The following is a 115486-nucleotide window of genomic DNA, read 5'->3' as shown; positions in this document are numbered from 1 at the left end:
TCCTCCTCTCCTTTCTCGATATAGGTGCATAGCAATTCACCATTGATACACTGGCTGATAGACAAAAAAAGTACGTTCCTTCGTGTAGAGTAACGCGTCGCAGCAATGGAAAGAAAACAGAAAGGAAAATGAAAGGAGATGGTGACGGTTAGTACCTACAGTGGGACGGGGGAGGGTGAGTGGTGGGGGTAAGGGAAAGAAGGTTGGGGTGCAAGAAGAGTTGGGAGGAAAGAGACGAGCGAGGAGTGAAAGATATTGGTAATCGAGGAATCCGGGAACCCAGAACCGTTCGAACGGTTGGCTGCCGCAGACGCAAGGTCGTTGTCCTTGGGGGATCAACGACCCCTCGATGAGGGATGGCGTGGTGGGGATATATATACACCTCCCCATCCATGACGCCGCCGTCTGGGTATAAGGGCGCCTCCAGGTTGGGTTAGACCTAGGGTTAGATTTAGAAGTCAGGAATAGGGATGCGGATAGTCACGTAGGTGCATGGGCAGATAGCTGAGTGGAGGGGGCGGAGGGAGACAGAGAGAAGGGAACAGGCAGAGGGAAAAAAGCTGAAAGGCAGCCCGGGGATAGAAAGTGTATGTTGGGTGGTAAGGCAGGAGGGCGCTGTGAGAGAGGTACAGGGATAGTCGCGTTGCGACGACAGGTTCGTAACCGAAAATACGGCACATAGGACCAGGAGGTTCGATCGTAGGGGTAGAAAGTTTTATCTTTCGGTCGGAGAGTCTCGTAACCACCTGTTGGGGTGGTGATTCCGCTCGAAAGCCATTGGAAATATTTTACTAGCCCTTTACTTTCGACATCGAATTAATCTCGAATATCCTGCGGCTTCGTTGTGCCTTGATAGCGCACCTTTGAGTTTCTCGAACGACAGAAAGTGGAAAATGGATATACATTATACACACATATATATATATAGAGAGAGAGAGAGATGCGAACAGTATCGAGAAGGGAAGGAAACGTGTTTTCGAACAATTGTCAGGAATACTTAAATTTTTCTACGTTTTACTTTTCATTCTTCTGAAGAAGAAGTTTTATAATTGCATCCCAGTGATCGGAGTAAATCATGGCATCGACAGATATTCTACTTATTCCTGGTCACTTATTTCGATCTTTCGCTTTTGCGTTTTCTTCCCGAGGCGACTGAACAGGAAGTGTTTCTTGCGAGGTACCTGTCGCCGGAAGGACCCGAACTCGAGGTGTCACGGTCCGTAAGGGCCGTGAGAGTGCAGGACGATAGGTGGATCCTTTCTGGACACAGCAGAACAGAGCAGGGCAGGCGAGGCCAGGGAGCAATGTCCCTTCGAGTCATCCCCTTCCTAACGTATATGTAAGGTATGCACGCCGTTACTCGCCTCCACGGTTACTGACTCTTTTTATCGAACGACAGACTTTTTTACGATTCCTTTCTAACTTCCCCTTTTGAAACGTTAACCCTCTTCGCTATGTCTGTCTGTGATTTCTCTTTTTCTTTCTTTCTTTTTTTTTTCTGGAAAAGCCAGCTATCAATTTCTATTCGACGTTATACGTTCAAGAACAAAGTATAATCGTTCGAGACAAGAATCGGGGAACAATGGTACCGTTATTCATTAGTTACAGTTTAAGTACTCCACTTACTAATCGCGCACTTTTCATGAGAATTCAAGTAAAATGGAATAAAGCATCGTCTAAAATGAATGGAAGGAACGACAGCCTGACCGTTTCCTTCTGCTCGTGGTTTCTTGGAATATCCTTTGCGGTCGGCAATGGATAAGGATATCTGCTTTGAACTCTGAACAACTGTCCGTCCGGCCGAGTCATGCTTCGCCAGGAAACTCGATGAAATCTCATCAGCGTATCTCGCCCTTTCTATTTGCGTTGACCTCAAAAACTCTAACGTTGACCTTAAAAGGGCCTCTCTTCAATCAGCACGGGGAACCACTGTACTTTCCAGAGCAAATAGGAAAAATATCGTTTACGCCTCTTAGGGTGTAGCTGGCATGATAAGATAGTCACTGCTGTCGCAGCGCATACATGTATACGTGATATTAAGGAAGGAGATAGAGGAAGAGGCATGGTTTAGATTTCTGTTATATATCTATCACATCGTTTTTTTATGCTATTGCTATTTTCGTTATATTTCCAAAACATCGATTCGACATTCTACAAACAAATAGAGATTGTACACTCGATCGGTATCCTCGGAGATCGTATGACATTATTGAATGACGAAATAAAAAGGAACGGGGGACGCCCTATATACAACATCTCTGTCTGTCTTTCCTTCTCTTCAATGGTCCTAATTAGGTACATACAGTGTACACACACGACTGTATTGCGACATACCAGTACCGTTCCAACTGGAAACCATATGCGACGGGGGGTTAAGTGTCGTCTTAACCTCCTTTCAGTGTTTGAATTCCTAAATCGACACCGATATCTATGTAAAAATTAGCTTTCCGTGTTTTTTATTTTCTCGGGTCTAATTTGCTGTTTATGTTAGATTTCTAATGGGTATATTATTTTATTTACTTTCATTATACCATAAAATTAATAACGTAGTAAGATACAACCATACACCAACTGACTACATTGTTAATTCAATAAGGTTGAGTAGTTGTATGTGAAAACGTTCTACTTCTCATTTTACCATAAATCACAATATTTTTTTCGTTTTAGAGTTACTAGAAAGTGTGGCAACCGCGATACTATCATACCGTAACCTGTCACCCTTGACCATGTGATTAGCTATACTCCACCTTCGGCACTAAGAAGTACATGTATGTAAATCATAATGTAAATTCACATATGGTTGTCTCATCATAAATATCCGAACTGAACACATGTCCAATTTTGGTGTTCAGAAACGTACGAAGATATGAAGACTGTGATTGACAATTCTAGCCTCCCACGAACGTATCTTGTAAATTTCCATATGCATATCATTAACCCAAAATTAATTAATTTTCCTCCTTCCTAACGGAGTTGTTTATTTGAATAGAGTTAAAAAATAGGATATCACATATGCAAGTATATAACTGAATTATTAATTAAATAATATTACAATGTGTACAATTTATATTATATCGCATATTTTTTTGTAGGTTTCGTTTTATTTCTGTTTTACATTCCGACAATTTTCTTGGCTTTAAATATACCTAAATGTAGCATAGAGTATAATTGAGATCTGCAGGAATTGAGAGCACATCCCTGATCTTAATTATAACATTGTGGTCATGGTGGTGGCGGGCAGAGAACCGCGCAAGTGGCTTTTCGAGTATGAAAGGATCGTTGTGCTATACATCTAACGGGCAGCCACGAGCCTTAAAGGCGAGGCAAGGGCTTGGCTTTAGCTAAGAAGTCGGTTGGCCATCGAACGACGTTGCTAGTCGTTTCTCAACCCTTTCGTGGTTACGTCACGTTAAAAAAGCTATTTGGGGTCAACACCCCGCTGCAGCGACACGTGTAGTACTCCTCGACTCTGTCTCTCCGCGTCCTCCCTCGACCCTCTCCGCCGTCCTCTTTTCCCTGGTATATGAAGGCAACCGTCTCCTCTCTGCCTACTCCTCGCGATTCCCGACGCCATTGCTGCCACCTCCTCCGATAGTATCCCTTCTACTCGACTTAGTTTCCACTGGATTTCTAAGTTCCCTAGATACTAGCTGAGCCTGTGTTCTAGCCGCGCACGAAGGAACGTCGTTCCACAGGCACTTTACTGGCCGAATCGTCGCGGCTATCAACGGACAGACAGTTCAAGGCTGTCAAAAGATCAAGAGACTACGGTCGACACCCTGTTTATTCATGAGTTACGTTATGATGGTATTAATTTGGGGATCGTAAAAGAAAAATAGCACGGTAGTGTGTTATATGGAAAAGATGTTTGGAGAACTGCGCGAAATCACGTAGATACACTCCTGCCGCTATAAATTAGGAAAAACCAAGATTTCTGATAAGATAAGGTATATCGGATCAGAATAGCTTGTAAGAAAAAACAGTTACTGATAGATATTATTTGTATGTTGGTATTTGTTTCAAAAGATAACCAAAATCGGTCGTACATATCGAAGAAGAAATTTGCTTTGGTACATATATACTTATACGTATATATGTATTGTAAAGGAATACAGTATGATGAAGCATAGCAGGGAAGCCATGAGATTAGAATGGACTAATACGCAGCCCCAAGCGATACAGCCCTGGCCGTGGGCGCGCTAGCAGTAGGAGAGCCAACCAAGTTTCTTTAAAACCGCGTCGACGTAGTAGAATTAGCACGCTGGTCTTGCTAGAGCGAAACCAAGGACACTAGAGGAATACAGCAGAGAGGAAGTAACAGCAGCAACAGCGGTGGAGTGGCCTACGGTGGTGGTTACAGTGGCGGTAGCGGTGGCGGCAACTAGCAGAGGAATCGAATCATCGTGTGGCGGCGTCAGCGGCGGTAGCGAGTAGAGTCAAATCATCGTGGCGCGGCGTCGACGACGAACGACGACGACAGCGGCAGCGGCGGTGGCGGCGGCGGCGGCGGCGGCAGTGTCGGCGGTGGTGGTGATGGTGGTGGTGGCGGCGGTGACGGCGGCGATAGCTCCCCTTTACCCCGACCCACGTTGTCTACGTGTATGTCTCTACCTCTTTACCCCGTCACCGCTGGTACCGTCCCCGCCGTACCTACCGCCCCCACCTCAGCTCCGCCACCGACAGACGATCCCTCCGTTCCCGCGTGCTCTGTTCTCCCCTGCCCGACTCTGAGACTCTCCGGAGCTTCCCCTTCCAGCGACTTTTTTTGTCCGTATACGCCTCGTCCATCGCGACAAGGCAGCTTCAAGCCTTTTTATCAGTCGACCGAAAAGATCCGTGGGGATCCTTCCGCGGCAGCGCCCCGCGTATCGCTTCCAGCCAACCCTCGTGTGTTGGAAACGCGTTACCTCGTGGTATACGATACATACATGTATTTTTCGTTTGAAGTACCAACCGAATTTTCATCGTTCATATTTTACTTCACTTTCTGCACTCGACATTATGTTTAAGGGAGTACAAAGTAAAAGCGCGGGAAACAATCAGTGACTTGGCTCTTTCGTCGTTTTAAATCGATCGTATCGATAAAGATAGTGAGCATCGTATAATAAAAGCTTCCGATAATGAAGTCGTTTCGACATTATTGTAGTGGTGTAGAATACGCGTGTCGGGGTAAACGTGTCAAGGTGCCGTCAGCGTAGCGCAACGATTCCGGTGACGACACGCAACCAACACACATTGATTCAACGAGGAAATCAGACGAAGGTGCATTTATTTCCATAGCAACGTGACGACACTCGGATTCTTGTCCACGGATACGCAACAAGCCTCGAGGTACGAAGCGGAAGCTGAACCAGCGACAAACTACTACCAGGATACGCAAATGTGGTTGGTACTTGTACATTTGCAGCTCAGAAGTTGAGAAACAGCCTCGTGGCGGAGAGCGTTTGTCTCTTTCTATCATTCACTACTACTTGGCGAGTCTGTACAGAAAAAAGTGCGCAGACGCAAATCGTGGTTGCGTGTGTAACTCACAACGCATCTCCTCCACAGCCGTCTTATTACATTCGTGAGTTTCTTTCCAAGCCCCCTATGCCCAACCCCTGGTATTTTTCTACTCGATCATCCCTGAAACGAAACGTAGTTCTCGATTATGAATCTCTGTTCTGGATGTGTCGTCATCCTTGCCCTTTGCTTACCGTATAGCTTTAATCTCTTTTTTTTCTTTAACATTTAAAATCACATTAACGACAAATAGAAGGAAAAAATAACAAAAGAAAGATGAATGAGATATCACGTTGCAAGTCCGTAACATAATCCGTGTGGCTCTATTTTAAAAACTTGAACAGAAACTCCGTGCCCCTTTAACCCGCATTTTCCTTTATCAAAATAATACGACAAGCGATAAGCGACTGTCGCAACCGCTGGAACCGCACATGACGTCGTCAATGGGTAACAACTTTGCGAGTAGTTGCACGAGCTCGTGGCGACTTTGCCAGAACGAGTGCGCAGTAACACGACGTAAGAAGTAGCTAGGAGGTAGAGAGGGAGAGGGTGTGTTCGAGAAAGAAGCCCGAGGAACGAGGGCGTATAGGCAAGGGGAGATGGTAGGTTTAAGGAAAGGTAGAGAGAAGGAGAAGTTGGTCACAACCGTGAGAACAAAGGGGCGAAAATAAGTGCCCTTTTTGGAGGGTGATCGAGGGTGAGGAGCAAGAAAGAGGAAGACGAATTGAGAGAGATTGCGTTTGTGTAGGTTTCGAAGAAGATAGAAAGAGAAGGCGATGGTTAGTAAGAGAGAGAAAGAAGTCAGGCGATTCGTTCCTTGCGGGCTAAGGAAAGAGTGGGAGAATCGGTGCGAGAGAGATAAAGTGCGAGAAAGAAAGAGAAATTAGAGAAGTGCGAGTGCGAGAGAGGGGAACCGAGAAGGACGAAACGCGCAGGATGAGGCGAGAGGGAGTAGAGGGTGTCGCAGACCTAGGGAAGGGAGGAGTGCGTGACGAGGAGGGTGAGAAGGTGGGGGATTTAAGGAGAGGGTGAAGGGTGTAGTGGGGACTATTGGGTAGGTGGCGGTGGTAGGATTGCGGGAGATTGTGCGCGGCTCAACTTCGGTGGTTCGGTTGAACGAGGGCGCGCAAACGGGCGGGTGTCGTGAGCGTTGCAAAGCGGTGAAGGGTACCACGAACGGAAAGCACGGTCGTGGCGCTAGGCGGGCGTAGGCGAGGTTCCGTGACGGCCGTTCGGTGGCGCAGCAGGAATTCCCAGCACGGCAGGCACCGGGTTGGTCAGCTACGTGGTGTTCGTGCGCTCTCTCTATCGGTGTGTATATGCGCGATTTGCCCCGAGTCCGCGCCTCGACTTGATGACATGGCGTCCTAGCGCTGCACGGGCGAAGTCGTACGTCCTCGGTGGAGAGGCTCTCACCCCGTCGTCGAATCAGCCGCATCCCAGGATGCCAAGGTAAGTCGACGTGGTGTATAGTGTAAATTCTCAAAAGTATCGTGTATTAAGTAGAATCGTGCTGCTATCGAACTCGGGTGTCATCGGGAAAAACCGGGCGGTGTCGATAAGGTGAAAACGTTTCGTGCGCCTCGAGCTCATTTCATCAAACCAGGTAGGGTCGTTGCCATCGTGCTTACCCTATGAATCGATATTACCAGTGCCGAAGAGAGGACGCTTCTTTCTCTCTCACTTTCTTAGCGCTTTCTCCCTTTTTATTTGTGCATCTATCTTTCGCTTTTTGCCTCTCGTTTTATTCGCCCCTCGTTCCCTTCATTTCACAATTCGTGTCGTGTGTTCTTCGTTATCGTTGTTGCTGTCTTCGTCGTCGACATCACCATCACTACTATCACCCTCGCTATCGTTGTCATCGTCATCATTATCGTCGTCGTCGTCATCGTCATCCCAGTTGCTGTGTGGTGTACTTTGAATCAAAAGTGTTTGCCAGTGCTTCATATGTTTATACGCTCACGTTTATGTGTGTGAACGTGCGCGCCACGGTGCGATATTGTGTATGTACACGTAGGAAGGGTTAACGCAGTAAGAGGAACAGAGAAAGAAAACGTTCACGGGGTAAAAAGAAAGAGGTTAGTTTCGCAATTTCTCGGAAAAACATGGAAAAAAGTGAAGTACGCATAAGGAGGAGGATACTACGTGGCTTATCGACGCATCGACGACAGCGTGCCTCTCGACGTGGATTTTCGCTTGGCGAGAGAGGGTTGCGTAAATCTTCTCTCCCTTCTCCTTCCCTCGTCTCTTGGAATCACTCTGTCTTCCTCGTGCACTTTGTCTCTCTCTCTCTCTCTCTCTTTTCCCCCTCTCTGTCTTTTTTATTCTCTCGAACGTGTGTCGCGGTCGGACATGGCGCTGCCCATAGGCGCCGATACGCCCCGGGGTGTCGAGGCTGACTCGACTCGAGTCGAGTCGTTCGTTCGTCCATCCGCCGGCCATCCTCCCCCTTGTTGTGTTCATTCAGCTGCTAGTTCCCTAGTCCCAGTAATACCTTTGCAGTTGCTTCCCTGATGAGGGAGCGTCATTGTTACTGTCGTTCGTGTTCACTTCCTCTTAGTGATTTCCCCCGTCTATATCGTATTTTCTCATTTGACTAATATAGCCTTCGGTTTAGATTGCAATCGTTACCACATACCATAACAGGTGAGTTGTGTACACATACCTTACTCGTCTCCGTAAACGCGCGAGATCGGATCAGTGCCACAGCCTCGAGTTCGAGCACGTGTCAGAATGTGCCTTTCGGTCGGCAGTCGACAGTGTCACCACCCGTGCGTTAATTAATCTCTCCGTTCTTATATCGTGGTGAAAAATTATGTAACTTGTGCTACATCGGGGTGTATAAAAAAATAGAAAGGAGTAAGAAAACGCTATTCGGTTGTGCAAATTGTTCGTAATCGATAAAAGAAGGCCTTGCGATTAAGTAAGTTTGTGGATGGAAGTGGAGTAGATGGTGACATACACGTATATCAGCGTATTACAGGTGCATTGTGCATAATTGTGATGTATTTATAACCTATGCTTCCACTTGCAGTTTTGCGATTCGCTTCGATATGTTTTCATCGTCTTCGTTTAATGCTGTGTGAAATATCATCAGAATTATTTTAAAAATTCGTGAAAGCATTTACTTTTTGAGGTGAATTTTATTTCCGTGTCTTCAACTTTGTGGGTGATCCAAAATTTTGTCCAACTATTTGTATCCCATTTGGATTTGTTTACTTCTTTAACAGTGTTTCCCATTTCTTGAAAATCATTAAATTCATATATATATATATATTTTTTTTTGCCAAAAGATTAGAATCGTGAGTACATCGTATAAGAATTCAAAGTGCACATTTACCGTTATTCGTCGAGCCAAGTTATCTCAAACAGGGATTCGTTGTTATCTTTGAGATATAGACATACTTGAACAAAGATTGTACCTAGCTTACAAAATTGTGTTGTATAATTTCTCAACAGCTATCTCTCGTAATACGCATAAAATATATACACTTGTTTCATCACGTAAATTTATAGATGCAAATAATTAACATGCTTCCAAAAGTTACATCTTCGTTACATTTGTATCGCATGATTTTTAAATACACGTGAAAAAATGTCAGGAAAGAAAAAAGCGTTCATCTATTGACCTCCCGCCAAGTGAAATAACCTAACACCCAGCCACGTGGTTTGGACACGTGGTGTCTCCACTGGTCTATATTATTCCATTTTGGATAGTGTATTAGTTTCTTATCTGTTGGTTTTACATGTGTTACATTAATGTCAAAGTTATACGCCTATAAAATATAATTTAAAAAACGAATGTTTTAAATCATTTTCTATTGAGACAAATGTTGCAAATGCCTGTATTGTTCATGCGTTATTTAAAAACGATACTGTCTATTTTTTTTACTATCAGGTAAAGAATTATGTATATTGACAGCATTTTGCGATTGAATATTGTTTAGCATCTGATGGTGAATTGACTAATACTTAGTTTATTCGAAGAAGTGAGGAAACGTATACATTTTTGTCGAAATTTATTTCCATAATGTTGTGTCTGAAAACTACATTGTGAATCACGGAAACGTTTGAAAAAAAAATGATATAACCTGCACATAAGCGACAAGTGTTAGCTTGTGCACTGAAGCTCAACATATTCGTACCCACGTGTGTTTCGATGAGAACTTACATGGAACTTCCTGCGGGTTCCTGATTAAAGTAGCGTGACGATTTTATCATGGTACCCGCGAGGGGTTGAAGCGTCGATTATAATGGTGATGATGGTGGCCGTTCGCATGTTATAGGGAGAGTTATACTAAATAACTGTATACCCTAGAAAGTATCTTTTGTGATGTTAATAATTTGTTAATTTACTAATGTGACAAGTATCATTTGTTAACTCAGAATGAATCGATAAGTGCTATATATTGACCTTCGTTTATTCAAACTTCCCGCACATCTAGATGTTGGTCGATAATATAGATTACTACCTTTGCGATACACTGTCTATTCTGTTAGAGGGTTATGTCAGCAGGTTATTCGAAAAAAGACGATTGAATAAGAAACATTTTTGCCAATAGAGGAACATTTTTGACATTTGGTTAATCAAAAAATATATTTTGTGCTTGTACGTTTTCAATCATGTGAAATATTTTTGTGGTGAACAAACTTGAGAAACGGTGGTAACTCGTTAATTGTTGTTACGATAGAACACGTAGGAATAAAACTTTGCTGAACGCGTGTTTCACATTACGTTTCGTATTTTTTAAATTGTCGATAATGTTAAGATGAAGTAAGCTTTAAATTACTTTAGCATAAGATAGTATGAATTACCAATTTCTATTTTATGTGCAAAAAAACGTGTATACGATCTTCGTGCGCCTGCGCATTCGTGTAACGGTGATGACTGTGCAACGTGCTGCCTCTCCCTGTACTCCCCATCCGTTGTTCCTTTTATTACGTGTGTGGATTACGACTGCGTGGTCGTCAGGATATATCCATTACAAGAATGTCGAGCTCCGACAGCAGTTTGCATTTTTGCCAACTGGTTGCAGTTTTGATTCTCATGCAGATATAGTATGATACATTTGTGTTTTCGTTAATTGCTCAAGAACCCTAAATCTTTCTGGAAAACAATGGTGCTGTTACTTTTTCAGCGACACTAGGCTAGTATATTTCAAACGGGTACTTCTCGAACTATATTATTCCATTTCTCGGTTGATCGGCAGAAAAGGTCGACTGATAGTAAATATATGAAGAGATACAAAGGATTTAACTTTATATGTTAATCATCATAATGTGGTGACATACATTCTAGCTATATAATCTTCTCAATAGTGACGAATACTTCACCCTGTTTGCATTCTATTGTTGCATATTACACGTCACATTGTGTATAAGGGGTCAGTTACTTTGATAATGGTCCGCAGTAATAGATTCCGAGAGTAACGTTTCGAAGTATGTATTTATTTTCCGCTGGTCGTTCTTTTGTCTGAATCTCCTTTATCCTTGGAATGATTCACCGGGGATGGTGTGTCAACAACAGTCCGGTCGGTCTAAACTGGACGTCGTAGAGCAAGAGTCGGGTATACCTGCACCTGTTTTCATAACACCATGCAACTATATCGCGAAATGGTTGTTCAGCTTCGCGCCCTAGTTACACCTGCTAGTATCGTGGTTGTACGTAATACAGTAATACGTTTGCACGACACTGTACGTCAACCGAGGTTGCCACGTTTCTCGTGACTGCGTGCTTGAAAAACTGAGGTCGCATTGAATAACGAGTTACAAGCAAATTATTAGTCAGTCCTTTAACAGCGCCGTAGTTGATCTAATCGAACAATTTTTTTCTTTTTCATGCTAGCTCAGTTTCCGCCGAAACTATGTTATTCGCGAACTAAACAATATTATATACCGACCTTACCTGCTCTCGATCTTATTAAAATAAAAAGTTAATAAGCAAGTAATAATCGAAGTTATTAATTACAATTATTTACAGCTATAATTGCTGCAGTACCATTTATTAATAGCATCGTTACGACATAGTAGTATCCGTGGAAATAATACATCTGAAAATCGTAATTGTTAACGGTCGAACTGCAGAAGGTTATTTTACAGCGCGGAATATTATCCTTTGGAATGAAGTTGATTTTTTATAGGATACTAGGGAAAAAAATTTAGTGAAAAAAGAGGGGTGACCGCCGCAGCAATGCGCATCGAGGGGCGATCATGTTTAACGGAGGGTCGGCAACGGTGCATAGATTTAATCGCTCTATGGGAACGGAACGTTGCGTAGGAAATCGCTGAAAAGCCACGCAGCTCGCTACAGGGTCGACCACTTTTATGTATAAACTCCAAAAAAAAAAAAAAAAAAAAAAAAAAAAAATTAACATAATATGTCCGTTAAATACAAGTCAAAATGAATGACCAAAATATTCGTAAAATATTTAATATCGCTGTTGAAAATTGCGTCAAGGTTTGACTCGACCACCTTTTTCTAAGTAATGTCCTTGTGGTTGTTCTCCACTATCGGTCGTAAATTTTTATTTTTCCTGTCGTAAACTGTCGTTATTCTGCATCGAGCCATAATGTTTGTACAGCTATTCGCAGAAACCTTTGAGCATGTAGAGGATGATGTTTAGGAAAGTTTTGAGAATCGAGAACGTTCGACTGTGAAAAAATGTAGGGTGGACGCCAATGCGCGTAGCGAGGTCGACCGTCGTTGTCGGCGGAAGGGTGGTGGTCGTGAGGGCGAGGAGCGTCAGAGAGGGGTGGGTACGAGGTTGAGGAGGTGTAGGAGGGCGCGATGGCGGGTAGGAGGAGTAGGGTGCAGGCTAACAGAAAGAAAGATGGCCGACCTGTCTGTGAGTGCATGCGTGAGTGCGTGAGAGTGGCTCAGACTAGTCTGTGTACGTTGAATCTGTGTTTGTGGTGGTCACATGTCTGAGAGGGGCAAAAGAGCAAGCTCTTCAGAGATGAGATTCAACGTCTCGGAATCCTGTGACGGAGTACACGATATTCTTTTAGGGTTGACGATGCTTTTCGACGTGTCGAAAAACGGCTGAAACTCGTTAAATTTCAATTGTTCGGGAAACACGATGTCAACACGAAAACCTCTCTTACGGTTACTAATGTGTACGTGGTTAGACATTTCGGGCGACATCGCTCGTGAGTTTTTGAATTAAACCTATGCTTTCGAAACCTTTGAACTCCTAATTATGTAAATAAGACCGCATTATTCATTGAATGTTTTGAATTTATGCATGCATATTTCTCGTATATACACAATAGTAGTAATCACCAATTATTTTCGCTAAAAGCGGGGCGAATCTTTTCGAATATGCAATAAAAAGCTTGATGCGATTTTCCATTTGTATGGCGAAATGAATCCAAAAACGCCGTATATTCCGGTGTTGTGTGTGGTGTCGGCTTGTTGGCGAATGAACGAACGAATCAGAAATGTTGCGAGTATTTCTCCACGAAGGCTCTAAAATGTGGGACACGTTCTTCAGTAGCCAATCCCTCTTCCCCTTTGCCGCAAAATTCTCCGTTAACTTCGTACCTGGTGCTTCCACTACAACCTAACGGAATGAGCTGTACCTGTGCCTCGATGCCGACAAACTATCACGCGTATACGCGTGCCTCATGCACGCCTTCATACATTTTGCCACACACATACGCAGCCACGGTGTGCTCGGGAATGTGTGAACTGTGAGCGCGTTCATCGTTCCAAGCACATCCTGGCACTCCCCCAGTGGGAGGAGGTGCGACAAGGGACAGATATCCGAGTGTGCACGCTTGCCTCACTCGATTTGAAACACTCCCGAATTATATCACCACCACGCGAGGAAAATCTCGTCAGAAAGGTTACCCCAAATCGCTCTCTCTTTCCCCCTCTTTCCCTCTCTTACCCTCCCTTTCCATCTCTGTCTCAAACGGCTGTGCCGAGACTCTCGATTTGCTTCGAGCGTTTATTTCGTCGCTGGAGATATTGATTATTGTAAGCCCAACCTCGACGCTCGCTTCAATTTTCTCTCAGTTTTCCATTATCGATGGCAAGGAAGATGTGCCAAGAAACATCCCGCTCATCTTTTTTCACGGTATGATCCTGCAGAATTTCGAATCGATTACCAACGTTCCCTTGTCAAACAGAATTTGAATCTTTTCCACGTTGACCTATCCATTTAACCGCTTATCTAGCCATTTCACTTCTTCGTTGCACACTCGGTTGGCTTCGACCTCGATCCACCATTAAAATTCGGTCGATCGATGAAGCAACCCTTATTCTAGACCGGGTAGCGCCTCCGGATGTCCCTATTTGCTTCCTTTTTTCTCTCATATTCTGTATTTCCTTCTGCTCTGTTTCGTGACGCTTTCTTAACCGTACTTACAAATACGAGAAAATTTGAAGTGTAAAAGAGTCGGTTCGCAATGAAAACTCGACAGTGTGGCAATTGCGAGGACGGCCCTCGAGAATCGGTTCAAAGTGGCGGGGCGTGTCGTTATTACAACCGTGGTTGGTTTCACGCGGGACCGAGAAAAACGGAAAAATATTTGCTGGCGCAACGACGGTGCACAGCGTGACCGGCCGCAGAATTCCTTGCAGAAACGATTTTGTCGACTGACACGTACATCCTTGAGCGATGACTCAGCGGAATGTTCTCTCTATCGATACGTATCTCTCGGCTGAATCGCAGTAAGAATAATCCTAGGATAAAAACTATCGTCTTTAAACGCTATTAATGGATCCCAGAATGCCTAGTAGAGAACACAGCCACACTACGTCCGGCTCTTAGGCGTGCATGCGACGTGTGTACTGTACATATACCCGTATCCTCTATACGCGGAAGCGTCGAAACAGTAAAAGGTAGGAGGCACAGGCCAGCCAACAAGGGGAGGGCACGTAAGCAGAGGAACAAAAAGAGAAAGAGAGAGACGTGACAAGACAGAGGAAGAGAGAAAGACTGAGAATGGTGTACGAGGGAGGAAAAGAGTCGGAGAAACGAAGAAAGAGATAGGGAGGACGAGCGAGGATTTCAGGCTCTCGAAACGCAGCGGTATTTGCCGCGCTTTGTCGTTCGTTTTGTACCTCGGCGTGACTCTGCCGCTGGTGCTGATTACGCAATGCGTGGCCATGAGAGGAGCGAGTCGCGTACACTCACGTACGAACGCATACATGTATTCTCGCTTTAAGGACGTGTGCGCGTCAGAAACGAGAATGTAGCCCAGCCGTGTGCGTGACACGCATACGGATACGCTGGTGCACGCACGTGCGTGAGCAACAGGCGTGCGTGTACCGCCTCTGTACGTGTGTGTGCGCGTGTATGTGCGTAGATTTGATTAGCTTTCTGCTACCGGTTGCATGAGTATACGTACGCGTGCTAGAGAACGCACGCGCGCGCTGACCGCTCAACATGGATCGTATACGACGTATCATCTCGCGGTGTCATCGATGATGGCCCACATCTCATTCTGTTTACAACATAAATCGCGATCGAGTACGCGTGCCGCGAAACGTTCTCTTCGCGCAACGCGCACTCGAATTCTCTTTGCGCTAGCTTCTATACTGTCTGCGGCTCCACGATTCTTTCCGTCATCGTTGCCGTCACGGTCGCGAAGGTATTCTTCTCCAACAATCGCGAAAACCTTGTTGTTTTTGGGGTCAACCGCGTCGGGAGACTCGCTCGTTCCCTATAGACGCACCGTGAGTAAACGTGTGCGTGTTGCATGTGACTAGCCATAGTATCGTGATAGCGTGCAAATGTTTTTGTGAGCATCGTTAAAACTATCTTCGTAGTAACGATGAATATACATAGTCGTGTAAGCTAGGAACAATGGGGTCGGTTACGATGACAACGTTGTTGAACTAATTGTAAGAAAGAACCCAGCAGTGACGCTACATATCGTAATATCAATGGCAGTGATCGTAATCGTTAAGGGATTCTAACGGATCGAAGTTCGTACGAGAAATGATCGAGAGGGTGGTACATATACGGTCAGATAAAACCAACAGCAGCTCGATCGTCCCCTCTACTCGTCGCTCCTCTATTATTGTGCAACCTTTCACCGATTTGTAATCGGCGTTTGTTCGAACGACGTTATCTATCGAATGCAAATGTTTTAGCAGCATAGAGATGCGCGCACATGCATGTTATACAGGCTCTCTGTCGCGCAAATCGATTCGATAGAGAAGTTGTAAATATCATTTAATCGAGTTTTATCGTCCACGTAGAACACGGTCGCACGCGTGATCGAACGAATAGTGTACGGTCGCTGGATCCCCAACGATTCGCTTTCGTGCTTCCTATTTCACGAATTTCTCGATTTCCCGTTATTAGAGCGAAACGTACGTTAATCGGCGTTCGAGACCGCTTCCACATGTTGGAACGTCATGATACACCTTCAACAAGAAGAATGATACGAAAGCATAGGAAGTAATTAATGGTTTAATTATATCGCGAGAAGTGATCATCGCTAAAGCTCGAATAGAGACACGAGCGTATTCGCCAGGCGGCCGTTGTTGATAATCTGAATAGCGTTCGAGAATCGGTGATGACGTTTCGATTGGCAATCTAGAGACTACTTTTATATTTCGAGTCGTTAACACGGCCCTGTGTGTAGAAGCGTCAGGTTTTTTCATGTACATTCGAAAACTGGTCGAACACGGTCCGGTGTGTCTGCACGACTAAACAAATATGACTAAGAGTGGTGGTTCGATATTGGTTATACGTGCACCTTTCGAGGAACGCAATTGTGTACACTGTCACGGTCTTCATTTACGTCTGTTCCCCTCTCGTCTCGTTTCCTTCTCTATTAACTTTCATGTACGGTTCATTGAATACAAGTTTGCCAATCTTTCGCGTTTCGCAGCGATATCTATTTCGATTCGATCGAAAATATTCCTTTAACCCAAGTATTATCAAAAAGATGCTAATAATACCGATCGAAGAGGCAACGTATTTCAGTTGATTCAATAATTTTTTACGTAATCACCTAAGATTATGTCCCGGCAGAATAAAAACTGATTGGTACCCCGTAGATTTTCTTTAACGATCCTTATGCATTTATTCGCGTAAACGTTATCTCTGATACAGTCTAGAGTCTAGATTATTCTCGTATCTGCCATCAGGGGTCAGAATTTTATTTTAGAGTAGACGGAATGTCTACACTGATTAAAACGTCATCTTTTTTTCCCCCTCTTTCTCCGCTTGTACCACATGTATGTCGTAATCGTTACGCGAAAAGCGACTTCTTCTTCTTCTTATTTATTTAATTTTTAGCTCATAAGATGGAGAAAGAGAAATGAGCATATAGAAAAAGGTTCAAAAAGCGCAGGCTGATCGTTAGACGCCGATACACCGTCATATAGTCTTCGTAGTTACGTTGGTCACACTGTGAATTCCACATTTTTGCAGCCGATTTAATAAAGCGGTCGAGAGTTCGCACGATTTCATTACGTAATCCATTTATCAGGAAGTCGAGGTTGAATCGAGCGATGTCGAAAGATGAAGGAGTCGACTATCGAAACTCGCGCCACGACGTTTCAGAAATCTTCGATCGCGATCGTTTAACGTACCGCCACTGAGGTGTGTGCTGCACCATGATGACGTGCCATTCACCGTGAAAACCATTCACTCAAGGTATTAACAAGGTCGTGCAAGGTCGTGCACTGCTATCCTGCATTTATACCGAATATATATAACGATACGACACAACGTTCACGATGAACATTCTATGTAGACTTCGCGTGGTTCATCGTGTACACGTGTCCATGAATATGTGTGTACGTGTACACATATATCGAGATTTGCGCGCGAAAGCAACGGAACACGGTATCGATCCGAATGCGTAGAAAATGCTATTGATTCTCTCGGCCGACCCGTCGACCTCTTCCACACGTTGTGTAGTTCCGAGGACTGAGGAGGCGGAGGCAGGACTTTTCTCTTTTCCTCTCGCTTTTATTCTCCTCCGTATCATTCGCTGAAAAAGTTGCTTCCCGTTTCTCGGATTTTTCATGCGGATATTTTTCTTGTTGCTCCATACCTATGGATCTTCAACGGTAGATATCACGTTCGGTACCTGTTATCGTTTTCGATGTGTCTTTAAATTTAATGCATTTCAACATCGAGGATTTTCTCCGCGACCAAAGTTTTATTTACTCGGTAGAAAAAGAATCTGCAGTGCAATGTAGTTTCTCATTTTGATATCAAAATTAAGAGCCAGTATGTATGTAAATAGACGGTCTTATACGAGTTCAATAATATTTACGATAATAAAATATAATATAGAGTATATAAAATGATAAGTGGATAAAACGGAATATGAAAGATATGACTATAAGATATGTAACTTCCAAGTTATAGAGGGTTCGTGAAAAACATAAATAATTTATGCTATCTGCGTTACGATTGCGCACAACGTTTTTGCACTTCTTTTTCTTTCCCCCTTTTTTTACTTTTTTTTTTCTTGTTTTCCTTCTGATCATATTGTTGACTCGCAACTCTGTACGAATATAATCTAAACTCGTCGTAGAAATGATCTGAAGGTATCGAGAGTCAACGGTTTATCTCTTTTTCGATAAATGGCACCAATCGGCTGATCTGTTTCTTTTGATCGTGGGCGACGGTTGGATTAGCGACCTGTTCGGCTATTTCTAGCCTTTTCCCTGGTGGCAGATTACGAATTCCGCCCTTCGACTAACCGAGGAAAGTCATTTCTGCCGCATCTCTGCGGTCTTGGCGAAACAAACGTTGCGTACGTGACCGTGATTGGGCTGGTGAAGGGGTGAGGAGAGAATTACATAAAAGGCACGAACGAAGCGAGTCGCCTATTCGCCCAACCTACGTCCTCCAGGGTCGTACACCCACGTTCATACTTCGTGCGTATCGTCTCGCAAGCTTATATGGACGATTATGCATGCAGGCGTTATCGTATATATACGTGGAACGTTTAGAGGACTCGTCCAGGATCGTACATGATTTTCAAGAAATTTTCCATGTGTAGGAATTCTGTCGAGCCACGGTTATCTCCTAGCATTTCCGCACGCGTTGATCGCGAGAACGAATTAGTAATATATATAGTGATTCATATTGAGATGAATCATTTACGTCGAAGCAAGTTCGACTATCGTGCAAGTAATTGAACAGCATTTTGTATAATAAATCTCGTATTAATTATATGAATGTGTAGATGCGTGAAATCATTTTATTTAAAGAAAATAAAGATTTTTAGTTAATTGTTAAATAAACGTTTCGTTTTTGTTGACGCAGATCATGTGAAGGAAGGATATGATAAACTGTGGCCGATGAAGAGAAGAGCACGAGCAAGAGTACGAGCAGGAGCACGAGCAAGAGCAAGCGGCTTCGTCGAGGAAGGCGAGAAGAAGCGACGACGAGGCGGCAGCAGCAATACCAATAAAAAGATCAACACTAGATCTGATGTTAGCGGACATTAACGGTAACTTGGCGGATCTGAGAAGTGAAGCGATGGCGTCGCAGAGATTTTGTCTGCGCTGGAATAATCATCAAAGTAATCTACTCTCCGTTTTCGATCAACTACTCCATGACGAGTCGTTCGTCGATGTTACGCTGGCCGTCGAGGGTCAGTTACTCAGGGCACATAAGATGGTGCTGTCGGCGTGTAGTCCCTATTTTCAGGTAAGGACAAGTCTCATCCAGAGAGAACAATGCATCGTCAAACCGGAGATCCTGGGGGAAACGTATGCTTTCTTTTTGAAGTCCAATGAATCGCGTTCTAGAGCATTATTAATAATTCATCACGGTAGATTAATTCATGACGCGTATTAATAATTCATAACGTTTTCTTACTCGACCCTCTTGCCGAATCTATACCGACCGAGTATTTTTTTCTTACTATCTTTGCAGGCCCTTTTCGTCGGACACCCCGACAAGCACCCGATAGTCATTCTTAAAGATGTCCCCTACGTGGATATGCGCAGTCTTTTGGATTTCATGTATCGTGGGGAGGTCAGCGTCGACCAGGATAGGCTAACCGCTTTCTTGAGAGTCGCTGAGTCTCTTAGGATAAAGGGCCTGACCGAGGTAAACGAGGACAAGTGTGACTTGCCTAGTATTACCTCTTCGTTGCTTGGCAATCAAAACACAGTACCTCCACCACCACCGAATCTACATAGAATAAACCAAATCGGGCCTCACCACCACGTCTCGCAGAAGAGGATGCACCATATGTCGAGCCATCCTCTCCTTGGTTCGGCCTTATCCGCGCCAAAGAGAAAAAGGGGCAGACCGAGGAAGCTCAGCGGTTCTTCCGATACGCCGATCGGCGAGATCACGGGCCAGGAGCTGCAGTCCTGTTCGGGGACAGATCTCGTACAAGGTTCGCCAGAAATGATGGAAATGAAGATGAGTATCGACTTTCAGAGCGAAAGCACCGGTAATAATGGTAGAGGCGGAAACTCCAGTACTGCTTCGGCGAGTAGTAACAACGTGAACAGCAATAACGTCGGGAACTCGGCATCATCGGGAGCCAGTCTGGCTGCTTCCTCTTTGTCGTCGACGAGGAAGGACGAACCAACGGAAAATGGTACTGACACACCCGAATCACTAACATCTCGTGTTAAACGGGAACCTGAACCGACGCCTAGCACCTCTGCCCAAGGTAAAGCACTTTCTCCTTTTTATCTTAAATAAATGTGTTTATTTGTTTTTGTCATTCGTGAAAATTTGCTTGATTGTCAATAATCTGACTGGTTCTTGTTTATCTGTTAGCCTCCGATGAGACGTTCGCGCGGCCACACAGTAGGCAAGGGAACGAAGGTTTCAAGCAAGGTAAGGAATTCCATTATCAGCTTACACGATTAACGCAACTTTTTAATCACCATCTATGTCGTGAATAATCGAAGTAACACGATGTCATTACATATTTTAAAACATTCTTTGGTACAAGTACACTAGCTTGAACAAATTTAATCTTTAATCAATGGATAGTAGTATCAACTGATTTAGCTCTGTTCCTAAGTTCAAAAATTAAGAATTACGGGTGGTACGTATATCGGGTGGAAACGATACAGCGCGATCGTGAATTAAAGTTTTAAGAAGCGATATCTATCGATGTAACCGCACCCACGAACGTACGTGTCTTTTTTTGCAGTGTCAATATGATTTATACTTTTGAAAAAAAATAGAAAGATACGAAAGATACAAAATTGGCATTGTACGGTTTTAAAAGGGATCCCATACTCTTACCTTTTCACAACTATTTGAAATTACATGTTTCGGTGCACATAACCTGTAAACTTAGCTTCTCGGCAAATTAACGACAACATTGTGTCGTTTCCATCTAATATACGCACCAACTATGCCTATCACTGAAATTAAAAGATAAGACTCTGTTATCGAGTATCTGTGAATTGATTTTAGAATTCCAAATAATATTTATTAACTTGAGAACAGGATACTCTAAATGCACTCAGGATAACTATTAAGTAATTGAATGTATATTACAATATTGATATGTAAGCGGTGTAAACGTTGCCAATCATTTTTTATTAATGGAAAAGGAGGATATCGTGCCTATTTGGCAAACGTAGGTTTTTATCAATATTTAAATAACTCATTTTTTGCTCCATTTGAATTATACCGAATTAAATTTAACTTCCTGGTACAATTCGATGTTGACCAACAGTGATTACACACAAATATTCCGTTTGCAATCTTTTCCAGGTGATATTGTATTCTTACCCTTAACAAATATTCTTACGTATTTACCTATCATTTGTTTTATCAAAATTATTACAATCATCTTGACAAATTTGAGTGATGAATATGCAAATGAAAATATTACAAAACACTGCTGTACGATGTGCTAATCAATTTAATTTTTCAGAATTTTCATCTGTTAATTTTATACCTTGCTCGTCGTTGCGCGACTGCAAACTAATTACGAATCGCAGTATCGCAGCAATATTTCCGGGGAGGCTATTTTTGGTCGTAGACTCAAGTACACTAAAAAAATAATAATGAATAAAAAAAAAAAAATAAGAAAGAATATTGAGACTCGAGCCGATGAATTTGTTGACGAGTGCAATTCGTTAAGATGTTAACTCGAGGATACTGCCTGAGCTAGCATCCTTACATGGAATTAAGGTCAACAAATCTCGCTGAGTATTGAAAAAAGTATTTGTGATTTGTATCTGGAGAAGGTGAATAGGCTCCCAGGAGTTTATGCGTGTCACGGGTTTCACGCGGTCTGTTAAAAATATCAGAAAAAAAGAAAAAAGCAATACTACTACTAATGATAATAACCGTTTCCTTTTTCCGTGCAATCTGAAACGAATTTTTCGGCAGTGTTAAGCCGCGTAGGCGAAACATATCGAAACACGATGCGCACAAAGTTTAACGGGCTTTCGAAAACGAGACCACTACTTAAGTCACGCGTTGACCTGTGACAACTCGAAATAGAAAAAAAAATCTCGAAAAAATATGTATACATATGCGTGCCATGTGTATATATATATATATATATACATACATACACATATATTTACGAAAAAAGAAACAAAGTGTATGAGAGAGAAAGGAAGCCGTCGTCTCGTTGAGCCCATACAGGCGTTTGTGTATGCTCCTCTGAAACGACGAGACGTTCGAGCGGAATCAAAAAAACGTGCCAACAAACACACAAGATATATATTCCCTTTTGAATGCTGTAGCCTCCAAAAATCTAACCTACCACCCACCGATTGTCGTTAAGGGACATAATATAAAATATACATACCCATTGTAATTTATGCTCGGCCAATGCGCAGCGCTTCGTTCCTTCTTCTTTACGCTCGTTCTCCTCACTCGTTTCTCTAATCTAGACTTATATATTTATATATACATTTCTATTTACTGCCACTTTTACTTACCTTTTTCGATCCCATTTCACATATTGCGCGCACGCACAGACACACACACACACACACACACACACACACAGACACACAAACACGCGCGCGCGCGCGCGCGTGCGTGTATACAATATGTATATATTGTTATACGTATACATGTGCAACATATAAATATATACACATGTACATGTTATTATATATATGATTTTATAATCCCCGCACGCGAATGAGAAACGCTTCGCTGTCATTGGCCATTTGGTAAAAGGAGGGGGTGGAGCCAGCTTTTAGCGGTGCTTACTTTTTTCTGATTTTTATTTGAAACGCTGGTTTACTTTTTTTCACGTTCGTTCATTGTAAGAAAGTTGAACGCAATTTATGTTTGCGCCGAAGTGACGGACCGTGGTGAAATGGATAGATGTCATTACAACGAAAAAAAGAAGTGTGCGTAGCTCTTTTTAACAGACAACGAACGTCGGCAGGTTATCGCTTCCGCCTTCTCTTGCGTTCTTCTCGTTGCCTAATTGAGTTTTCACGACGGAGGAATGAAACACGGAGAAACAGAAATTTGGGGAAAAGTCCGAAACATGAAAACGAAACGGGAAGGAGAAAACAGATGAAAATATACGACAGGACGGAAAGAAATGGACAAACAAATGTAGTGACGGAAAAGAAAGAGCGAATGATGAGAGAGAAAGAGAGAGAGAGAGAAAGAGAGAGCGAGAGATCAATATAAAAAGAAATTGGTATCGAGAGTGTGACGTACATTCTTTTCCATATGATGTTCGAGAAAGAGAGAGAAAGAAAAGAAAAGAAATTACTTTACTGACGTACGCACGCACGCGCACACATGACAGAGTGCTTCGAAGATGTCGAACATGATGATCGTTCGGTAGTGACCGTGAAACGTGTTGCTTTGTTCTCTTTGCGCAGGTGAGTTGAGATTATCTGAGTCACCATTTGATCTCTGAGAGATTACCTTTGCGCGGGGGAAGCGAGGGAACTAGGGGAGGCCAGCCGCTCAAAAAAATACAAAAAAATATATAACATAAAATAAAACAAAACAAAAAAAAAAAAATAATAAAATGAAACCGTTCCGAAATGCCAGAATCTAAATAAGAGAAAGTCGAATAAAAGAATCTGATGTAAAGTGAAGCCGAAAGCGGATTAAGTATAACAATATATAATTGCATCGAAGAAGAGAAAACGTTGCTTCTTCTCGAGCGTCCTCGATCTCGATGGATCGTCTTCCCGTAGAGAATGGATAATATGCGTATACGGTTTAGACTGACGGGACGCACGGACTATTTAAAACGTAAAGTTAATAGGGAGGGGGTCTTTTTCGAGTGTACGTGATGATGATGTTTATTAACATTCGCATATACGTGCATTCTGCACGCGTATGTGTAAGCGTTCGTCTCTGACTGAGTGATGTGTTGCGTGTATACATGTATTTGCATACATTCCGTAGCAATAGATACGAGAGCGAGTCCAGGTGAACGGGAGGAAAAATACGAGCTAAATGGTGTAAGACTGCAAACGCGAGAGGGTGGAATGTAAGTGTGCGTGACAGACGAGGAAGAAAGGGTGCGTGAGAGCACGCGCGCCTGTGTGTGTGTGTGCGCGTGCGTGCGTGTGTGTGTGTGTGTGTGTGTGAGAGAGACACATGGGAGGGGAGAAAGAATTATACGCGCGCGCGCGTGTGTATGAAAAAAGATTGTACGTACGTGTGATCGCGAGAATGTCTGAGCGCGTGTATGGTGCATATTTATTTGGAAGAAAGAAAGAAAGAAAGAAAGAGAGAGCCATCGTTGAGTCGCTGAAATGCTCTTCATGGTATGGCAAACGAGACCGTAACGGTCCTCTTCGCAGCCAGCCGGTACGGGATCGAGGCAAAGCCGCGATCAACAGTGAGCAGTAGCGAAAGCGTGCGTGAGAGCGAAAGAATCTGAAGAGGGAATGACGACGAACAGGGGTGGGGACACGGAAAAGCGGGTGCGGCATAAAACACTTAACATGGGACAGAGTTGACGGACAGCCGGTTCGAATACGGTGACTCTTTTTTGCTGGCTCTACCCTTCCTCTTGCTTCCCCCCACAAATATAGAAATACGTTATTATATCAGTACATTATTATACACTATTATATATTACTAGAAATATATGATAATTTATAGCTAATGCATCGATATACTTAAGTTCGAACGATGTTATTATAACATTGATATATATATACATATACATACGTACGTACGTATGTATGTATATATGTATGTATATATATATATATATGTATATATATATATATATTATACGATACAAAGGTGTAGGCGTCGAGAACTGTTTAAAGAAGAAAGTTTTCTTCGTTTCAGACCCGGAGGAGACGTCGAGTGGCGGTGGCTCGCAGTCACCGACTCATATACGCATCAACTTCGAGCGATGCTTTCGTAAGGAGTACAGCACGTCTCTTCAAGGAAAAACATCGTCAACGGCAATTATGGCGTCCATGGATGACTCGCAGCAATATTCCGATTCCGAATCGGAGCAAAAGGTGTCGAAAGACAATTTGAGCAGTGCCATATTTAATCTGGTCGCCGGTGAATCGGAGATCAGTCAAAGCGACTTCGAAGGATCGTTTAAGGTCGAAAACGAGAGAACGGAAGGTTCGGTACGGGACTTCTGCGTGAAAGAGGGCGACGTATACCGGTGCACTGTATGCAATCGTACCTACACACACATCAGTAATTTCTGCCGGCACTACGTCACCTCACACAAGCGTAACGTCAAGTACTTTGCTTGTCCGGTTTGTTATAAGGAATTCACGCGGAAAGATAACATGGTCGCCCACGTTAAGATCATACATAGCCTTAAGTCGCACATGGCTCTTAGCAGCAGTGGCAGCAGTAGTATGGGTCAGCAGCGGTAGACCGCTGTCGGTGCGTCCTCTCTTCTCAGGCTACGTTCCTTGGCTCTTTCCCTTCGTTCTGCCTCTTGAGAAAGAATCCAAATTACCGTTACGATGCTCCTCCTACGTTTCCGGAGGTGCTCTTAACGGCCAAGTATCACTTCGCGTCGTGCAATCGTCGATAAATCGTTGAACAAATCGTTGATCGATTTCTTCGTCGTCGTGGTAAGGGTCAGGGGACGTTACGCAAGGAAGAGGCAGCAAACGAAAAAAATCGCGTGAAAAGCTCAAGAGCGATGCGAGCGTACGTGTCAGTGGCTTTCCGGATAAACCCATAGCTGTAAAAGAAAGAAAAGAAAAGGTCGCAGTGTTTCGAACGGACAAAGAGAGAACAAGTAGTAGTAGTTAGATTAGTCTCGTAGTTAATAAAATACAATCGAGGATTGGTTTTTGAAGACAACGCTAGTAGGACGAATCAAGAAAGGACGATATCAGAGATATGGGGGTAAACGGATAGTCAATCGAATATACAAATTTTAAACATCCGATGATCATCGTCATTGATACGTAGATAATTGTACATCTGTTTCCTTTATACAATTAACGAACGTTTGATAAACAACAAACAGGCAGAACAAACAGCTAAATCCGAAGACGTTGTTTCCGCCAATATGGGGAAATTGAATCGTAGACCATGTGTCTACTGCAGCTCAAAACAGTTTCTCCTTTTTCAATGGATCAACGCGAAACTAAAGAAACTGGACTTTTAACAAATGGATATATGATATTAATCATAGCAGCTAGTAAAGTCAAATACAGTCGAACGGAGTACCTTTTATGTCCGGTTACTTTATTAAACGTGATATAATTCGTGCTATATCGGATCCTGTAACTACTGGTTTTCTCTTGATTCGTTCGAAAGTTCGCTCTTTCGGACAAAATCGGCGGGTGTATCTCAGCCTATTTCGTAAACCGAAAGCTCCCTTTCTCGAAAAATGATTTTCGTGCGCGTAACACGAAACGGGCATTAAGTTACAAACGAAACGAGCTTTACCGCGTCGCTTCCCTTCAAGGGAATCGCGGATGTTATACAAATAAAAAGAAAAAAGAAGGAGGAACGTAAGAAAAAGAGATATGCGCATACAAAGAGTTTATATATGATTGAACCGGTGTACTCGTTTGGTCGTCTTAACGTAGTTGTACGACAACGAGGATCAGTTATGAAACAAAGAGGAGAAAAAAGTAAGCAAGATAATTGCAAAAGAAACGTGAGTCCAAATCAACAAAGAGTATATTTACTATTGTGTGACTATAATATTACGGAGAGAATCAAACGTGTTGCATGTAGCATCGAAAATATGCATACGTTTATTGAAGTAAAACGGCGGTACATGCACACACAATATAAATAAGGGAACCACGTAGACTGAGTAAATGCAATATATATGTACGATGACCGTTCGCCATGTTGTTGAGCCGTTGAGCTGTTGTCAAGCTGTCGAGCCTGATTCGAAGTTATATAGTAGCGTAATAGGGAGCCAAGGTGGAAAGAAGTCCGCGGTTAGGGCAGGCAAGGATGGAGATAGTTAATGGGGAAATTAACGGAACGGGACATGCAATTCTTGAAAGACTGCAGAGGGACGGTTTTAACGACACCAAATACAAGATAGTACTGACATTGGATAGACTGAAGGCACTTTAGTAGTAACTTAACGCCATATCGTACTGTACCGTACTCTATTGAACAAAACATTTGTGCTTAGCCAGTACAGCTGGACACAGTTTTACTACTATATATTCTATATATTCTGTATATTATATATATTATATTAGAAAACATGGATTTTATCGTTACCCAAAAAATGATACGTTCGTTTATTTCCTGTTTAACTTGAAATGAATCGTGGGTAAAATATCTATATATATATATATATATATTGTTCCCAAGAGCAAAAATATGCGATTAAAACGACTATTAAATTTGTTACATAAATTCATAATCAACTAAAGCTAATCGTTATAACGTAGATTCTCTTTTTGTAAATATTAAATTCTAAATAACGTGAGACAAGGATGTGTGTGTGTCCAGGGTCATAGAAATTATCGTTGTTAAAAATATATCCTTGTCTTACTTGTTACGAGTTTTACGCAGTTTATCCGAAGCATAATTTTATGTATAATTTAATTCAGAAAGACCATGCTTAGAAAAGAAAAAAGGATACAGAGTTCTTTGTGAGTTCTTTTAGTCTTAAAGATTATAGCGTGCACGCGCAAACGGTCGAGTCGATTATCGATTACTGTTCAAAAGGGATACGGCTACAGTGATGGTACATAGGCTTAGTCGTGAGAGACAGCACTAAAATACGATTGTAGCTTACTATATTTTGCACTTTACACTTTGTCGAATCCTCTCTAGTCGGACCTTCGTTCATAGATCGATTGTTATGATTATGAACGACACGCATGAATCGGAGAGGAAGCGAAACGATTTATATACAAATTTTTTCACTAGTTGGGCATAGACATTAGACGACTAGAGGCTATATAATAATAATTATAAATATTATTACTGCTACTATTAATTAATTATAATCGTAACGGAGACCTTCGTTGTTATTTTAAATGCGTGGGATTTCAAGGTGAAAAGAAAAATGAAAGAAGAAGAGACAGGACACAACATGATTTATACGATCTTGTGTCCGATATCGCCCACGATTGACCAGTGTTGTTCGTTCGTTATTCAAGAGATATCTAGCGTTGCAAAGATAAAAAAATTTTAGTTGTAAGAAATACGGAGCGATCGGAAGATCGATCGCCTCCGGATGCAATTACGCGTACTTTTAGGAAGATAGAATGATATATTATTAGTTAGGCAGGCAGCAATGATTAGACGAGTAGGTAAAGTAAAGCAAAAAAAAAAATAATAAGGAACGATAGAAAGAGAAACAAACTAAAAGCATATACGGATGTTTTAATATTTCTGATCGTAATGGACCGTGCCGCTGACTCGCAAAATCGATATGCTCTCAGGTCAATTATCTTCAAAATTTTTAACTTTCATGGACCAAAGAGTATCCACCATTCCGCGTCGGTGGATTATTTTCGGCGGGGAGAAAAGATGTGTGTGTGTGTGTATTCTTTTGTTTAGTTTATCCTATTTTAGCTTGTGTTTTTTTTTTTTTTGTTTGACGTACAGAAAGAAAATTTTAAGGACGAGAGACAGTTGCAGGCCGGTCTTGGTGAAATTGTTGTGTTCGCGATGGGTTAACGCAAAGCCCGTCCAAAAAAAAAAAAAAAAAGGAAGAAAATATGAAAACAAATTGAGGAAAGAGGGTATAAACTGATAGTTGAATATAAATATTATATATTAAACAAAAATAAGTGCAAAGAGGCAGCGGCTAAAACAGCTTATATCGATTTAAAATGGAAAAAAAAATAATAATTAAAGTAATACACTCACATTTGATAATCACTGAGAGGCTAAGACTAACTCAATTTTAGATGGCAGGTAAAGAGGACGATTTATAGAAGCGGAATAAAGCATGTCGATATGAAATGGAAAGTACAGTGTAACAGAGCTCTCGGATCGCCTAAAGCAAAATCAATTGCCAAATTGTAACGAACGACAATTCAATCATTTCGATACTAGGCTCACGATCAATTTCTCACTTTTTTAACAATAGACCAGGAAACTAGATCCACGTGCTTGTTTCTTTTAAACGGGGGGCTTTCCGTGATAGCTCGTTTGGGATATCCAATTTTATTCGTCCGTACGAAAAGGAGCGTTAGTTTACCCTAGTCGACTTTTGCGTGAGAAATCGCTTGGAAGACCTGAAACTCTTGGTGATCCTTGTTGACCACATGTTTGTTTTTTCTTTAAATTTTATTTCTCGCATAATATATTATTCTGTTAAATATCTTATTTGTCGTCGTCGTCGTCGTTGTCGTCGTCGTCATTGTACAAGAAAACAAAGATCCGCAAATGTTTCTATCCGCCGTTAAACTTTAGAAAGACAGTTGCAGAGCATTTGGCAAAGAAGCAAAAAAAGAACATTTGTAACGACGCGTATGCGAATCAAGTTGTTATCTCTGCTTACATCGAATTCCTTAATGGTATCTTAAGGCTCGTGATCAGGGTAAACTGATACCTAATAAAATTGTTGAAATTTAGCAACTGATCTTGAAGCTTGCTACGAAAATTTATCGTACAACATTCGCTCACGTTCGTTGCCTTTAAATGTTGTTAATCTTTAGAATTAAGGTTGTAAAAAAGGGGAAATTCATGTTGCCAATCAGTAAAACTTAGTAGAAGCTTGCGAGGAGTGTTTTTAAGGATTAAGGATTATAATGATACGAAATCCTTATATTCGTACAAAATTAGTGTTCAAGCTGTAAAAAGTGTTCATAGCGGAAGAAATAAACACTTTGAAGTGTTATGAGGAATTGTTTGTAAGGGGGTACCTTGTACTTGTACTACGCATTACATAAAAAATGATTAAAAATTAATTTCAACTAACGTTGTAGTGAAAAGAGAAAAAGGAAGAATCGGCCGAGTTAAAATTTTCTACGAAAATCTGCAACTGTTTTGCCTTCGTTTAAGTGAATTTTACTGGAAGCAGAAGCGAATTTCTCACGCCAATCGCGGTTAGGATCACAGAGGTCTCGTTCATGAATTTCGTGTTGAACATATTTTAATTAATTTATAAGTCTACGGACATTGCGGGTGGGTTACGGGGGAAAGAATATGAAAAACAAGAAAAATTTTACATAGATTATATTATATTTATATATGGTTCTTGCAATGGCGACACGCCAATAACCATCGTTCCCTTTTATTCGTCCCTTATTTCGAAAGCGGACCACCAGTCAATACCGATTATTCTAAGTTTCTTTTTCACGTGTTATCGGCATCAGTCGCTCTTGCAAGAAACCAACGCGAAAGAGTAACAGAGAGGAAGAAAGAGAGAGAGAGAGAGAGAGAAAGAGAGAGAGAGAGAGAAAGAGAGAGAGGTAAATTACGAGGCTTAAAAAGCAGACTGTACTATCGGATAGATTTTAATATATATATATTAAATATAAATATATATATATACATAAACATATATATATATATTAAAAAAGAAAAGAATCATAGTTTATTATCGCAAATAAATTACACGCATATGTACACAAACACGTATACAGAGAGAAACACATATACAAAGTATGCGGCAAGCGTAAAGATGGTACATATATATATATATATACATATTATTATTATTATTGCGATTATTATTATTAATATTATTATTACGATTATTATCATTATTATTATTATTATATTATATATATATTTATATATATATATTTATATATATATTTATATATATAAACAAAAGTTATATCGAATATATTTTAGCGCTAGTTGATAATACCTATTAACGTCGTTGCAGTTTTTGAAATGATGCGTCAGAAAATGAGAGTAAAAAAAAAGAAAGAAGCAAAGGAGGTATGTGGTTGACTTTTAACTTTATATATTATACGTTGAATTAACGTACTTCAGTGGGATCCAATAATATGTAGCGGTGTAATCCCCGATTTGGTGCCTTTTTAAGCGACATAAATAATGACGATGAAGAAAAGAAAAGTAAAAAAATGAAGTAATAATAATAAATTGTTATCGACGCCCGCGATCTTAGGCGCGCGCGTGCGCGTGTGTGTATATCCCTTTTTTTAAAAAGCGCGCCCGATGATCGCAATCTAGTGCCAAATAAGTGAGACCTTGTCGTGAAATGAGCGTAAAAGAGTAATAAAGGGAAAATAAAAAAAAAATAAAGAAACAAGAAAAAATTTTATAGGGAACTTTTTAGAGAAGATGAGTCTTTTCTGACGCTGGGTAGACTTAGTATATTTTATATGCACTGATTGTTTGATTATGACTATCGATAATAAAAAGAACGGTGTTCAATAGATTGTAATTGAAGGATTTTTAAGTCTCGCTGTACCGACTTTTGTCTCATACATTCACGTCTCCGTTGTTGCGCGCGCAATGCATACTCACGTTTTACATGCACTTTTAATCGTGCGTGCCTGGTCGATTTTACGAGATGCGCTGATAGAAATCTGAACGGATAGCTTTTACTTAAGGATCAATGAAAAACCGAAAACGTAACATCAGCGTTATCGTTCGAAAAGAATATTTAGCGGGCATCTCGAAAAATCGTTTAGTGTATCCAACGTACAAACTAGCGCATCGAAGGAAACAATAAGACACTGTGTTAAATGAATGAAAGAGGAAAGAAAGTTGTTTATTGTCCAACAGTTTTTTTTTTTTAAAGTTAGCGACTCTTATTGTTTAAACTTCTTTGAAAATCGATCATATTGTTTCTCCTTGTGATAACATGTGCGTAGAAGCCCGATATTTTATCTTTATCAGCGCGTAAGTCAAGCGAGTTTCTTGTATGAAGCTTCATCCATTAACTGCAATAACACCTTTAGTAAATTTCAGCTGTTACGTCACTTTTAATTTTATGTTATACATTTACCAATATTGTTTTCTTCCGTTACAACTTTTTACAAAGAAATCGACGTTCTGCGTCGTATTTTCTTATTTTTTTAAATGGTTTCCACGCGTTACGATAAAAAAGAAAAAGAATGGGGAAAAAGAAGCGATTGAAAAACTAGCGAATAAGCGTACTAAACTAGCGTACGTTGAAATATTTTGTTACCAATGGTTTATTCCGAAACGGAAAGAAAAAGGAAACAATGATCGAAGAGGTTGTCGTGCGAATTGTGTGTTGTAATGGAAATCGACCATAAATTAATGAGCTGGATCGTCTGTCTAGTATATGTATACGTATATACATGCTTGTCAAGGAAAGTAGCAGACTAATTGAAATTCGAAAAAGAAGGTAATTACTATAACGACTAACAGCGCAATGCTACACGCAGTAGAACTTTATTTTACTTCCTTTCGTTACGTTTTTCGTTGTTTTTCCGTTATGATATGCGTTATTATTGTCGCACGTATGTGGAACGTGAGTGTAAGTAGGCTCAGAGACTCGTGATCATTCATTAATCGTTTACATACAAATCTCTACTGTCCCGCGTAGTTGGAGGATATTTTCAAAGCGACGCATCATCATCAAAGTGCCATAATTTATTTCAAAACAAAGGATTTGTCACACGCGATTAATTCGCCACGAGTTGTCTACAACCGTTCTCTGTCTTCTTCTTTTTCTTGTCTTTTTGGAACGAAAATTTTCTCTTTCTTCGTTTGTTTATATTTTCTTGTTTTTTTTTCTAATTACCCTTTGTTTCTAATCTTGTTACTACGTTCCACAGCCGTGTTCTTACGTAGAGATTTCTCGTTAGTCACTTGAAACAGAAATCATATCGTCCCTTTGTATATCTCGATATGTTCACACATACACCAAATTCAAGAATTCCCGCATTCACTACGAAGCACCGTTACTCTTAGCCAAAAATTACTTTTATTTAGTTTCGTTTTAGTGATTGTGGATGCATCTGGTTGGTCGATAGCGATCGTTGTCTCGCCGTTGACGATTATCCATCAAAAGACACGCTGCCAATAAAATCATTGAAATGGCTCTCGTTAACGAATTACCATTCAATTTTTTATAGAATCGTCAACACAATCCGCGAGAAACGATTGTCAGAACCGATCGGACGATCTTTAGATATTAAGATTCCTACGTTGTGTGTGGCTTACTCGAATAAAAGCGAACGTTTCTTATTTGAAAATAACAGAAATTCGACCGATTTGCTCGCACGTTCGAATATAGAGCAGTCATCAGTGTTGAAAATAAAAAGAGAAAACAATCGACGTTCCAACTGCTTGAGAAGCCAATCACGATAGGAAATCAGCGATTATTATTTTTTATGGACTTTTGTTTTGCATGTTGCGTACGCGTATTGTTGATTTATTATTTTTACTGTCCGGACAATGAAGCAAAGTGAAATATTTGGAGATCAAGAAAAAAGATAAATATATATATGTACATGGTTTTTTTCGTTGCATTTAACTTCTGATTTTTATAAGTCCGCTGGCTGTTAAACTCTTTTTTTTTTTTTTAAGTTTTCTTCTCATTATCTCAACGTTTTCGTTGCGAGAAACGATTTATAACAATTTTACGCTGATAATGTTCATTTTGATCGTTATGTAGAAGTTGAAAGACTATTTTTTGTTCTATTTCTTACTTATTAGCTTGCTTCTAATAAAACATTGCAAGATGTTTAAGCGAGTAAAGGACAAAGTCTGTCACATAATTTAGTCGCAATGCCGGAACTGGTGTCGTTTCTCGCATCGATCGAATTCTCGATACAAAGTACGACGTAGAGACCATTTTGCACGACAGAATCACGACTCTACGACGTGTATCTATCTTCTCCGCGAAATCACCCGACGTTTTCGATTTGGAAACTTTCCAGTGCATCTTGGGATGTGCATATTGGGATGTGCCAAAATTACTGATGCTTAAAAAGGGAGAAAAGCATCGGGTGAATTCTTTCTTAGTTATCATTGCCATTATGTTCCCTTTGCTTACCTTTCCCCTTTTTTAAGTTGATACACGATCGTCAAGAATTTTCAGCGTGGAATCGATCCGTCATTCTGTATATTACGAGTACACAAAGTACGCAATGAAGGCCCGATTTTTGCCTGACAACTTGTTAAAAAAAAAGAAAAGAAAATGGTACGACTATACTTTGTTTTGGTTTTGTTTGATCAATGCGAGATTTTTATTTTCATCGATATCCAAAATTCCCGATTCCCTCGTATTATTTATTGGTACTTTATTAAGTAGATTATTGTTCGTTCTTTTATATTATAATTTTATTTTCAGGTGTTATTTAGATTTTATTTGTATTACTTTATACAGAATCATTTATATGCCATGTTGATTTCACATCGAGATATAAATTCCCTTTACGACTCGCAGTAGCCTCTCGTATCTCTGTTCTGCACGCATCAGAGTATACAATCATACATCGGTATCATTAAATATTTATTTTCAGTACGAATTAGATCGCAGTTGCATGCAATTTACACAGCCTTTACCGTAGCCAGAGAGCAAATCATGTTTTAGAAAGTCTCTTTGATAATGCTCATTGTCGTAATTGTTGTAACCATGATCGTTACTTATTCTAGATAAGAATCAGTCTCTTTACTAACTCGAATCTTTTCACAGAGTTTTCATCGGGGAACACGAAGTCGGATGGCGAGACGTGGAAAGAGAAAGGTCGAAATTCCGGATCAGGATCTTCGGCGAATCAATCGAGCACGGACACATCGAACGCGAGATCGAACACCACCACTTCGTTGACCACGACTACTAGCTCGACGTCCAACACAGCGTCCAGTTCCGGCACAACGATGACCACCACGTCGACAAGAAGTTCGTCAATGTCACCGGCAACCGGTAGGAACAACGCGCAGAACAGCGGCGGAAGTAGCAGTAGTAGTAGCCCTGCACCGACCACCAATTCCTCGTCGACGAGCAGCGGTCACCAGATCGGAACCATGTCGGCTCCGCCTGGTCGACAGGTGCCGAAGAGACGCATGAGGCGTCGCGCCACATCGCACTCGCAGGATCCTGCTGAACAGCTGACCGAGATGTCCGTTCGCGGTTTGAATCTCTTTCGTTACGCCTCGATATCCGAGGGTGTCTATCAATGCACTGAGTGTGCGAAGCTCGACATTCAGAAGACGTTCAAGAATAAATACAGCTTCCAACGACACGCTTTTCTTTACCACGAAGGCCATCAGAGGAAGGTATTCCCGTGTCCGGTATGTTCAAAAGAATTCTCCAGGCCTGACAAAATGAAGAATCATATGAAAACCGTGCACGACTGCTTCATGCCGAAGGATTGCGTGATGCCGTTTGGTTTTTTTCTCTCGCCTTAGCGGGCAGGGCGAGGGCGAGGTGGGATGGCGATCGGTCCAGCACGAAGAACGACCACTGAACCAGCGGAAGAGAACGCTGGCCGAGGAGAAACGACCGTCGCGACTAGTGACGTCCAAAGGAACTCGAGGAGCACGCTCTCGAGGACGACGTTGAAGCACGTGGCCACCTCGAGGATGCTCTCCATATTCAGGCGGGGGCGTGTTTGAGAAAGCGAAATCTTCCTTTCGTTTACTCTGTCGTCTTCTCAGCACCGCCCTAGTCTAGTCACCCGATAGTGAAAATACGTGGTCGTACAGAGAGACACCGATAGAAAAATCGATCAAGTTGTCTTCGGTCTGAGAAAACAAAATATATATCATAACCTGTGTGCCGCGGACCAATCGCATAGCCTATCTCACCCCCGCGATGATCGACTCCTCACGTTGTATTAAAGCGAGATCGGATTTCCTACGCGTGCGATCAATTTTTGATAGTCGTTTTTAATGGAAGCCCGACGAGTATCGTCTTTTCGGGAAGAAGGGCGACCGACGGTTGATATCGGCCAGTGGAGGAGACTAACGTGACAGATCGCATACAAACACTGCTGAGCGGGACGACGTCGAGTTATCGCGGGGATTTTTTTCTTTTTTCTTTTTCTTTTTTTTTCTTCCTTTTTTTTTTTTTTTTTTTTTGAATTAAAGGACAAAGAGAAAGAGATGTCTATACTCGAACGTAAGTGCTCGAGTAGTGCTGCTGTGTACATTAGTATTATATAATCCTTGAACTGTGCAATAGCGCGCAATGCTTGTGGACGATCGATGCCCGGCTGTGTCTCCTTCACTTGCACGACCATCCTGATCGCCATGGTTTTACACATGGAAACGTAAGCCGCGTGAAATTTCAAAGAAATTCGCGGAGAAAGCGATTTGGCCAGTGGGAAAAAGAGGAATTTTTAACGATAGCGATTGAAAAGGCTATACTTGTTTATAGGTTTTTATCGTGTAACTAATATTGTAGGCGGTTACGTTTGCGTATGTATCATATATGGGAACCATTGTTTCACAATGTTGAAAGTAATGTTTATCGTGTCGAGTCCGCGTTACCGAAAAGTTCTCTTTTACTAAATATCGTCGCAGTATTTTACGCGGGCGTAGTCTGCATATAAAATTCCAATTTTCTCTTTATATTTTGAGAAACGAAATTTAACGATATTGGTGAACAAAAAGAGAGAGATATATATTCTCGCAAAACTAGCCAGCTTTCTCGTGCCTTTATCAACCGCGTATCCCCTTTTTCTTTTTCCTTTTCTTTTTCTTTGATACGAACGCATCATTTTTGACATGTAAAATTTATGTCTAGAGTATATCTTCCTTTTCTTCTTTTTGAAGCAAAATATAACGGAGCAACATAAGCAATACGATTAATGTGACTGACAAAGTATCGTATGGGTATATTCCCGTTTTAGATTATACCGTGATAGCTTTAAAAAAACTTCCAATGCTTTAACGCACGCGCGATGTTTTTATTTCTTTTTTCACTTCTTTTTGTTTCCTTGTTGTACCCGCTCTTTCAAATTCAGCAGTTCACGTGTGAAACGTTGGTTGTGAATATGTTCTCTCTTCTTTCCAGATATTTTCCAATTTTCCACCTTTCATAGTTCCCTATACATCTGCACAAAACTGTATGCAATCACGATCAAACTAGTTGTTTCCCGCCAAAAAAATGAAATTTGAATATTTTTCCCCTTTGTTTGTATCGGGGAATGTCACCTGTATCTTCAAACTTTCAACAAACATTCATCTATGCTTATCAATTTGCATAGAAGCTTATTGGAGCGATAATAACGTGCTTCCAAATTTTTGTCAGATGTGTTATATTCTAAAGTAACGAGAAGAAAGATGAGCAGATGGATTGTTATCAAAAGTGCAGAGTTTCATAGCCAGGATTCGTATTAATATTATTATAACTGTTATTGCTATTTTTCTCTTTTTAATGTTTCCTACGCCTTCCAACAGATTTGATTCCAATGGTGCGTAATAAAGCATATTAGTAAAATATTAAAAGAAAGAAAGGCAGAAAGAAGATGAAAATGTATATTTATCAGAGAGTTTATTAACGGTTCCGTACGAGGCACAGAAGTCTCGCAGAGTTCATTAGATAGTGCCTAAAATAGAGAAAAGGGAGGAAGAAACATGAATTATACTGCATAACAGACCGGTATATGTACAGGTTTTCTGGGAAAGTGTATTATAGTTATTACCAATAATTAATTATTATTCTTACTATTATTATTACTGATTTACTATTACTCGCACTACTATTAATGCAGCAAAAATAATATTATTTTTATTTTCACCGTTACTATTATTTCTATTAATATTATTGTTTGATAAGAATTATTAACTTTTAGATATGGACAAGCACCGATAGAATTGGTTATTATTGCTAGGTATATAAGTTAATAATGCACAGGCAATCACAGACAAGTTATAAAGAAAGTTATCTATACAGGCATAGTATATTTAATGACCCTCAGTTAGTTTTGGGTCTGGACCGTTTGTTTTTTCTCCTTGATTTATTATTATTATTATATTATTATATTATTATATTATATTATATTATATTACAATATTATATTATATTATACTTTTTTCGTTCATTCGTTCGTTAAAAAATCTGAAAGAAATCTATTATTTGATACATTGTTAAAACGTTTTTGTCTTTTTTTTCGGTGTTGGGACACCGCAGAGTAGAAATAGTTGAACGAAATATAAATTTATTCGCGCATATGTACGTGCGTGCGCGCATGTCCTTATATATATATATATACATACATACATACATACCAATAACTTTTTGGGGAAATGTTCAAACATCGTTCACGCAGTCGAGCAGAACTAATGCAAACGAAGTGTTATAATTTGTTAGTAGGAACAACGCGTTACTATCCCTCCGTATCAGTTCTAAAACATAAACCAGGAAAGAAAGAACGAGAGGAAAATAATTCGCCATTCGTTGTAATTTCTACTATTCTCCATCGTTTCGTTATTTTTCAACCTGATAAAAAATAATATTATTCAGCAATAAAATTAAACATATCATTAAATTAGATGCTTACAAGAATGTATTTGTTTGATCGCATAACAATTTTACCCATAGATCTGACGTTATAAATCCCTTATTTTACAAAATTTGTTATAAATTAAAAATTAAATTAACAGCGAATTAATATTTCCTCTTTCGTCCACTCTTCCTGCTATTTTCCTTTTCTATAATGCTATAATTCGTTGCGAGAACTTTCGAACGAATACTGAACGGAAAGCAGTATTTTGGTCTTCCGCATCGGTGTTATACGCATGAGAGAAAATGAGCATGGATGTTAGACGTGTGATGTGTATGTCTCAGAATGATGAGGATGATGATGATGATGATGATGATGATGATGATGATGCTGATGATGATAATAATGATGATGATGATAATGATGATGATAATAATGATGATGATGATGATGATGATGGTAATGACGACGATAATGATGATAATCATCAAATCTTAACTATTACAGAGAACTATTTAAAAGAATATATATAAAGAGAAATATATTACGTGAGAGGGAATGTGAACCCGCGTGTGATTTCGTTGTCGTAACACGAGGAACTCGTCGAGTTTCTCTCTCGTAGATCCAGCTCGCACTCGTAGTCGGTATTTAAAAGGAAAAAAAAAGCAAAAAAAAATATATCAATATATATATATACATATATATCTTATATATATATATACATATATATCTTATATATATATATATATGTGTGTGTATAATATATGATTATGATTAATATATGATTATGATTATATATGATTGATAATCATATGTTTAATATAACACATATATGTTATATATATGTATATATATATATATATATTTATATATGTATAACGAAATTGCGTAAATGTAAAGGAAAAACAATGATAACTGTTTAGTTTCCGTTAGGTGAAGCACGAAATTTATATTCGCGCACAATTCTGTTTCTTGCGTCCAATTTGTAGTTGTTATGTAGAAAGCGTAACGTTCATTTTGATATTATGCATATACGAAAAAGCACACATCTACAATACTACCAGAATACAGAGCACGTTTTGAATTCCGTATCGCTTGTTAATCACTGAAAGATATATTAACAGTTTCGGAGAAATTGTGTATGGATTCGCAATTTGAGTCAGTGATTGATGTATAATATGTGGGATCGATACGTACGTTTATAAAAAATGGGCATCGTATGCAATTTCGATTGATTGCTTGTGTTAACGAAGAAAATTATTACTATTTGGAAAGATAAGGTTTGCGCCATACGTATACAGTTGAAGGCTCTAACGTCATTGCGATACCAATGAGTCTTAGGAAAGAAAAAGGAAATGACAAAACGAATTTCTTAATTCTATGATGTGTGCAAAAGCAATCGAAAACGGTCGTGTTATACTTTTTTTTTCTTCACTTTCCATGCATTGTGACTACCTTACTTCTTACGTTTTAGTTTTATACCATTATTGTAATAGTTCTATTATATTATATTATATTATTATTACACTATTATATATATTTATATATTATATATATAGCATATATATAATATATATGTATATATATTATTGTCATCGTCAAATAACGTTTATTATTTTATTTTTAGTTTTAACTATAACATCGGGTAATTAGGTTACGAGATAAGGTGCGTTAGGCTTTAAAGGAAGCCACACGATTAACACATACGGAATGAGGATACGAAATAACCGAACAAAATGCAAATGCGGTTACTTGAATTTTTCATGATGCAGAGATATTTTATTCGAGCGTTAAATGCTATTGTAGCTTGTGACATTAATGCGATGCCTTCTATTACGTTTCCAATTTTATTCGTTGAAGTAGAATGCAAGATATAGATGATATATATTTATGTATATTGTCACGACGTTCTGGCGAATAGACTTATTTATATTTACCATAGTTAAATCTGCACGTTTTATTCATGTGTTAGCGACGAGTACGTTTTTTCTTCGCGTAAACCGATGAAAAAGTCGCAACGCATCAGTGTCGTTTGTGTCTCCTCGTCTATTACCAGAACCTCGACCCACTACAAATCTTTCGTTTGCTGCGAATAAAATTCGCGGTTTACACGCACGTTTAAATATCTATCGATAAAAAGAAAGCACCGGCAGACGTCTTAAATAAAGAAAAGGAAAAGGTATATACACGCATGTCCACCTGCATTATTATTCCTACTTACTGTTCTTCGACGCTTTAAAAATGGAGATAATGCAAGTGAGTTTTATGAAATTCACCGTAATGTTATAAAGATATACAGACATATACGAAATATATAGGTACCAGTACTGGCACTTTTATTTGCACTCGATCCTGGAAGCATCACTCGACACTCTGTTTCGATAGAAGGAGGAAGCAGTACATAATTCTATTAGTGACACTAAAAGTAACAAAACGCATTCATGCAGGATGTTAAAACTACGAAAATGTACTAATAAGTAATGGTAGATTTTTGCAATAGAAGAGAAGGAATTGTGAGAATTATTAAAAGATATAGACGTTGCGAATACAGAAAAAAATCTATTATATATTATATATAAATACTATATTATATTATATTATTATATATTATATTATATTATATTGTACGTTCGCCCCGTTTGAGGGTAGAAGCGCGCTTATACAAACAAACAAAAAAAAGTTATATCATATAACAGTAATAATAAAGAAAATGAAGCTATACGTTCGCAGATTATCGTCGGTCGTTGACTGTACATTTAAGTGTACGTACATATGTACCTATTATAATCGATGCCGGGTGGCGATAAGGACTATAACAATTTAATACCTATTATTATTTTTATTTGTTTTTATCTAATTGTAGTTTCTTTGTAACTCTTTGTGATATACAACTGCAATACCCGACCGTTTATTTCTTGTATCGATTAGCGCAACCTTCATTAAAGCAAGACAGAGGAACATACATCTCTCCGTTTAGTCGTTCTTCTCTTTTGGAACTATTCGTCCTTTGCTTTCGCGAAATACGCCATACGGAAATATTCATTGAACTTAAAATCAACCAAACGGATACGTTTCTTAAATTAATTCTTAAATTATCTTTAAATCCATTCTTAATCAAGTTTTTAATTGGATAAGACTTTTTACCATAATTCAGAGGGTTCTTGAATCTTTATCGAAAGAAACATAAGAGTTAAATTACTTTATCGAACATTTCAGGAAATCAACAGCTTTTCCTCCTTTTCCAAGTCCTGCTTTAGGATACTAACGTGGTTTGTAATACTCCTAAGAATCCAAATCACTAAATTTCCTAAAAGCTCAGATTAAACGCTGCTCGAACTGATAATAAATTCCAAGACTTTCAGACCTATTCTAAAGCTATAGATCGTAAACTATCTACTACTATAAAAACTATCTACTACTACTAATTTAAGACATTGCTTACACTCGATAATAAAACATCGAAACCTCATTAAATTGTCCTCGTTCCTCGCCTCACAAATTCAAGGAACACAACCGATGACTAATCTTCCAGCTGAATGATACTAACGCTCCTGTACCTGTTCTCTTTCCATGTCTGCCCAGATCAGCTGCCGAGTCTACCGAGCGACATCACGTTCGAGATCTGCACGTCGTCGTCCTCGTCGTCGCCGCCGCCTCCTCCTTCAGCACCTTTGACGACGGCGACGAGGAGCGGCGAGGATCCGTTCAGCGAAGGAAACACAGGCAGCACGTACATCAAGTCCGAGCGAGTGGTTAGCGGAATGCACTTCCTCACCGACCGGGAGGAGGATCGGGGAGATCTGTTGCTACCTAAGTCAGAATCCGGGGAGGCCGAGCCGGAGGTCAGGAAACAGGTTGGTTGGTCTGCTGCTTTTGATACTGCTTCGGCAGGCAGTGCACCAGCTGTGCCACCTGGCTTCGTTCAGAGGACGATTATGAGAAGGAGGCGCGGCTTATCACCATGTCCTCGCGGACACGGCACCAACAGAAATGGGCAGAGCACCAGGAAGCCACTTGGAAAGCTCTTGTCGCCGCGCATTTTATAAGGTGTTTTCCATTCGGCTGGTTCGACCATTCTTTAGACTAAGAGCATTTTTGGGAAGTTCGTTAGAGAGTTAGAAGTATGTACTTACAAGTAGATGTATATCGTTACATACTTGTTTGATTGCACTAGAGTATAGATTAAAATCTTATTATAAGAGAGGAGATATAGGGACTGTTCATTGGTGTAGAAAAAAAGGCATAATAATCATTTTAATTAGTGATCGTGATACTTTGTATCCAGTTGTTGGAATTGTCAGGTAAATGTGGAAAGAATTTTACGGTTTTGCTTTACGACTGAAAGGTTATTTCTAATTATCTGTTATCCTAACCAGTTGGCAATGTGCATGCATTTTCGCAGACAACCGAATGGAAAGCATTCTGTAACGTTATCCGGGCATGTCTTATCTGGTTTGTCCTCGTATCTTTTTCATTAGCGCGCCGTTTACTTTTCGCAAGGAATTCGTTGAACCGCACTTTCTCTATATATAATTGCGTGCGGAGAAGTGGATTTTATTTCTAATCTCGTTTATGTCGGGTGGCGCCTTTTCTGTCGGTGTATCGTCCGTCCAGCAAACACCGCGCCACAGAAACAGAGAACTCGATGACTGCATAAAGAAATCGCAGAACAAAAATACGAGAATATCTCGAATATTTGTTTTTGCCTGAAATCCAACAAATTCATGGTATCATGGTAACTCGCAGCTAAGTTCCAATCCGATAGCGATAGATTTTTGTCTCGAATCATCACCAACACCAGGTCAAAGGGTTTCGAATTCTATACCAAAGGGAATAAACCTAGAGAAGGGAGGAAAAGAAAGATAGGGTGGATACGATCGAGCGCGACGTGATACGATGGGGCGAGCGAGGATGATTAAAGAGGAAAGGGTGAGAGAGGGAGAGAAAAAACCAAATAAACGTTGTTTTACAAGCTGCTGGAATACCTCATTCAAAACGACGGTTCCGTAGTCTGCAAGTGGTGCGGCGAGGTGCTACCGTCTCGAACCCGTTGGTACAGGCACAAGTACAAACTCCACGTCTCCACCCAGGTCACCCAACCGGCCCCGCTGTTCAAGTGCCACAGCTGTAACGCTTACTTCAAGTCCCGTAAGGGTTACATTGGTCACCTCAGCTCCCGCCACTCTGACAACGAGAACGACGAGAACAGAGAAGAGCCAGCCAACAAGAAAGCGCGGAAGACCTCGGAAGTAAGTCTTTGACCGCTTCGCCATCTAGCCATACTCCTCGTACCCTGCTTGCCGCATCTAATTATTAGAAAACGCGTTTTATATAAAGAAATGATTTAATAACGATTTAATATTGGTACGGAACATCATACCAGCTTCCAATATGGTACATTCACAAAACATGAAGCTACTATCAATCACGCAATGATCCAAAATAATGCACGTTAACGAAGTTGCATCCTTAATATGACTTTTCTTCATCGCAATGGACTTGCATAACAAAAAAAAAAAAAAAAAAAAAAAAAACTGCAATTTGCCTCTGTATTTATTAAGGCTGCTTCAGATATCAGTTTTCGTCAATTCCAGTGAAATTTAGTGAGATACAATTTATATTTCTTCCATCCAAATAATTTTGCAATGGCCAAATTATGTTGAGGACGATGGTCTAGACGATTTGGAGAATAGGAGGATGAGAAAGTATTTTAAATACTGTCGAAAATTTGTTTGAAATTGGCGAGGACCACATCTGAGAAAGCCCTGTATGTATAGTAAGTAGAGTTAGATATCTGTCAGTAGCCGATCAAAAGCACCAAGCATGCGAAAACGATGGAAGAAAAGCTTTCGATGTGACACTCCGGTTTGCGCGTGTTTGCCTGTCTGCTTGTTTCGCTCGCGAGTTCTTCGTTCGATCAATCGGATTACGGTCGAAAGAGTAAGGGCAAAAATTGTGAAACGTGCCCCAACAGGTCGGAAAAGGACCAGATTGGGAGCAACAGAGGGAAAAGGAAGAGAAGCTGGTGGCAGACATAATCGATCGGGTGAAGAAGGAGTGCGAAGCTCAGGGTGAAACGGTAACAAGACGAGGCTACTCCAGGCGATCCACCGTGATGAACAGCTAAGGAATGGATAAAGAGACGGATAAAGGGAAATATTGTGCCATATCATCGTCGTACGATGTCTTCTTCGTGATACGGCTCGAAGAGCATCGAGCGCAGATCGTTCTCTACCCACGTTCGATCTCTCCGCGTGTTTTAGCCGGTCATGAGCCAACTCTGTACTTTAATTAAGCGATTAAGACACTCGTGTTTAGGGACGCTACTAAGATCAAATTAGGATTAGTTTGTACAGGTTTTACGTCGGCGTTCTATGCTCAATCGTTATGTAAAAAGAATATCGTAAATCGATTTTCACTGCGACGACAGGACGTGATCTGTCGATTTGTACGAGAGGTCACTGATAGAAGTAATCTCCTCATCTGTGAAATTTATACATAGCTAAGATAGACTTCTCCCTCAGAGTAAAAATATTTTTCATACTTTGAAACGAGTATTTTAGATAAAATTTTACTTTGAGTAAAATAGAATCACACGTTTTTAAATCCATAGTTTAATTTTATTAGATGCAGAAAATATTCTGTATTTTTAGTTTTATACTTTATATGCTTTTATTAAGGAAGTGTATCTACGCACTTAAGAATTGATTTCTTAAATTCGGTAATTCAAACTTTATCATCGTATGCAATTCAGTGTAACGTAATACACAAGATGCGTACAAATTTCTATAGCTTTTCGTTCAGAAACGCCGAAACGAGGATGTTACTTGTCAGTCATCGTCCGTATTTATCGATATTCTGGCTTGACGACATTCAAGTCAGGTTGTTGTCTCACGAAATCGTCGTACGATCGATCTATGTTCTGTTGCATGCACACATGCAGCGTAACGGTGGATACGCGTTTCAACGGTGATGGAGAGACGAGCGTTGGCAGGAATGACAGGATCGATGATGATGATCTTCGATCGCCGAAGCGAGGACTACAAAGCTATCTAGTCATAATACACGCGCGGTCGCGTATATTTTTTTCATATCCTAGACGACCGCGCGTTGATACACAATAACAAAACGTATTTGCCGGTCCGTACGCGCGATTCGAAACTATTGAAACACGGGGCCTGGAAGTCGCGTCCATGGCTGCTGAGTCCGATAAGCGGAATGAACGGAGCGTATACGCTGTTCTCCTCGTTAAAATTCTCGATCGTTGCTCCATATCGTTCCTTTGATCTCGATGGGTTCCGCGGATCTTAATCGCAGCGATACGCGAACAAAAACGCGAAAGTATATCCGGTATGTAGCAAAGAAAAACGGTATTTTGCGTCGCTCATTGTTGCGACAGTGTTTATCGCTTTGTTCGATCCTGTCTTAGTAATGCCGGTTGTTGGAATTTTTTATTTTTGTTCAAATTCTTGAATAGTTTTATACTTATCGTTAGGATGTGTCTCAGAACGATTTAATTTTCTGAGGCGAGACAAACAATTGGAAAACGAATAAGGAGACCCTGAAATTAAATGGGACAGAAATTGAATAATCCTTTACCTTTTATACTGACAGTTTTAAACGATAAAGATATTTATTCTTTGAAGAAAAGATCGACATTACTAATATAAGGTCAGCGCGATCGTAATTAATTAACGCGAGATGAATTGCGATTTGAGCCTGAGAAGCTCTGTCGACGGGAATCCAGTGCCAAATATATATCTTCCCAGGCGTACGATATATCTCGTTGCGTATAAAAAAAATATGCGAAATGTTCACTATGATACGCGATGAGAGCGATCGTTTGCTCAAAAGTGCAACTGTACTACTAAATTCCTTCGGTTTCGTTCGTTACTCATTTTGTTACATTCGACGTGTGCAGGTATCGCGTGTTATATCGTGATCCGCGTAACCAAGTGAGTACCTTTTTCCGTGAAACGGACACACAATGGCTGCGTGCGTGAACGTCACGCGTGAAATTCATAGAAATTATATCGGTATACGGGTATTGATACGTATAGATTACCGTGAATGACGTTCACGACCATCCGGGAATAAAATTGAGTGTATATTTCCAAGACAAACTGATCTTTAAAACTATGTTTTATAGCGTGCTCAATACGAAATTTTATTGCGTATAATTTCTCATTATTTCGGCGTAAGTTTCTGTGCTTAAATCACTCGAGGTAACTATAAATCATCGTTCCTTGGAAAGTACTAAATCCTTTTACAAGTGCCACAAGTAGCTTTTAAATTATTTTTCAGAAAATTACCATAAATTTCAAATCTAGGAGACTTTCGAATATAGATAAATATTAATCGTGAAAGATTTTTATTAATTTTAAGAAATTTGAGAATTTTGAATTAATCTGTTGAAGGCACGATTCAAAGAGTGGCCTAGTTACTGTTGCCACCATAAAACTTTATTGCTGAAACGATAGTGGAGAACATCGTATATAGCGATAAAAATTTCTTTATAGCGACAGTATCAAGATACGAAGGTCACTGTTAGTTCTTTGGATAAAATGATGTGTTACTTAATATGGTAAAGGCTCTTTAGATGAATACAAGCACTAACAAGTTCATTATAGCTACACTAAAAAGATTTAAAACGGCCTTCAATGACCATATTCCATATTCAAATGTCTCTATATTCGTCAAGAGATGTTTCAACACATATTTCGTACACACATGCAAAATACATTGTTTAATACAAATAAAGAAAGATGTTTATCGTTATAGGAAATATTTGTCAATCAAACTTTTCTTTAGCTTCTAAAATTATACAAGTATTAGGTGACAATAGTTGCCAGGCCACCTTGGGTCACACAAAGAATCTTTCTCTTTATCTTAATTTACAACAATTATCTACTTAAAATTTGATCCAAAGTATATGACAAGTATATTTACATAAAGATTTTACCTCTTATCCATCTTAAATATATTGCCTAAACTATAAAATTATACGAACAAGAGCATAAATCTTAAGCCTAACATTGGCTTAAAGTTTGATTATAAAATCTAGTTATAAATTAACACTTGATATTCATATTTGGAGAACCATAAAATTATTGATTGTAAATAGAAATATTTTACGGATACATTATTCCTGCATGTAATTCGTTTTTCATCGTGTACAAAATTACGCGATGCGATATACACGCACCTGACACACTCGGACAGGTTAGTTGGGCACGGACTAGTGTCGCTAGAAGAACGGTAGATAGAATGATAGATAGATGAGAATATATCTACACGTACGCGAAGTACGAATAAATATAATATAATGCGCACTGGCGATAATTTACGCAAGAGCATTATATATATTAATCTTGCTGAATATTCCAAGAAAGTCTGTCCATTTTTTCGAATGTCTCGAAAGTATTTTAATCTCTATTTACTTGTTGCGTGTCATACGGCGCAACGGCAGAAGAATGAATTGCATTTCACTCGAAGTTTTAAACACACGATTACACTTTAGAGTAGACCGTGCGTGGAGACATAACACGTACGTAAACTGACTAGTAGTTAAGTTCGGTGCTAATCAAGAAACGTGTATTAATTATACACGCAATTTTATTACAAACACGATTGCATCAATTATGTTTTTTCGGAGCGAGCGAACAGGCTTAACTCTTTGGAGGAGAAATGTAAATTTATCTAGCCACGCCAAAAATCCAAGATCAATGGCATATATGCTTCACATGTATAACATAACCTCCAAAGGGCTAATCACGAAAGAGGCAACTCTCTTCTGCATTGCGCGCGGATTTTGCACGTAATTATGTACAGGCGCGTATTTGCCAGCGAATCTCTGACCGTATACCACAATTCTAATCCTATATGTGCATAACGAGACTTGCGTGCACACTACGACGTGATTGTGTACGAGCAGAGGATAATCGACTTCTGTCGAGGTAAAACACGAGGCACGAGCCACTTTTCGTCTCCTTTTCAGATTCAGGATAATACATTCGTATACTTCTAAGTAGGTATATTACTGGATGTGTTTTAAAGAAAACGTTTATTTGGATATAATTACGTATCCCTAACTGATCTACCAGACGCTTATAATTTGTTACGCGTGTTTAATTAATCATAACCTTTAACGAGTTAATGGATCAGCTAGGTAATATACAAGGCGTAAAAGCTAATATATATTTGCGGGTACTCGAGAAGAAAGACTTAAAGCATTACAGCAGTAATAACAGTGATTTCACGTTTCTGGGACGTCTTAAGATAAAAAGCGCGCAGGTCGTGCCATAATTTAATGAACGTTTGTCTCATAATCTTAGTGCGTCCCATTGCGAGTGAGAAATACAAATAAATCATTCAGAGTTCAGAGGAAAGTGAGACTCGTAGATGTCTCACGGTACACTTTGCGAAGCACCTCGTATTTTGTGCCAATCATAACGTTTTAAGCCGCCCAAAGATCTTTTAGATCTTCCCGCTTGTACAGCTGTTCTATACATATATGTATTCCAAAAGAAAAGAAGAATACTAGGTCCAACGAACGTATACGATCCATTTGAGAATTAACTTCGGTAATAAAATTTGAAAGGGTATAGCATTTAATATAGATATGTGTATATGGTATTACGCAAACCAGTTTTATGCACTTCACTAAATAATTTTACTTTCCTTGTCTACCCTCGCTATAAAAATTTTAAACCCATTATTATCAATCGTCTTCCTCGTTATTATGTTGTTTTATACGCGATAAATCGTGGCATTAATACAGATATGTATATGTATATGTATATTATAATCAATAGGTATTTGTGTATAAATGATTTGTAGTTGGTTCCCTCGAGCAGAGTGTAAGTGGTAACCAAAGTGACCTTTTTCTTCTTAATAGGAATGCGTGTTAGAAAAGTAACGTTGATTTCGATCGGAAGGATCAGTAGGCGCGACAGGCAAAAACAGGCGGAGTTCATTCGATCGTTCCGTCAGATCGTGTTTTCTTTAATAACAGGCTTCTCCTTCGTTTTATGCCGCAGAATGGTCATTAATACCGTTGAAATTGCAAGAAGACGAAAAAGTGGCTTCCTCGACATATTGCAATCTTCCGTATTGAATCTTAAGTGTTACTAATCGTAAGATCGTAAGGCTGACCTCCTATGTCTAATGTGACGATTCAAGTTGAGAATATTCCGAGGAGATAAATTATTTATTTGTTTACGATAACGAGGCCGTTTGTGAATCGTATTTCGGGTAATTCGTATAGACTCGAAAAACTACCATTACAGTATGCAGTGAGATAACCGCCCGAAGGTGCGACCCCGTCTGAAAGTGCACGAATTCCACGAGTACGTATGTACTATATAATTAAAACAGAAAATATAACAATGACAACCATAGTACTTACGACAACGCTAATCATCTGCGATGAATAAACATTACAACTAACGAAATCGAACGTATTGTGCATTGTATGTCGGGAAAGAAATAAAATCAAAATGAATCGATTGACATCGAGTCTTCTCATTTATGTAACCTCTACCTTTAATAAAAACATTGTAATATTAACTAAAGTATAATCATTTACTGATTATTTCTATTTTTTTTTGTTTAGATTTACTTTAGATTTATATTTATTTACACATAGATATATTACGCATAATTTATGGTTTAAAAACTATTATTTTACCTTTGAAGGTATAGAAAGAGATTTTTCGAATGTTCTGCTAATTTGAAGAATGCGTAGTGTTTGGACGTATTTTCCACAGATGGCGGTAGTATCGTTCATAAATTTCGGATAAGTTTCCTTGCTATCAGAACGTATTCACCGTGTTCTGTTTACAGTACTGCGGTCGCGTCCATCATCATCACTACGTACTAGGTACGCTCGTTTCCCTGCTCCTACCGTTCAGTATTATTATGTCTCGCACGATTCGTTGGTGATGTCCAAAGGCGTGGTGCATTCGCGTATTTTCGAAAGCTACTTCGCGTGACGATTGATCTCGGAAGTGGCGGTCGACCAACGATACGCAACAATGATTCCGTGTTACGCGACGATCTATGTTCTTTCAGTGGCCGTATTCAGTGTCAATGCTTTTCATGCAAAAGATCCGTTGGCGCATCACGGAAGATGTGAACCGATCACGATCAACCTATGCATGAATATTCCGTACAATGAAACGATTATGCCAAATCTGATGAACCATCAAAAGCAAGAAGAAGCTGGCCAAGAAGTTCATCAATTCGCACCCTTGGTCAAGATGAAGTGCAGCCCTGATCTTCGTTTCTTCTTGTGCACGGTGTACGCGCCTGTATGCACTATCATTGACAGAGCAATACCTCCGTGTAGATCGCTATGCGAGAGTGCTCGAGCAGGGTGTGAACGATTGATGAACAGTTTCGGCTTCGCGTGGCCGGACAATCTCGATTGTTCTAAGTTACCCGAAAACGGCGGTCCTGAATTATGCGTGGGTCACAACGAGACCACACCGCCTGAACCCTCTCCACCGGTTTATACGCCACCGCTCATGCCTGTACCCGAATTTCAACCGTCCTGGACCGGAGGACCAAAACCGTACGGTAGCGGATTTATGCTCGGTGCCAGAGATTTTGGTTTTGTTTGTCCAATGCAGTTCAAGGTCCCGCATGAACTTGGTTACTCGCTGAAGGTCGGCGACAAAGTTGAGCTTAATTGCGGCGCTCCTTGTGATGGAATGTTTTTCACCGAAAGGGAACGACGATTTTCAAGGATCTGGGTTGGCACTTGGGCCTCCATTTGTGCAGCTTCTTGTTTTTTCACTTTCTTGACGTTTCTCATTGACACAGATAGGTTCAGGTAATTGTATTTGTATTTATTTATAATAGATTATTTAATTATCATTAAATAATTAGTTATTAGTTAGTCATTAGTTAAAAGCACAGTCTTTTAATTACATGGCTGTTTGTATTATATGGTATGTCTTTATGAGATATACATTATAGTAAATTTTATCACAATACAAAAAGTATAAAATTCTCGTACTAATATGATATGCACATGTATAACTTTCCTTGAATATAGTATATAAAATATATAATAATGTTATATTATATTATGCACATTACATTTATGTGTAGGTATCCCGAAAGGCCAATCATTTTTTTGTCAGTATGTTACCTTATGGTAGCATTGGCATATGTGATTGGTTGGGCAGCTGGCAATTCCATTGCCTGCAGAGAGCCTTTTCCACCTCCTTTAGATATGAGAATTCAAATGGCATCAACAATATCCCAAGGTACCAAGCATGAATTGTGTACAGTACTTTTCATGGTGCTTTACTTTTTTGGGATGGCATCCAGTATCTGGTGGGTCATCTTAACATTGACATGGTTCCTAGCTGCTGGGTTAAAATGGGGCCACGAAGCAATAGAAGCTAATTCACAGTATTTTCATTTAGCAGCTTGGGCTGCTCCAGCAATAAAAACAGTTACTATCCTTGCATTGGGAAAGGTAGAAGGTAAATAATCTAAAACACAAGAAGAAATTATTTTTAATATAATTCATGTACTTATTATGAATGCATTACTTTATATTTATAGGAGATATATTGTCTGGTGTTTGTTATGTGGGCCTCTGGAATGTTGAGGCTCTACGTGGGTTTGTTTTGGCACCATTATGCGTTTATCTAATCCTCGGAACTGCCTTCTTATTGGCTGGATTTGTTTCTCTTTTCCGTATACGCACTGTTATGAAGCACGATGGTACAAAGACTGACAAACTAGAAAAATTAATGATACGTATTGGCATATTTTCTGTGTTATACATAGTTCCTGCATTGATTGTCATTGCTTGCTTATTTTATGAGCAAGCATATTTTGATCAGTGGATGTTGACTTGGAACATGGAGATGTGTTCAAGGCCTGGACCACAATCTTTATATTCGATGCCATGTCCAGTTGGAGAGCGTACCCGCGATGTCGGAAGGCGGCCAGAATTTGAGGTTTTCATGATAAAATATTTAATGGCTATGATTGTTGGTATAACAAGTAGCTTTTGGGTGTGGTCAAGTAAAACATTGACTAGTTGGCGACAATTTTTCAATCACATACAAGGACGTCGTGCTGAGGCGTACGTTTAAAGACTTGACTAGTTTTATGCAACAAAAATGGAAAAATTTTGCCTTTCTAATTGAATATCACGCTCAAATAATACATAATCAAATTAAAGTGGAAAAATATACATTTTGTTGCATCTGAAATTATTCAATTTATATAATGTAATGTTACTAAATTTGATTTAGTAGGAAGAGATCCGAATGATGCATTCGATGAAATATGCATTTTTATATTATTTTTGTATCTTATCAGTGCATTATAAAGAGTAACAAGAATTATACAAATGTACTGTGCCAAAATATTTTTTTATCGAGATGATTGTATGCTTCTTTAAGATATTTGTGAATCTTTCTATTGTATTTTTATGAGAGTTACGTAAGATCTGTATAAAATGTTAGAACTAATCATTGCTTAGTTTACAAGTATTATTAGATGATTTTTGCATCATATTTTAAGTAATAAATTCTTCCTGTTTGCATTAATAGAACTCATAATTCATCACAACGCAATAGCTCATCATTTAAATCGTTTATAAATGCTCTGAAGAAAATGTGTTCAATGTTTATAAGTGCACTGTTCTAATATGCATAAAAAACAATAGGTACTATTATGTGTCATTGTAGCTTCAAACCTCCCTTTTTAGGTTTGATCAATAAATTGAGAACAATTACGCTTACTAAACTTGCGAACAACTTTTATACTTTAAAGAAACAGTTTGAGAAATATTTTACAATATTTAATTAAGACCTACGAAATATTCAAAATTTTTCTACTCTTAACATTGAGCAATTTTATTAATGATCTTCTTAGGTTTCTTTTTTGTTATTGCATTTAAAAAAAGTTTGCCATTGTAGAAAACAATTGAGGCAAGCATAACTTTGAAATATATAAAATTACATAAATTGTAAGATGTGTATTACTCTAGGTTAACTGCATTGTATATATACTTATACACGTTAATTTTACTATGTACTATAATATATTTTTCAGAAGTTATGTACATAAACATGTTTGCCAAGTGATTGGCATTTTCGTATGTTTCCTATGCATAATCAAATCTCGAAGGGTTCGATAACTGCGAGCCGAATAGAAAAAACGCAGTAAAGATTTGCGTATCGAACGCAATCATTGTTCCAATATAACTGATCAATTCGTCCATTGAAACTGCCGAGCTTTTTGTGTATGTCATGTATTTACGGCGATTAATAAAAGAAAAACTTATTAGTAAAAATATTGTAACTACAACTGCCGTACTTATAGTAGATGCGCAAAGTATCATATATGAAATATACGTGACGTTGTGTAAAGTAATTACAACTATTATATTCTTTATATAATAAACCTGAATATATATACATAAAAACAAATGGTTTATATGTGTATGTTAGTTTATTTAATCAATTTGGTTTATAAATATTTAATTACAAAATATACACATGTGCAAATCATACAGTATCAAGCAAATAATTATTATAATCAATCACTGAATATTATTGCTGTGTTTTTTTTGCTATATTTTTTGGAGGTTTAAGAAGTCCTATTCTTCTTAAATGCTTTACAAGAAATGGTGTTACACCTGCCGTTATTGGAAACCGAATAGGTGCCATGAGTTTATGAAAACCATACGCAACCAAGAAAGTTGACGTATTACCAATGACACCATTTATTTGCTCATCTTCTACGTTGAATATAAAGTAAATGATAGGTTTTAAATCTATACCTCTGAAAACAATATTTCTATAATCAATGCATGAAATTATTTTAAATACGAGTAATATATAAATTCTATTTTTTCAATATTTATTTCGCGAATAATCTTAATGCTTATGTTTTATTAGGAGAGAAACCAAATAATATTCTGTAGAATTAAAACTTTTAAAAGCGTCAACGCAAAAGAAGCTTATATGTAAAAAAAAGTGGATTATGCAAAAACGAACCTAACTACGGCTACATAACAAGCACAGAGAGATACCAGAGAAAGTGCTACATGAAATATGACAACAGTAATCCCATAATCCTTTGCTACTATTTTAAATCTTTCTTTTCTGGATAAATGCGGAGTAGGTGTAATCACCTGCTGTTTTCTATCATTCAATAAATTATTTGACGGTTGAGATGCTTTCGTCGAATATCCCATATTGTAGATGTATTTTGGTTTAAAAAGTGAATTTTCTGTGACACAGCTTGTTAGACCTGAGTAATAGATTACAATTTCTACACTATTTTCCTCGTCAATAAGAATTTTATAATAATTATTGATAAAAGCTTACTACTAAAATACATTTTGTAAAAAATATTTCCTTTTTATGTAATTCCTACACCACATGCAGAAGTTTTGATTTAAACCACCAATATTCTAATAAAAAATATTATGGAAAATCATTGAGAAGATTTGTCTTCATAGTATTCTTACTAACTGATTTTATTCAGTTTTAGTTGAGGTAAACGAATGCTTCGATAATGAGATTTCTGCATATCCTCGGCGATGTATTTTCCGTCTCTAGCCCATTGACCGCCTGGCATGTTCAAATGCGTTGATTTTCCATTCGAGCAAAATGGTTTCGGGACGTTGCTTTGCATCGATCCATTCAAACTAACTGCTCCAAAACAATCGTACGAATCTACATGTGTATCACTGGAGTTTTCCAAACCATTTGAACGCTCTGTTGGTTTTGATAATTGTTGCGAAAAAAATGATCTACAATCACTCTTGCCATATAACAGTACCGGTGCAGCGATGTCTCGTGCCCTTTCAGGTGTAAATCGCCCGGTCTCATTAGCAAATATTTCGGAGACGTTTGTAGGAAGCGATAGAGTAGGAGTATCGGGATACTGACGGACACTTGTAAAGTGAAGATTTTTCATGCGATTTTGATGAACGGCTGCATACCGGATACACTGTATTTTGCCTAACGATGTATTTGCTGAAAAAATTGTCATAAAAAAAAATCAGATAAGAAATGACAGTGTAATGAAAAAAAAAGAAGTAAAAAAAATTGTAAGAAATCTGACAAGTAGTTAAAATATTGTTTTTTATCATTTTTATCGTTATATATATTAAACTGTTTTCACGCAACGAACTTCAGTTCGTTGTTAATTATTATGCAACTGATACAATGGAACAGTCATTGTGAAAATGTTTATCATTGTTATTGTTCCTGATGAAATGTATGGTTGCAGCATAATATAATTACAGCAATAATGTAACATATATACGTATAATTTAATACAGGTAACAATATCTTTCTATTAACATAATCGATATTAGTTGTTTATTTAATTAATTTAAATGTATAAGATATAATATAGAGACATCGGTTTCAATCTGCCATTTCATAATAATACGAAATGTTATGAGAGCATTATTTAATTTAATCGATTTCAATTTTTAGAGATAATAGTAACAGACATAAACTCGTACATAAAAGTAAATTATAAACTTCATACCTGTATGCGAAACCTGTGATAAACTTGTCGATAAATAGGAGTTACTGATACGGGATAATGCCATCTTAAAACCTTTAGAGCACTTGTAAGCAGTGGTTCTGTTAATATATCACATAACACTATTTTATATACACATAGAAAGTAATGTATAAATATATGCCTGTTGAAATATATAAAAGATAATCTTACAATGCAATCTCGATGGAACTGCTTAACCTAAGGATAATTCAGCGTTTATATTTCTCTAGCTCTGCATTTCTCTAGCATAACACACATTTATAGATTTCTCGAATATTCATTGGTTTCTTAAGAAAATTCAATAATGCAAAAACGTCATACAAACCGGTTAATACTTTCTCTCTCTCTATATATATAATAACACTGAGAGGCACGTTATAAACTATTGATGCATATACGGACTAATAGCCATTTTTGCTAGTTATTACTCCTACTTTACTCCTGCGCACATAGCACACCGCACGCCCTCTGTCATTCGTATGTGTGTTTAGAACCAGAGTTGGTATTGACATTGACAGGTATTGATTATCAGGTGTTATCAGTAATGTTGATAAAAGTTGACAATGATTGAAAGTAAACAAAAAAAGTATCGTCGTGTTTAAGTTTTATTGATAACCGAAAACAATTTTCGGTATCAATACTAATTACCAGTAATCAGAAGAACTTTGATCATTTGTCATCATTATTTATTCGTAATTAAAATCATGTGAACTAAACTATTAATTCTTACACTACAACATTTAACATTTTTATAACTATTATGATATTCGGTTTTTGTTATGAGCAACGTACAGAATAGGCTATCACCATCATCACCATTGACCAACGACAGGAGATTAATATACAAAATATACATAGAACAGATTTACCACCTTATGGAACTTTGTATCGCATGTTCTGAAATACCGATCGTACAATATATTTGAGATTTCATTGTGCCATCTACGATTTAGAGCGGTGAGTATTGGAATTATCATTGTTGTAATATTATTTTATGCTGAAACGATAAAGTTGGGAATGACATTAGAATGACAAGAGGACTTTAGAGTTTCTAAAATTATGGCACAAAAATACTTTGATTGATATATAGTGATCAGTGGATAGTTCGCAAATGGTCCTTGATAAGAAAGATTACAAAATAAATAGATGGAGTTTATATAAATAGACTTCTTAGACATACTAAATATAATTTCTAAATTCACTAGCTTCAAGTTATGATCTTCAAGGTCCCTACTTCAATGTATCGGTATGAAATCCAATCGGATGTACCGTAAAGTCTTGTCCGGACGTGGTATTTATCTCGCCTGTATCACAGTTAAATATCCTGATTTGCTACATTTGGAGAAGTAATAAGATTCTTGGAAGCAATCAATATTTTGGTGATTAGTATCAATATTGAAGTTTATGTACATATTTATGTATATTGTTAAAATGTGTTTAAACAAAGACGCTAATGACACGTTTTAATGTTTCGGTCGTTTATGCTTGTACATTAATTATCGTCGTTCCCTCGAACTAGTCTTAAGGAATGTTACACGTTTGAAAAATGTATAATGTTTGCATTTGTCTTGCATTCATCATAGAAACTTGATTTTGTATACATATTCTAATATGGGTGTGTGCATTCTGGACGCGTAGGAGCTTGATCTCAAATGAATAAAATCACTCCTAATGTGCATATGATGTAAAAAGACTAAATAACGTAGCGACGTGTTACAAAACTAACTTCTATGGAATTTTACTTCTAGTACAAGAAAACGTTCCACTCGTACTATTATTTCCATAGTTCTTGTTGAACTACGTCCTTGTGAAATTTGTTGCGAGGACTGAAACGCTTCAGCTTTTACATTTAACACTGCCGCAAAGTTAAGAGCGCCGTTGATCGTAACTTTCGATTCCGATAAAACGACTTGCTTTGCGCAACAATACATCGTACTTTAATAATGTGCCTCATTTATCGTTATAATCGCATTATCGACATTCCATTAGTCTGACGTTAATTAGATTTCACCTTGATGCTGTTTTCGTGACATTTATCAAGCTACAAAATAGGAAAGTTACGATCGTTCGTTTACGCGGGAACTCTACGAACGACGTTTTACCATGCGACATCGCTGCGATAATATGTCTTTGCAGTTGCTAATAGGAAAACAAAGAGAGAAATATGGTCGTAGCAGGATCGCACGGTAAAATGTCGCTCGTGTGCATTCAGTCTTACTTTGCATATTGAAGTTTCGCGAAATGAATCATCGATGGATTTGTCATCTTTTGCGGAAATCAATCTCCTAAAGGCTAATTTACTTACGTTTTAGCGTGTTATTACATTTAGTCGTTACGACGTACGAGAAAGCTTTTTACGTTAACGTCAACGGTTGGATGTTTAAGGAATTTTGAAATGAGAAATGAAATCACGAAATTAGAAACTACGTCTTTTAATCCAATTAGAAAAATACTATATTTACAGTAATTCGATACTCGGATAGAAGTAACATAAAAATCGTTCGATTTGCACGTGAAACGTGGATAGAAAAGTGCGACCTGGCCTGGCTCCGAATGGAACTTCGAAACGGATTGCAAAGATATCACAGTTGCACACAGAGCAAAAGCATTCTCTTCGGCGTGGCTCTTTTTCACATTACGCCAAACTTGACAAGCTACGGAAATCTGCGTTATTTCCTTTCGTTTCGTTTACATTTCGTATGTAGTTCGTTTCCCTTCGTTTCGAGTTTCGTCCGGTCGCTAACGGGTTACGCGTTGGACATAGAATGATTTTTCTCCGACATCTTAACAGGCCTTGGATGGAAGAAAGACAGGCAAAAGCAGACTAAACAAAGAAGGTGAGCGAGTTAGAAAATAGTGACATACGTATGTAGCGTTGCATTCGATTCCCGTACTCACTTACCGAGTAATAAACAGCCTATTCCCATGAACCCGACCAAACACTCCACGTCCAATAACGCGGAGAAAATAAAATTTCCCAAAACAGCTGCTATGTTCCCAACGGTGACGAGCACGTTCAAACTGGTGGACCTGGATCAGAAAACGGCTGGTTACTCGCGATCGAACGTCGCGAACCGTGGTATGTATTTAAGCGTTCGGGCGAACGTAAGTTTCGCGACAATAGACGAAAAGAGAAACGAATCGCGTTATAACGAAGGTATACACGTTCGTCTGGTTATTTGCGACGCAAGCATTACCTTAATGGAATAGGAATAACGTCGATGTTCATGGCGATAACGATATTACCCGTTATCCTTGTCGTCACGATTATAGCGGCTGCCAGTGTCAGCATATAGGGAGTTGATTGCGCCCAGTTTATTCCAAAACTGCTTATCACCGATATAAAGAAAGCGGCAACTACAACAGGAGCGATTGGTCATCCGACGAGCGCGGGGTCCTCATGTATCGCGGAAATTTGCGACACCTGAGTAAGACTATAGTTACGGTGGATGAGTTCTGACGAATACGTTAAAACAATCGGACGTATATAAATTGTTGCGAATATATGATGTTCGTTGTCAGATGTTTCATTCGTTATTATCATACATTTGTAACCATAGCTTAACGAGTAGTCGATCGTTAGCGAAAAAACGGTTCTTACGCATTATTATTTTCTTCCTAAACTTTGAAGTGTATACCATGCCAGCGAGGAACGAAAACACGACTGCCGAGACTGCGATAATGGAGGAATTTTGGTATACCACCGCTTTGATTTTCCACTGAAAAGTAAATGCGAGAGAAAGAGAATTAAGAAGAATTTCTGATTATTCCAATGTTGGGAAACGATCGCGGGTTAACAAGCGTTGGCCACGCACTTCCTCACCGTTATGCAGATGTTGTTGAAATCTGGGTAGTCCAAGTAATCTCTGGCTGGAACCGACATTCGACGATCCAACATTTCGCGTATGGTCGGCGCTCGGTCCTCGGTCCACCTCTCGTAGTCGAAATTATTCAGAATGGTGAAGAGATGCGGCACCCAAAGTCTCATCGTGTTAAATCTGCGCTTAATGGACGGTCGGATCAGGGTTTCGCAGCGCAATATTCATTTTCGAACCGAAGAACTTACCCCAGCATGCTACCGAATTGGAGAAAATTTAGAAACATAAAGACTCGCAGATACGGAGAGGAGAATAAAAGTTTTGTGTTGTAATAGGCGAGTCGTATTTTTTCGGAATTCGTTTTAAACACGGAGCCCTGCGACGATGGCCATACGAGTAGCGTTTTAATCTGAAAGGGAAAACAGGAAACAACGATGCAAGCAATGGTTAGGATTCTAGAGTAAATTATCATCCAGATATTCGAACTGTATCTTTGCATTGCGTCTTATAACCATAGAGTCCTCTAAAATTTTTATGATTAAGCGATTAGAAACAAATTATTCCATATTTGAAACTTCGAAAAGGATAGACGATATTTATCGAAGAAAGGGGAAACGGTCCGCTTGTGAGATGCAGCATACTACTTGGCAAAATAAAGCAAGTAACGTAAAAATATACGTCATAGTACGAGAGATGACGTGTCTCGAGTACGTATCCGAATTCTTGCGATGCGATTAGGTAAAATGGGAAAGATTCGAAAGATTTGAATCTCACCGGAAATGTGTCGGCTGGCTTCCTTCTGTTAACGGAGTACATTCTTTTAAGCAGCATCAGAGCTTCGTCGAGTTTACCGTTCTCTACGAGGAACTTGGGACTCTGAGGCAGCATGCTAGCTGTTACGAGACCGAGAACTGGTACAATCGAACAGACCAACAAGTAAATCCGCCAAGCGGTGTATCGTTGATTGAACACGTTGATGGTCAACGGCAGAGGAGTGATCAGAAAAGCGAGGACTGAAAAGAAACGGTCGTTTGATCGATGACAGGACCGAGATGGGACGAGAGAAGCAGGAAATCCGAAGCAGGTAGTACACGCATGGCTTACCTGCTGGGATAATGATCGCTACGTTTATAGCGAGGTTTCCCCATCTGGTGAAACTGGCCTTGTAGCTTGGGGAGTGAAATTCAGAAAGATACGTGGCAACCATCGAGAACGGTCCTCCCGCGCTGAAATTCGTACTCTTCGAGTGAATGTACCGAAGCGACGTGCCACACGTGTGTCACGGCACACGTGTCGGGTATCGGATATCACAGGATTGTAGAACTGACCAGGGATGATACTCACAGAACACCGTTGAAGAACTTGATGACCAGAAACCCGTAGTAAGAATCGATAGCGCTAGCGAGTAAGTTTAGAATGCAATCCACTAGGAGGCCGAAGATGAACAAATTTCTCATTCCGACATGCGGTGTTAAGTGGTCCCAGAGGAAACTGGTCAACGCCATACCTGTGTGCGTTCGAGATCACATGAATCATGGTATAATAGTATCACGGCAAGTGGCTCTCGACGAGATCGAGATTACCTAGGAACGGGAACCCGCAAAGAACACCTTTGTCAAAGAAAGTGAGCCTGAGATCGCACTCGGCGGAAGCTATGATGAAGGCAGTCGTGGTGGTATCGAAGATGCCGGTCCACGCGACCGGCAGAGCCGCGAGAAACAGCATCACGTTGAACATACCATAGCCTGTGAACGAGAGGGAAGGAAAGGTACACATACGAGAGTAAAAGGCATTCTGAGCCGCGAATCTGTCGCGACCATCAGCACGAGTCCTCTAACCTGTTGCCGATATAGCTTTGTCGACGTCCCCTGTTTCATCCGTGTCATCGGTTCTCACTGAAAATCACGAGAAGCTTGTCGGAAGAGCGAACACGCAGAGCAACGCGTTGCGCAACACCAAAAACGATTGTATAAACCGAATCCCGTCAAAATCCTTACCGGTTATCGTCGATATTTTTCCATTGCTTCCACTATTCGTCACCATTTTTTCAATCTTACTGCGCGTCCAAGGCGAAAAAGGCGGAAGGTCGTGGCGACTCGAGATCCGAGAACCGAGAATCGAGCAAACCGAATCTCGCCGAATTAGACGAATCGAAAACCACCAATCCAAATTTTACGCTCGATCGTCGCGTTTATCGATTTATCGTCGGATCGAACAACTCCCAGCCAGGTGTGTAAACGTTTGCGCGAATATCACGAAAGCCAACGAACTCTGTGCGACGACTCTCCTCCGATAGAATCCACAGCACTCTGAACTAGTAAGCGCTTCGTTTACTGGCGAGCATCCCGTTCGCAACGGTGTAACTTGCCAATTAAAACGGGTCAAACGATTCAATTGTTATGGTTCGCTCTCTCGGTCGACGAGTCCTCGTTTAGCGTCGCGTTAAATCGTCCTCCGATATCGCCGATAGACCATAACGATATCCACGATGATAATGATGACCGTACTGCAGCAGCAGCGACGGCTGTTTGACGGTAGAGGCGGCGGCAGCGGTAATGCTTACGAGATTAACTGACGAATTCGCGTCGCGGATTTTTGCACAAAACCTAAGTTTAGCTGTGATCGTACTACGCTAGACGTAAGTAAGAACAAGCATCGTCGGTAAGGAATGGGAGGGCGCCGCACTCGGGACGAGCGTTCCTCCCAATTTGAATCGATCGAAAACGACCTTCGACCCTTCGATCCGATGATATTCCGCGATAAGATAACCGCACGTGCCAGTAACAACTTATTCTCTAAATATACGACGGCATGCTTCCAACGTTATCAAGTAAGAAGATACCATTTCCTGAAAAAAAATCTAACACGAAGAAAACGCGTGTCGTCGGAATCGGTGAAAACAGAACTAGTTCGCTCGATCGAATCTTGATTTTTCCGACCAATCGATCGATCGTCGAGTCGCGAGAAAAAGAACGCCGAACAAGTTCTCTCGCCTTGCTCCCCCATAATCGACTGGATTCTCGAGATTATTCCGATTACCATTGCAAATGCACGCCAGTCGTTTCGAATATACGTTCTACGTCTACCTTGCGATCTATCGTCAAGCTATGATTTTCTCGCTAGATGCGAAAATTTCGTAAAAGAATTGGCAACGACGGATCGCTTGGCTCGATCGAGAGGGTTGCTCGTTTGTCTGTTTAAACACCGTGATTCTTATATTCGGATAGTTTGTTCGCTAGCTCAATAGCGACGCGTACATCGTTGACGCGATTTGGTCGCGTCTGCGTTGCGCAAAGTTTTGCCAGAGACCTCGAATTTATATGCCGTCGCATCACGTGAAAATTCTTCGTACGCAATCGTGATTGCCGAAATTATTCCCGATGCGAGATATTCACAGTTGTGCTATAGCATAAGCGCGCTATCTGTTGCGCGTTGCGAGCTGCGTCTCGTACGTATCGTAACCGACAAAGCTGTTCTCCCACTTTACGAGACAGTCTTCACGGTCGCGTGACAGGCTTGTGATCAAAGCGCGTCATAATTGCCGTTGGAACCTCGCAGCGCGTGATCGATCCGCGTTAACGCGTATAGAACGTATCGAAAAATGGTTCTCGCGATGCTACAGAGCCAGCGAGTTGACCGAATTGGTCGATCGATCTTTTCGGACGAGAAGCCAAGGATTTCCATCGTGTTCCTAGAACGAGTTAAAACGTGGCCGTACACTCGAACCAACTAACTATACATACGTATATTCGAGGCGCTTGCTTCTCGGTATACGCAAATACGAAATCTTCGAGGTTCCCTGGTGTCGCGTCCAAAGCTAATGGCACAAAGATAATCCCTTTGGGTAACCCTCTTGGTTCTCGTCTGCTCGTCCCGTTAGTTTCGAAGGTCTTCAAAGCACTAGGTAATTCGCTCCCTCGTTTCCTCCTTGACGAACTCTATGATTCCCGAGATTACGCGCGTTTCTTTCTCCTTTCGATATATCGCGGTTTCCTTGTCCCTTCATTCTCGCGAAATTAACATCCACGAGAGGAGAAAGAAAATCGTGGTTGTGCGCGGCCGTAGCTACGTGCAGGCAGAGTAACGTTATTTATTCGGTCCACGTACACTCTTAAAGATAAGGACGCCTAAGCAATAATACCAACAATGGTAACCGACTCCTCGCGGGACGATCGTGTTTCCCTCCCGTTTCCTTCCCATTTTGCGAAAATTTATATCGCTCGGGATCAGTTCTCGCTCTCATCTTATTATACTCGTACGCCAGTGTACACGCACTTGGTCGAAAGTTTTCTTCTTTAACATGGATGGCGTTCGAGTTGGGAATTTTTTGAAACGACCGTTCTGTTAGATTGACGATTCTCTTTGATACAACGAAGAGAAATGTCAACGTTCGAGAGTTTACGATTCGATTTTTACTAGTCCGTCAAAGCAAAACGCCATGGAGCAACGCTCGAAATTCGCGTTTCCAATGTCTGTCTTTCGATTCGTGTTTGCAACACGGATCGCTAGGCAAAGTTCCACGACTACTTTTGGTCTTTCCTTATTTTTTCGTCTGGTTTGTCGGTAAAAGCTTTCTCGCTCTTAATGCAATTCAAAATTGGACCATGCCACAGGAGGGTGAGAAGTTGAAGTATCGTTCAAGAATATTTCAGAGACGAGATCGCGATAAAAAGGGCGGGAAGAGCGGAGCTTTCTCGTCGCTTTGTTTCCCGCCGGCAGCGTTAATTAAATTACGCCGAGAAAAAAGAAGTGAAGAAAAAAGAAAGAGTAGAGAAGAGAGCAAAGTTTAAAACTGGCGTTTGCCTAACCTCGTCCAAACTCGAACATCGCCTCTTCGTTTCGAGTTCTCGAGGCAGTTTTTTCAGCCACTAACGAAAATTCCGCATCGATGGCTGTTATCCAGCGAACATATCGGTCACGTGGTATGTAAACTCGACGTCACGGATAAACCGTAAATGCATCCACATTTGCCGTTGGTTCTGCGAAGATCGTTGTTCAAGAATCGTTGGACTCGTACGTGTCTTTCAAACCGCGCTGCTCTTGAACGCGCTACCTGCCGTTTGCATATTTTACGAACCAACCGGATGGTTTCTGTATCTTTCCCTTCCTTCCTATTTTCGACGGCTTTCGCGTTATTTTCTTTCTTATTATTTTTTATCGGCGAGACAGTCGACTTTGGCGAATTAGTCGGGAATGTACGGAAAGTTTATAACCATGTTTCTGAAATATCTTTGATATTCGAATAAAAAAGCGAATAAAAGGTAGCAGATTGATCGTATTCTAAATATATTTATTCTAATGCCGAATCTTATAATTACACGAACCTACAATTAAGAGAACTTTGTGGAAAATCGACACGGAATTTGGCACGAAGTGTATTCGATTGGAAAGAAATTTGAAAAAGAACGCCAAAATATTTCGTAGAGGTATTATTGTTACATCCGATGACTCTTTACGGTCGAAGCGGCCACTAACTGTGCACATAGAATTAAGCGGACCGCAATAATCCTAAGGAACTGTCATAAAACGAAGATTTTCGATTTACTTTAATTGGCATAAAACACCTTCGAGCCAAGAAGTTCCTTATGGTTATTGCTCCATCAGGTGAAAAAGTGGGGAAACGTGGGTTTGCCCATTTTTCACGGGATTCCACCCGCAAGCGACCAGTGGTGGTGCGACCACCACCCAGCAAGAGTTTTCCTTTGCGACAACATCGTCACCGAACTTCACTAGATCAACGACTTTAGATCAGTCGATGACTTTAGATCAGTGAATGATGACTTTAGATTAGTCTATATCTACTTTAGGCCAGGCATCTCTCTAACTTACACATCCGCACCGAGCTTAAACATCTTGTTTACAAGTTGTTGGGAATACATAATATCTTTGAACTGTTAATCAAGTGTTATAATGATTCAACCACTCCCATTATCCTAAACGAAATAGGGGATTGATCGTAATATAATCGTAACGGGAATTTACGACTACCTTTGATGCGCTTCCTATCATTGACACGATAGAGAAACAATTATATATGTATCAGTATCGGCTTAAGCAGGGCAGATAACCACATTGTTCTTAATGACTAATTGTGGAAGATATTTTTAGCAAAATGGTGAATAGTATGTCTTTTCACCTTCGTGGTTACTGGAAGACGAACTAATCTTCGCACGCTGAGTTTACGGAAACCAAACGATGACCAGACGTAGATCGATAATTTCGTAAGAATCAGATCGACGATCTGGAAAGGAAGCGAGATCGAGATGGCAGACCCAGGGCAAGTAGATCGACCAGTTGCGAGCAGTTTCGCATCGTGAAGAAGGCGAAACGAGAGTTCGATAGATACCCTTTGCCGTTACGTGGGTTTAAGTTTCAGGGAATTTTGGGGCGCGCTTCGTTTTCCTACTTGCGATTAATCGTCGAGAAGTTCTGCTCTTTCGGAGATCTGGCTGCAACTCGACCGTCTCGGCTTTTCGAAAACGGCACGATAAACATTTAGATGCCGATCGTTCTAGCGATCTCGCCGATAAGTTTCACGAGTATCGGCCTTGCCTAGTTAAAATATCTAAAACCACGTGGCTCGCGGGGGATGTCGATCGATTTTGCAGATTTTACCGGAGCAGAGGGGAGTTCGATGCAGTTACGTTTCGCTCGTTTTCGATTCGTGTCACTCGGAAGAGAAACGCTTGCTATGAGAGCGAGTATTGGGAGCGGGAGTGGGTTGTGTATCGTGAGACGTTGCGAGACGATGAGGTGAGGGTGGCACGATACAATCCGATACAATTGGAACGGTGAGAGAAAGCTAGAGAGAGAGGAGAAAGGGAGAGACTAAACTGTCGGCAGACCGTATTTATTCTTGTTGCTTGCAACACGCGGGTTACATTGTACTCTCTAGCTAACTTTCCTAACGATCTCGTGGTTCTGCTCGTGTTTTCCTTAAATACGACGAAACTCTGAGATAAGCCGAAACCAGTTAAACCTAAGCGTTTCCTTCCCTCCTTTGTTGCCGCTCGGCAGTCGTTTAATGCTTGCGAGAAAACGAAAGGGTTCAAGAAGGAGAACTGAATCTTCGCTTCTGGAAATTCGCTCGCCGAAAGGGAACGATGAATAGGACGAGAAAGGAATAGAAACGGGAATAAACAACGAGAAGGGCAGTTTGCGAACTTTTGGTTTCCCGTAAATTCTTTCGGTCTTCCTGCTTGTTGGAACAGACGCGGATTGTCTGGTGCGTGGTGTCGCAGGAAGTTTACGATTCGAGAAAATATTGATTGCGTTATCGAGATACAACTAATGGTTATACAGTGCAGAAGTGCCAGAACAACCTATGGGAGACTCGTTTCAAATTCATCGTGTCTCGCTCTGTCGCATGATCTGTAAACAATGCGATTAGAGCCGCTATCCGAGCCGAAATAAAGTTATTTCAAACTGCGATAGAAGCTGCGATCAGTTCGCTGCATACGAAATTTTGACGAAGTTTTAGAGGCGTCGAAATAACGTGTTGCTGCCAGTGTACATTATAGCGAACACCCGATGTCCCGTCATAGCTTGCAAATGCTATCGGCGCCCGCGTTAATTAGATACTCGCTCCAATGTCCGATAATTGCGCGACAGTCGTTAACTAGATCGTACTCGTTTGAGAGAACTTTTGTTCGCGGTACATTTGCGTTCGCGTTTAATGCATGATAATGACCGATATGCGTTCCATATGTCTTTTGCAAATACGTAGGTATACCGTTTTATTTAGCGCGCATGTCACTTTCCCTCCTCCTCTGTTGTGAACTTTTGAAATTTGTGGAACCGTGTTAATTTGATCATGAACATATTTGATCGTTCGTGTTAACCTTCCGACATGGAACGAAATAACGAAGAATATAAAATAGATAGAAGAAGATTCAAATTGTCATAAAAATCGTCCTTTTTAGATTAGCAAATTCTTCGTTTCGTAATCAAATTCAACACGAAACATTTTTTTGTTTAACTATAAGAATCAAATATCGTGGTGACCGACACATAGATTCCACCGCTTCTAGTAGATTATTTAGTTGTAGAAATTATTGTTATCACAGCTGAAAAGTGATTGTGGAACATTGATATACCATAATACAGTATCGCGTGGCTGTGAGCGAGCGGAATAATCTCCTTGACCCTACGTCGTTTTAAATCTTCTGGCTAACCGATAGCCCATTGGTAATTTTGCTGATAATTTCATTCGTTAAGAAACCGTCGAAAAATTTCAAACAGTCCGAGACTCGTTTATTTTCCGTCTGTTGAAATAAGCTTTGCCCCGATTGAATATGCGTTTTGCAACGACAGGTTTGGGATATACGCGTATATGAGACAGGGTAAAATAGCGAAATGGCGATCGTTCCGCTGTGCGTAAATGTAACATTTATTTCGGCATAAATTATGACGATAGATACATAGATTAGGTATAAATACAAAATGAATTGACTGTAGACAGGACTGTAGTGAAAATACATCGATGCGTTTGTCGCACCAGTACTCGTACTCGATTCGTTCCGCTTATTCCCGGCAACTATGATCGGCTCGACGACTCGTCGATTCGTCGACGAGCAATACTCCACAGAAATCGAACAACGTGATCGAATCGCGTTAGCGGTGCTTATAGAAAATACATACCAAGTCTCCGATTTTGTGAGCAACAATTTCTCGCACGGCGAGTTAGATTTGATTATTGGCGGGAAACTGCTCTATCCATCGTTCGCAAACGCTACACGCTCGGTACGATGGCTAGAGAAATTTGCGATTTTTGATTTCGTATAGCGGCGAGAGACCAGAAGAGGTGCACGCGACCTCACCTTTCTTTCCTTTCCTCCATTTTGATTCGCTACGGGGTGCGGTGGTCGTCGACGACGTCGTCGTTGCCACCATTTGATTCTCACGAAACGACCATGATCTTCGCGAAACGGCAACGATATTCGCTGCTTTCGATGCCGGGGAAAGGGCAGACTGGTGAACAAAGAAACATTACCGGAGAAACGATCGAGAAAAGAACACGCAACTTTTTAGCACCGGACATTAAGAACGTAACGCGTTCCCTCGAGCGCAGTCGAGTCCGTGTAGAATATGTACATGTTCGGAATAGCGGAAGAAAAACGCAAGCCCGCGTGAAACGCAACGATTTGGCAAAATATCGCGTCGCTTGTCGCTACATGCGTCGTCGTAACCTACTTACATCGTATATGTATATAGTTTTTACGAACCGGTTCACGATTAATTAGGATCACAGCCATAGCTTTGAATACGAATACCTCTTGTTCGCATTTTTAAGATCGATACGATTATAGTTAATAATTTGTTTGCTGATAGTCGTAAGATTAAGTTGCAGGCTTTTCTACCATTACATCTCTCTAAAGCGACTACACATTGATTACGAGTGGTGTAGATTGCCGTTAGTTGTACGAGTTACGGAACTAGGAGAAGCAGAGGCGGAGGGTGAGAATGAAGTTGAAGGCAAAGATGAAGATGAAGGCGAAGATGTAAGAGGTAGAGCGTTTAGACTAGACAAATCGGATGAGAAGCTTTGAACGAAACCGGACTAGAGGCGAGAAGCCGATTACATTTAGCTATGTACTATGTACTACTTTATGTATCTGCTGTCCTATGGTGTCTGCCGCGGATCGACCGCATCTACTTACAGTACTCCTGTAGCGTACTAAATACTATGCTTGCATGGCAAAGCTCGACTACCGTGTTTCAAGCGGAATTCGAGGGTATTTCGTCACCGCGACGATCAGTCGTTCGCGATCCGATCCGATCTGATCCGAGTCGATTCGGTCCGTTTCATTCGGCGAATCGACTACCGTCGACATCGTGCTGCGGGTTTACGAGATTCTGTCGATCGTTCGTCTCTGTCGTCTAGAATCTAGAAAAAATAAAATTTACCTACCATTCGGACGTGATCGCAAGATCGACGAAGACCAGAACAGTGGACTCGCCGTGGAGACTGCCGAGGTGAAACACGCCAAAGAAAACGGACCAATAGGAATTATAGAATGGGATTTGATCGGATGATGACGGTTCTAATGGCTATTACGATGACGATTATGACGATGATGACGGTGACGATGATGATGACGATGACATTGACAACGATAACGATCACATCAACTTTTCTACGACCACTACATGATATACGTCTACTTTGTTAACTCTCTCTACTTTAGGAGCATAAACACATCTAGCCCCTTGCTTCGTTCCGTTTCAATCGTTCGATAATTTCTGTTTTAGGATCTTCGATTTGATTAAGATCAGGATCCGCGATGGAAAAATAACTCGAATCTTACGATGCGTCATCGTTCGACGATAAGAATCATATAGCTTCTTCGAAAGAAGTGTCTACACGCAGCGAATAACGTCACGTGTAAACCGATCGAACGATTTCAAACGGAACCTTGACAGTGGGCAAGATGAAAAGAGACTGACTAGAGACCCGTTGTGCACCCGACGAGGATGGACCGCCGTTTTCGTTTCGATTAGACGAAAGCGTGCAACGGTGGGTCGAAGCTACTGCTAAGTAGTTAGGAGGGACCGTGATATCGGACGTATACGTTCACTTAAATCGTTATCTACCGATCTAAATATCAGCTAGTCGAAAAAAAGAAGCGAACACAGGATTAAGACTGTGTCGATAAGCGAGAATAGTGTTTACCGTTTTACGAGCGTGCAGATATCTATCTAGAATTTAGAGACTCGAGAGTCGCCTTCGCCTCCAATCAACGATATCTTATCGTGATAAATCTGGCGAAAAAAATATATACGAATAATAGTAGTAGCAATAGATGGAGTAATCTTCGTAGAGCTTGTTCGCCAAGATAGATAAAAATTTAATTTAGTGCTTGATTTCGTTTCTTTCCATCAACGTAGCGAGCTTATGCGAGGATTACTTCTCTATTTTATCTATTTATCGGGCGACGAAAGCGACAAAAAGGAAAAGTCATGCGCGAGCCTAAATATCTGACGATTATTCGATCGATTCTTCTCCAGCCTTTTTCAAAGGTTGAACAAATCTACGACAGAATCGCCTTTACTTATCAGCGATTCGGACTACATCTAACAACTACGATATCTGCTAGACGAAGCGTTACGTTTCTACGTCTAAACTAATTGTCTACGACCTACGGACATCGATCGAGTTTTCTCGAAACTTTAACTTAGCTTTTAAACGAATATTTGTACGCTGTTTTCGTAGCGATTTTCTATTCGGTGAATCGCGAATCGGCGAGAAACGATATCAATGAATTTTCCACAGTCTTAAGTTGTCGTTTTGCAAGAAACGTTAACGAAGGAACTTTCCTCGGATAGGAAGGATAAAAATAAAAGACAGACAAGGATGATTTGAAATTTAGTGGAAGGGTAAGCGATCAATCGGTAAACAGCTCGCTCAACCTCGCCGAATCGCGAAAAACCATTTGAAACCCTGTAACGCGTAATAGCACACGACTAAATGGCACGTAGAATCATACTGGGTTCATTCGCGATAGTCTACGTTTGGACAAATAGAAAGAGGAACGGACGCGAAGAGATTGTTTACATTCAAGTACGGAGGAAAGAACGAACAACAAGAACAAGAAGGTGAAAAAGCGTAACTGAGGGAGAAAATAGATATAGAGAAAGAGAGAGAGAGAGAGAGAGAGAGGGAGAGAGCAAAAGGTAGAAAAGGAGGGAGCATTGTTCGGTTATTCAAAAAAGATGGGGTGTCGCCGTAAAATCTTGACTATAGAGACACGAGTATCCATCGAGGTATGTTTAAAGCGAAACTTATCTGGACACGGGCGTTCTATTGGTCGATAAACGCTAATTTACGATCGATTGTAACTTACGTCTATGCCGTTCGCATTTGGTATCAGCTAGATATCGTTGAGCAAAGCCGAAGGTACAAAAATCACCGGGCTCGCGATCATTGAACGCGATCATTCGAAGTTGATTCGGATCGAGGGAGACGTCGCGTCGTGTTACGGCCGCGCGTCTCTGTATTCTTTAACAAAAATAAGTATCGCTTCGAAGTTAGGCCGCTACACGACAACGATCCTCGACCCTGGCCAAGAGGATTATACATATGTGTATGTGTTGGGTGGAAGCGCGCGCGACTAACGGGGCAAAGTTTCCCGCGAGCTCCGTTCCTCGGAACGGCACGAGGAGGGAGGAGCTCGAGGAACGGGAAGCGTAGGAAGCTCGATCGCGCGTCAGTAATAACGATGACGATAATCGATCGGTGGACGAGGAGCAGCGCGTGTCCACGAAAGAAGGACGCATAGGAAAACTTATCGCCTGCGAGATTTACAACTTACGTGCTAATACTTTGGAAAATGCTTTTCTCGATCTTCGATCACATTACTTTTGTATACTCCACTTCCATATCGTTCGCCACTAGTTAAAAACTACTTAATTCGACCTAAGTTTAAACGCTACCTTTGGACGTGTTGGCTTTTGCTCGTTTGTCGGGTGTCCGATCGCCCGGTTCTTTTTCCTCGATTTCTCGTATCGCGTATCGGGTATCTTGTGTCGCGTGTCCCGTATCAGATATCGCGTAACGCAACCGATCGGTCGCGAATTCGATTGCAGCCTTGATCGCTAGTTTTCGATATTTTTTTCGTGAATTTCAAGAGAATCGAGATCAGATAGCAGAATCGAGGACCGCGTTGTTGACGTAATCGATAAGCAACCCATTTGAAAACCACGATGTAATCCGCGTAACGATCTGCTGGATCTTCGATGCGGAAAGTGATCCTTCTTTCCAAGAGAACGTTTGTTCCGGATCGAGAATAAATCAGAAGGGAAGCCGCGCGCGTGATTTGGTTAACACCCATTTCCTTTTACGCGTAGTGTTCGCAATCCCCACACTCGGACAGCGTGGGTGTGGACGGGCACTAGGTGGGATTCGAGTCTTCGTAGGCCTTTTCGTAGTCTCGTCGACGAATCACCGCAAAGTGAGTCATTTGGAAGGTGTTGGTCTTCTTACAGCCACGCTCCAACGTGCCAGTCATACTATAACCCATGTTGAAGTCGCTCGACGACACGTTCGACGTCAGGTACAACTGACGACAAAAAGAAATAGGCAACGTTCACATTTGCTAACATCTGCTATGCGTATATGTCTAAACTCGTGGTACAGGTGAAGTGAAGGCAGCTCTTCGCTTGTATCACGAATTACGACCTACGGCGTGCAATATCGCGTTTGATAATTCGCTTGCCCCGACGAAAGCTTTTGATCATTTCTAGCAAGGAAACGCACACACGTGGAACTTAAAGTTCCGACTCGCGCGATTCGGTAACGAAGAGATTGGAACGGTATGTACCTTGAAATCGGGATCAGTGGTCATTCTCTTGAAAGAGCCGATAATATAAAGCGTGCCCGTTCCTGTGTCTACCATTTTTGCCTGAGTGCTGTACCTGAAACAACGTTAATTCGATAAGTAACGCGTTGACCGAACGATACGCGTGAAACGACGATGCGACAAAGTGGAAAATGCATTTTAGACCGTTATGAACTTGTCCGGTATGTTAAGCACGCCTGCCATTTTTCTGAATTTATACGACGCATAACATTCGATTAAAGTTTTTGATAGAGACCAGCAAAGCATGCAGAAGCGTTTATCCACAGCAAGCAATTGCTTGTCCAAAATCGTAATATTTGTCGAACGGTACGTGTGTACAGTGCACAAGTATAGAAGGCGAAAAGGATACGGTGAGATCATAGAATCGGACAATAATTAAAATTGAGTTCAAAAGTTAATTTATGTCTGCGTACGCCCGGATTATGTATCGTATAGCCTTAACTTTGGCTGGATCAGTCGATGACCTTACTTGATACTTTATGATCTCACTGTGTTGGTTTCACAAGTATCCGTATCCCAGCGTCGCATCAAACAACGGGAGTGGCGATGACCGGCCATGATAAATTAAAGCCTTGGCTAGGTAAATTAAAAGGACAAACATATAGCGCTGATTGTAGTACATCAACATTTTCCAGCTGTTGCCAATTCTGACGGGCAGCTTTGTTGTAAAAAAAACATGCGACCGCTCGATTCTCTGTGTAAGCGCTTTACCGTTTCGTGAATCAGTAATACGATTACCGTCGCGTTTCTCTGCCATGCTTTGATACGATCGTTACAACGTTTTGCTCTCGAAGCGATAAACGCACAACAGATTGAACGAGGAAGTTTACTTTGTTCGACCAGGCCTAAGGTCCGAAAATCGATTATCGAGAACGGTAAGTGAGAAACAACAAGGATCAAAATGTCGTTGTGATAACGTTATACTGACCAACGATGAAAGAAGGCAATATCGGATTAAAGAAATAATTTTTCAATTGGCAAGTTAGAAATTATTTGTAAAATTTCATTTACTTCACGAGCAAACTCTAGTTATTAGTACTAATAACTTGTAACTTGTTGCTTGTAAAATATCACTTATAATATTATAGTTGGATTAGGGAGCAAACTATCGGGAGGTCTCGTGTATATGTAGTTGAACGAAATATGTGCAGAGATGATCCATAGAACGATCGGGGTACATTGCGAATAGGAGGAGAGAAATCGCGAAACGAAGCGTGCCGCTACTTGGGCGTGGAGTCGTACCCGCGAAACGAGCCAAGAATAATTAATAAGGAAAGAAAGGTTGGAGAAAAGAGGGAGGAATTCGAAAGGGAAAGAGTGGCGAAGGAAGGGATTGGACCGTTTTAGGAAGCAGGGGCGAAGGGTGTGAAGGGAACGAAGGATAAGCGAGGAACAGAGCGAGAAGCGCGAAAAAGGAATAAAGAGAAGAAGGGAGAGGGCAACCCTCCCTGGTGACTCGAGGGGCTTATTCCGGCAAGCGCTTCAGCCGGCGACGATCATTAAAAGTTTAAACGCTCTCCATTGAAGTGCGGCGGATCCAACACTCGGTTTAAAATCCACCGTGGCTGGTGCTTTGACTTTTCCTCCGGTTCTCGATTCGCTTCACAAAGGAAAGTTCCGAGCCGGAGCACCCTTTCGATGCTCGAGCTGTCCGCCAACCTCTACGTACCTACCTACGTACCTACTCGCATCGATTGCCTACACACGCTTCTGCTTGTTTCGCGACTAAAATTTCTTTCGCTCGTGCTTCGATCGCTGGGCACCGTGTTGCACGTAGAGCTGTTCAATAAAACATGAAACGAACGAATTTCAATTGGCGCCGTTTGTCGACCTGTCCTAAACGCGATCGAAACGTCGCGTCGCGTCCGTTGCTCGTTGTTAGTTTCGCGCGGAACTTTTGCTCAAGAACGGGAGAAAGGTTTGTCGATCGCTGTTGATTACATTTTTTTACACGTACGTGTGCTATTGTACGTGTGTTATCGAAACGAGATATAAAGTGAATGTGTGTGCGGTTCAGTCAGGCAAGGAAACAACGCGCCAGTTATACACTGTCAGCGAGGATGCAGGATTTTCGGGGCGTAATCGCGAGCTTTGACCGGTGTCGCGTGTGAACGTGGTCCGAACTTGCAAATAGCGCCGTGTTTGCTTCGCCGTACGAAAGTTGGAAGCGGTTCGAATCGAGGATTCACCGACCGCGGACCGGTTTGTTTGTCTTGACTTAGCGCGGTCTGGCTCCCATGCCGTGGGCGACTCACAAAATTACTAGGTGGAATATTTCGGAAAATTCGCCTCGCGAGTGCTGCCAAGCGTGAGTGTCGCAGAACGATCCGAATACGACACACGACTCTGCCCCGTTTGACTTTGTAATTAATTGCACCGTTTTCCAAGGCGAACGCGTGTTAAGTAATTTTCAATGGGATACGTTACAAACGATAAGCTGTAATCAGAGTTGACCCTGCATCGCTCGATCGTATGGCTGCAACTTCTCGCAAATCGGTACGTTCAAACGGTAAGTGGAAAGTTTGCACGCAAGTCGACACTCTTGGCAAGTCAGTTTCTCGATTAATTGGCTCTTTCGACAAGTTTGGGAAGTAATTGGCTGTTCTTCGACGGACGATCGAGGATCGAGGGCGACGTCGAGTCGAGCGCTCATTCCACAACTATTTCTCAACTACGTTGACCCTGTCGCGCATCTCGGTCCTTCGATATGAAAGGATAAAAAAGGACAAGAATAATGAAAAGGACGAACTGTTGGATAATGACATTATAGGAGAGCCGTAATTAGCGAGACATTGGAATAAGTGGAAATAGGACACATACGTCGCGATGCGTTGAAATGCGTGGAAAATGAGTCGAGGCCACAAAGGAGTAGTTCGTGAAAAGGAAATAAGTGGGTAGTGAAATTTCGGATGCATCGTCCCTGTAATCTTCGGCTGGTAAAGTGGCAAGCAGGGTATAGGCATTCCAACCACGTAACCTAAAAGCACGAATTTCCGTTGCCGGCAGGAATACGGTTATGGCAAAACGTCGTAACGATGTACGTGTGCATCGCTCGCGTCCTCTTAGAACGAGTCCGTTAACGTCGTAACAATGGTATTATCGTCGACAACGTGTAAACGCTTCGACATCTCCAGCCATCCTGATACCACGCAAAACTCACCTCCTGGTTCCAGCAACTTCGACTACCTTGCATCGACTACGACTCCACCAAAACGGTGTCAAAGTCCAGTAGGAACTGCTCGCGCTTCTCGCCCAGCCTTCCTCCGGAAATAGAAGCACCTGCGGCATACAGAACATATTCGTTGCTTTTGCGCGACAAGAGATACGACAGCGGAATGTTGAAATTTCACGATCCAACGAACATTAAAGGCTGAACATGAAAATCGGACGAAGTGGCGAAGAAATGGATCGAAGGGAACAGGGCAAGCACAAGAGAGTTAGCTAAAAGGGGAAAGAAAGAGAGAGAGTGAGAGAGAGAGAGGGAGAGAGGAAGCAGAGTTCGTAAAAGGTAGTAAGTTTTCTCCAACGCGCGACAAAGGAACGCTTCGGGCGAGCTACGATCCTCCTTCCGGGGTTAAGCTCTCCTTTGCGTTCTCTTTAAACTTGTCTCTCGTGTGATGCCTTACGCGACCGATTTTTTCGTACACTATAGCCGCGATTCTTTTCGCGCCTCTTTCCCATTGGTACATTGTATCAACTAGGATAGATGGAATACAAACCGACACCGTGATTTCTTATGCGTTACGATATTTTAAGACAATCTCGTCGATATGGAAATACCATCGATAGCGTACGAATACTTGATCTTTTCGTAAAACGAATTTGTAATGAAAAATGGTAAAATTGCAGCGAATCGTGGGAAGATAGAGAACGCGAGAGAAAAGTTGATAGGAAAGTTTCTCGCCTGTTCGGTAAACTGATGAAACTGATGCGTTCGCATTGGCCAGCGTTGCTTGCTCATCGAGGCGAATCATCGAAGAAATCAGTTCTGTCGTCTGGCTTATTTAAGTTCGAATAACGAACTGCCATCTTCGTAATTTCTCTGGCAACACGACTCGCGAACAAAACGGAAAATACTTTTACGGGCGTTTCCTCCGTCGCGAGCGCCCTCCTTTGAATATATCCCTTCGTTCTTCTCGCTCGTTTTTCCGTAGCTGAACTCGGAGCATCGACCTCGTGTTCCGAGCAAAGGTGGCGTTTATTCGTTCTCCAACTCGTATACCTACGTAACTTGTAGCTCGTAATTCCAGGTATCGTAAGTTAATTTCGCGAGATCTCATTGGGGATATACGATACGGGATACACCCTCCGATACACCATCCGATCCGCGGAATCAGTAAGGGTAACCCGCTTGCCTGAGTACCTTGCCCACTACCTTGCCCGTTCTACGCACACCGGATATACCTACCGGTTAATCCGATAATCCGCTACTTCGGTCCATTGCCTCGTCGATCGCTCTATTCTCGTCTCTGGCTCCACGCGCGTGCCTCGTCTCGTCTCATCGTTCTCCCTTTCTTTACATCGTTTCCCAACCCTCCCGTTTATCTTTCTAATACTACCTGTTTGTCACCCTTATTTGTTAGCTGAACCTCTTTTTCCTTTTTGCGTGCTTGTTCATATCTGTTCGCTATCTTGCGTTACACACACCAAAGCACAGGCGAAATGTTCACCACCCTCGATTCCAGATAAAAAGTACGACAATTATTGCGTACTTCGATCAAATGCACTCATCAAATGGACTCATCTCGGGAATTCGCAAAGTTTCGCTTCATTTAGTTTCTGAACACGATTGGATGCGCAACGCCATCGTGGAATATCAATGGTGTTGTAAGAATAAGAATCGGGAAACTCTTGACTCGCCAAATCGCGCAAAGAAAAACGGTGACACGATGTTGGATCGAGCTATGAGTTACGAGCTATGAGCCACAGCCACGATAATGAATTCGACCGATCAACGTGACGCGTCGAACATGAAACTTAGCGGGTCCAACAAAGTCTGTCGAGTCTCGCGTTTTGAGAAATTGCGAGTTCCCGTTTCTCCCGGGGCTTCGCCGAGAAAAGTTTAGCCAGAGAATTGGCGAGACGATGCGAGCGGAATTTTAACTAGAATTCGAAATGGCGAGGAATTTTCTCAAGGAATTTCTCGTTTACCAATTTCTCTCTCCTTTCCGTTCGCAGCTAGCGAAGGCTCGAGCGATCGAGTTCCCGAGGACAAAGCACCGGGTATTTTCTGGGTTAGTTGCTCGAGAAAACGGTAGCCCGGTAACGCGATGCCGTTCCGGACGATAAATATACATATACCTACATGTACATCTATACACATGTACGTTATATAAGTATATACATCTACAAACATGTAGGTTATATAGGTAAATTATGTATATACATATATATATATATATATATATCCAAGTACACGTACATATTAGGTTGTACACGGGTACAACCTAGATTAAATCCGGTTCTCTACGAAATCCCAGAAATCGCGGTACCCACCGATCCGTGCGACGCGACGCTACGGTCAGCAATACTTTACACCTGCCACGCTACAAACCTAATTAGATACGACGGGCTTAATCTTGCACGCGTAATGGGGTCGTTGAACGAAACGGGTAACGACCTCTTCTCGTTTCTCCTTTCCTCTTCTCTTTTCCTCTTCTCTTCTCTTCTCTTTCGCCCGTCGCGAGTAAGCCGTGGAAGATTTTCCTGCGAACATTCGACTCCATCTCGTTTATCGATCATCGGACCAACTAATCGTAATTCGAATTTCTATCTGCCCTTCCTCTATATCCGATTTGATAAACCGGGCTCTACTAGCTACGTTCCATCAGCTATTCTGCTTCCATTCACGTACTACCCTTAAGAAAGAATCAATCTTCGAAACGACTCGTCGAACAAATACCGCGAAGTGTGCCTCGACTCGATTTCGATCGATCCCTTTCGCATTTACCTTCCCCTAAATTGGGGAGCGCTTCTTTTCATCCAGCCTTCTCTGTAGTCTTCCATCCGCGATTCAATTTTCATTCGGCAGCACTAGGTCGCCTCCGTATCTCGAATCGGCAACCGTTGGACGATCGCGTCGCGTTTACGCGTTAACAACCGTCCACAACCGTCCTCGTTAATCGTTAAGAAGTTCGTACACAGAAGTAATTAAGCGGCGCATCGTCGACTCGTTAGCGTCGAAATTACGTTTTAGGCAGCCACTCGAGCAAACTTAACGATTCGGCTTTGATGGTCGGTGTCGAGGAAGAAAGAAAAAGGAAGACCCGCTGGCGGCGATGCGACAACGGAACGACCGATCGACAAATTTGTCTACGATCGGTCGATCAGCCGCGTAAAGGAACGTTCATGGCGGTATCACTCGTCCTTGGTTTTTGGTTTCTCCGATTTTATGCAAGGCTGGAAAGAAGTGGAAGAAAAATGGAGTTACGATAATGTTTTGTCGCGATTCGATCGCTTGACCATCAGAGGGCCAAGCGAAGAACGGTGTGAAAAGAGACGCACGAACGTGAAGTAGATAACGGATAACGGGTGATGGGTGATGGGTGACGGGTAACGGGTGACAGGAAACGGGTTGCGGGATAGACCAGACGGGTGACAGAGACGGAGGTTGGGGATATCGTGGGGTTGAAGCGCAGTGTAGGGACTTAAACAAAGGAGAGCCGTTAGAAACAAGTGGCGCCGATTAAAAACGCCGACGCCACTCGCTGCGATGCATCGACAAACACGTCGTGTTTTACTCCAACTTCGTTTTCCTTTCTTCTCGTTCTGTTTCCGTTATCGCATTTTTTACACGCGGTCAATCGACGTCCCGATGGAATATCCGCGCTAACATTTCCACGATTCTTCCCTTCCCTCGATCACCGTTATCATGTTCTTCAGGCAGTCGATCGTCATCGTGAAAAATCGTTTTCCTGTATTCGGTGGGAAACAGGGAAAGCAACGAGAACGTGTCGATACAGGCACGAGAGAAGCTGTACGAGAAATACGGCGAGCAGTACGAAAGCGTAGATAGGTATTCTAGAAAAGCGAAAAAAGAGGGGAAAGAAGTTGGAGTAAGAGGTAGAAGTAACGGGCGAGAGGAGTAAAAGTGGGGGAAGGGGGGAGAGAAAGGAGAAATGCAGCGTAAAAAGTAATTGCGAATCGTGACCGGTGGTGAGGATGTCGATGAAAAAACTAGCCTTCCGTTGGTAACGCGGTAACGTCCTGCGACCTACATCAACGAAAGCGAGGATACATTATTACTATCATCGGAAAGCAAAGCTCCGATGGTGCGACGGCCGCAGGGTGTTTCAGGGTCGGTTGCCATGGCAATGCGCTGGGACAGCCACGGGGTGCAGCCTGGAATATCCACCCTCTTGCCTCTTTTCCGCGATTCACCCTGCTCCCCCAACTCACCCTCCCTCTTTCGCCTCTCTCCGTTTCTCTCAATCCCCATACCGTCCTACCACCTCTCCTGTTCCACGTTTCCTCGCTCCACATCCTTTCCGTCTACCATCTCCGTTCCTCCCGCAGTCCTAACCTCTGGATCCAGCTCCTCTCTGCCTTCCTGCAACCCCAAGCCCCTTGGCTCTCCGCCCCCCAACCCCATTCCCATTCCTATCCCCATCCTTCCGTCACCACGGCGCCTCGCCGCGCCGCGCCGCGCCGCGCCGCGTCATAGTCATTCGGTTGCCGTTCCTGCTCCTGCCACACTGCTTTCAATCCTCCTCCCTACCCTTGTTCGGCGTTCTTCCATCATGCGTCTCTCTCCGTATCGTTACCTTTCCGATTGACTCTCTCTTCCGCTACCTACGCTACTTCGTCTAATCGTACTACCAGTGCGCGCTTTATTTCGTCACAGCGGATATCATCCGGTCGCATGCTTTGTCTCGTTGTCGAGGCCGTCACGATCGATCACGCGCGAGACCAACGTATAGCAAGAAAGATACAGGTATAAATATAGTTTTTGGCAAATTCGTACTATGAAAGAAAAACCTTGTACCTTTTGACGTAGCAACCTTGTTTTCCCTTATATAAGCACGATATTACCTGGGATAAAAGAGTAATCGATTCGCATACTCATCGAACGAAAGAGGAAGAAAGAAATAGTATCGTAAAAGGACCCTACGTTCCCGAACTCTGTTCGATTTCTAGCCTAACCCACGCTATCCTACGAGAAAAAATCGAGACGTTGCTTTACCGCCGTTGGCTTTTCACCCAGCCGAAAGCTCCTCCGCTAGTTCGGCCGTTATCGGAGCTATGCAACGTTCCTTGGTTCGAGAACAAACCAGTCTTTTCGAGTCTAGCGGTTCCATCGATCTCGATACCGCGTTCGAATCCAGCTTTTTCTTCCTTTTCCACACACGCGTACACATACATGTTCGAAATATCGGCCCTCCAATGTTGCACTTTCTCGTTTCGAAACAATAAAAAACTGATCGTATTTTTAGCAATTTTAAATACCCACTATCGTTTTCAGGCGATTATTTATCGTATTTGGAGATGGATGTTTTGTAACGCTCGTTTTAGCGTATCCTATGATACAGGATAAGTCGATACGAAGAACGAGGATCCAAAGCATTTTATTTTCTCGTTGTCTCGAACGAAATAAACTCCGCCGGACGAAACTACAAGTAGTGAAGCTTGTCTGCCGTTTATCATCCACGCGATCGTTTGTGGCAAAGCGGAACGGAACTGTGGCCATTTTCAAAGCAAAGCACGGCATACCAGGACGACGAGAACTACGGGAAAAAACGATAGAGAACCGATAAATGATTTTCCCTTTTTGGATGTATTCGAGATCGGTCGATTCTGTCAAAATTAAATGCGAGGAAAGCGGAGAAGCTGAAATAAGATAAAGAAATAAGAGTCGATGAATTCATAAATAGAAGCAATAGCTTTTGCGACGAGGCTATGTTTTTTCCAACCTTTTCCTCCTTCTGAAAGATTCCGTGACCTTTTCCTTTCGTTGGTCCGGCGCAGTCTCGCATAAAAAGGGAAAGCTGCGGCGGACGAAACGAAACCCTTTCATCCGAGATATCTTTAATCGTGCCGACATAAAGAACGTCTGCGACACTGAAAGTCAGAGAGGTCACCGCCTAGGCCATTCATCGTGCTAGACAATGTTGCCTTTTATCGTAGCTCAACCGCGCGGAGACCTGTGCGTCTGTACACCCGAATACGCATTCCTTTTTCTCCCCTTTTATCCTTATTTGTCGCTTTTCTTGGACGATCCACGTCTCTCCAAGCGAAAGTATGTAGCTCAAAATAGAACTTCAACGACCGAGCACAGAAATTATTTGGAGGTTGACGCGAATTTTCGTGACTACGCGACGCATCGTCGTCGTCGTCGTCGTCGTCGTCGTCGTCTTCGTCGTCGTCGCGGTCGTTATCGTCGTCGTAGCTCGGGAGATCTAAAGACGACAGGCGGCTGTTTGGTCGCGTCAGGTTACTCAAAAAAAGAGATCGTCTCTCGTTAAAAGAAAAGTCGGAGGGCACTTCTGCTTGAGGAAGTCTTTAATATGCAGATAACGAAATTAGCCAAGGAAATCATACTCATCCATATTCAAAACATTCGCTAGGAAGAATTACCATCCAGCTGGATTACGGATTGCAGACATGAGATTGGATTAACCGGTCGTCTTGCGATTTCCCCGCCGTGCGTGTTCATTGTCGCGTATAAACGTATAAACGAACGTCCCGGTGCGGGATTTTATCGCGACATACAGCGATATGTCGTGATGTGTAAGACGAGAAGTAAAGTTTCGCTGCAAACAATTTTCGGTCGGCCAAGGCTAAACAGCTGACGCGATAAGATCGGAAATATAATCTTTCGTTGGATGATCCGATGTGATATTTTACGAGCGATCGTCGATCGGAGTAACCCCTCGTAAAAATACGCCGGATGTTCTTTTCTGATTCGAACGCGATCTCTCGTTTCCCTCGCAGAGAGGAAAATTCGATTCGCCATGAATCGAAAGAATGCTGGCCGTTTGTATGCGCGAGACAAGATTCGAAAGGTGGAAAAGGGGGAATAGGACAGAAGGAAGGTAATAAATGAACGCGATGAATAATAACTTGGTTATTGAAAGAAAATTCCGGCCGATACGAGTTTTGGAACTCCGAAGCATTAGCCCAGTTCCACCAGCAACACGGCTAAGGGACCGACTTTCCTTTTCCCCCTGGCTTTCTCTTCTTCTCTCTCTTTCGCGTTTCGTCTTCTCCGAGGCCGAGTTCTCCGAGTGTACGCTTCGGCTGGCGTTACCGATGAGCCAACCTACCAACCTCCCGGCCTCCGTACTTGCCTCCAAGCCACGTCCGCATAATGGCTATTCAGATAGCGAATCGATTTATTTCCCCAGGGACTTTCGGATACTTGGAACCTTTCCCGTCCTGAACTTGAAACGGATCTTTCACCATTCTCTGTTCTCCGAACTCCGAAAACTCTTACCGGGCACCATAAAAACATCATTTTGCAAGAACTGAATTTTCTCTTTGCCTCGAACCAAATGAAATCGCGAAGGAGATATTTGTTCTTATCTTCCGAGTGATCGTAACAACGCTTAAGACGTAGAAATGACTATAAAAAAGACATCCGCTTACCTTGTTTGGATATCCGTTGTATCGGAGAAGCTTCTTGCAGCATTTGCCGCGATTTTCGTAATAAAACATCTGGACCATTTCTGCGCGATCGGTGGCCGCGCTGACGGTGAACGGCGCACCGTCGGTTCCGAAGCTCCTCGAAGAGGAGGCCGACTGCTGCTGGGCCGGTGATTCCCGGCGGCCGATCGGCACGCACGGGCACCACCCCGAGACCATCACACCGATCGACCCGGATCCAGCCCGATCCACGTCTTTATCCTTCGCCTACCGCGATCTTTCCTTCTCGCGCGCAACGTTGTTTCTCATCATTCCCCCTCTTTTCTCTGCTTTTCCTTCTCCTTCTCTTTTTATCCGCTTCGCACTTTACTTCCCTTCTTCCCCTGTCAGTTTCGCCCTTCTTTCCCCTCCTTCTTTCAATTCTTCTGTTCTCCTCCGTTAACCTCTTAGTTTCGCGATTTATCGCCTTACAGCTAATTTTTCGCAGTTCTTTGGCACTTCTTTCTTGGATAAATACTTTAGAACAAACTTCGTTGGCATTGACGTTATTTCCTCGTCTGTGAGCTCATTGTCGCCGCCTTCGAGATTGCTTCTGCCGTTACTGGTGCTGTTACTCTTGCTATCGCCAATGTTGTCAACGCAGCCGTCGCTGCCGACGTCGTAACGATGAAATTTTGTTACTTTCCTTGGTATTATCGATCCCTGCCACCTTTCGTTACACACAACCTGAAAAGATCGATACGTTTTTAGAATAGCTGCGGGAATTTAGAAATTAAGAATTCGTTTCCGTTAGATACGAATTTTCACGAATAATCGGCAAGTGTTCAGGATATCGTCCGATACGAATATGTATTTTCGACAAATCTCTGTTCGAGAGAAGAACCTTAGGGGAAAGAAAGCTACGTCCGGAAACGACATCGAGACGACACCTTACGCGAGTCCATTGATCCTTCCTTTTACTAGAGAAGGGCGTACGAAGGGATTCGATTACGTTGGTAATCTGTAAACCTGCCATCTGGTAAAATTTTTTGCTGGCGGAAGTCGAGGAAGCTGATAAAATCGATCGTTCGATTATATAATATACTACATGAAACTAATATCGAAATCGATAGAATTCGAGAGGTGTTGTGAGTTGTAAGGAAGGTACGAAGAGAATAAAAAATGGTCCTGCAATAATGCTAGGCTCATAAATCGGTTTAATAAGTTCGTTATATGGAATACGTTGTTTTCTAAAAAAAATTGAAGTTCGACCACGCGGCAATAGCGGCAGCGCAAGCATGAAAAAAACTGCACGCGCGAATTTGCAATTCATGAGAGGAGCCGACGGTATTTGTCGTCGGCGAAGCAGCGATATTTGCAGGACACGCTAGGCGACCCAGTTCAAGGATGGAGCCTAGCGCCTAGTGCGTGGTACCTTGCGACTTTTATTTCCTTTCCTCTCTCTCTCTCTCTCTCTCTCTCTCCCTCTACTCCCTCTCTCTCTCTTTCCCTCTACTCCCTCGCGACCGACTTGGTGACGTACTCGTACTACTTATACAGTTCACACGTACCTTTGGAACCTTTCTTGCACGAACTTTCGTGACAGGGAAGAACCGCTTAAATCTAAAAACGGCAGACTTAAAGGAGCAACAAGAAGCTAACACGAGTTTGTAAAACTACGTTTGTAAATTTATTTCGATAAAGGAAACGATAATTTACTTCCAGTTACGTTCGAAAAAAGAACCTGACGTACCGTTTAGACGTTTCTATGTATGAAACCGATTTATGTTTTTTTGAAGAATTTTTTCACATTCCTTGTCTTTTCTTGTCTTTCTTCTATCTTAGTTATTACATCCTACTTATCTTTTATTCGATGAGAATTCGTGAAAAATTTATACATGACGGGACGATGAGCCGGACGTTCATCGACCGCAAAAAACTATTCAAGTGTTTTATACGGAGCTTTCGATAGAGAATGACCGATTGGCCGGCGCAGCGATGCATCGAAGGGACAGAGCGGGGCGGATGCAGCGAAATGGAAACCGCAGGTTCGGCGAACTCCCGGAAAATCGGAGGGAAACTCGCGCATCTGACCGGTTTGTACGCGTCCAGTTTTACCAGAAACCGTGAATCGGTATCGGTATCGATATCGGACGATGCGGTTTTATTCCCGCTGGAACCGGGAAGCGAACCGAATCTCCGACAGAAAACTCGACCTATCTTTTTAAATTTTCAAACTTGGCTCACCTACGCAAACGCGACAGTGCCATGGAAAAATGTTCATTGCACGCGACAGCAGTAAGCATCGAATTCCCCTGGCAAACGTCATTCCCTTTACGTGTGTTACGTATGATCGTCATTTTAATTTTTTTTCCGTGATTACGAGTCCGTTCTTCGATTTCGTTCCTACATGGTTCTTAGGAAGACAAAATACAGATAGGAAAAAGAGAGAATGGTTGGTTTCGTTTTTATTGAAAATTATTACAATTTCTGTCGTTCAAGTTTTTCCTGGATTTCTTGGCGCCGAGCTAGTACCATAAACGAGTACGCAAACATTTATGCGATCACCGGATTGCGAGGCGTAAATTTATCTTCAAATTAGTAAGGTAAACTGTCTGTTGCTAAGTTCAAAACGATCAAATTAGTATTACAATACTATAAGAAATTTTCGATGTAAATAATCTTTTTCTCGATAATCGCGGAAACACTGTATATTTTTACTGTATATTTTACTGTATATTTTTACATTTTAAAATTGTTTCTGCGTCTTAATTAGATTCGTGTTAAAAATTTAAAGACGATTGATCGAGGTAAGTTTACACTTATATATGCATATACACGCGTAACAAATTATTAGAACAAAAGCCTGACCCCCCAAAAGTGTTTTCTTTATGATACAATTTTTACGCGAGCAAAATTCTAACGTACAGAAGTCGAATAGAACAAAAATCACGGCGGTATTTTTCTCGAAGCAAACGATTTCGCGTAATTGCAACCATTCTAAAAATGCACTTTAAAGTCGCGTTGTAGACGTCAATGAACGATTCTCGTTAAAAATTGCACGCCAAGCTTTAAGCGATTCTGTCGACCGTTACAAACGCAACAAACGATTTAATCGTGCAAAAACAGATGAAAATCATTGTGAAACGAATGTCAAGCGCGTGTAAAAAAAGCTTCACGAAAAATTACAAATCAATGTTCCATTATTAGTATGATTTAAAGTAAGCGATCCGATCGTCACCAGGTTTGCTCGTATGGATTTGTTTAACAATCAGCCAGCGGCACGAGAACAACGGAATAACGCAACGGTCAATGGCCAATGGTCAAGGATCAACTGTCGATTCTTGATGTCCATAACACGTACCGACTCTCTCATCATCCATCAAAAAACACGAACTACATTTTCTAGCAGAGTGAACGCTCATAACAACGAGAAAACGTAATCGTAGCGATGGACCTACCTTGACACGAAGGTGGTCGATGCACGGCTCTCGATCAAGTCCGTAGCAAAAAATCCAACATTGCCGCGTTCATGGTTTTTGCGAGAAATTCAGCCTTGAACATTCGCTTCTATCGCGTCGTGTGAAATGGCACGAGTCATAGGAAATAAGCAAGAAAATATTAGACAGTGCGTGAGAAACGGGGATGCGAATAGAAAGAAGGTGGTTCGTGGTAGAAAAAACAGGCTAAGCACGAAAGAGAATGGGAGTGGGAGAAACAAGGAAAGAAATGAAAAAACGAAAAAGACAGTGTGTATGTAAGAGGTAGAGATAGACAGAGAGAAAAAGGGGGAGGAAATAGATTATCGGAGGTACGGCGAGATTTTCCGATGGGATAAAGACGGAAAAATCAGGTTTGGTCGCGTGATCAGTATCGATAGGCAACTGGGAGAACTGGAAGAGGAAAAGAGGAAGAGAAAAGCGAGGAGCGCGCGCGTTCGCGCAATCGAAACAAAAGGAGAAAACGCGACTCTCGAGACGGCGAGCGAACGCGAACTAAGAGGGGCACGGGCTCGTCGGCTCGTCGGCTCGTCGGCTCGTCGCGCTCGACGTCGCGCTCGACGACGAGCGGCGCTTCCTTCGTTTCGACGGCGCAGGACAGACTGAGAACTCGCCACCCGTTGACCGGCCGCCACCACCGAACTCACTAAACCCCACACCCCCACCTAACTCTCTTATCCGTCCCTTCCTGGCTTACCGTTCCGTTCCGTTCCGTTCTGTTCTCGTTCTCTTCCTGTTCTGTTCTGTTCCATTCCGTTCCGTTCCGTCTCGTTCTATTCCCTTCCCCTCTCTTCCCTTCCACTCCCTTCACTCCGAGCCAACACGCGTGCCTTCCTTCCTTCCGCTCTTCCCTTCCGTGCTCTCTCTTCCGCCGTTCAGCTCTTCCTTTCGACGCTCCAATTCCTCGCTCAACACCGACCATTCGATTTTCTTTCCTTCCCTCTCCTTTCTTTTCTTCGTTCCATTTCTTAACGCGATTCTTTCCCTCTTTTTTCAGACTGTCTTTCTGGAATGCGCTTTCGGAAGAAGCAGCGACTCGTTAACCGACCGAAACGCGATACGACGCGACACGCCGCGGCTCGACGCGACAGGACACACGTTACAAGACGATGTGCCATGGAAAACAAGGGGATGCTTCTATTCGCGGTCCATGTGTGGATCGGGACGCGCACGCGCTTCCATAAATCTCTCTGTGAAGTCCACGAGCCGCGTTTCGGACGTTCGCCCGTGCGTTACGACCGCTACGTGTTCATACCCGTGAATCGTCGCGTTCTCCTTCTGTCGTTTTCCCGCGTGCAACGATCCATCGATCCTACCACCTAACTTCCGTTTTGCGCAGATATTTTCAGGACATTTGCGACATAGAGAATTTATACTGGCTTTTCATAATGTCGGATAAGAAACGCAAGAGAAAAGTAGGATTCTTTGCTTTATCGCGTTTCTTTATCCTTTCGTAATCTCGGCAACGCATGATTTGTCACTCTTATAAACGAAACGTTCGCTTGTTTCGTTCGTTTAGAGTTTAAAAGTGTCGTAGATTTACCTGTTGTCATGTACAGTTAGTTGACAAATCAGGATATAATCCTATTTCCGTTCGGCAGTTTTGAGATTTCCAAAGTCTTCGTGTATGCGAAACGAAGGAATTTCGAGGGTCGCGCCGGCGAGATATTTCGGCCTCGAGAGCAACGAGCGAATATAGGGGAAGCACCCGCTTAAAAACGTCTCCCTAACGAACCTATTTACATTCGATAATTAAACGAACGCCCACGCAACGAAGCGTGCACGGCCAGACTTGAAAACAAAACTGCACCCCATACTCGACTCGTTGCTCTGTCGTCTATCCCGATTAATAATGCAACTTTAAAACCCTCGCCCGGTGTCGTTGTCTTAGGAACCTGAATGGTCGGTGTGAGTCAGCAAGATCCATTGGTAGAGCGTCGAGAACGTACGAAATACGAGCTGCATTGTCCTAACATCCCGCTTGTCGCTCTCAAGCACGGGAAGAGCAAAGCGAGTTAAAAAATCGCACGCGGGTCTGCTCGAACGACGGCCGTATATTCGGTTCTTTTCTATACGCGAACGGAGCTTTCGTTTCCCCGCGAACACGGAATGGTCTTCGCGAACGATAAGAATACAAAGATAGTGCTGTATACATGTGTACATATACGAAAGTTTCAGATGGGATGAAAGAAAGAAAGTCGTTTTCGTCGGTTCAGACGGTTCTCGAGATTCGCACGCGCTTAACTACGAGACTCGCCGAAGGATCGATGAGCTTTGAGAAAATCGTCCATGGAAAGGGACAGGAAAAGGAAACCGGCGGCCGAGCGAGCAGATGAGCGGAAGAGAGAAAAAAGAGAAAGTTGTTTCAGATCCGCGCGTAACTCGTTGCATTGGCAAACGAATAAACGCGAAAATAGGTAGGAAGAAAGGGAAGGAATATAAACTCAGGCAGAGCGATGTAACGCGATGGAACAGCATTGGCCGTGTTCCAGATTTTCCTAAAATCCCCGCGGGAAAGCTATTTGCCGAAGTTATATGGCAGGAGGGTGGGTGTAGGGTCGATACTCGGTTTCGCCGAGGATATAAGCGGATTTTTTTACACGCGCGATAATTGAAGCACGCTCATTGTTTCTCGGTCGAGACCCTTTCGAGACCCCTTTATCTGCCGCGCCTTTCATCGGTCGGCTTTTTCGTAAACAGCGGGGCAGCGTTAATAGAGAAAACGGACGACATAATGCTGTCTGCGATTTCGAGCATTGTTTCAAATTCTATGTATATAGATACACATGTATATGTATACGTTTCGCTCCGACGACAGCAATTTGACTGTTCGATAGACCGGACGTAACTCATACGATGCCCCCGTTGACTAATAAAATACGTACCGCGCTTGTTTCCTCTCGTCTCGCGGTAGCTCGACACACGGCGTACCACGTACGACACGTTTGCTTCCACGACCGGTCTGAGTCTGTTGCAGCCGCAACCGCATAAGAGAAACTCGCGCCTTATCCTCGAAAAGCGACCGGTCATTGTTTGGTTATTAGATTTCTCCTGCCTCTACGGCCGTGTTCGCGGCTACGCTCGTGGTCGCGTTCAGCTCCATTCGTGTAATTGAATTTCTACCGTTCGGTTCGCTCGGGATCGGCCGAGACAGTTGCGTCCTGTTGGTCTAGGAACGATCCTTCCCTTTGCATTATCCATGTAAATTGCATAAAGGATGGTTGCGCTCCTCCACCATTTCCACCCTTTTTCCTACCATCTTCCTGGGAAGTTTGCATATCGCCGACATGCATTCGCCTCTAACCTGTTCGCCCCCAGTAGTTGGTGTAGACTCTTGAGCGATAACCAATCTATAGTCGGCCCACGGAATCAAAAACTGATTTCGCAACGTCGTTTCCGTATTTCGATGTATTCGATCGCGTTCGATTCGACATGATCCAAGACGAAGAAGTATTCGAGTTTTCCATCGTGCAGGTAACGCACGCTATTCCCTAGATAACTATTCGTGGAACGCGGACGTTCGCTCGCGAGCTTCGAATTGACCTCGCTTCCATTTCCATTTCAACTTCCATTTCGAAACGAAAGGAGCAACTCGACGTTACACGTTTGTTCCCAAACTTTCGACTATCGACGAACAAGCGGAAAAAGTGACCGTAAAAAAGAGAAAGCGAACTCTGACCGTCAAGTTTCGCGATGTGAGAACGGAAAGTCCTCTTGACGGTAGAATTCGGGATTACCAGTCGTCGGGAGAACAGTTTGCTGGAATCGAATCGAACAAAGTCGAGAGCAGAGACGGTTGGCTTCGAAAGAGACCCGAGGTATTAACGCTAGTCGTAGCTTCGCGTTAACTAGGTCTATTCTCTTCACCGTCGGGGATACAAGCGACTGTTGGAATTTCGAGATTCTCGGACGTTGCACGGCTGACGTTTACGAGCGAACTCGCGGGACCGCTGCACCCGATTTACCTTTCGTCCTCCTCTTTCTCGTCCTTTTGCCCGTAGACCATCCCCCGCTCACCACTCCGTGCGACGCGACGATCCATTCGAAGCTTCGCTGGAAACGTCATCGACTTATCCATGTGTGCTGTTCACTGGCTGCAAGTAGATTTCGAGCTTTGGATAATCGATGCGTTTCGCCATAAAAGCTCGAGGTATAAAAGCATGTGAGTAAGTTTGCGTAGTCGCGTGTCGCGTCGTGTCGCGTCGCCACGAGGCGGATCGAGCACCGAGATAACAAAACTTTCATAACCGAAATCGGGAGACGTGTTGTTCCTAAATTCCCAGCGAAGCTACTTCGCAAGCTCCCTTTATTCTCTACTTCGCGTCTCCGTCGAACCGTTCTATTCCACGTGCGATTTATTGATCCACGCACAATTCTACCTCGACCACCAACTCAAACTCGCTTCGACCAGTGGCGCTCAGTTACGCGTCGCTACTTTCTCTTCTTCTTTCCTTTCCCTCTTTTCCCGGATATTCCGGAAAACGCGAAATTGTTTATCTTCACTCGCGGCTCGTATCACCACGCGATACAACGTAGAGAAACCGATCTGAGGAAACCGAAGCAAAAGTTAAAGGACGTTGGCAGGCGGTTCAGATCGGACGAGGGAAACGGCGAGAATTCGACCGCTTTAACAGTCGAGCTTCGCGTTCCGTAATTGCAGCCAGGCGTTTCCATTACGAATTTAAATATTGATTCCCGCCGCCGCGCCACTGCCAGCCGTAATGGAATCTCGAAAGCTTGGAAACTGGGCTTTGGAGAGTATCGGTTGGACGAAGCTGCCTCGAACTCTGACCGAACTGTTCGTGTGTCGGAACCCTCCACTTTCCGCCTCTTCCGACGCATTCGGAATGGTAGATCAAAGTTACCAGTAACTAAGCGAAGTCGAGAGCTATGCCGGTTAATCCGCACTCTATCCCATCGGTGCGATTCGTTATTAACTTCGACTGGATACGTTCTTTCGCGACTTCCTTTCTCTCTTCCGTTTTCTCTACTTCCTTCGGTTTCGTTTCAGACGTTACGAAAAAAGAAGAAACCAACGAAAAAGAGGCGAAAGGACACAGCAAGTGAAGATCGATCGACGCGAGTATCTCGATTCCATGTTTGCGAAAATCGCTGGTTGCGTATATTCTCTCTTATTGACATTCGATATTTGGGTTAAACGAGCGCGTACGTTAGAGAGAGAGAGGGAGAGAGAAAGAGAGAGAGAGAGGGTGAGAGAGAGAGAGAGAGAGAGAAAGAGAGAAAGGAGCGCAATCATAGTGAAAGATGGATAAGCGGTCTCCGTTCCGTTGATCGCGTTTCATGTAGACGAGATGTCATTGGCATCTGTGATGTACTCCTGTAATAATAAGAGGTAATATAGAAAGGAAAATCTAATACGAAATGGTATTTTAATATGTACATATCTACGATCGGTAGGTAAGTTAAATTCCGCTACATCTATGAAAAAATTGACGAGAGTATGATCGCGGTATCATATTGAAGAGTTTCGAGTTTTCAAAATATTCGATTTGTTTCGGGAAGCTAGTTGGAACAATTACGTTCACGATACGCACGTACATGTTCGATGATCCAGAATATTGTGACGTTCTACCTGGTCGTTCCATTACGTTTTCCAATTTAGAGTTTAGAAGGATTTGCTACCATCAGAGTGACTTATTCCCGCAGCGCGGCGATCGGATCGCACTGGCGCATCAATATTTACTTGTTCGTATTCGACGAACGACTACGATCACAGACTCATTGGTGCCTTGAATGCAACCTTACCTTACCTCGAAACTACAACCATCCGTGAAGTCATCTTGATCGTAATTTTTTCTCTCAGTCATATTGGAATCGAAACCGCGCAAACACTGCAACATACTTCGAACGAAGTACCTTCGATATTCAGACACGGATAATTCTTTCAGAGATCCCCTGGATATTTCAAATGTCCCGATCGAGCGATGAGAATCATGATTGTCGGTCCACGTATATTTCATACGAATCAAAAGTTTCGGTAACTATTTAGAGAAGTTGTCTTCTATCTTATAAAAAAATTAGGGTATCTACTAATATACAGGGTGGTTGGTAACTGGTGGTACAAGCAGAAAGGTGATGATTCTACGCGAAAAAAGAAGTCGAAAATATAGAATAAAAATTTTTTTTTTACTTTTTTTTTTTAATTTTTCCATCGAGACAACGATCTACAGCGAGATCCGTTATAACGTACCGCACGCGTACCGAGCGAAAATTCAAAGTCGATTTTCTCGAAAACAAAACCTCAAACGAAAAATTTTTATTCTATATTTTCGACTTCTTTTTTCGCGTAGAATCACCCCCTTTCCGCTTGTACCATCAGTTACCAACCACCCTGTATATAATATATAATATCTATATATCTATAATAATATATAATAACTAAGCTTCGATTTACAATGATATCTTAACGATGACTGTTCCGACGCGACGTTAAAAAATCAAACCTTTACGTGGAGATATCTTTGAAAACTTGAGGAAGAATAGAAAAATAAACGCAGAAGCGTCCTCGTAATCGACGTTTTACATAGTAAACAGACATTTTCATGCCAACCGCATTTCCTGTAGAATCATTCGCGTGCAACGAGATCGGAAAAATTGCAAGCTAGCGTCGAACAAATTGAATCAGCTCTGCTCCTTGTAATTCATCGATCGTGATCGATCGACTTGTTCTCGCGAATATGGATAGGATCATTTGATTATGCGGGTTACCAACGCTTCCCTCGCTCTTTCGTTTTCGTCATATTATTATATCAATCTTGAAATGGCACATGCTTTTCGGACTATCACACGTCATATTCGAAGTTTGACGTAATTCTCACACATTTATGATTTCTGAAACGAAAAGAAGAAACCATCGATGTTAAAGAAGTATCTTGCTAAATGAGGGGAGAGATGAAAAGCAACTAAACGAAAACTCCAACAAACTCGTTATTTTCTTTGTTGTTATCGGACAAAGTGTTGTACTAAAATACCTAGGTACAAAAGAATAAATAAGTAAAGGTAACGATAAAAATGGCGCAGGATACTATAGAAAGCAAGGAAGCTGGAGAAACGCAGTCGTTTGGCGATCTGCCTGATACATTGTGACCAACGCAACGTAGCGAGGGTTTGGTAGGAATTCGTTGAGCGTGTAGGTCGATGCAATTTCCGAGCGTGGGAGAGCGAAGCGTGTCCGAACCGATTTTGCGGTCCTCCGAGACATTATTGTTCGCATCCGTTACTATTCCGGACGTAACGCGTAGCGAGATTAACGATTCGTCAATTAGCACGGCTAATGTATTTATGAGCCAACCTTGTAATCTCTTCGAATCTGTCCCCTCATTCGTTTTGCTCCTTCCCACATTCGTTAGAATGCTGGGTCCATACTGTTATTCGCCAACAGTTCGCTATCTGTTGGACAAATATATGCATAAAAGAGATCGGTAAAAAGAACGAAAAATATTAAAAATCTTAAGTGATCCAACTAACTATGGGTTGTACTTGTGTGTACTGAGTGTTCTTCTATTACGAAGAAAATTTTGTTTCTGACGTGAATTGGTGTATCGTGTAACGCACATACAGCACGCCAAATTCTTTTAGACAAACGAGAACAGAAAAAAGGACAAGCGCTCGTGCGCAAATTTGCTTTGATCATAAACAGTTTATATTCGAGTTGACATTGATATTGCGAATCAAGGCATGGAACGTATTTCGTATCGCACCTCTCACTCAGTCGGATACTCGACTACGGATTTAGCTTCGAATAATAATATAATTGGACAATTCATAGAGGGTAAGTGCTCCTACTTGTGCCTATGAAACGCACGCTCTATTATTACGAACTACCGGCTTTGTAATGCAAAATCAATTTCCTCCTCCCATCTCATACTCATACGTCGCACTATGCAGTGTCGCGTTATCTAAGGATCGACGATCTGCTGCTCTCTCCTTGCCTTAGTCATTTTTTGATACTTTTTGTTCCTCGTCGTTCTTTATCGCGATTATGAAAGGCTAAAGAATTATTCGAATGAAAAACAATTGAACGCGAATCCAGCATATTTGTGTATATACATATGTATAATATATAACGGTAGTTTGCGCGAAATACGGAACTCGACACCCTCCTAAAGAACAGGAACAAAGTTTGGTAGGATCGGAGTGAAATCCTTTGGGGAATTTGATTTGCGTTTCGCGATGGAAAGCTTGGAAAATGCGATCCGTCGTTTGCGTAAAATCGCTTGGCTTAATATCAAGAGCTAAAGAGTTTCTACGAAGCTTCTTAAAAGAAACGACGACGAGAAGAAAAGGAAAAAACAAGGATAATAAGGATAGTGAGTGCAAAGGAGTAACGAGAAGAAAGTTACAAAACTACGTAGAAAGGAAAAAAAAGGAGGGAAGAAATTTGTGAGCTTACTACCACCCTGTATTCAACCAAGATCGTTTCTAGTTTCGTAAATCTTTGAAAATATCCAAAGATAGCTAAAGGCTTTTAAAAGTGTCCATTCTTCTTCTTGCCTAACCAGTACAATTTATAGTCTCACGGTCGATTCTGCGGCACGTATACCCAATACACATAGGACCATGTCAGCCATAACGAACGATTCACCAACAGTGTTTACCAATCTCGGCCACTAAATTAGCCGATAATCATCGGCTTCTTTGATCCGAAATTTAGAAATTCTCTTACGAATTATCTTTGTCTAATTTTCGAATTCTACCTGCAAGTTTTCTTTTATTATAATCAGGTATCCTTGTTGGCTAACATTGTCCTATACATATAAACTTCGAAACGTTAAATGAAGGTGACGTCAAAGTGTCAGTAAACGATCAGAGGTCAAATCGATTAACAAAATACCGTTAGAAAGAGAAAAAAAGAGAGAGAGAGAGAGAGTAAAGATGAAGGAAATCGATAAAAAGGCTGAGAACGCGTTTTCGCGAGATTCCGGTGAAGCGTGATCAAGAGCAGGTAGTCGAAGAAATAGCGAAACGAAGAGAAAGTACGTGATCCGGAAGCTAGTACCGCCTATTGGAAAATCTAGCTATTATACGATGCGTCGTCCTCTAGGAATTGAGTCGACTGACCCCTTGGCGGCTAAGACCGTGCTTTACTTTGCCTTCTCGGAGAACCCATCCGAGGAAGAACGGTATTTTTATTCAAATTTCATTCGATCCGTTCTCGAACTTTCCCTCTACCCATCTCAGCCGAGATCGTATTATGCGGCTTCCCTCCAGTAAAATCGTCTCGCTCTAATGCCGAGACTTTGCAAATTTATTCTATTTGCCAAAAGCTGATCGTCGCTGTTATAAATTCGAATCTTCGTCCTTGACTCTGTTCGATGTTTGTCATTGCATTGCTACGTTATGTGTGGTGTCTTATGTTCACCATGATCGTATCTGGACGATTCATCCGACGAATTAACATCATGGCAAGCACATATTCCACGTATCTACGGTTTCTCAGATTAATATTCAAGTCACTACACTATCTTTGACTTTATTGCTTTGCACACGAATGGGTCGTTGAAATATCATTTTTAATCGCATTACATTTAAAATTAAATTTTCACTAAAATTCCTTTTGACAAGAAATAGACATGCGTCAATAAAAAAAGAATAAAGATAAGAACAAGAACAGTGTGGTCTTTAGTTGGTGAAGAGATAATACCTTCAGCGTCATGTACACGATAAGAGTTGCAAGTGCCGTAGCAATGTCAGCGCTGAGTTATCGTCTGGTTATTTGCTGCGAAATCGACCCACGCTTTGCCAAAGGCGTTCGGTAGCCAGAGTGAGGTGGTGATGGGGCTTAAACGAGAGCGGAACGACAGCCAAAACAACAAATATGGACGCCATGGTTTGAATAGGAAAGGAACGAAGTCGAAACACGATCTATCGTTACCATCGCCTCTACGTATAGACGTGTATATACATATTTTGGAGCTGACAATGAAGTGTGTATTGAGCAAATAGTATCGTTTCAGAAAAATTGATTTGATGAAAATATAAATGTTACAATTGTAGAACAGAAATACGTTGCGTGAAGTATAAAAAGATTAGGATCGCAAAATATTTTGAAATAGGACAAGAAAACGAAAGAAGACGATAAAAGAGAGCGGAATAGAACAAGCCGCGAGCATTTGTTGCGACGGTAGTTGCAGCACGAGAAGAGTTGCTAATGATTCGCTAACGAGATACGTGCTCGGTCTGTTTCGTACCGAAACGAAAGAAAAACCGACTACCTCAGAAATAAGAGAGAAGATCTCTTCCTCTCGAGACTTCCTCTCTATACCACCACTGACGAGCTTTGTCTTTATTTCGTTGTCTCTTCCTATGATTTCTTTTCTCTGGTTCTCTCCTTATTTCGTCGTATACACTAGCAGTTGCTGCATACCTGTTCTGTCTATCGCATTCTGCGAATATGATACATAAATGTTATTAACACATTGTCTAAATGATTGTTCGTAGCAAGATCGCAACAATTATTATAGCTAACGATAGATAAAAGTCTGATAAAAATTAAATACCGATTAAACATTACCAATAAATTTGACAATTTCGCGTCAATGAAAGATGATATTAGGATTGCTCGAAATGAACGATTATTCACCAAAATATTTATGCGTTGCAGACCTAAATCAACTCGCGATCAAATTGCAAAATCCCTGGTGAGAATATATCAACGAGAAGCAATGGTCTTCGTATATGTCAGCTTCCTCAATGGAACGATTTTTCCTCTTCTCCTGACTTTCTTTCCTCTTCTTCGCATTACTACTCCTCAGTCCTCGATCTAGGCTAGTTTTACTTCCAACCGCTTTACCTTCGAACTTTTATTTACGTGTCACCGGAAAAGCGTTCTCGTGTCTCAACATAGACGGGACCACTCTCTGACGCTGCATCTGCACGGATATTCCGATGCCTATAGTTTTCAAAGGCCGCGTTTCCATTAAAGTCTTGCCAACCAAGGATCTTTGCAAATCTATCGAGTAGATCTTTGTCTGCGAATATGCATTTACATCTTGATCGATGAATTTTTTCCATGTTACACGCTACGATATTCTTTCGTATACGCCAATTCCGTATTCGTGATTTTGGAAAATATTTATCTTTATCGCGACATATCGTTCTCGTCGATAATAATCGTTAGAACATTATCTATATTTCGAAACAAAAAGAAAACGCGTAACGCGTAAAACGTTTCGGGTGCGTCTGATAGCTCTTAAATTTTCTTTCTTCCATGATTAAAGGACGAATATTCCGATGTACGATAGGGAATCATTCGTGTTTTCCTCAATGTCATTCAATGGGCATTCGTATTCATTTGTTAAGACGTATGCACTGAATAAAAGTGATTTTCTGTCGGTATCATGACTGAATCCCATCGCCACGCGATGTCGCCATCTCCAATGCTTTAATCTTTAATGCTTATAAAGCGAGTTATTACTCAATAGTTAGCAAAATAAATTCTTTTCATTTTTTTTTTTTTTTTTTGTTTATGTTGATACATATTGAAACTGTCTTGTAACATACTGAAACTGAATCATAAATGATTCTCTCTCTCAAAGGGGAACTTTCGCTGACGAATTTTGAATATACGTATGTCTCTTAGAATTTTTAGGTCTCGTTTCTTCCCATTTCTTTAAAACTAAGACTAGGTCTGAATTAAGATGGAACTTCCAGGCCACTGTCTATGTTTCCGATCATCTATTTGATTCCTTATAGTCAGTGTTTATACACAAATATTCCTTAACTCTGTTTTAAAGTATGTAATATATCTTCCATAAAAATCCGAGATTTTATAGCGCGTGCCTCTCTAAAAATATATAATTAGTTAAAATTTGGTGCCTTAATAGTTAAACATACATATGTATATATATTACATATACATGTGTATGTTTATTTATTTTACAATGTTCAGTTTTTTGCCTTTATCGTTAGAAACAAAAATTCCAATTTTTCTTTTTCTCTTTCTCTTTCTCTTAACAACAGTACATTTCGGGCTAAACATGCCCAATGTATCTTGACTTCGGTGATCTTATAGGTACTTAGTACCCGGTAGTTCCTACGTGTCTAAGACTATGATTATACGGAAAAACAAAAAGCGGCAAGCGTTGAGCGGCAGAGCGGCAAAACAAGCGACGGTTGAGCGACAGAAAATAAATCAAACCTATAGATTTATACGGAATAAGCCACACAGCTGAGCGATGAATTATCACTCACCGTTTATCGGTATGATTTACTCTATATAAATCTATAGGTTAGGTTAATTTTCTGTCTCTCTATCGCTTACCACTTATCGCCCTCTTTTATAGTAGCACGAACTAAAACACGAAGGCCGTTGAAGAAGTGTATATATGGATGTATAACAAAAGCGGAATTTGATTTTATCGACTTCGGCAGTTGGATTGAATATAATATATACTTACCGCTCTAAACCGTAGATGGCATCATTGGCATAACTGAATGACAACATGCTGCAATAAATTACCTCGTCGGTGCCAAAACAAAACCTATACTTTTTTACACGATCGGTATTTCAGAACATATGACACGAAGTCCCACAAAATGTTAGATCTATCTGTCTGTATTTAGTCAATGCTTATACTAACCAACGCCCATGAATAAGTAACTATTCTTCCAAAAATATCTCAAAATGATTGTAAAAAATGTGATCGCGAGTGTTAATTTGTTACTTTTATTCTCAGTGGTAGGTAAGTGTACATGTTTTCGAATAAAAATTACTTTGGCATATTTTATTTTACATAAAGAATCGGTTCGTTCATTTTAAGGTTATGAATAAACTGCGGAGTTTTGTGTAAATTTATATTTTTGAAAATATAGTTAAAAAGGTATAGCCTCAGTACAAGGTTGTTATACCATGTATTATAAAAAAAACATTATACTTTGAACATTTTATATATTTCTTCATAGTATGCACATTCTTTGCAATTTGTCACTTTCAAAATCTTTATTACTGCAGAAAATTTCGCAGTCTAGTTATTACTATGTTTCGATCGATTTTTTAATTCGTTTAAATAAATTTTAGGCACTCAAGCGATTCGTTGTTATCAATGTAGTAGTGACACCGACCCTAAAGGCGAAGATTTGTGTGGAGCGTATGAAAAATTTGATAAAGACAAAAATATCGCTGTAGAATGTAACAGCGAAGAGTCATACATGCCTGGCACTTTCTGTGTTAAAATAACACGTCAAAGCCCTCGTGGTTTTATTTGTAAGTTTACTTCTTTTAAATTTTGTATTACTACATATTTAGCTCTTCTCAACAAGTTAAAACACGTGGTGCGCTTACTACTACATCCATTTGATAATTTCATTGCTAATCTAGTTCTCATTGTTTATTATTTTGATCAATTTTCGAAGGGGACGGTAGATGGCGACAAGTGATCCGTCGATGTTCTTCCGTTGCCAGTACCGGAGTCACAGGTGTTTGTAACTGGGGAGTGTATGAAAATGGTGTATATTGGGAAGAATGTTCCTGTTCTGAAAATTCTTGCAATACGGCATCAACTTTATCGTCATTTTCAATAATCATTTTATTGAGTCTTGCTATTTCAATTATTATATTCTCTTTAAGATGACAATATAGAATACTAAGATAACATCACCAAGAATAAGGGAGATTCGAATGGTTGGTTACAAACGTAACAGTATCATATAAAAAGTAGCCTTATTTTAATAAATGAAAGGAATCCGTCCAGAATTATATCAGAATCCGTCCATTTTCAATTATTACATAAAGTTATATGATTAATATGTATTTCATAATTTTATAAGGTAAGCAAGTCAATTTTTATCGTACATTTTTGTATTAAATTCAGCCTACAATTTTGTATTTAATTAAGTGTAAATAATCTACAGTAATATTCAAAGCTGCTGTATAATTACATGCAATAAACAACATTGTTGGCATAAATCAACTTTGTTAGTAATATAATTTCTTCTGAATCTGTATCTTTCTTTCAATCTTTCTCTTTACATAAATTGCTCTTAGACCTTTTCGTCAGTGATAATATTGACAGCTAACAAAAATTTATGTAGAAGAGTGAACTGTTTACATGGGAAACATGTTTGGATAATTGAGGTTCTGCTGTATAAAATATTTCATAGCTAAGTAAAATTATTAAAGTATTATAATTTAAGATATCTTATAAAACTTTATTAGATGTTAGTACTTAACCCTCCGTGAGCAAGCATATTTTTTGCATCTTCCATGGGCAATCTGAGTCATCTATAATTAACCTTCTTACTATTCTTCTGACTTCCAAAAAATCTCAAAAGATTCTAAAATACTTATTTTTATTTTTTATTACTTAAATACTTATTTTATTATTTATTTAAAGAGTTGTTAACAAAAATAAAAATTCGAAGGAAAGTTTAAAAAAGGTAGTAATTTGTTTAAAAATAAATATTTTTGCAATATATAAATATAAAAGAAAGTTATTACATAGTTTTGAATTTTTTGTTATAATCTTTTAGAAAATTGCATGCACATTCGCAACGGCTTCGAGAAGTATAATTATTTTAAAATCTGAATTTTGAGGAATTTTGAAACAATAATGCAGAAAAAATCAATGTATGTATTACAAAAAGTTACGGAAAATGTATAAAAGAAAACCTCATCGATTTCGATGATTTTTTAATGTGATGGAGGGCATGATTAAGAACGATCTCTTTTTATACATATTACTGGCGGTCAGCCTTAATTTCCGAGATATTTGCAAAAAACAGTCGCTACTACTACAGTGAATTTTGGATACAATTGTACATTTGTGGCAGCGCATGCGTCAATATTAGTTGCTGGCTGCCTTACGCTATATTAATACTCACACTCTGCTATAGGATTTTATTTTTATTACAGCGATCAAGGCGAATCTCAAAAATTTTATCAGATATTAGGAAAATAACAAAAAAATAAAAATTTACTTCCGAAAATACTAACGAGCAACCTTGGTCGTTCACGGTACAAGAACAATTTTTATTACTTGCTGTTCTAGAATAAACCGACTTGCACCAAATTCCCATTAGTTCTAACGACCCAGTTAGTTTTTGTCTGAAACTTTTGATTACCTGCAATATAATACATATGAATGATTCCTTGCTTCATAATTTCTTCTTATTTTTACATTTGAAGCAATTGATACTTTTTTACCAAGTAACTATAACATGAAAATGGTTTTGCTGGTGCTGGTACATAAAATTTCAAATTTGATGTGGCCTTATCAAATGTTATGTGTTGATTATTAATCTTTATTAATAATACGATAAATTCAACAATGATCCATAGTAATGTATTATAAAAATAGACAGTCTAATAGATGAAATCTCATGCACATGTCTAACAAAGATTTCATTAATTTTAAGAATTGTTGAAATAATTGACTTTGATTTAAAATAATAAGATTATAAAACTAAATTGTGTATATTAATTTGTATAATGAAATTAAAATATATGTTTATATTATAATTAATATAATGTTTTTTTTATACGTGGGGAAATCCTCATGGACACTCCCGCCGCCTGCTCTTCTGGGAAGTGTAGTATAGGTAGTGTCGGACTTTACCGACTAAAACCCCAAGGTGGACCACTTGACACTCGGCTGGGATGCCCCAGAACCTCTTTCGAATTACTGCTGGAGCACTGCTGCGTCTTCTCCTGTCTGAGGGAGTCGTTCCTTGGTTAGTTCGGGCATTGGGAGGGACCATCCGTCTCAATGCTATCCCCTGGGCCGTTGTGCAAGTCTAAGGAGATCCAGATCCTCCTCGGCGTGTCGGTCCCTTAATATAATGTTGTCTGCAGAAAGGCTATTTGCAATTGTACACTGACTGTTTGAAATTGTAAAATAATATCTGCTTCTTTATTAAAATCAAACATCAAAATGATTTTTTTGCAGGATTGGAAAAACTAAAATAAGAAATATGTCATAATTAATATTATAATATGAGTTAAAATATTTCCATTTCTATTATTTCCACAAGTACAATCAGAATATACTTAGAATGAAATAAAATGAATATTTAATATGAAAATCTATAAATTCTTCTACATGTTCTGTATTCACACAATTTTTTGTAACAACAAGACCCATAAACATTATTGCAACTTTATCTTTTGATGTCAAGAAACTCTACAAAATAACAAGTATTAATAATTCGAAATCAATAATATTAAATCTAATTTTTATACTAACATTTTCTCAATTAAATTTATATTTCAATTTTTATATTTCTGGTGGTTTGACAAAACAGTAAATTAAAATTGTTAATTTTCAGCACTGTCAGAAGCACTTATATATATCTCACATTGATTGCAGTGCAAACTCAGATGTTATATTTTAGATATGAAAGTTGGTAACTATACTGCGAATTTTCATGCAAATTCATATATTTTAAAATATAATTAAAAAAGTAGAACATCAATAGGTATTGAAAGGAATTCCCAAAATTCAATATTGCTATCTTATTTCGAATTAAGCAGATTTTGTAAAATTTTTTCATATAACAGAGAATGAAATTAAAAAAGAGTCGGTAATTAACCTCCAGGAAAAACATAAAACGAATAATAGCATTTCGCTGGTTTAAGCAAAATTTACTAGTTATGTAAAAAAAAACAACTAGATATTATATTTCAGGTAGGCAACCTTAGCTAGAAACCAATGTGTTAGGAACTATAATCAGAGAAGAAATCTTTCCTGTTTGATTGCACGCCAGCATATACAAGAATCTAACTATTTAATTTCGATGTTAGGGATCTGCTCTGATTGGTTCCACACTAGAGTAAACAAGAGCCTATTTAGTTCCACGCTAGAAGAACCTATTTAATTACACGGTTTTACGGAAAAGTTCATATCTACTTTTCTATCTGAGATAGATAAGTATGAGAATAACAAAATCGCGTAATAATTAAATTTAGTTGTCTAAGAATGAGAAATTAATCATTTATAATATTTTTTTTTTAGAAAATAAAAGCAAATCCTTCCTTTCAAACAACAACGGATTAGTGCAATTGTACAATAATTTTAATAAAATTCGTTATACACAATAGATTTAACAATTTTTAGATTTGAAATTAAATTTATTTTCCTTGCGATAATATTTTTATTATAAGAAAACCTAAATTTCATTTTAGTAGTAATTTTAGTAGTTGATAGTTTGCGAGTAATATTTTTGGCGCGATATATCTGTTTTACTTTCGTATTTGTTTATAAAAATGATAAAAACAAAAGTATAAACTAACTGTACATAAGATTTGAGGTCATCACACATTTTTTTTCTATGATTTTTATCCATCTTACTTTCATTACTGAGTAAAGCTTATTAATTCTCTGAATCTATCTATAATTCTCTTAATCTATAGATTTAATCTATGAAGGCTTATAATACATCTTGAGATTGATAATTTAACGCAGATATGCTTAATAGATTGCTTACCTGAGATTGTATCCAAAGACCGCCTTTTGTTTAAATGCTTAACATTATAAATAACAATATGTAATGACACGAGAAAAATAGAAAGAACAATGGGCTAGTATGCTATGGTATATCATGTTTGTGTCTATTTTTATCACCTATTAAACAAATGTAAGCCTTAAGCTAAAGATCCATTAACAATCAAAAATGAAACAATTTGCTCCAATGTATTTATATGGAACCGTTCCTATAGACCAGCTAAACTGGAAAATTATTTGAAAAATTGGTTTCATACAAATATATGGGACCGTTTCCACTGAAGCCATGTTCAAGTGCCTTGAAGGCCGATTTAGCACGGACTAGCATGGAGATGCCTCGTGAGCAATTTATCGGCGATGTCACAAAGGCCCATCAAGCCCTAACCGCATCGTAGTCCATACCACAAACGGTTGATCGCTACGCTATTGTTTCTGCTTGTCAGTTTGTAAATTTGTTACGATTAGCAACCAAAATTTATTCGAATGACGAATAACAAAAAAAGAATAAACAATAAATACATAATTAACATTAAGCACTTAGTATCATAATGATGAAAAGTACACATATTTGGTTGTTAATATTTGACGGAAAACTAAAATTTAATGATTTTATTTATGTTTTTCAACATATCTAAAACATTTTCTTGTTTTTTACTATTATTTAACCATCTGAAAAATAGTTTGTATCTATTTAATCATCAAACATTCCAATTTACAAACAAATAAATTTAATACATATACAAATAAATAACAGATAGCAAATTTCAATCATAAATAGTAAATAATTTATATCATTATGATGCATGACTCACCCATCGGAAAGCTCCAGATCTATTTGTTGTTTCTATTAACATGGGTCACATGCGGCGGATCTGATGATTCTGGAGGGACGTGTACATTATAAAGCAGCAGTCCCTCAAAGGGCTTTCCCGCAATCTTGTGAAGGCCCTTTCTTCAACGACATAATAGTTTTTGCCTGCTCTTAAACAAAAGAACAGCGCTTCCGCTCAGCTCTATGCTGTAAAACCGGCAAAGTGCCTTAAAAAATATTCATGCCAATATAATTGGCATGCCGAGTGCCAAGTTAATGTTAATGTTAATGTTAATGTCTGAATGGTGTATAGAAAACATATTAAAATTATTGAATTATTCTACTGATCCATTATCGGTTGAAAGGGAATATTCTCTTGTTTTCTCTAACAAAAATATTGTAAGGTAGATCAGAGACGTGTTCAATATAGGTCAGCTTCTAACATTTAACTTTTACTGAAAATGGTTACGTCTATACGCAATGGAGTCTCTACTCCATCTGACTATTTTTTCTCCGTGGAAACTTCGCGTATTTTCAGCAGCACGTTTGGTGGGAGTATTGTTACTAGGAGATGTTGGTGACGAAACGGGTTTGTGACACCACCAATTTGCTATTGAGGCCGTACTGAAAAACTTTAAAGAATCATGCCTTATGAAATGTTCTTTCTTGGAAATCATGGCTTTCTCAAAAATAGATTTTCAGTCATAAACCGTGCTAGCCGTTTACACGACAATTTCTTCTTTGTTAGCGCAGTTAGCCGCTACAATATAGTAAACAATTAATTTCTCTTTCTTAGGCAACTTACAATTAATCTAATTATTGCGCGATTTTTGTGATTCTTATACTTGTCCATCTCGAATAGAAAAGTAGATATAAATTTTTCCATCTAACCGTACAATTAAAAGGTTCTTGTAGCGTAGAATTAAACAAGATAGATCTCTAACTTATAGGTTCTTGCATATGCTAACGTGAATTACCGTTCAGTATCGTCCATATGGTGCAGCACTAGCTAGGGAATCATAAGCGTGAGCACTTTCATTTCCACTCTGCTATAGTTTGTCCAATGAGACGAAAGAGTAGATATAAACAAAACCTGATTGCTGTGACTGCAGCTATTGACTCCCAAGTAGTGACGCTGTATATTGGTAATTCTGATTATTGTGAATTGTGGGGAATTTTATATTAAAATTGTTGGATTTTTTCATAATTTGCGCATGTCTTGCGCTTCTCTCTCGCTTTGTTGTATACAACCACTCTTTTCTTTGCAAATGTTCAAGTTCGAAGTTTGATCAGTGTTAAAGTGGCATGTGATATTGGTGAAGAAAGGTTAGAAGTTATTACACGGACAAAAGTATTTGCTGTTAAAATTGAAATAGACTATCATATACAATGAATATTGCGGATGGAGTTGGATACACGCGATCGGAAGTATTTGTACTTGTGGCAAGAATATCGTTTATTGCGGCTTTTGGATTTTTCAGTATGAAATGGATTATGAATCAACTTGATCCTACGAACAATGCAAAGAAAAAAGCCAGAAAAAAGGTTATACATTAATCATTTAATATTTTCAAAAATTAAGTCTTACATAACCTTTGTTCTCTATATATTAGAAAGTTAATCTTAATTTTTGATATATTTTCTATGAAAAAGTGTGATTTAAATGTTCTATAGGCACAAGAACAGTTACGAAAATTGGCCAAAACTGATAACCTACTGTGGACAGTAGATATGGATCAGTTGACAGATTATGAAATGATGATAGCTAATCATATAGTAGATCCTAAAGATATTCGAGTTTCATGGGAAAATATTGCAGGCCTTGAACATGTTATACAAGAACTCAAGGAAACTGTAATACTGCCTATACAAAGAAAGGAATTATTTGAAGACTCTCAATTAACACAAGCACCAAAGGTATATGATTCTATATTGTTAAATGATTTATATATTATAATCTGTATTTTAATTTTAGGGTGTGTTGTTGCACGGGCCACCAGGTTGTGGTAAAACAATGATTGCCAAAGCAACTGCTAAAGAGACTAAAACATGTTTTATTAATTTAGATGTAAGCATTCTAACTGATAAATGGTATGGTGAAAGTCAAAAATTAACTGCAGCTGTATTTTCATTAGCTGTGAAACTTCAACCATGTATAATCTTTATTGATGAGATAGGTTAGTGAGAAAGAAGAATGTATCATAATGTATTTTGTGCTATCATCAATGTTGTAAAATATTCTGTGGATTTTTTCATAGATTCATTTTTAAGAGCACGTAATTCACAAGATCATGAAGCAACAGCAATGATGAAGGCACAATTTATGTCTCTTTGGGATGGATTAATTACAGATTCTTCTTGCACTGTTATAATAATGGGTGCTACTAACAGACCACAAGATTTAGACAGAGCTATTCTTAGACGTATGCCAGCTACTTTCCACATTGGTTTGCCAGTAAATAAAATTTATACAAATTGATAAAAAATCATGTGTTCTTGCATATATATCACATATTCATGTATGAAATACTGCATATTTACTGCATATATAACATACAGTTCTTATATATATAATGATATATATTTCAGAATGAGCAACAACGAATGCAACTTCTGAAACTGATCTTAGATCATGAACCAGTAGCTGAAAATGTGGATATAGCAAAACTGGCGAAAATAACGGAAGGCTTTTCTGGATCAGATCTGCAAGAACTTTGCAGAAATGCGTCGATTTATCGTGTTCGAGATTATTTGCGAACTCATACACAGTTAATATTTATGTTTAATCATTACTTTAAGAATATATGTAAAAGTTAATATTAAAACGCATAATTAACTTTTTTTGTATTGCAGAGAGGCAAGTACTACCAGTACTGACGATGAGGAATATCATGATGCAGTACGACCTATAACAATGGAAGATCTTCTCACATCGTACAAAAAAATAAAAACATCTAAAATACATACGGGTACTCTTAGTACTCTTAAATCTGATATAGACTAAACAAGATATTATAATATATCAATCTACTTTAAAATTCTTTTATTTAAAAAAAAAAGTTAGGGAAACAATTTTATAGTAATATTTCTCCTTTTCAAATATCCAAATGTGTGTAAAAAAAATGTTTGCCTTACTGCAAAATTTCATAATTGGTAAACAATTACTTACACTAAAAGGAATAGAGCGCGTGAAAGAAGAATGTATATATGCATAACCATGTATATAATATAAAATTACGTTTGATAAAATTATTAACCTACATATTTCAAGACGAAAAAATTTGAGTCTAATTTAAATTATTATACTGCATACAACACATTGGTTTAATAAGGTTTATGATACAAAGATGATGTAAAAAAGCCTATACTTTCTTCACACGCAATTTGATTAAAAGTCACTGAATTTTTCAACATTTATATTTTGCCATTTTAATTTAATTCTATTTTAATTTCTTTTTTATTAGTTAGTGAATTAAAATTAATCATACTGGTAGTTTCTAAATATGTCCGTGCATAACAGTGCATTTAAGCGTATATACGTGATTTCGATTAATATAAGAAATATTAATATGGATATATCTTCATTATTGTTATGTAAATTAATTTGTTAATTGATTGTTACTTAAATGTATAAGCTTTTGTATTTATCAGTGTACAGATAAGAATTCATAATTCTTGTTCATAAATAAGCAGATATTTCGAATATTATTATTAATCGCGTCTTCGCAATTGATAAAAACAAAATTAGCAGCGATAAAGAAATTATTATATCTAATGCACAAATAATTTAAACTTGAGATGGAGACTATAACCAAACTTAACAGTACGTGTATAGAAAAATTAACACTGTTCGAAAATAATTTTGTGTAAAAGACAATGCAAATTTATGAAATACCGAAAAGAAAGAATTATAATTTCATATATTAAATAGTTTGTTTCTATGTATATGTATATGGCATTTGGTTAAAGATTACAATAACTTTTAATCAGCATTTAGTAGTATAAAGAAGAAAAAATTAATAATATTAATAAAATATGATTTTAAGTGTGAGGAATCGGCATTCATAAAATGTTTAGAGAAATAATCTTTGTAGTTTAATAGAAATATTTGATAAAAAGAAAGCATAAATATAAAAAAAGAAGGAATAGAAAAAACGCATGCGCAAAAAAAAGGATACCGACGGAGTATTTCAGAGAAGAGCAGCAAAAGTTTCCGGGATGAAACTTCTAGGATGACAAAGCCTCTGTGAGCCTTTACCCTGTTCCTTTCTTCTTCTTTCGGTAAGATACGGCAGTAATACCGGTGAAACGCCGAGAATAGACGAGAAAGGAGAATATTTTCTTAAAAGAAAAGGTACATAAATGCTGTTATTAAGCATTGCAGGGAGAAGCGCAAGTAAACGCGATATGAACGCGTCGTTGTGAATGGCGCTTCTAGTGATAAAGGTGGCTGAGGGAGATTTTACATTTCACATAAGATGTAAACTGTGTTTAAAATGGATGTTACAAAGAAAACTTCTGTTCGTTAATTAAGTTGGACTTTTTCTTCATTTTTCCGCCTGACCTTCGTTAACGATTTAACGAAAAGATGGAGATAAAGAGGAAAGAAAAAACGACGATTCCAATCGGATCCCGGTACGATCGTCTGTAAAATCCTGCGTAACATCACGACGGTTCGTTCGCAGAGTGGACAACCATTCCGCAACAACCGCGATGCATGATCTTATGCGTTAGTGGTGAGTGTCCGTATCGCGTGTGCGTGTCTATCCATGTTGGCAAATTGAGGATGCAACATAGACATTGTGTTGTTCCTCACGGTCGTATTCATGAATATGTGCGTTTATTACATCTGTATAAATTCTTTGTCCAAAAACCACTTTATTTTCGTGATAGAATGTGGTTTGAGTTCATATTACTACTTTGACACGATGACACGATTACGCCATCAAAACGTGATTCTTCTGTGAACGGAAACTTCTGAACCAGTTTATACATTTATTGGTGTGATTAGACAAAACTTGTCGATTATAAAGCAATTAGATCAACGGATTCCACGGAGCACTCGAGAGATTTTTATCGATGCTAACTTTATTCTTTAGAAATTCACCGTAACTGGGAGTGCCGCTAGATCGTAGTTGAACATGCTCCGAAAGGACTGGAGTGAATTTTACGTTACATGCGAGAAAAGATTGTTTTTTTACTTTTCAAAAGTAATATGGTATCTCGAACGATTTCTTTAAAATCTGATGCAAGTCTCCTATAAACGATATGTGAACATTAAATTAAAGAGAAGATGGACAATGTATCGGTGAAACTGGCGTGAAAATGTACCGCGGTGTTAAGTGGCCTCTGTGATGTATTATAAACGGTGCTTAACCTAACTTTTCATCGACGCTTCTACACGGCGTTTTCTTGCGAGTAATGTTCTTTTGATAACGAACTTGTAACTAAATGACCATAAATCGCGAATGTTTATCGTTTATCATTTCTTTTCTTTCTTTTTCGCCATGTTCCAAGTGTCAGTTTTTCTTACCGCATTCATGTACGATTTTAATTTATCATAAAAAACATGAGACTATAATCGTTACTTTGTAAAACTCTGAAAATGCTTTTTATTGACTGTACTTCTGATTTTGTCAACGATTGTATGAAGATTAAGTTCACAGTATTTATGCGAGTATGTTATTAACGGTTCTATATCTACCATTTACGTTCAAATATAGGTTTATCTTTTATCCTTTTTTTGTATTCTGTCATCTTGATTTTTGTATTACTTGTCAGTGTTTGTATAATGCATTTCTTAATCTTGTTCTAAAGATACGAACCAAATGTATAGATGTATATACATATGTTACATCTGTTATAATTATAATTAACGGTTTAGCACCAACATTTTGTCATTTTTCTCTAGCAATGGTCATGGGCAATCTTGTCATTTTGTTATCAAGAAGAAGTGGAGACTGAAATTATTGGAACTGAAGGAGGAGATTTAAAATTCAGTCAGCCAAGTATGTCCAACACTATCAGTAATATGAAGATGACCAACCGTATCAAAGGAATGGTGAGCAAACGTCGTAGGCGTTTCACAGAAGATGGGTTTGACCTTGATCTCACATGTATCCTTTTTTTTTCGCAATTATCAGCGTAATTTGTATTGTAATATGTATTGATATTTTTGTTTCTACATTCCTTAACCATGGTGTGTTAACAACAGATATAAGAGATAACTTAATAGCAATGGGATTTCCAGCTGAAAAGTTAGAAGGAGTGTATAGGAATCACATAGATGATGTTGTTAAACTGTTGGAATCTAGGCATAAAGATCATTATAAGATTTACAATCTGTAAGCATTTCAAACACTTTTTTATGCTTATTTTTGTTTCTTTTATCAAAGGATCAAGAAATAAATTTTAAAACAATTATATCTTTCAGATGTTCAGAGAGATCTTATGATTTTAAGAAATTTAAACAAAGGGTAGCTACATATGCGTTTGATGATCATAATCCACCAATGTTGGATCAAATCAGACCATTTTGCGAAGACGTGCACGAATGGCTTTCTCGTCATCAGGAAAATGTAGCTGTCGTACACTGTAAGGCTGGTAAAGGTCGGACGGGTGTAATGGTGTGTTGTTACCTTCTTCATACTAAACAATTTCCCACTGCCACAGAAGCCCTTAATTACTATGGAAATAAAAGAACACACGATAGGTGATTATATTATCTTTTGTTCTTCTTATGTATGAACAATTGTTTTATTAGTATTGTTTATTATTCAGGAAGGGGGTAACAATACCTTCACAGAGGAGGTATGTGGATTATTATGCTACTCTTGTACAAGAAGGACTAGATTATCAACCGGTTACATTGTTGTTACGAAAAATACAATTGGATCCAGCACCTATTTTTCATGGAGGTCAAGGATGTAAGAATAATGAGCTATTGAGGATGCATCGAAAAAATTAGATGTAAAATATGATTACATACAGTTTTTGTATTTTAGATTTGCATTGCGTAATATCTGAATCTAAGAAAAAAATATTTAGCTCTGATATAGTAGAAGTACGAAAAGGAATGCACACAGTCAGCATCCCTTTAAAACACAGCATAGCATTGACAGGAGATATACGAGTGGATTTCTTTAATAGACCAAAAATGAAGCGAAAGGTACCTATTCAGATAAAATTAATGAGATTCATAATTTGTCATAACATACTTAATCAATTCGTTCGCTCCGTACCTAGGAAAAATTGTTTCATTTTTGGTTCAATACATTCTTCGTACGAGACTACTTATCGCCGGAATACGATAATGGAGAGTTACCAGTTGAGCGTTCAACTAGGGCATTGAGTTGCGATGGTGCAACTATGGAATTACCAGTGGTTATGTCGCACATGAAACCCAGAGCCGGATCCTTAGCTAGTCTCGGACCTATGCCACCTACTCTTGTTTTAAGTATAGATAAATGGGGTCTGGATGACGCACACAAGGATAAACATCACAAAGTGTATAGCGCTGATTTTAAAGTAAGTACATATAATTGATCACGTTTGATGAGTAAATTAATCACACACATTTGACGCGTTTTATATGTATTTATTATATTCATCCGAATTTTATTCTACGAACAATCATTTTATTCTAACTGATTTAACGTTGTTGTAGGTTAGCTTATTTATGCATCGGATGGGTGGTAATATATCGCAAACTGTATCAGCGACAACAAATAGAACAGGAGAGGGTATACAAATAGGAATGGGAGGACAAGATACCCCGAGCGAATCAAGCGAAGCGGATAGCAGTGAATGCGACACAACTGGTGATACGACGGGAGATGAAGATGGGGAATCTGGTGAGTCTTCTGCATCTCTGGTGGTGAATCACCATCCTCTTACACACAGCAGTAGCCGTACACACGTTAGTATCCACCAAAGAGCTAGTCTCAGAGAAACTGCAAAAGGTTTACTCTCGCATGGGGATAAAAGTAGAAGTAGTCATCGGCAAAGCACTGGCAATGCGAAACGTTCTTCAGCTCTCATACGTTCGGCCACGTTAGACACATAAAAAGAAATATATATTTGTATATGTATATACACGTACATATGTATATATACATATATTTATCGTATCTTGTACTTAAACGCTGAGTTCTCTGAACTGGCATTCGAGCTTTACAATAACTTTATGTGAAACCAGATCGTGCTATTAGTTTCTTTTTGTTATGCTAGCATGAAAAATTAGCATTCGATAAGTTCTTAAATGCATCGATTTTATCTAATGTCCTCTGATAATGAACAATAATATGTGTCTATAGAAAGATTTAGGTTGATCAGTTTCGAAAGATAAGAAGACTTAAAAAATACTTTGGTAAAGAATTTTTATGAAGTCAGTAGAATATCAGAATATTTCGATACTATTCCTTCGGTAAGATAACATTTATCGAATGAATGTTTAATGTTTTATTGTAGTTCTAAAGTTATAATTAATCAAAGTTATTGATTCTACATCTGTTTAACAAAAGCTTTTGATATTGATAATATATCTGAGATAGTCGATACTAAGTAGATTCCATCGAATGTCCTGAAATAAAAGAACTGCAAATTAAGATATTGTATATTTTTGCATAGCAGATATTGTTTGCAAAATATTAAGATGTTTCAGTATTCAAGATTCAAGATTACGATCTTTTTTCTGAATAGAAATTATTGGATATTTATTATTAAAAATTATTGAAAAAAAATTAATCTCTATTATGACTACCATGTACGTTCCATCTATTTTTCATTAGATTTCCTGAAGTATTTTGTTTCGATGACTGTTTATTTTAACTGTCCGAAGTAGTAAAATTTGATGTATGTGTGTGAATATACATATGTACATACGCACACGCGCGCACGCGTGCCCACGCACATACACACAAACAAACAAATAAGAGAATTCTTAGTGTTGAAGAGAAAGTGCCGTCTTTTGCGTTTATGCAATTATGTAATCACGTACTATGTACGAAACTAGTATTTGTTTTGTAATTGTATGACAAAGCCAACTTATAGAAAATAATTGACTAATGCAATAAGTACGGGAGTAAGAAGCGCGACAATTTGTAATCGTAACATTTTACCGTTTGTACTTGTATTCGACGTGGCATTATGAAACAGATAAATAACTTAAATGTATCCTGATTGCCTTATACAATGTGATGATCGTTAACATTTTGGAAATAGCAAAACTAATTCGCATAGATTTGAGTAGAAGGATGTAGCCAAAATTTGTAAGATAACAAATGTACAGAAAATTTAATTCTTTCAATTTTGTAATAGAAATATGTTATAGATTAACAGGCTGTGCAATTTTTTAAAGTTGTAATTCTTGATATCTTGCAAACACGATTTTCATATCGATGACAAGATACATCTAATTTCAATTAAGTTATCGTGTTCTATCGAGTAAATTATCGTGTGTGAATCTTTGTTACTGCGGTACTAGGATTATATCGTGTGCAAATATTCAAAAATTACCTAATCGAATAACGTTACCTTAAGGATATTAACTTCTTTCTTTTACATAATTACATGTAGTTTGAGAGAAGTGTTTTATTATTTTTTTCTTTCTATTCGTTTGCTGTTTTTTAAATTATTTTTTTTTATGGGTACAAAGTTACACGAAAAATTCGCGACAATTGTACACAGAAATATTTAGCGAAACCTCGTAAAATTCAGTTTTAAAGAAGCGGTCTTAAAACTGATATTTTACGTTTGTTGAATTATAGTGCAACTATTGAAATGTCGTCCGTATCGAATATCGATTCGGAAATTGTGTATTGAGTTACAAATTTGTGGTACGAATAATAATAGTTACATACAAATTAAATATATATATGTCGTAATAAATTTACGAGAATAAGACTTGCGAAATGGCATGCAAAAAATTGCATACATTGCAAAATGAATTTGAAAACGATCTAATACTGATTTTACTAATTAATTATTTTTCTATTAGATATACATATACATAAATATATATATATATATATATATATATATATATATATAAATATAGGTTTTACAAATTTTCGTACAGCTACGCAGTCATAATTCAAGCGTATATGGATATGATTACGAAGCGGATACGTATACTGTTAGGTAGCAATAAATTGTCGATAAATAAATTAGTATTGAAAGTTGTTACTTGATACGTACACAAAGTTTCCTTATGAGACTCTATTC

General features: G+C 40.0%; 7 protein-coding genes and 1 long non-coding RNA gene across 20 annotated transcripts in view; 4 read left to right on the top strand and 4 right to left on the bottom strand.

The window, feature by feature from the left end:
* Window positions 1–3987: 3987 nt before the first annotated feature.
* LOC117237556 lies at window positions 3988–6519 on the bottom strand. The gene is made up of 2 exons (XR_004494027.1): window positions 5697–6519; window positions 3988–5625 (listed from the first exon to the last, which is right to left on the bottom strand). It is a non-coding gene; the product is annotated as an uncharacterized LOC117237556 (long non-coding RNA).
* On the top strand, window positions 4654–45517 carry LOC117237555 (protein tramtrack, alpha isoform). Of its 8 annotated transcripts, none has more exons than XM_033501635.1 (7): window positions 6651–6954; window positions 18753–19139; window positions 19368–20121; window positions 20232–20291; window positions 41780–42051; window positions 43288–43446; window positions 44172–45517. In XM_033501635.1, the coding sequence occupies exons 2-7, from the start codon at window positions 18921–18923 to the stop codon at window positions 44322–44324; spliced, it is 1617 nt and encodes a 538-aa protein (XP_033357526.1). In that variant the 5' UTR covers window positions 6651–6954; window positions 18753–18920; the 3' UTR covers window positions 44325–45517. The 8 variants fall into 8 exon arrangements, with proteins under 8 accessions (XP_033357524.1, XP_033357522.1, XP_033357526.1 ...); XM_033501636.1 differs by having other exon boundaries at window positions 43208–43446; XM_033501634.1 differs by having other exon boundaries at window positions 43171–43446.
* Window positions 45518–50020: 4503 nt separating this feature from the next.
* Window positions 50021–53658, top strand: LOC117237508 (frizzled-7-B). Its single transcript, XM_033501536.1, has 3 exons — window positions 50021–51032; window positions 51314–51693; window positions 51776–53658. Exons 1-3 carry the CDS (start codon window positions 50233–50235, stop codon window positions 52312–52314), a joined length of 1719 nt encoding a protein of 572 aa, XP_033357427.1. The 5' UTR covers window positions 50021–50232; the 3' UTR covers window positions 52315–53658.
* A 3-nt stretch (window positions 53659–53661) lies between these two features.
* On the bottom strand, window positions 53662–56182 carry LOC117237510. Its single transcript, XM_033501538.1, has 6 exons — window positions 56082–56182; window positions 55928–55988; window positions 55739–55836; window positions 54709–55215; window positions 54229–54484; window positions 53662–54013 (listed from the first exon to the last, which is right to left on the bottom strand). Exons 3-6 carry the CDS (start codon window positions 55800–55802, stop codon window positions 53782–53784), a joined length of 1059 nt encoding a protein of 352 aa, XP_033357429.1. The 5' UTR covers window positions 55803–55836; window positions 55928–55988; window positions 56082–56182; the 3' UTR covers window positions 53662–53781.
* Window positions 56183–58168: 1986 nt separating this feature from the next.
* On the bottom strand, window positions 58169–62201 carry LOC117237509 (synaptic vesicle glycoprotein 2A-like). The gene is made up of 12 exons (XM_033501537.1): window positions 61572–62201; window positions 61413–61469; window positions 61158–61319; window positions 60919–61081; window positions 60679–60800; window positions 60349–60587; window positions 59823–59983; window positions 59580–59754; window positions 59358–59475; window positions 58954–59113; window positions 58659–58786; window positions 58169–58580 (listed from the first exon to the last, which is right to left on the bottom strand). Exons 1-12 carry the CDS (start codon window positions 61615–61617, stop codon window positions 58504–58506), a joined length of 1608 nt encoding a protein of 535 aa, XP_033357428.1. The 5' UTR covers window positions 61618–62201; the 3' UTR covers window positions 58169–58503.
* Window positions 62202–67939: 5738 nt separating this feature from the next.
* LOC117237525 lies at window positions 67940–88105 on the bottom strand. 2 transcript variants are annotated; one of them, XM_033501572.1, is made up of 5 exons: window positions 86954–87564; window positions 83517–84239; window positions 76093–76211; window positions 72894–72987; window positions 67940–72632 (listed from the first exon to the last, which is right to left on the bottom strand). In XM_033501572.1, exons 2-5 carry the CDS (start codon window positions 83730–83732, stop codon window positions 72465–72467), a joined length of 597 nt encoding a protein of 198 aa, XP_033357463.1. In that variant the 5' UTR covers window positions 83733–84239; window positions 86954–87564; the 3' UTR covers window positions 67940–72464. The 2 variants fall into 2 exon arrangements, with proteins under 2 accessions (XP_033357463.1, XP_033357464.1); XM_033501573.1 differs by lacking the exons at window positions 67940–72632; window positions 72894–72987; window positions 76093–76211; window positions 86954–87564 and adding an exon at window positions 87690–88105 and having other exon boundaries at window positions 83742–84239.
* Window positions 88106–99537: 11432 nt separating this feature from the next.
* LOC117237538 (ATPase family AAA domain-containing protein 1-B) lies at window positions 99538–108977 on the top strand. The gene is given in 9 exon segments (XM_033501598.1): window positions 99538–99696; window positions 100032–100217; window positions 100367–100601; window positions 106651–106807; window positions 106937–107179; window positions 107238–107439; window positions 107521–107717; window positions 107852–108030; window positions 108116–108977. Coding segments are annotated over 9 exon segments (1608 nt in total). The 5' UTR covers window positions 99538–99638; the 3' UTR covers window positions 108267–108977.
* A 415-nt stretch (window positions 108978–109392) lies between these two features.
* Window positions 109393–115486, top strand: part of LOC117237533 (phosphatidylinositol 3,4,5-trisphosphate 3-phosphatase and dual-specificity protein phosphatase PTEN) — a 13349-nt gene continuing 7255 nt past the window's right edge. Inside the window, exons 1-8 of one of the 5 annotated variants that reach the window (XM_033501591.1) lie at window positions 109393–109616; window positions 111174–111378; window positions 111477–111606; window positions 111696–111974; window positions 112043–112188; window positions 112267–112430; window positions 112508–112789; window positions 112929–114598. In XM_033501591.1, the coding sequence (XP_033357482.1) occupies window positions 111273–111378; window positions 111477–111606; window positions 111696–111974; window positions 112043–112188; window positions 112267–112430; window positions 112508–112789; window positions 112929–113327 (1506 nt within the window). In that variant the 5' untranslated portion in view covers window positions 109393–109616; window positions 111174–111272 and the 3' untranslated portion in view covers window positions 113328–114598. The other 4 variants (XM_033501590.1, XM_033501589.1, XM_033501588.1 and 1 more) reach the window with 4 other exon arrangements.

Source organism: Bombus vosnesenskii, unplaced genomic scaffold (genome assembly GCF_011952255.1).
Source record: "Bombus vosnesenskii isolate JDL3184/JDL3185 unplaced genomic scaffold, Bvos_JDL3184-5_v1.1 scf7180000013379, whole genome shotgun sequence".
Classification (NCBI taxonomy): Eukaryota; Metazoa; Arthropoda; class Insecta; order Hymenoptera; family Apidae; genus Bombus; species Bombus vosnesenskii.
This window is presented reverse-complemented; position numbering and strand designations above follow the sequence as displayed.

Bases quoted from the DNA above. Each gene is read 5' to 3' on its own strand.
- LOC117237555 (XM_033501633.1), top strand. From the start codon at position 18,921: ATGTTAGCGGACATTAACGGTAACTTGGCGGATCTGAGAAGTGAAGCG. The intron at 19,140-19,367 runs GTAAGGACAAGT...CTATCTTTGCAG, and splicing joins CGTGTAGTCCCTATTTTCAG to GCCCTTTTCGTCGGACACCC. The intron at 20,122-20,231 runs GTAAAGCACTTT...TTTATCTGTTAG, and splicing joins GCCTAGCACCTCTGCCCAAG to CCTCCGATGAGACGTTCGCG.
- LOC117237508 (XM_033501536.1), top strand. From the start codon at position 50,233: ATGATTCCGTGTTACGCGACGATCTATGTTCTTTCAGTGGCCGTATTC. The intron at 51,033-51,313 runs GTAATTGTATTT...ATTTATGTGTAG, and splicing joins ATTGACACAGATAGGTTCAG to GTATCCCGAAAGGCCAATCA. The intron at 51,694-51,775 runs GTAAATAATCTA...TTATATTTATAG, and splicing joins TGCATTGGGAAAGGTAGAAG to GAGATATATTGTCTGGTGTT.
- LOC117237510 (XM_033501538.1), bottom strand. From the start codon at position 55,802: ATGGCATTATCCCGTATCAGTAACTCCTATTTATCGACAAGTTTATCA. The intron at 54,485-54,708 runs GTTAGTAAGAAT...TCTATTACTCAG, and splicing joins ACTAAAACTGAATAAAATCA to GTCTAACAAGCTGTGTCACA. The intron at 54,014-54,228 runs GTTCGTTTTTGC...TATTGTTTTCAG, and splicing joins TGTTATGTAGCCGTAGTTAG to AGGTATAGATTTAAAACCTA.
- LOC117237509 (XM_033501537.1), bottom strand. From the start codon at position 61,617: ATGGTGACGAATAGTGGAAGCAATGGAAAAATATCGACGATAACCG. The intron at 61,082-61,157 runs GTAATCTCGATC...GAACGCACACAG, and splicing joins TTGCGGGTTCCCGTTCCTAG to GTATGGCGTTGACCAGTTTC. The intron at 59,755-59,822 runs GTAAGTTCTTCG...CATTAAGCGCAG, and splicing joins CAATTCGGTAGCATGCTGGG to ATTTAACACGATGAGACTTT.
- LOC117237525 (XM_033501572.1), bottom strand. From the start codon at position 83,732: ATGGTCTCGGGGTGGTGCCCGTGCGTGCCGATCGGCCGCCGGGAATCA. The intron at 72,988-76,092 runs GTGAGTTTTGCG...ACGTTGTTTCAG, and splicing joins GAAGTTGCTGGAACCAGGAG to GTACAGCACTCAGGCAAAAA. The intron at 72,633-72,893 runs GTACATACCGTT...TTTTGTCGTCAG, and splicing joins CCACTGATCCCGATTTCAAG to TTGTACCTGACGTCGAACGT.